We start from the raw sequence: 144,179 nt of genomic DNA on the forward strand, positions 1-144,179 counted from the left end.
AGCATTGAGCAAAAATTACCATAAAACTCAATCTGTCAGTGTGATTTTATATGAAACTTTTTTCCAACAATGTGCATTATAAAGGAGCCACTATTTTTCTATAGCTTTTTTCTAAACTCTAGTTTAAAAATCGCCCCCTTCAAATTAAATCACACTGCAAGATTATAATGAAGTTTTCGGTATGTCTTTTGCACTTTGAACAATTATTTTGGACTATGAAAATTTCCCCTGAAAGTTCTGCATTATGTTTGTGAATTTCAATAATTGTGTGACTGTGGTGACTTTATGCAGAATTTGGCACATAGATACACAAGGATAATTAATTGATTAAGAAATGACGTGCTTGTTTTAATTACTAATGATTCGCAAATTTGTAAAACAAAGATTATCCAACTATTCAATCGAAACCATCAACCAGAATACAGGGAAGTTTATTTTATAATGGCCTGTTTGTGACATGTTCATAATTGTTGGTTCCATTTGATTATCACATCATTGATATTTACTATCAATTACTATACAGGTAGTAGGAAAATAAAATGAAAAACATAACAGACCAAACAAAAGTAGTTTTGCCTTCACACGCTCTTTTTAAGATAAAAAGCATTGGTCACCAAATATCATGGTCAAACGTTATGACACCACAGCCACCGCCATGCCGGCGGCCATCTTGTTCATGTCCTTAGATGGCAACTTCCTGTAGAACCTATGTCCCCTGTCATCGCTGTCCTCAAACACGAAGCCCGGCGGGGAGTCGTAGCTAGCTGGACAAACGCTGATCCTACAACACAAAATCATACGATCATACGATAAAATACCAGAAAATGATCAATACAATACCTTTATTGTTCGCTCATGGAAAATTATCTTGCTGCAAGTTCAGCACATCGTAATCATCCACAAATTCACAACACTAGCACTTATTAAGCTTGAGGTTATAAAAGTGATTCAGTTTACATCAGTCATTCATTTCATTCAGGTAGTAAAATAGCTTCACTTTTGTTTGATGTCCCTCCTGGGATGTAATGGCTGATTCCAGGGGACTCCAGACTAAATGCTTGTGGGTTAACTTTGTGTGTGTGTCAAATCAAAATCAAATGTTATTCGTCACGTACACAGTTTACAGCAGGTATAAACAGTGCAGCGAAATGCTCAGCGTGTGTGTGCGCATCTCTGCTGGGTAACTGTGTGTGTGTGTGTGTTACCTCTTGGGGGTGAACTCTGTGCTGTACATGGTGCCGCCCTCCATTGGGGCATCAGCCCTCATGGGGGCGTGAGCTGGCTTGAAGCTCACATTGGGCTGCAGTTCGTGGGGTGTAAAATGGGCCTGTATAATAGAATACAATCAAATAGAATAGAATTTCAAATAATGGCTTATAAGAATGTGGCCTAAAGCCAGAGAGACAGGGGCTCTGCTACACTCTTAGAAAAAAAGGTGCTATTTAGAACCTAAAAGGGTTATTTGGCTACGCCCATAGGATAACCCTTTGAAGAACCCTTTTTGGTTCCAGATAGAACCCTTTCCACAGAGGATTCTAAATGGAACCCAAAAGGGTTCTACCGGGAACCAAAAAAAGGCGACTGCCGAAGAACACTCTTGAAAAAAATTCTCTAAGAGTGTATATGTGTAGATACTTGAGCAGTGTCTCAAAGAACACCCTAAACCCACCCATATCTGGCCAAAACTAGTGCACTCCATGGAGGCGGTACTGAGAACTGGCTGGTGATTTCAGATGGTAGGTACTATAGTATCTCCTATTGTTGTGTCCTTCCGCAGGGCACTTAGCCCCTAAAACAGCTCCATAGGTGCTACAATGTAGCTGATCCTGTGCTCCTCCCAAAAGTATGTTTCTATAGGCAGGGTGTGATTTGAGAATTGCCCTGGCATGCCAATGGAAACAAGAGTCTTGAATTGCCTTGAAGGTGGTGAGGTGGTCCATCCGTCCGGTGGCTCTCGGCATCTCCTCAGGCTTCTTGATCATGGCCTGTCTCTTGACCTCCCAAGGCTGGTAGTCATCCCTCATGGTGGTGCAGAACTGGAGGTAGTGGGGTGGGAACGTTCATTTTGATGCTACGATAAACGTACCCCAAAAAATCCCGACTGACCCGGTTACAGGACAAAATGAGAACCCACCGTTTTGAATGTAATAAAACATGTATATTCAATCATATTCATGTGCTGTTGAAATAATCTCCTAAGAATTTAACAGCATACACTTTAGTGAACAATATAACTAGAATATTACATCAGAACATTGACATCAGTGAGACACGATATCAGTATGGCAATACATATAAGTACAACAACATAACCGTTAAACAATATTTCAGCCCAGCAATATATTAACAGGTGCAATGCATTCAGAAAGTATTCAGACCCCGTCACTTTAAAAAAACAATATACGTTACAGCCTTATTCTAAAATGGATTAAATACATGTTTTTCCTCATCAATCTACACACAATACCCCATAATGGCAAAGGAAAAACAAGTTAAAAAAAGTATTCACACACTTTACTCAGTACTTTGTTGAATTTACAGTCTTCTTGTGTATGACGCTACAAGCTCGGCACACGTGTATTTGGGGTGGCAGGTAGTGTCGTGTCTTTGGCATCATTAAAACGGAACACTTATTTATCAAATAACTCTGTAATTATTATTACGCGATTAAACTGATTAATCATGTAATTGTAATTAACTAGGAAGTCGGGGCACCAAGGAAAATATTCAGATTACCAAGTTATAATTTTCCTAATATAACTTTCAGATATTTTAATATCTGATCAATTAGTCTTCGAATTAATGAATTATTATTTACCTCACGTTAGTCTCATTCCAAATGTCGTAAATTGTTGGTTATCTGCACGAACCCAGTCTTCACTATGAGTCATCCATACATCAATTGTCTTAAATAATTTATTTACTAACTAAGTAATCACAGAAAGGCATAAACAAACAGTAGATAGTTACAAGGAAATGATAGCGGATGTGCCCTAGTGGGCTAAACCGGCATCGCGGCTTGGTGGACAAAAGGGAAGTGGGGGTCGGCTGAGATAAGACACTACAGAGTTGATAATTATAACAATTGTATTATAACAACAAACAATCCTTTGCACATGAACGCTCACTCATTCGGGAATAATTGCAATCAATATATACATTTACACTCAGTGTGTCGTCTTGATATCTGTTGGAAAGTTTGTTTCTGTTGGAGAGTTTGTGCGCTCTCTCTCTCTCTGCCGGTGTTAGAATGGATAGTTCAGAGTAACATTCAGCCATGTTGTTATAGAACAGATGTTTCGGTGGTTGTCGGTCCTCGCATTCACGGGTACATAATTCCTAGCTGCAGACTAGTAAATGGTATCAAAGATTTGTTCTTATTCTGACGGTATCGATAGTCTAAGAGTTTAACCACGTGGTATGGTTAAGAATTAATCAAGAGAAATGCATGGTCTCTACTCAAACCTTAGCCCTCTCGTAGTTATCGAGGTAAGCTGGCCTCAAGATAAATTCCCACGGTGGAGGTTTTATTCGGAGGAGCAGAAAGGGCCGGTCCCATGACGCCAGGTCCTGTCTGTGCCCCTGGGGGCGTGCCAATGACTTAGTGAAACTTTAAACAGAAATACAATTCTCTCACATTAACATCATTACATAGCGTCACATCATTTCACAAATAGTTTCATCTTTACTCATTCATTTTGTACAACAATTAGATGTAAGCCTGATACTTGAGACTCTTGTATAAACAGGGTTATGGTAATGTGGCTGTATTGTCTCTTGAGTTTCACAGAATTGTACCAAACGGACCAGTTCGTTGCTGGATACTTCAACGACCTTTTATACATTCTCCAGAACATGAACATTGTTCCGTCCTCACGTGCTGTGGAAGAAATTCCTTTGTTTTCTCTTATGAAACTCACTCTCTATACTGTCTGGCCATGAGGCAGGATTCTCCTCCAGGAATTTACGACCTGAGGTCACAGCAGCCTAGGTGTAGGAGAGACAGAGAGATGAGGATGGTGCAGAGGGAAGGGGAATAGTGCTCGCTGTACCCAAAGGGGGCAACGTCATGACAGTAGCCTAGTGGTTAGTGTTAGGCCAGTAAGGTTGCTGGATCGAATCCCTGAGCTGACAAGGTAAAAATCTGTCGTTCTGCCCCTGAACAAGGCAGTTAACACACTGTTCCCCGGTAGGCCGTCACTGTAAATAAGAATTTGTTCTTAACTGACTTGCCTAGTTAAATAAAGGTTAAATAAATAAATAAAATAAACTGGGGAGTTTCTCCCATTCTTCTCTGCAGATCCTCTCAAGCTCTGTCAGGTTGGATGGGGAGTGTCGCTGCAAAGACATTCAGAGACTTGTCCTGAAGCCACTCCTTCATTGTCTTGGCTGTGTGCTTAGGGTCATTGTCCTGTTGGAAGGTGAACCGTCGCCCCAGTCGGAGGTCCTGAGTGCTCTGGAACAGGTTTTCATCAAGGATCTCTCTGTACTTTGCTCCGTTCATCTTTCCCTCAATCCTGTCTAGTCTCCCAGTCCCTGCCGCTGAAAAACATCCCCACAGCATGATGCTGCAACCACCATGCTTGGGATGGTGCCAGGTTTCCTCCAGACTTGATGCTTGGCATTCAGGCCAAAGAGTTAAATCTTGGTTTCATCAGCAGAGAATCTGTCCACTCTACCATAAAGGCCTGATTGGTAGAGTTCTGCAGAGATGGTTGTCCTTCTGGAAGGTTCTCCCATCTCCACAGAGGAACTCTGGAGCTCTGTCAGAATGACCATCTATACAGGTAGTAGCAAAATAAAATCAAAAACATAACACCTCCCTGACAAAGCCCCTTCTGACCCGATTGCTCAGTTTGGCTGGGCGGCCAGATCTAGGAAGAGTCTTAGTGGTTCCAAACTTCTTCCATTTAAGAATGATGGAGACCACTGTGTTCTTGGGAACCTTCAATGCTGCAGACATTTTTTGGTACCCTTCCCCAGATCTCACCCAAAACTTCCGGTGAATTTACTAAATTACTCAGCATAAACGTTGACAAAATACATAACAATTATTTTAAGAATTATAGATACAGAACTCCATTATGCAATCGCTATGTCAGATTTTAAAAGCTTTTTAAAAGCTTTTCGGCGAAAGCACATTTTGCACTATTCTGAGTACATAGCTCAGCCATCACGGCTAGCTATTTTGACCCGCCAAGTTCGGGGCTCACTAAACTCAGAATTAGTATTAGAAAAATTGTATTACCTTTGCTGATCTTCGTCAGAATGCACTCCCAGGACTGCTACTTCCACAAGAAATGTTGTTTTTGTTCCAAATAATCCATAGTTATGTCCAAATACCTCCGTTTTGTTCGTGCGTTCAGGTCACTATCCAAAGGGTAACGCGCGAGCGCATTTCGAGACAAAAAAATTCTAAATGTTCCATTACCGTACTTGGAAGCATGTCAAACGCTGTTTAAAATCAATTTTTATGGTATTTTTCTCGTAAAATAGCGATAATATTCCAACCGGACAATAGTGTATTCATTCAAAGAAGAAAAGAAAAAACAGCATGGTCGCGTGAACGCGCATATCCAATCTCTTTGTCACCTAGCAGACCACTGACAAACTGAGCTACTGTACTCTGCCCAGAGACAGAAGACGCCTCAATCCGCTTTCTGAAGGCTTTAGAGAGCCAATGGAAGCCTTAGAAAGTGCTACGTAACCCCACAGATACTGTAGTTTCGAAAGGGACTAGACAGAAGAACTACAAATTCTCAGACAGGCCACTTCCTGCTTGGAATCTTCTCTGGCTTTTGCCTGCCATATGAGTTCTGTTATACTCACAGACACCATTCAAACAGTTTTAGAAACTTTAGAGTGTTTTCTATCCAAATCTACTAATTATATGCATATTCTAGTTTCTGGGCAGGAGTAGTAACCAGATTAAATCGGTTACGTTTTTTATCTGGCCGTGAAAATACTGCCCCCTATCCCAAACAGGCTAGAAGACTTGAAATTGAGCTCAGGTGCATCCTCAGATCACTCTGACAGAATGACATTTCACCAATCAGGCCTTTATGGTAGATTTGCCAGACGGACGCCACTCCTCAGTAAAAGGCAGCCCACTTGGAGTTTGCCAAAAGGCACCTAAAGGACTCTCAGACCATGAGAAACAAGATTCTCTGGTCTGATGAAACCAAGATTGAATGCTTTGGCCTGAATGCCAAGCGTCACATCTGGTGGAAACCTGGCACCATCCCTATGGTGAAGCATGGTGGTGGCAACATCATGCTGTAGGGATGTTTTTCAGTGGCAGGCCCTGGAAGACTAGTCAGGATCAAGGGCAAGATGAACGGAGCAAAGTACAGAGATCCTTGATGAAAACCTGCTCCAGGGCGCTCAGGACCTCAGACTGGGATGAAGGTTCACCTTCCAACAGAAAAACGACCCTAAGAACATAGTCAAGACAACGCAGGAGTGGCTTCGGGACAAGTCTCTGAATGTCCTTGAGTGGCCCAGCCAGAGCCTGGATTTGAACCTGATCGAACCTATGGAGATACCTGAAAATAGCTTTGCAGCGACTTTCCCCATCAAACCTGACATTTGTCAAAATTTCTAAAAACCTGTTTTTGATTTGTTGTTATGGGGTATTGTGTGGAGATTGAGGGAAAAAAATATTTAATCCACTTTAGAATAAGGCTGTAACGTAACAAAATGTGGAAAAAGTCAAGAGGTCTGAATACTTTCCGAATGCCTGTATCTTCTCATCCCTACCTGGAAGGGAGCTGATGACTTGGTGGGCCGATTGAAGGGCTTGGCAGAGATGAAGGGCTGGATGTTGTGTTGGACGTAGTCTGCACCAGACGTGGTGCTCATATCCATGTGTTCTGTGGGGCTGACGTACTGCAGGCTCTTGTGCAGCTGAGGCAGGGACACGGGCCACTGCTGGAAACGCTCCTTAAACTCTGTGCTGCTCTGAAAGGGAACGTCAGATGTCACCTAGGAACAGAGTAGAGTGGAATAGAGGTTTATTGTTCACCCTCAGATGGACATTTGACTTTGGTTTCACCTCAGTAACATACATCAACTCACCAGATAATCACATTGAAAATAAAACATGGGACATTCAAGCAAAACTACACGTCTATCTTGAATCTGCTCTTCAATACAGAGATTTTTTTACATTTTAGTCATTTAGCAGATGCTCTTATCCAGAGCAACTTAACTCTAATTGCTCTTGTAAGTGCCTTGCTCAAGGGCACATCAACAGATTTCCCCTAGTCAGCTCAGCTACTGGCCCAACCTCTTAACCGCTAGGCTACCACCCAGAGATATTTCATTAGCCACTGTCTACTAATGATCAAATATCAGTTGATGCTGTCACTGGCCAGAAAAGATAAGTGAAGAGGAGTTAGTGAGATATTAATCTGGGTTAACCCAGAACTAAAATAATGTGTAATTTGATCAGATGCTCGATTACATAGTCTGTGACTAGTGAGATGTCATTAAACACAGCGTTACCTTTCCAGGGTTAGGCTTATAGCTCTGGGGCAGCTGTCCTGGCAGGCCCTGATAGTCTCTTCGGTTGGTGGTGAGGTCTTGAAGGGGCTGGCTACTGGGTTTATAGGGCTCTGGAACCTTCACCCAGCGTGCCTCCAGAGGGTGGGACACATAGCACTGCTGGTTACTGGTCACCCCATCGAAGGGGGTATCGGACATTTTGGGGATACTGGAGGGTTTGAAGCTCTGTCTGGGGGCAAGGCCTCGGGGGAGGAAGTCGTCCTGGAAGGTGGTGTGGCCGTCGAACTTGGCGTCTGGCGGGTGGTAGGTCAGGTCGGGTTTCTTCAGCTCCCGCTTGCACATCTCCCACTGTCGGAAATCCTCTTGAAACATTAAAAGAGTTGAAACATGAAAAGATTTGTATGTGTTAGTTTTGGTAATAACCATAGTTTCTTTATAGAGCGCATTTGTTATTGTTATGATGTAATTTTTATATATAAAATATCCCATTGAAATTGCAACGTATTAACTTTAAATGCCAATATTTCTAATATAATACTAAAATAAGGATCACTGTGTGGTACCCCTTGTAGAAATGTGTCATGTGTAATATGTCATCAAACAACGCAGAATAGCTCACCTTTGTACGTAGGCACTGTATCCATTTTGTGCCCTGTTGCGTATACCCTCTCGCTGGGTCTGGAAGGGGCGAAGGGTTGGACCTCATAAAGGCTGTAGTCCTGTTTGTAGGTGGTCCCCAGATCTATGTCTCCAGATTTGGGTTTGTACTCCGCCTGCTGTTTCCCCGGTCGTCGAGTCACCACGTAGGGAATAAAGTCAGTCCTAGGGACAGCGAGAGAGTAACCAGTCTTTTTCATTCATTTGGGATTGAGACCTCTGTGGATAACTCCCAATTCATATAGTTAGTGATATCTACATAAGAGGTTGACTGTGGAATATGGAATCGGCTCGACTTTTAGAGACCACTTAAAAAGGTACATTTTCCAAAATCCCCTCAAAACCGCATGGCTTGCATGAGGGGTGTGTGTGTGTGTGTGTCTGTGTGTGCGTCTCAAAGGGTTTTGCATTAAATGAGAGTGGTTGAATAGCAGAAGATTGACACAGTCTCAAATAGCACTCTATTCTCTTACATTTGGTTTTGCACTACTTTTGTCCCCTGCCCTATGTGGCATTCTTGGCCAAAAGTAGTGTACTTGAAAGGGATTGGTGGTTCATTAGGGTGTGATCCATGACTAAGGCGTTTACTTGAATGTAGTAGTTCCATCCATTCTCCCCCGGTCACCGTGGTTAACAGGCTTGGGTTTCAGGCTCTGGGGCGGGTTGTATCCTCCATAGGCGGGGTACTTCTCTGTGTACTCTGTCAGGACACATGTCATATTGGGTTTTCCATACAGAGCTGTGGGTCGGTGGGGGCAGCGATGGCGTCTAGACAGAGGGCAAAGTTCAAAACTTTATTTTACTGAAAGTGCTCTATCTTAAACTTGACAGCTGTGCTGACGTGCATTAACAGTGGACTAATGAACACTATACCAATAGAGTGTAGTATTAATTTACAATGCAATTATGGTGACTGGCAGTGAGTTAGGCTAGTTACGTGGCATGCCAACCTACACAGAGCATCCTCTGAATGAAATAACAGACTAGTCATCTTAATCTTTAATTAAGTGCAGAATGGAAACCAGCAGGCTGGGTGTGAGCAATTATCTACCTGGTTATCCAATGCAATGAATGTGTACTGACTGAGCTTGGTGTGAATTCTTTAAAAGAATGCCAGACTTGTATTTAATCTTAGATTAACAGACATTTAACTCAATATGATGTATCAGCCATGCATTTCTCTTGCATCTATGGTGACTTAACAGGCATAGTAGCATTATTAATTCACACTGTCAGTCTCAGAAAAAAATTATTGCATTCACTGACCTATTTGAAAGGCTTATGAAAACATTGTGCAACAATCACATGATAATAAACAAAACATGATAACACCCTACATTGGAGTATTGTGTTAACATAGTATACTTAGTTGGGGGTAAAATAAAGAGTAGAAGAAAAAAAAACTGAACTTGAATAAACTGACAACTTTAATCAATTGGATACCAATGTCAGAAATCACGGGATACATTTTCACAATGATTGCTGTGGATTTAACATAGGCTGATATCGTTTCAGGGCAATAAGAAATGCACTAGTTTCTATGTAACCAAGGGCGTTGTCTTTACTCAGGACAGGGAGTGTCTGTGCAAGTGATAATAGAGACATAGCTAGCTACACAGCATTGTGAGTTATGATAGGCCTACAGATCTAAATAAAGCCAGACAAGTTTCCTTGTATTGGTGAAATGACAAATGTAGCTAGACTATGCAAAAAAGCAAATCGTAGCTATGTTCGCACCTATCTAGGATACTTTCTATTCAGTCGGTCATTAGTGCAACAATATTTTTCTGGGCAAGAAATGTTTTTCCATGACTAGGCATTGGACAACTTGGCAAAAAATTGCAAAAGTGTCTATTTATTTTACCGCTGAGTAGTCATTTATTGTCACAGTCAATTTCTGACTATTTACAATGCCATATGGGTCGTTCTAAGAATTTCAGCATTTCTAGTTTTGTAGCTAAAGGAATGCCAAATGGATTGGATAGAGTTTTTACAACAGTGATTCATAATGAATGTCAGTCAATAATATAAATACAGCATTTGACATTTTTAATGTCAACTCCATGCACTACTTGGCATAGGCGTGTCAATTCACTGGTTAGTCAATCCTAAATTAACGCACGAAAATAATTTATTCAGACACAAACTTGTGGAAACACTGGTAATCTCATGAATGTCATCATACCGTTTTCCTAGACTAAATCAATACATCCTCCTTACCCACAGCTGCAGATCTCACATATGCACAGCCGTTTCATGTCTTTGAGGGGGGGATAGCGTTTTTCGTGGCTCTTTCCCCTGCAATCCCACAAACACCGCCCGACAGCTCCGTTCTTTTATACCTCAGTGGACAACTTGCGCTAAAGTGTGCAGTTTTGTTTCTATGGAATCAGCACGTTACCCTAGCAACCGCTGAGCTTCCTAGTAACGACGTAACGTACTGCGTCATTTAAACAGCGGCGTCAACATTTTACGTATTGTTCCGGGCAAACAACGTGAGTGAGTTGTGTCCACGTTTGTGTTTAATGTGACTTTTGTCGCATAATATTGAGATTTCTAATATGATATAATCATTTATTTTAGGTTATGAATCATATATATATAGCAATATACTACTTTGTATAGAACGCTAACATTGTTGTCCACGTCTCTTTTAGCTGACTGCAGCATATCGTAAAATACTGTAAGTTGCAGCTACATATCACGCACCTTTTGTATTGCTGTCATTCAGAATGGAGGTGTGTTGTTTTACTAACTAACTTTGTTGTGTTGAGTGCACTGGCACTGATCAGTATTGATAGCAGTAGCTAGGTAGGTAATAGTGACATTACTAGATGATATCTCCTAAAGTTTGTTTCCTCGCCTGATGTATTAGCTAGTCCAAAGCAGTCAAACATGGGACACACCAGTTTGGATAAGATCAAAGCACTACAGAAGAATCCTGCCAACGTTAGGAACCTGTGCATTCTGGCACACGTGGACCATGGTAGGTTCTATTGACTTGATTATTGAGAATGTTGCACGGGATAATACTGTACAGGGCCATGATGACAGTTGTTTGCATGCATGACCATTTGTAGTGACACTCCATTCATATCCACCACTATCTATTTTGCAGGCAAAACAACTCTGGCAGATAGCTTGGTGGCGAGCAATGGCATTATATCAAGTCGCTTAGCCGGAAAGGTTAGTATGACTTGATCTCAATCATCTGTAGTGGTATTATCCTTGTCATATTACTGTAGCCAGACTTTGTTATTTGGCCCTTTTACTAATCTAGTTGTGTGTCCCTGATCTACACATTGATCTGTGATATGGTCATGTATACGTCTGTGTTCTGATGTTGTTTATGAATTAGCTGAGGTACCTGGACAGCCGGGAGGATGAGCAGATCCGAGGGATCACGATGAAGTCCAGCGCTATCTCACTGCACTATGCTGCTGGTAAGACGCCACAGTAGGAACATGTTGACTTGGATACGTTGAGACCTGTTGTGAGGCAGACCACTTGTCTCCATCTAATTGACCCATGCGTGTGTATGTGCCTGCCTGTGTGTCTGTCTGTCTTGTGTGTGTGTGTGTGTCTGTCTCAGGGGAGAAGGACTACCTGATAAACTTGATTGACTCTCCGGGCCATGTGGACTTTTCGTCTGAGGTGTCCACCGCCGTCAGACTATGTGACGGGGCCATTGTCATCGTAGATGCTGTGGAGGGAGTTTGTCCACAGGTAAGGCAATTACAGTCAATGACTGTGTCCCGAATGGCACCCTATTTCATTTCTAGGGCCCTGGTCAAAAGTTGTGTACTATTTCGTGAATAGAGTGGGATTTTGGACACATACGTTCTTAGGTTATAGCCTTGGGGCTCCCGAGTGGCGCAGTGGTCAAAGGCACTGCATCTCAGTGCTAGAGGTGTCACTACAGACCCTGGTTCGATTCCAGGCTGTATCACAACCAGCTGTGATTAGGAGTCCCATAGGGCGGTACACAATTGACCCAGTGTCGTCCGGGGTAGGCCATCATTGTAAATAAGAATTTGTTCTTAACTGACTTGCCTAGTTAAATAAAGGTTCAATAAATAACTACCTGTTCTCCACTGGTTCTGCATTAAACAGTGTTTCATTAAATAGTTTCATGGAAGTGGGGCACCAAGCTCACCCACACTTTATCGTTCAGGGTTTTTACTTTTTGCATTTAAGCCAATTTCCTTAGATTCTACACATTTCACGATACAACTGAAATGTATTTTCTGCAGTTCAAGCTAATTTCCAGCAATTCTTCTCATTTTGCCTTAGAGCTGAGAGAAATGTGGCAGTTTTAAAGCTAATTTCCTGCAAGTCAATGCGTTTTGCTGTGTTTTTCAAGACTGCCTAATTCATTGTTTTGGGAATTTTCTCCCTTACTGTCTAGCTTTTATTTGGATGATATTTGAGAACTAACAATAATATTTAAAAAAAGATCTCTACATACTTTATATCTGGCTTTAGATGTTTAAGTTTACACAGTATTTTTTCATCCTGAAAATTAATAATAAAAAAATAAAATATCTAAAACATTTTTTTATACGCTGTTTGGTCTTGGGCGACCCGAAAAAGGCTTAGGTGGCCTGTGCAAGGATTTCAATTGCACAAAATCCCTGTCATTGTTTTGAATGTAATATGAAATATATTTGTCACTCTAATTTCTCAACTTCATGGCATTTTCGTTTTGTCTTTGTTGACGTGAGACTTGGCCATTTACTCAGAGTATCAGTTTGTGTGTGTGTCCGCCCATCCTTCCGTAGACCCAAGCAGTGCTGCGTCAGGCGTGGCTGGAGAACATCAGGCCTGTGCTGGTGATCAATAAGATTGACCGGGTCATCATGGAGCTGAAGCTCACCTCTCAGGAAGCCTACACACACCTGCAGAAGATTCTAGAGCAGGTGAGTCCCTGACCTCTAAACACAAGTGTGATTAGTCAAAAAACACAAGACAGAAACAGTATACCTGCCATATACAGTGAGGGGGAAAAAAGTATTTGATCCGCTGCTGATTTTGTACGTTTTCCCACTGACAAAGAAAAGATCAGTCCATAATTTTAATGGTAGGTTTATTTGAACAGTGAGAGACAGAATAACAACAAATAAATCCAGAAAAACGCATGTCAAAAATGTTATAAATTGATTTGCATTTTAATGAGGGAAATAAGTATTTCACCCCTCTGCAAAACATGACTTAGTACTTGGTGGCAGAACCCTTGTTGGCAATCACAGAGGTCAGACTTTTCTTGTAGTTGGCCACCAGGTTTGCACACATCTCAGGAGGGATTTTGTCCCACGCCTCTTTGCAGATCTTCTCCAAGTCATTAAGGTTTCGAGGCTGACGTTTGGCAACTCGAACCTTCAGCTCCCTCCACAGATTTTCTATGGGATTAAGGTCTGAAGACTGGCTAGGCCACTCCAGGACCTTAATGTGCTTCTTCTTGAGCCACTCCTTTGTTGCCTTGGCTGTGTGTTTTGGGTCATTGTCATGCTGGAATACCCATCCACGACCCATTTTCAATGCCCTGGCTGAGGGAAGGAGGTTCTCACCCAAGATTTGATGGTCCATCGTCCCTTTTGATGCGGTGAAGTTGTCCTGTCCCCTTAGCAGAAAAACACCCCCAAAGCATAATGTTTCCACCTCCATGTTTGACAGTGGGGATGGTGTTCTTGGGGTCATAGGTAGCATTCCTCCTCCAAACACGGTGAGTTGACTTGATGCCAAAGAGCTCCATTTTGGTCTCATCTGACCACAACACTTTCACCCAGTTGTCCTCTGAATCATTCAGATGTTCATTGGCAAACTTCAGATGGGCGTGTATATGTGCTTTCTTGAGCAGGGGGACCTTGCGGGCGCTGCAGGATTTCAGTACTTCACGGCGTAGTGTGTTACCAATTGTTTTCTTGGTGACTATGGTCCCAGCTGCCTTGAGATCATTGACAAGATCCTACCGTGTAGTTCTGGGCTGATTCCTCACCGTTCTCATGATCATTGCAACTCCACGAGGTGAGATCTTGCATGGAGCCCCAGGCCGAGGGAGATTGACAGTTCTTTTGTGTTTCTTCCATTTGCGAATAATCACACCAACTGTTGTCACCTTCTCACCAAGCTGCTTGGCGATGGTCTTGTAGCCCATTCCAGCCTTGTGTAGGTCTACAATCTTGTCCCTGGCATCCTTGGAGAGCTCTTTGGTCTTGGCCATGGTGGAGAGTTTGGAATCTGATTGATTGATTGCTTCTGTGGACAGGTGTCTTTTATACAGGTAACAAACTGAGATTAGGAGCACTCCCTTTAAGAGTGTGCTCCTAATCTCAGCTCGTTACCTATATAAAAGTATAAAAGACACCTTGGAGCCAGAAATCTTTCTGATTGAGAGGGGGCCAAATACTTATTTCCCTCATTAAAATGCAAATCAATTTATAACATTTTTGACGTGTTTTTCTGGATTTTTTTTGTTGTTATTCTGTCTCTCACTGTTCAAATAAACCTACCATTCAAATTACTGACTGATCATTTCTTTGTCAGTAGGCAAACGTACAAAATCAGCAGGGGATCAAATACTTTTTTCCCTCACTGTAAGTAGTACATAATTAATTGCCCCTGAGGGTAAGTTGAATCGAACTGAACTGAATGTACTGTTTTCGCTTAAGGAATCGGTTATAACAGAGACATGTTCTGGAACATATATGATTCTTAATACAGAAGTGGACTATATTCTAACAGTCCCTTTTCCCTCCTCACAGGTGAATGCCGTGACAGGCTCTCTGTTTACCTCCAAAGTGCTGGAGGACCGCGCGGTGAAAGAGGAGCGGGCGGAGGAAGATAAGGAGGAGGGGGACATCAAGCCTGCTGAGTGTCCCGGGTCAGAGCAGGTGTACGACTGGAGCGCCGGGCTAGAGGATTCGGATGACTCCCAGCTCTACTTCTCTCCAGACCAGGGGAATGTGGTCTTTGCCAGTGCCATAGACGGATGGGGCTTCAGGTGGGTCCTGGGTTATATGCATTAGTGCACACCGTAGCAAAACGTTTTGCAACTGAACACAAAAAACAGCGTTTCTTATTGGACATGTTCAGGAGGTAGTTGCTCCCCTTTTGGGCATGTTTGCTCCTGTTTGGTTCCTAATGAATACGACCCTGGTCCTCTTAATGTCTTAGGCGTCTGTAGCCTTGGGTCTGTTCAGAAGGGCATTTATTTAGCAAAAAATAAAAAACATAAGTGTTCAGACCCTTTACTCAGTACTTTGTTGAAGCACCTTTGGCAGCTGGGCCACTCAAGGAAATTCAGAGACTTGTCCCGAAGCCACTGCGTTGTCTTGGCTGTGTGTTTCGGGTTGTTGTCCTGTTGGAAGTTGAACCTTCGCCCCAGTCTTAGGTCCTGAGCGCTCTGGAGCAGGTTTTCATCAATGATCTCTCTGTACTTTTCTCTGTTCATCTTTACCTTAATCCTGACATCCCCACAGCATGATGCTGCCACCACCATGCTTCACCATAGGGATGGTGCCAGGTTTCCTCCAGATGTGATGCTTGGCATTCAAGCCAAAGAGTTCAATCTTGGTTACATCAGAGAATATTGTTTATGGTCTGAGAGTCATTTAGGTGCCTTTTGGCGAACTCCAAGCGGGCTGTCATGTGCCTCTTACTGTGGAGTGGCTTCCGTCTGGCCACTCCACCGTAAAGGCCTGATTGATGGAGTGCTGCAGAGATGGTTGTCCTTCTGGAAGGTTCTCCCATCTCCATGAACTCTAGCTATGTCAGAGTGACCATTGGGTTCTTGGTCACCTCCCTGACCAAGGCCCTTCTCCCCCAATTACTCAGTTTGGCCGGGCGGCCAGCTCTAGGAAGAGTCTTGGTGGTTCCAAACTTCTTCCATTTAAGAATGATGGAGACCACTGTGTTCTTGGGGACCTTCCACAGATCTGTGCCTCGACACAATCCTATCTCGGAGCTCTACGGACAATTCCTTCTACCACATGGTTTGGTTTTTGCTCTGACAAGCACTGTCAACTGTGAGACCTTTATATAGACCGGTGTATGCCGTTTCAAATCATGTCCAATCAATTGAATTTACCACAGGTGGACTCCAATCAAGTTGTAGAAACATCTCAAGGAGGATCATTGGAAACAGGATGCATCTGAGCTTAATTTTGAGTCTCATAGTAAAGTGTCTGAATACTTATATAAATAAGGTACTTCAGTTGCACTTTTTTTTTATACATTTGCACAAATTTCTAAAAACCTATTTTCACTTTGACATTATGGGGTATTGTGTGTAGATTAATGAGAATTGTAATTTTTTTAAATACATTTTAGAATAAGGCTGTAACGTGGAAAAAAACAATGTGCCTGAAACTTTCCGAATGCGCTGTATGTGGGGCCATCAATACATGTGTGGGGAGTTGGTCAGGTATTTGGTTATTGATGAAATGTCCACTAGGTGGGGCCTTAGCTTTCAGAGAAGGAACAGAGGGTAGAATTCTGCATGACTGTAATTGATGTAGAATTCTAAATAACCAGCTAAGTAGGAAGAGAACTTTAGCTCTTGTTCACATAACAGTCAAAACATCTCAAACCCAATGTAATGGTATTTCATCCTAGCCAGCCTGCACATTCTTATGTCCCTCAAATCAGGTCAGTGCTCTGCTAGCAAGGTGTTTAATGTTCTCCCCCATGCTACAGAGCAGTCACATAGTAACTACTACAGACAGACTAGACTGTGTGCATTATAGTCATTGTATGTCATTAGTGTGTCTGTTTTATACAGGTGTGTACACAAGGACACAGATACCTTGTTTTGAGGGCAGCTGTGGCTTTAGGATCGATGAAAATAACCAATGAAGTCACTGTTATTCAGTGGAAGCCAAGTGTTTTACAAGAGGTGTTGACCGACACCCATTCAAGTGACGCATTGCTCTTTTCTTGCCTAAAAAGCTCTGTTAGCAGCTTTGTGTGTTTTCTTGTAGTATCCAGCAGTTTGCCCAGGTCCACAGCCAGAGGATGGGCATCAGGGCTGAGGTGCTCCTGAAGACCTCCTGGGGAGACTTCTACCTCAACGCTAAAGCCAAGAAGATCATGAAGGGAGCTCACGTAAGACCAATGCTAACATTCTACCACAGTAATGAATGCTAAGTGTTGCATCCCGAATAGCACCCTACTCCTTTTACAGTGCACTACTTTTGACCAGGGCCCATAGGGAATAGAATGCTTGCTTTCAGTGCTATGGAGGTTTGACTCCGTATTATATATTTCAGCTGTTGTTCTACATTCGGTGACACAGGGTCATATTTGGATTGGAGCACTTTTAGAAAGCGAGTTGTTTTACAGTACTGGAGCTGAGAGACTGGACGGGTTGACCTATGCACTGGTGTGTGTGTGTGTGTGTGTGTGTGTACATGACTGTGCGCACCTATGCACTGGTGTGTGTGTGTGTGTACATGACTGTGTGCACCTATGCACTTTGGTATGTGTGTGTGCGTGCGTCCACTCAGTACGCTTGGTGAAAAACACAGCACTGTGTGTGCCTCTTCAGAGCTTTCATAATCTCACACTGCAGCCTATTTGTTGGAACAGCCAGCTATTAACGCCAGTACACCACGTCTGTAGTGCACTATATACAGGGTAGGGTGCCATTTGGGATGCATCCATAGTGAAGAAAATAGTGCATAAATCCAATCAATGATTATCCATCTAGATAAGAACTAGCAATGGTTTGACTGTTTCTGAAAGATCCATTTTCTCACTCTTTCTTCCTCTTTCTGTAATTCTCTCTTCCCTCTCTCCAGGCCAAAGGAAAGAAGCCTCTGTTTGTTCAGCTCGTCCTGGACAACATATGGAGTTTATATGATGCTGTTGTTACCAGACGGTAAGGGTTCTCTGAAGATGTGATCTCTATCTCTATGCTGTTATGGTTCCTTGCAGCACCTTTGTTAAATGTTGAAGTGTGTATGAAGATGGAGTGCTTTTGAGATGTGATTAATGACGTACGTGTGCTCTCTCCTCTCAGAGACAAGGAGAAGATAGAGAAGATGATGATGTCACTAGGTGTTAAGGTGATGACCAGAGACTTGCGTCACTCCGACCCCAAAGTCCTCCTCTCTGCCATCTGCAGCCAGTGGCTCCCCGTCTCACAGGCTGTACTGTGTATCCTACCTCTCTCTCTGTGTGTGTGTGTGTGTGTGTGTGTGTGTGTGTGTGTGTGTGTGTGTGTGTGTGTGTGCTTCCTTAACCCTGTGCCCCAGTCATGGTGTGCGATAAGCTGCCCAGTCCGTTGGACATGACCTCTGAGAGACTGATGAGTGTGGGAGCACGCAGGTTCCACTCACTACCCCTGCAGACCCAGGAGCTGAAGACCGGTGAGACACACACACTCTGCAGTTGCAGAAAAGTTGTCTTGGTCTGCTGTATGTGGGTGGTTCAGTGTGTGGGGGGAAGATGATGTCTGTGAGCTCTTCCAAAGCCCACCTGGCATGTTGTGCTTTTACGAAGGAATTCTGTATCCTGTGAATGTGTTAGTTTAGCAGACCTGCTAGTCGTTTCCTCCCTCCACCCAGCCCCAGTTCAAGGCTTGCTTCTTTCCCAGACCGCCTGGCTATGGAGAGGAGAGTTGGCAGGGCTCGTCTCTTTCCAGCTCTCACCTCATGTTAATGAGATCAGTGTTGCTTTTAATGCACGAAACAGAGGAAATGTTTTTAACAAAATATGAAAAATGGATACATTCAGGTAGTACAGATCACAGTAACTCCAGATTTGACTACCTTGTTTAATGGATAATCAATGATATTCATATATCAATAAATTGCCAGGGAAGCTGTTTGGTGTCTTCACTTGGAAACAAACAGAAGCTAAATGGGTAGGGTTCTACCTAAATTAGTCCAATAAGAAACACGTTTTTTTTGTTATGGTGTGCACTACTCAACATGTCCTAGGAGCCTTTAGAGCTTGGGCTAAAACGAGAGGCAATGTTTGAACATGTTCATGACAACCTCTATAGTATCTGGGTGGGTAAGGAGTAATACAGTATCTATGTTGAGAACAGAGACTTTCCTCCATTTAAAAGGCACATTTAAGCAAGAATGGAATGTTATTTACTTTGAGTCAAACTGTTAAATCCTATATTTTACACAGAGTATATGCTGTGGTTTCTGTATACAGTGGTACTTGGTTCTCTTATTGAATTCTAACTATATGCTCAGTAACCTTGTCCTGTGTGTCCCCAGTCTTCATGCAGTGTTCCAGTGATGACACAGCCCCTGTCATTGTGTTTGTGTCCAAGATGTTTATGGTGGACGCCAAGGCCCTGCCTCAGAACAAACAGAGGTAAGTGTGTGTTTGTTGTTTGGTCAGACCCTAGACATCATGCAGAGGTACAGAAAGTGAGTGTGACTAGGAATGACACTAGATGGCACTCTTGTCTATGGGTTTTATGTGTATGTATGTATGTATGTATGTATGTATGTATGTATGTATGTATGTATGTATGTATATATATATATATATGTGTGTGTGTGTGTGTGTGTATATATATATATATATATATATATATATATATATATATATATATATATATATATATATATATATATATATATATATATATATATATATATATATATATATATATATATATATATATATATATATATATATTTCATTCATTCATTCATTCATTCATTGAAGTGTTTTTTTCTTTATTTTTACTTTTTTCTGCATTGTAGAATAATAGCGAAGACATCAAACTATGAAATAACACACATGGAATCATGTAGTAACCAGAAAAGTGTTAAGCAAATCAAAATATTTGAGATTCTTCAAATAGCCACCCTTTGCCTTGAAAGCTTTGCACACTCTTGGCATTCTCTCAACCAGCTTCATGAGGTAGTCACCTGTAATGCATTTCAATTAACAGGTGTGCCTTCTTAAAAGTTAATTTGTGAAATGTCTTTCCTTCTTCATTCATTTGAGCCAATCAGTTGTGTTGTGCCAAGGTAGGGGGGTATATAGAAGATAGCCCTATTTGGTAAAATACCAATTCCATATTATTGGAAGAACAGCTCAAATAAGCAAAGAGAAATGACAGTCCATCATTACTTTTAAGACATGAAGGTCAGTCAATGTGGAACATTTCAAGAACTTTGAAAGTGCAGTCGGAAAAACCATCAAGCGGTATGATGAAACTGGCTCTCATGAAGACCACCACAGGAATGGAAGCCCTAGAGTTACCTCTGCTGCAGAGGATAAGTTCATTAGAGTTACCAGCCTCAGAAATTGCAGCCCAAATAAATGCTTCACAGAGTTCAAGTAACAGACACATCTCAACATCAACTGTTCAGAGGAGAGTGTGTGAATCAGGCCTTCATGGTTGAATTGCTGCAAAGAAGCCACTACTAAAGGACACAAAGAAGAGACTTGGTTGGGCCAAGAAACACGAGCAATGGACATTAGACCAGTGGAATGTGTCTTTTGGTCTGATAAGTCCAAATTGGAGATTTTTAGTTCCAACCGATGTGTCTTTGTGAGACGCGGTGTCGGTGAACGGATGATCTCCGCATGTGAAGCATGGAGGAGGGGGTATCATGGTGTGGGGGTGCTTTGCTGGCGACACTGTGATTTATTTAGAATTCAGGGAACACTTAACCTGCATGGCTTCCACAGCATTCTGCAGCGATACACCATCCCTTCTGGTTTGCGCTTATAGTGGGACTATCATTTGTTTTTCAACAGGACAATGACCCAACACACCTCCAGACTGTGTAAAGGCTATTATACCAAGGAGGAGAGTGATGACCTGCTGCATCAGATGACCTGGCCTCCACAATTCCCCGACCTCAACCAAATTGTGATTGTTTGGGATGAGTTGGACGGCAGAGTGAAGGAAAAGCGGCCAACAAGTGCTCAGCATATGTGGGATCTCCTTCAAGACTGTTGGAAAAGCATTCCAGGTGAAGCTGGTTGAGAGAATGCCAAGAGTATGCATAGCTGTCATCAAGGCAAAGAGTGGCTATTTGAAGAATCTCAAATATAAAATATATTTTTTCTATTTTTTTAACACTTTTTTTTGGTTACTACATGATTCCATATGTGTTATTTCATAGTTTTGATGTCTTCAGTATTATTCTACAATGTAGGAAATAGTAAAAAATAAACAAAATCCTTGAATGACACATACACAGAGTGCATTTGGAAAGTATTCAAATCTCCTTGACTTTTTCCACATTTTGTTATGTTACAGGTAACAAATATCATTAAAATACAACAAAGGGATGCTGCACTACAGTAGAGCCACCCCAGCACCACATTTGTTCCTCAGAAGCAGATTTTCGCAGCTCCCCAGTGTTATTTTAATGGCCATGGCCTGTGATGCACGTGTTGAGGAAAATGTATTGGCAGGATGGGTTATAAGCTTGCCTGGCTTAATAAACCAATAGTAAAGTCACAAAACTGCAAATCCATCTGGCACTCCAGGCAGACTGAAACAAACGCTCCAATTATTGGGAGAGATGATTGAAGTATTTGAACCCAGGACTGGATGTAGATATGGATATTTGTAGGAATTACATATTATGTCACATTTTGGAAACAATTGTCTGACTTGTGATAACATTGTAGTACTATGGTGCCTTCTAACACATCATTTTGAAGGTTCCACTTAAGATGATAGTGTTACGTGGTCGTTTCACCTTCCTCTGCTGAATGCACTTATTGTGTGCGTTTCCATAACAGCGTCTGCTAGGCTTAATGACCAGGATGCAAAGTGCTCCTGTGCTGTGCGGCTCCAGGAAGAGAGTGTGTCTACATCCCAAATGGCACCGTATTCCCTTCATAGTGCTCTACTTTGACCAGAGCGCTATGGGCCCTGGTTAAAAGTAGTGCGCTGAATAGGGTGCCATTTGGGATGTAGAATTGGTGTAGTCTTCTCCAGAAAGCTATTATAGTGTGTCCTCTACTGAAAGCTATTACAGCGCCCCCTTCAACAATACACTTGGATAATAGTCATGTTATAATGGGATGGTGACTGTGCAAATGGCTTTGGCGGCATACCAAATGGCACCCTATTCCCTACATAGCGCCCTACTTTTGACCAGGGCTCGCTCGCTCACATAAAAAATCCATGTGAAATGTATATATTTTTTTTTATCTGGCCTTAGTGCATAGCCTAAGTTTTAGGGCGTAACTGTACGCTGACCAAATATACGCCAGTTGCCAAATGCTTTTGGGAACTTGGGCAGAAAAAGTTAAGTCGATCCACTGAGGCAAAAAGTACCATAGAAGAACATTAGCCTAAAGTTTGGGAAAGATTTGGGGAAGTGGTAAAGGAGGATGATGGCAGTGCCGGTTGTGCTGAGCGATTAACTGACAATTCGTTTTTTTACCCTGTTATTAGGCCTAAACAACTATTTGAACGACATCGGTTCAATTACTTGAATTTCATTCAGATTAGTTTTTTTTTTAGCCCAACGCAACGTTTCTCTAGAGAGAAATCAAATAATTCAGGAGAGAAATCAAGTCAATAACTATGTGGGATGCTGGGCTGAAGGAAGTTGTAGTTTTCATTAAGCAAATATTCAACCTAGTTCAGTGCAGAAATGTTGTAATTAACTACAATGACCATAATCCGTTGTTTGTTTTTTTCTGGCTCTGACAGAGACTGATCAGAGCGGAAGAGGTGAGGCGAGAGGTTTCACTCTTGCCAAAATCTGTCCAAAATAAGCCCAATTCGTTTCTACGGGCTTATTTTGGACTGAAGCTTTTCTCCTGCCTTCCCGCCTTTGTTAGGGCGGAGACATGAACATCTCAACATTATATACAGATCTCTGGACCGATACACTTTCACGCCTGCTTCGTTAGGTTAGATACACAAAGACTGCATGATTGTAAATGTCCATTTTTCTATTGATATCTACCCAGTGGTTTCCAACCTTTTTCAGTTACTGTGCAACCAACTGAATTTTGCTCTGCCAGGAGTACCCCTGAAGTACCCCCTCATGTGCATTTTACCTGTAGACCTATGGTCTCATGAGTCTTCTCAAGTACCCCTTGTTGGTAGGCCATGTACCCCGAGGGATCCTACAGTAGTGTCCCTGGTTGTGAACAACTGGTCTACCCAATGAGGACCTGACAGAGACAATGGGATATTTTCTTTGTTTTGGCAATTGAATGGTCCCTATTTTTGGTTTTGGAATTTCTGTTACAAAGCTCTAAAATCATTGTAATGTCATCATTTCACAATGCAAAAATATCAAAACCGAAATCATGATTATTTTTTAATAATCTAACCGAAACCCAACCAATCTAAAAAAAAAGCACTACTGTAGGCTACTGTTCAGATAGATAGGTTTAATGGGATAGTAGCCTGAAATCTGGACACTGACTGTAGGTCTGTGGCCTAATTATGTACTCCTACCGAAATGAAGTATTTCTTGCAGTAAAATTATTTACCAAATGTACATTTTGACTCGGGAACAGGAGTGGAGAAATATTTATTTATTTCTTTAAGCATTCTTGAGAGAATGAATGTGCGGTTAGGGACCGTATGTAAAGGTGCTTTCTTTATCAGCATTATAAAAGCTGATAGTATTTCAACCACATAAAATATGCATCCAAGTCGAACTGAAATCCTATCATAAACATGTTGGGTAGTTTTCACAGCTTTTAATTCCCTTAAAACCGGTCAAACTGACGTCATTTGGAGATTTTGCACTGAAAATCTTTCAATTTTTTTTAATCAAAGTTTATTTGTCACGTGTGCCGAATACAACAGGTGTAGACCTTACAGTAAAAAGCTTACTTACAGGCTCTAACCAATAGTGCGAAAAAAAGGTGTGTGTGTAGGTAAGTAAAGAAATACAACAACAGTAAAAAGACATTTGAAAATAACAGTAGCAAGGCTATATACAGACACCGGTTAGTCAGGCTTATTGAGGTAGTATGTACATGTAGGTATGGTTAAAGTGACTATGCATATATGATGAACAGAGAGTAGCAGTAGCGTAAAAAGAGGGGTTGGCGGGTGGCGGGACACAATGCAGATAGCCCGGTTAGCCAATGTGCGGGAGCACTGGTTGGTCGGGCCAATTGAGGTAGTATGTACAGTGAGGGAAAAAAGTATTTGATCCCCTGCTGATTTTGTACGTTTGCCCACTGACAAAGAAATGATCAGTCTATAATTTTAATGGTAGGTTTATTTGAACAGTGAGAGACAGAATAACAACAAAAAATCCAGAAAAACACATGTCAAAAATGTTATAAATTGATTTGCATTTTAATGAGGGAAATAAGTATTTGACCCCTCTGCAAACCATGACTTAGTACTTGGTGGCAAAACCCTTGTTGGCAATCACAGAGGTCAGACGTTTCTTGTAGTTTGCCAGCAGGTTTGCACACATCTCAGGAGGGACCTTAGTCATCTCCTTAGTCTTGGTTATGTTGAGGGATAGGTTGTTATTCTGGCACCACCCAGCCAGGTCTCTGACCTCCTCCCTATAGGCTGTCTCGTCGTGGTCGGTGATCAGGCCTACCACTGTTGTCGTCTGCGAACTTAATGATGGTGTTGGAGTCGTGCCTGGCCATGCAGTCGTGGGTGAACAGGGAGTACAGGAGGGGACTGAGCACGCACCCCTGGGGAGCTCCAGTGTTGAGGATCAGCATGGCAGATGTGTTGCTACCTACCCTCACCACCTGGGGGCGGCCCGTCAGGAAGTCCAGGATCCAGTTGCAGAGGGAGGTGTTTAGTCCCAGGATCCTTAGCTTAGTGATGAGCTTTGTGGGTACTATGGTGTTGAACGCTGAGCTGTATTCAATGAATAGCATTCTCACGTAGGTGTTCCTTTTGTCCAGGTGGGAAAGGGCAGTGTGGAGTGCAATAGAAATGGCATCTGTGGATCTGTTTGGGCGGTATGCAAATTGGAGCGGGTCTAGGGTTTCTGGGATAATGGTGTTGATGCGAGCCATTACCAGCCTTTCAAAGCACTTCATGACTACGGACGTGAGTGCTACGGGTCTGTAGTCATTTAAGGCAGGTGGCCTTTGTGTTCTTGGGCACAGGGACTATGGTGGTCTGCTTGAAACATGTTGGTATTGCAGACTCAGGGACATGTTGAAAATGTCAGTGAAGCCACCTGCCAGTTGGTCAGCACATGTCCAAAGCACATGTCCTGGTAATCTGTCTGGCCCCGCAGCCTTGTGTGTGTTGACCTGTTTAAAGGTCTTACTCACGTCGGCTACGGAGAGCGTGATCACACAGTCGTCCGGAATAGCTGATGCTCTCATGCATGCCTCCAGTGTTGCTTGCCTCGAAGCGAGCATAGAAGTGATTTAGCTTGTCTGGTAGGCTCGTGTCACTGGGCAGCTCGCGGCTGTGCTTCCCTTTGTAGTCTCTAATAGTTTGCAAGCCCTGCCACATCTGACGAGCGTCGGAGCCAGTGTAGTATGATTCAATCTTAGCCCTGTATTGACACTTTGCCTGTTTGATGGTTTGTCGCAGGGCATAGTGGGATTTCTTGTAAGCTTCTGGGTTATAATCCCCCACCTTGAAAGCGGCAGCTCTACCCTTTAGGTCAGTGAGAATGTTGCCTGTAATCCATGGCTTCTGGTTGGGGTATGTACGTAGTCACTGTGGGAACGACGTCCTCGATGCACTTATTGATAAAGCCAGTGACTGATGTGGTGTATTCCTCAATGTCATCGGAAGAATCCCGGAACATGTTCCAGTCTGTGATAGCAAAACAGTCCTGTCGTTTAGCATCTGCTTCATCTGACCACCTTTTTATAGGCCGAGTCACTGGTGCTTCCTGCTTTAATTTTTGCTTGTAAGCAGGAATCAGGAGGATAGAGTTGTGGTCGGATTTACCAAGTGGAGGACGAGGGAGAGCTTTGTACACGTCTCTGTATGTGGAGTACAGGTGATCTAGAATTTGTTTCCCTCTGGTTGCACATTTAACATGTTGATAGAGATTTGGTAGAACTGATTTAAGTTTCCCTGCATAAAAGTCTCCGGCCACTAGGAATGCCGCCTCTGGGTGAGTGGTTTCCTGTTTGCTTATTTCCTTATACAGCTGACTGAGTGCGTTCTTAGTGCCAGCATCTGTCTGTGGTGGTAAATAAACAGCCACGAAAAGTATAGCTGAGAACTCTCTAGGCAAGTAGTGTGGCCTGCAATTTATCACAATATACTCTACTTCAGGCAAGCAAAATATAGAGACTTCCCTGCCGGTGCAACGTATATCCCGCTAGCTGAATATCCATGTCATCATTCAGCCACGATTTCGTGAAACATAAGATATTACAGTTGTTGATGTCCTGTTGGTAGGATATTTGTGATCGTACCTCGTCTAATTTATTGTCCAATGATTGCACGTTGGCGAGTAATATTGACGGTAACGGCAGATTTCCTACTTGCCTTCTGCGGGTCCTGACGAGGCATCCGGCTCTTCGTCCTCTGTACCTGTTTTGCTTCCTCTTGCGAATAACTGGGATGTCGGCCCTGCCGGGTGTTTGGAGAATATCATGTGAGTCTTGCTTGTTGTTGAAAAAATCTTTGTCTAATCCGAGGTGAGTGATCGCTGTCCTGATATCCAGAAGCTCTTTTCTGCCGTAAGATACGGTTGCAGAAACATTATGTACAAAATAAGTTACAAATAATGTGAAAAAAACACATAATAGCACAATTGGTTGGACGCCCGTAAAACTGCTGCCATTTCTTCCGGTGCCATTTCCTTGCCTATTGCATTTTCTTCCTGGTCCCTAAATGTCTTTGCTGCCTGAGAGAAAGAACTTTACTGACGTCAACTAGATTGAAGCATTCATTCTACTGATTCATTAGATTAGTTTGGTGAGCAAGGGTTTATTTCGACCGTATGACAAAACATGTATTTTTACTGCCCTAATTACATTGGTAACCACTTTATAATAGCAATAAGGCACCTTGGGGGTTTGTGGTATATGGCCAGTATACCACGGCTAAGGGCTGTATCCAGGCACTCCGCAATGCTTTGTGCTTAAGAACAGCCCTTAGCCGTGGTATATTGGCCATATACCACACCCACTCATGCCTTACTGCTTAATTCTAGGGCAACAAGTAATGACAGAAGAGAAGCTGCATGTATCTAATTATAAGTTGACGGACAAATACCCTACCAAAATGTTGGAAATTATAAGCAGGAACATAAGCCTATCTAAAAGGCCTGTCAAAAAAAATGCTCTGCCATCTCATACAGCGCGTTTTCTACATTTGTGGGTTAGGGTCGGTTGTGGGCCTCAGATTTTCACTTAGCCGGGCGGTTGTGGATGGGTTATTAGCAGGTGCGGGTGAAAAAACAGCTGACCCGTGCTTCACACACACACACACACACTGCATCGTTGGTATTTCACTCTAAAGTCTACAGTAGTTGTATTCGGCATGTGATAAATAACATTTGATTTGACACACACACACATGCATAAACACCCCCCCCCCTCTGTCTGTCGGTATTACTCCCTGTTCTCTATCTGACCTGGTATGATCCTGTCGGTATTACTCCCTGTTCTCTATCTGACCTGGTATGATCCTGTCGGTATTACTCCCTGTTCTCTATCTGACCTGGTATGATCCTGTCGGTATTACTCCCTGTTCTCTATCTGACCTGGTATGATCCTGTCGGTATTACTCCCTGTTCTCTATCTGACCTGGTATGATCCTGTCGGTGTTACTCCCTGTTCTCTATCTGACCTGGTATGATCCTGTCGGTGTTACTCCCTGTTCTCTATCTGACCTGGTATGATCCTGTCGGTGTTACTCCCTGTTCTCTATCTGACCTGGTATGATCCTGTCGGTGTTACTCCCTGTTCTCTATCTGACCTGGTATGATCCTGTCGGTGTTACTCCCTGTTCTCTATCTGACCTGGTATGATCCTGTCGGTGTTACTCCCTGTTCTCTATCTGACCTGGTATGATCCTGTCGGTGTTACTCCCTGTTCTCTATCTGACCTGGTATGATCCTGTCGGTGTTACTCCCTGTTCTCTATCTGACCTGGTATGATCCTGTCGGTGTTACTCCCTGTTCTCTATCTGACCTGGTATGATCCTGTCGGTGTTACTCCCTGTTCTCTATCTGACCTGGTATGATCCTGTCGGTGTTACTCCCTGTTCTCTATCTGACCTGGTATGATCCTCGGTGACTCTGTGCCTCAGGTCTGTGGAGTAGAAAGAAACCCCCTTGGCAGGCAGACCTCATTTCTCCTCTCAATTCAAGGGGCTTTATTGACATGGGAAACATGTTAACATTGCCAAAGCAAGTGAAGTAGATAATATACAAAAGTGAAATAAACAATAAAAATGAACAGTAAACATTACACTCACAGAAGTTCCATAAGTATAAAGACATTACAAATGTCATATTTTGTATATTTACAGTGTTTTAACAATGTGCAAATGGTTAATGTACAAAAGGGAAAATAAATAAACATAAATATGGGTTGTATTTACAATGGTATTTGTTCTTCACTGGTTGCCATTTTCTTGTGACTCAAAATCGGGTTTGTTTTCAAATTCTTTGTGGATCCGTGTAATCTGAGGGAAATATGTTCCTCTAATATGGTCATACATTTGGCAGGAGGTTAGGAAGTGCAGCTCAGTTTCCACCTCATTTTGTGGGCAGTGTGCACATAGCCTGTCTTCTCTTGAGAGCCAGGTCTGCCTACGACGGCCTTTCTCAATAGCAGGGCTATGCTCACTGAGTCTGTAGATAGCTTTCCTTTAGTTTGGGTCAGTCACAGTGGTCAGGTATTCTGCCACTGTTTAATCTCTATTTAGGGCCAAATAGCATTCTAGTTTGCTCAGTTTTTTGGTAATTCTTTCCAATGTGTCAAGTAATTATTTGTTTATTTCTCATGATTTGGTTGGGTCTAATTGTGTTGCTGATCTGGGGCTCTGTGGGGTCTGTTTGAACAGGGACCCAGGACGAGCTTGATTAGGGGACTCTTCTCCAGGTTCATCTCTCTGTAGGTGATGGCTTTGTTATGGAAGGTTTGGGAATTGCTTCCTTTTAGGTGGTTGTAGAATTCAACGTCTCTTTTCTAGATTTTGATAATTAGCGGGTATCGGCCTAATTCTGCTCTGCGTGCATTATTTGGTGTTTTACGTTGTACACAGAGGATCATTTTTTCTCTCTACATTCACTTAACCCCCACAGGTTGCGCTCTTTTTGTCACTCCCTCCCTCCTCTCCTCTCCTCTGTCACGGTACCAACCTGTAATGGCTGATTCTGCCATTACACTGAGAGGAGGGAGGGAGGGAGGGGGAGGGAGAAGAGGGAGGGGGGAGGGAGGGAGGGAGAAGAGAGAGGGAGAGACAGAGAGGGAGGGAGGGAGGGAGGGAGAAGAGGGAGACCTAACTAGCCTCAGCGTGAGATGAGCGAGATAGAAAGGGGGAGAGTGAAGGATGTTATGGAAGAGGAAAAATGTCATCCCACACACAGTATTCTACAGTAGAAAAGGCCTGGCCACCATCAGCCTAATGATCCAGCCAGGACCGCTTCCTTCCCCTGATGGCTGCCACCTGCTGCAGTAGCACACAAACGCTGCTGGCAGATCCCAAGCCACCCATGGACTAGTTGGGGACAATTACTGTACATACCACAGCTTTTCACTCATCAGATCCATACCTTGTCAGCCCAGACATATCATTGGCCACCCATGGACTAGCAGGACCATTGAAACTACCTACCATAGCCTCTTATGTGATTTTTTTTATTTATTTTTTTATTTTAAATCCATACTGTATCACCTCAGGCATATCTGTGGCCACCTGGGGGCTAGCATGGGTCATTGAAGCTGTGCACTTCAGGCGTATCTCTGATCCTAGTTTAGCACTCCTACTCTGAGACACTTGATAAATACAGGCCCAGAGTTGTAACCTGCTCAGGACAACTCCTGGTCCCTAATGTTAAGAACTACAGATGCTGTGGTATTTGTGTCTTGTTTCTCTTGACACACATTTGGGACAGATGTAGGATCAGCTTCCCCTCTTCCTTTCCTAACCTTAACCATTAGTGTGGGAAACTGACCATAGATCTGCATCTAGGGGAAACTTCATCCTAGACTGTTCATATTGGAACAGTTGAGTTCAGCTCCAGTGAGCCAGCCTGACCTAGATCTTTGTGTACATGCTACATAAGTAAAACTATGCATAATCATGTTCCGTTTATTTCGCCGACTGCTTGGCCATCTTAACTGCTTTCAATCTTTCTGGATGTGTTCTAAATAGCACCTTATTCCCTATATAGTGCACTGCTTTTGACCAGAGTCCTATGGGCTAAGATCTGCCTTCTCTGCAAAGGAAAACATACCTTATTCAATGGCCTTTACTATCATCTGTGTCTCAAATGGCACCTATTCCCTACGTACAGTACCAGTCAAAAGTTTGGACACACTTACTCATTCAAGGGTTTTTATTTATTTGTACTAGTTTCTACATTTCAGAATAACAGTGAAGACATCAAAACTATGAAAAAACTTAAACAAATCAAAAGATATTCTATTTTTTAGATTCTTCGAAGTAGCCCCCCTTTGCCTTGATGACAGCTTTACACACTCTTGGCATTCTCTCAACCAGCTTCAACTGGAATGCTTTTCCAACAGTCTTGCAAGAGTTCCCACATATACTGATCACTTGTTGGCTGCTTTTCCTTCACTCTGCGGTCCAACTCATCCCATCTCAATTGGGTTGAGGTCGGGTGATTGTGGAGGCCAGGACATCTGATGCAGCACTCCATCACTCTCCTTCTTGGTCAAATAGCCCTTACACAGCCTGTTTTTTTGGGATGAGTAGGTGTGTCCAAACTTTTGACTGGTACTGTATATAGTGATCTACTTTTGACTGGGGGTGTGTTGTATAGCGCCCAGTGTAAAGTACAAATATCAGGTATATGTTTATGAGTAGTCTGTTGCAGATGGTACATGTTTGTGTTTTACATGAATATCCTTCAATGCAGACACTTCAAACAGTTTCCTTTTGGCTGTTTTAGATAGACACATACTGTAGTATTTCCCTTCTCGGTTCAACTTAAGGGGCTTTATTGGCATTGGAAACATGTTAACTATGCCAAAGCATATGAAATAGATAATAAACAAAAGTGAAATAAACAATATAAAATTTACACTCCACAAAAGTTCCAAAATAATAAAGACATTTCAAATGTCATATGTCTATCTACAGTGTTGTAACAATGTGAAAATAGTACAAAAGGGAAAATGAATAAACATAAATATGGGTTGTGTTTACAATGGTGTTTGTTCTTCACTGGTTGCCTTTTTCTTGTGGCAACAGGTCACAAATCTTGCTGCTGTGTTGGCACGCTGGTATTTCACCCAATAGAAATGGGAGTTTATCAAAATTCAATTTGTTTTTTTAATTCTTTGTGGGTCTGTAATCTGAGGGAAATATGTCTCTCTAATATGGTCATACATTGGGCAGGAGGTTAGGAAGTGCAACTCAGTTTCCACCTCATTTTATGGGCAGTGTGCACATAGCATGTCTTCTTGAGAGCCAGGTCTGCCTACGGCGGCCTTTCTCAGTATCAAGGCTATGTTCACTGAGTCTGTACATAGTCAAAGCTTTCCTTTAATTTTGGGTCAGTCACAGTGGTCTCTGTCTCTCTCTGTTTCTCTTTCTGAATTAGCTTCAGGGGGTTCCTGGATGACACTCCTACATGCCTACACAGCTATGGTTATGCTTTGTTACCATGGCACCCACCATCAATTTAGGTCTCAGTAGTAGTTCTGAGACTGCTGTAGGAGTGAGAGGGCAACCTCTCTGTTTCTACCTCTCTCTACACCCCTTTCTTTCTCCCTCTCTCGCCCCTTCATTTCTGACTCTCTCTCTCTATCTGTCTGTCTCTCTTCACAAACAGTCTTGACCTGGTGTTTTAAATGTCCTCACGTCTGATTGGCTGGTGATGTCAGTGGGTTTTATTAATGGCTCTGGGCAGTTGCTCGGCAGAATACACACACTGGCATGCACACAGCCACACACTGAAACATCCCCCTCTCATTAACAGTATGAGGAACCTAGATGTTCTGTTTCTTTTTATCAAAGCAGCAGTCGTCCTGTAAACTCATTGTTCTGTATGTTTAATTATTTCTAAGAGATAGCAAAACATCTATTACAGAACTTGGAAAGAGTTTCATCATGGAACAACAAGACTGTTGAGTTAACAAATGAACCAGCGAACAAAAGAGTGAAACCAATGTGTTCTGTTTTCATGTCCTGTAGAATCTTGCAAGTCGGACGAAAGCAGAATTCTAAGTTAATCAAGTGAGAATTCTCGAACAAATGTGACCCAAACATTTTTTGATCCCAGCAACACAATAGCACGTGCAGCAAAGACTAAGAAGCAAAGTCAGACTTCAACCAACCATCCAAAGCGTTCCAGTATGGATGAAGGGCTGACGTCAAAGCAGAAAGCAAATACCCATTGTGCTCTCATGACATTTTTATGCACTCCGCCTAAAATGGGAAGACTGCAACCAAATCCTCAGCATGGTATGATGCTGATGAAGACGGTTTCACGAACAGCTTTAGTATCAATATCGTCTCGTTTTCCACATATTTAAACCAGATATATATATCACACACACACGCACACAACCAGCTTATAACACACTTAAAAGGCTTGTGGTTTTGAGAGAATCCTACTTTAACGTTGAGAAGCTTGCGAAGCCATTACTTTATAACCACTGCAACGGAGGCCAGAGACCACAACGCATGGCTTTCCCATTATTGCCCATGAGCGACTGATTTGACCTCATCAGGAAAAACACGGCAGCTCTGCTGTGGTCGCTTTGTTAAAGAATGTAGCTACGCAGTACGCTTATGAATGCAACGGCTTGGAATTGTTGAACGTCCAGGAAATAAGTGAATCTCGGGTGAAATGGAATAAAAGGGGGATGAGTGTTTGTGTTTGCATGAGCGTGTGTACAGTGCATGCAGGTATGTGTGTTGTTCGAAAGAGTGTGTGTGGTGTGACAAATTGCAGGAATCACACCTCACACTAAAAGCAGAAGTCAGTGGTTAGCAGCATTCCACAAGTAGTCCTTCAGTACAATACATTGTTCCATTTCTCCCATGTTGCGCTCTTCATGGCAAGCCTGTATTCGTTTGGGCCCGTTTCTATCTAATTTTTACTAAATGTAATCAACCTGCCCCCCCCTCCCCCCCCTATAGTCTTTGTGAATCAGCAGAGCTCGTTTTATTGTTTGTTCATGTCCAAAATGGCACCCTATTCCCTGTGGGCCCTGGTCAAAAGTAGTGCACTATATAGGGAATAGGGTGCCATTTGGGACAGAACCTAAATTATGGGATAGTTTAAGCGGTCGGTTGTCAGGGAGCTGAATTGGTGTGGATGGCCACTACTGTCAATCATGGCTTCCAGCTGTATCAACGTAGTCACTTTGAGCTCTCTCTCACTCACACACACACACACACACATACACACACACCACTCACCGCAATGACTCTGCAGTGTGCCATTTCAAACGACACACCCACGTGCCATGAGTTTGTGGTGGCCAGAGCAATTTTAGAGTAATTGTTATTCCGTTTTTCCAGCTTGGCCCGGAGACACCACCTATGTTGTCGTAATTGGTCAAATTTAACCTTTGCATATTTTCCATCGTCGGTAGGTAATTAGAACATAGTTTCTCAGTGAGGGAAGTTAGCAGCACAAATAACCATCATGCGATGACAGGACTTGGTAGGATGAGGTACAAACCTGACCTCTTGACTCCATTCTGCATACCAAATGGCACCCTATTGCCTAGTGTGCGACTTTTGACCAGAGCCCTGGTCCCATATAACTACTGCTGGACACACCGTTCACATGCTGTCTGGACACACCATGTACACACACATACAGTACCAGTCAAAAATTTGGACACCTACTCATTCAAGGGTTTTTCTTTATTTTTACTTTTTTCTACATTGTAGAATAATAGTGAAGACATCAAAACTATGAAATAACACATGGAATCATAAAGTAACTAAAGTGTTCAACAAATCTTCAAAGTAGCCACACTTTGCCTTGATGACAGCTTTGCACATTCTTGGCATTCTCTCAACCAGCTTCATGAGGAATGCTTTTCCAACATTCTTGAAGGAGTTCCCACATGCTGAGCACTTGTTGGCTGCTTTTCCTTCACTTTGGGGTCCAACTCATTCCAAACCATCTCAATTGGGTTGAGGTTGGGTGATTGTGAAGGCCAGGTCATCTGATGCAGATCTCCATCACTCTCCTTCTTGGTCAAATAGCCCTTACACAGCCTGGAAGTGTGTGTTGGGTCATTGTCCTGTTGAAAAACAAATGATGGTCCCACTAAGCGCAAACCAGATGGGATGGCGTATCACTACAGAATGCTGTGGTAGCCATGCTGGTTAAGTGTGCCTTGAATTCTAAATAAATCACAGACAGTGTCACCAGCAAAGCACCCCCACACCATGACACACCCTCCTCCATGCTTCACGGTGGGAACCACACATGCGGAGATCATCCGTTCACCTACTCTGCGTCTCACAAAGACACATCGGTTGGAATCAAAAATCTCCAATTTGGACCAAAGGACAGATTTTCACTGGTCTAATGTCCATTCTTGTGTTTCGTGGCCAAAGCAAGTCTCTTCTTCTTATTGGTGTCCTTTAGTAGTGGTTTATTTGCGGCAATTCGGCCATGAAGGCCTGATTATTTGGGCTGAAATTTCTGAGGCTGGTAACTCTAATGCACTTATCCTCTGCAGCAGAGGTAACTCTGGGTCTTCCATTCCTGTGGTGGTCTTCATGAGAGCCTGTTTCATCATACCGCTTGATGGTTTTTCCGACTGCACTTGAAGAAACTTTCGCATTGACTGACCTTCATGTCTTAAAGTAATGATGCACTGTTGTTTCTCTTTGCTTATTTGAGCTGTTCTTGACATAGTTTGGACTTGGTCTTTTACCAAATAGGATATCTTCTGTATACCACCCCTACCTTGTCACAACACAACTGATTTGTCTCAAACGCATTAAGAAGGAAATCAATTCCAATTAACTTTTAACAAGGCACACCTGTTAATTGAAATGCATTCCAGGTGACTACCTCATGAAGCTGGCTGAGAGAAAGCCAAGAGTATGCAAAGCTGTCATCAAGGCAAAGGGTGGCTACTTTGAAGAATCTCAAATATTAAATATATTTTGATTTGTGTAACACTTTTTTGGTTACTACATGATTCCATATGTTATTTCATAGTTTTGATGTCTTCACTATTATTCTACAATGTAGAAAATAGTAAAAATAAAGAAAAACCCTTGAATGAGTAGGTGTGTCCAAACTCGAGGAGACAGGTGAGATGGAGGGCCGAATGTACCCCTGTCCCAGAGATTCGTGACATATGTCTCCATAGCCACCGTCTCCTCTGTGACAAGGGGTACACGTGACTCTTGGGAAGCGCAGCGTTAACCTGGAGATCTATCGCACAATCCCCCTATCGATGAGGTGGTAATTTGGTCGCCCTCTTTTTACAGAAGGCGATCGCCAAATCGGCGTATTCAAGGGGAATGCGCAGGGTGGACACTTGGTCTGGACTCTCCACCGACGTGGCACCTATAGAAACTCCTAGACCCCTCCCTGAACACTCCTCGGACCACCCCTGGAGAACCCCCTGCTTCCACGAAATCCGGGGATTGTGATCAGCCAGCCAGGGGACCCCCAGCACCACCGGAAACGCAGGCGAATCAATAAGAAAGAAACAAATCCGTTCCTTATGATTCCCCTGCGTTACCGTGTCCAGTGGAACCGTAGACTCCCTGACTAGCCCTGACCCTAATGGCCGGCTATCTAGGGAGTGCACGGGGAAGGGGGAATCTATCGGCACTTGCGGAATGCCCAGCTTAATGGTGAGTCCGCGATCCATAAAGTTCCCAGCTGCGCCTGAATCGACTAGCGCCCTATGCTGGGAAGAGGGAGAAAAATCAGAAAACAAAATGAATAAGATCATGTGACCAACAGGGGGTTCTGGGTGAGTTTGGTGCTGACTCACCTGGGTCGACCGAGAAGTGTTCTGCCTGCCCTCTCGACTCCCGCGGGCAGCCAGCAGATTGTCCAGTTGGATAGACATGTCGATGAGCTCATCGAGAGAAAGAGCGATGTCCCGACAGGCTAGCTCCCTGCGGACATCCGCCCGGAGACTACACCGGTAATGGTCTATCAGGGCCCTGTCGTTCCACCCCGCCCCAGCAGCCAAGGTCCTGAACTCCAGCGCGAAGTCCTGCACGCTCCTCGTCTCCTGCCTGAGGTGGAACAGCCGTTCACCCGCCGCTCTTCCTTCCGGAGGGTGGTCCAACACGGCCCGAAAGCGGCGGGTGAACTCTGGATAGTGGTCCCTCGCTGAGTCCGGACCATTCCAGATTGCATTGGCCCACTCCAGAGCTCGGCCCGTCAGGCAGGAAACGAGGGCACTCACGCTCTCCTCCCCCGAGGGAGCAGGTCTGGCGCTGGCCAGGTACAACTCGAGCTGGAGCAGAAATCCCTGGCACCCAGCCGCCGCTCCATCATGCTCCCTCGGGAGCGCCAGACGAAGCGCGCCAGAGCCAGACGCAGTGGGAGGCGGAGGTGGCTGCGTCGGAGAAGCCGGAGGTGGAGAGAGGAGACCACTCCTCTCCCATCGGTCCATCCTCTCCATCATTTGATCCATCGTGGATCCGATTCGGTGGAGGACTGATGTATGATGGAGCACGCGTTCCTCCATCGAGGGAAGGGGGTTGGCAGCTGCTCCTGCTGACTCCATAGGTGGTGCGGGATTCTGTAATGCTTAGGTGTAGTGGAGGAGGAATCAGACGCAGGAAGCAGCGATACGGGTGATGGCTTTTAATGAGCCACACAGCAAAACACCTGCCACCCCAAATAGCGAACTCAGTGCACACAAAAATCAAAGTGCCCCAAACACAGGGGACAAAACACAGTGAGCGTAAACCCACGCACTAGCGCTAAATACAATACAGCGCGTAACAAAGCAACCAACAGAGAAACAATCCCGCTCAAAGAGCAGGCGGGCCAACTAGCTAATATAGCCCTGCTAATCCTCTCAACTAAGGACAGGTGCAAACAATAACAGAAAGGGGGAAAACAAAAGGAATCAATGGCAGCTAGTAGACCGGTGACAACGACCGCCGAGCGCCACCCGAGCAGGAGGGGGCGCCACCATCGGTGGGAGTCGTGACATTGTGCTGATAGGTATTCATTTCTTTCTTTTTCTATAATTTTGGTGATTGTATGTATTGCAAGATATTGCTGCACTGTTGGAGCTGGAAGCACAAGTATTTCCCTGCACCTGCGATAACATCTGCAAAATTGTGTACAAGACCAGTACATTTTGATTTTAAGTAGTGTACCAAATATGGACTAGGGTTCCGTTTGGGACAACCACAGGCTGATACTAGATCATTTTATTCCCATGAATTATTTTAAATCTCAGATTGGATAGCCGTTGACCATAGATTCCACCTTTTTATTTAAGGAGGATTTTGCTTGGAAACCTGCTCTTTTTAACTTATCTTATGCTCTTTGTGCTGTTTTAACTTCCATTCATTGTTATGTTGTGTTCTGTCTGTGTAACTACACAGTGCATTCATAAAGTATTCAGACCCCTTCACTTTTTCCACATTTTGTTATGTTACAGCCTTATTCTAAAATTGTTTTTTTCCCCCCCTCATCAGTCTACACACAATACCGCATAATGACAAAGGAAAAACAGGTTTTTAGAAACTTTTGTAAATGTATTTAATATAAAAACCGGAAATATCACATTTACATTAGTATTCAGACCCTTTACTCAGTACTCTGTTGAAGCAACTTTGGCAGCGATTACAGCCTTGAGTATTCTTGGGTATGACGCTACAAGCTTGTCACACCTGTATTTGGGGATTTTCTCACATTTCTTCTCTGCAGATCCTCTGAAGCTCAGGTTGTATGGGGAGCGTCGCTGCACAGATATTTTCAGGTCTCTCCAAAGATATTCGATAGGGTTCAAGTCCGGGCTCTGACTGGGCCACTCAAGGACATTCAGATAATTATCCTGAAGCCACTCCTGTGTTGTCCTGTTGGATGATGAACCTTCGCCCCAGTCTGAGGTCCTGAGCAATCTGGAGCATGTTAGCATCTAGGATCTCTCTGTACTTTGCTCTATTCATCTTTTCCTCGATCCCGACCAGTCTCTCAGTCCCTGCCCCTGAAAAACATCCCCACATCATGCTTCACCGTAGGGATGGTGCCATGTTTCCTCCAGACGTGACGCTTGGTATTTAGGCCAAAGAGTTCAGTCTTGGTTTCAGAGAATCTTGTTCAGTCTTGGACCAGAGAATCTTGTTTGTCATGGTCTGAGAGTCGTGCTGTTATGTGTCTTTTACTGAGAAGTGGCTTCCGTCTGGCCGCTGTACCATAAAGGTTGGTGGAGTGCTACAGAGATGGTTGTCCTTCTGGAAGGTTCTCCCATCACCACAGAGGAACTCTGGAGTGCTTTCAGGGTGACCATCGGGTTCTTGGTCACCTCCCTGACCAAGGCCCTTCTCTCCCGATTGCTCAGTTTAGCCAGGCGGACAGCTCTGGGAAGAGTCTTGGTGATTCCAAACTTCTATTTAAGAATGATTGAGGCCACTGTGTTCTTGGGGACTTTCAATGCTGTAAAAAATGTTTGGGTACCCTTCCCCAGATCTGTGCCTCGACACAATCCTGTCTCGGAGCTCTACAGACAATTCCTTCGACCTCATGGCCTGGTTTTTGCTCTGACATGCACTGTCAACTGTGGGACCTTATATAGACAGGTGTGTGCCTTTCCAAATCATGTCCAATCAATTGAATTTACCACCGGTGGACTCCAAGTTGTAGAAACATCTCTAGGATGATCAGTGGAAACAGGATGCAACTGAGCTCAAATTCAAGTCTCATAGCAAAGGGTCTGAATACTTATGTAAATAAGGTATTTCTATTTTTTTTTTAAGACATTTGCAAATATTTGTAAAAACCTTTTTTCGCTTTATTATTATGGGGTATTGTGTGAAGATTTGATGAGGGGGGGAAAAATTTATTTAATCCATTTTAGAGTAAGGCTGTAACATAACAAAATGTGTAAAAAGTCGAGGGGTCTTAATACTTTCCGAATGCACTGTATGATGGATTCTTGGCCAGGGCTCACTTGGAAAAAGAGATTTAAAAGTCTCTGTGACTTATCTGGTTAAATAAAGGATGAATCAAATAAAACAGAGCGGTGCTAGTTGCTAGGCTATGTTACCCTGCTATAAAGACTTGATTTAGTGGGTTGTTACATTTCTGTTTTGATGTGTCATGTCTAATATAATGTGTATTCATTGGCCCAAACAATGGACAGTGTTCAGTAGGGCACACAATAGCAAAACATTTTGCAATGGAATGTTTTCAAAACATTTTCTACCTACTGAACGTGTGTGTGTGTGTGTGTGTGTGTGTGTGTGTGTGTGTGTGTGTGTGTGCGCGCGCACAGGCCGTTGACCCAGGAGGAGATGGCCCAGCGCAGGGAGTTGGCCAGACAGAGACATACTGAGAGACTGGCAGCCATTCAGCAGACAGAAAGTGAGGAGGGAAATGCCCAATCAGGAAGTACAACACCGGCAACCACTCCTGGTGGAGACAACACCATAGGCAAGTGTCTCTCACACACACACCCACCCACCCACTCTTACCTTGCTAGAACACCAACCCGGGCCTCTTTTTTTCCCCCTAGTGGTTTGGAAGCTCTGGCCAGTTCCAATAACCAATATGTTCATGATGATACCACTGATACCAGTGTATGTCTCCATTGTCTTCCCTGACATGCAGGTAGTGAGGGTGTCTCAGGCCAGATGCAGGCCCTGTCTCTGAAGGCTAAACCGGAGGAGGAGGAGGGGAAGGAGACGTTCGTAGCCTTCGCCAGAGTCTACAGTGGGGTGGTCCGCAGAGGACAGAAGGTGTTTGTGATGGGGCCCAAGTACGACCCTGCACAAGGCCTGCGCATGGTAAGGATGTACACACACACACACACACACACACACACACACACACACACACACACACACACACACACACACACACACACACACACACAGGCATGTGGACACACACACACACACACACAGGCATGTGGACACACACACACGTACACACACTCTGCAGAGGCACAAAACACATTTTCTGCTCAATTTGCAATATTCACCAGACAAAACAATAACTGTTCTGAAGATGAACTCAAAGGCTGTTTGTTCAAAGAGCAACAATCATAAATGTTCTGCGTGTTTGTTTCCATCTCAAGATGTGTATTCCAAGGTTAAAGACAACATTGACTTCTATGATGAGGGCTGTGTTCCTCTGTGGCCTGGGCAACAGTAGTGCACTATATACTGTAGGGAATAGGGTGCCATTTGAGACAGACAAGTCGTTGTATTATTGTTGCCTCGTCCCTCCTGGCTTCAGTAGCAGTACTACTAACTAACAATTGCTTATAGAATCCAATATCTCACAACCAATGTACTGGATGATTGGCTCTGATGCTCTAGAGATCTAATGTTCTCTCTCTGTTTCGCTCTCTCTTTCTCTCTCTCTGTCTGTCAGCTCCCAGAGGGCAGTACTAGTGTGAGTGCCTGTCTCCCTCCCGTCCCTCACCTGGCCTGCTGCACCATGGACAGCCTCTACCTGCTGATGGGCAGAGAGCTGGAGGAACTAGAAGAGGTGCCATCAGGGAACGTACTGGGTACGTACTCAAACACCTACACCTACTTGAAGTGAATGGTCTTTTGAAAGGTTCATGCATAATAGGATATTAACTTGTTATCCAATGTTCTTTTTACTGCACGAATAAAGGTGAAAGTTACATCTTTCAGAGTTCTTTGAAAGGCCCAGTGCAGTCAGACGTGAGTTCCTGTGTTTTATATATATATATATATATATATATATATATATATATATATATATATATATATATATATATATATATATATATATATTTCCACACTGAGATTGGAATAATATTGTGAAAAAAGATGGTAATGCATTAGTGTCAACACCAGGCTACACATCCAGTTCATCATGTAGCTGTCCTGTCAACACATCCAGTTCATCATGTAGTGGTCCTGTCAACACATCCAGTTCATCATGTAGTGGTCCTGTCAACACATCCAGTTCATCATGTAGTGGTCCTGTCAACACATCCAGTTCATCATGTAGTGGTCCTGTCAACACATCCAGTTCATCATGTAGTGGTCCTGTCAACACATCCAGTTCATCATGTAGTGGTCCTGTCAACACATCCAGTTCATCATGTAGTGGTCCTGTCAACACATCCAGTTCATCATGTAGTTGTCCTGTCAACACATCCAGTTCATCATGTAGTTGTCCTGTCAGCACCAGGCTACACATCCAGTTCATCCAGGCTACACATCCCGTTCATCATGTAGTTGACCTGTCAACACCAGGCTACACATCCAGTTCATCCAGGCTACACATCCAGTTCATCATGTAGTTGTCCTGTCATCACCAGGCTACACATCCAGTTCATCCAGGCTACACATCCCGTTCATCATGTAGTTGTCCTGTCAACACCAGGCTACACATCCAGTTCATCCAGGCTACACATCCCGTTCATCATGTAGTTGTCCTGTCAACACCAGGCTACACATCCAGTTCATCCAGGCTACACATCCCATTCATCATGTAGTTGACCTGTCAACACCAGGCTACACATCCAGTTCATCCAGGCTACACATCCCATTCATCATGTAGTTGACCTGTCAACACCAGGCTACACATCCAGTTCATCCAGGCTACACATCCCGTTCATCATGTAGTTGACCTGTCAACACCAGGCTACACATCCAGTTCATCCAGGCTACACATCCCGTTCATCATGTAGTTGACCTGTCAACACCAGGCTACACATCCAGTTCATCCAGGCTACACATCCAGTTCATCATGTAGTTGTCCTGTCATCACCACTCTACATATGAACATAACTAGATTCAACAACTGAGACCTAAACTGAACAAGTTCCACAGACATTTCTGGGGAGAATGGCCCAAGCCCTCATCCTCTGATCCAATAGTTCCCAGATAGGATGGAGGTCCGGGCTCTTCGCTGGCCATGGCAGGACACTGACATTCCTGTCTTGCAGGAAGTCACGCACAGAACGAGCAGTATGGCTGGTGGCATTGTCATGCTGGAGGGTCATGTCAGGATGAGCCTGCAGGAAGGGTACCACATGAGGGAGGAGGATGTCTTCCATGTAACGCACAGCGTTGAGATTTCCTACAATGACAACAAGCTCAGCCCGATGATGCTGTGACACACCGCCCCAGACCATGACAGACCCTCCACCTCCAAATCGATCCCGCTCCAGAGTACAGGCCTCAGTGTAACGCTCATTCCTTCGACGATAAACGCGAATCCGACCATCACCCCTGGTGAGACAAAATCGCAACTCGTCAGTGAAGAGCACTTTTTGCCAGGCTGAGAGTCTTAGCACTGATGGAGGGATTGTGCGTTCCTGGTGTAATTCGGGCAGTTGTTGTTGCCATCCTGTACCTGTCCCGCAGGTGTGATGTTCGGATGTACCGATCCTGTGCAGGTGTTGTTACATGTGGTATGCCACTGCAAGGATGATCAGCTGTCCGTCCTGTCTCCCTGTAGCTCTGTCTTAGGCACGTTCACGCAGATGAGCAGGGACCCTGGGTATCTTTCTTTTGGTGTTTTTCAGAGTCAGTAGAAAGGCCTCTTTAGTGTCTTTAGTTTTCATAACTGTGACATTAATTGCCTACCGTCTGTAAGCTGTTAGTGTCTTAACGACCGTTCCACAGGTGCATGTTCATTCATTGTTTATGGTTCATTGCACAAGCATGGGAAACAGTGTTTAAACCGTTTACAATGAAGATCTGTGAAGTTATTTAGATTTTTACGAATTATCTTTGAAAGATAGGGTCCTGAAAAGGGGACGTTTCTTTTTTTTGCTGAGTTTAGTACACTACCGTTGGGCCACTATTGGTGAAGAGTAGTGCACTATGTTGGGAATAGGGTGCCTTTTCGGGACGCTACCCTAAGGCTCCACTGAATGCTGCTAGTATGAAGCTATCATCATGTTGTCTATGTGCCGGTCATTACAAGCCTATAAAGAGCAATCAGAGATTTATTTTGTCTGATGAAGAGCCACCCTGCGTCCCAAATAGTACCCGATCTCTTGTTTTCTGCACTGTTTTTGACTGGGCCCGTAGAGCTCTGGTCAAAAGCAGTGAACTATATAGGTAATAGGGATAATGGACTATGCATTATCGTCTGCTTGGATAATGGACGCTATAGGGATCTGACAATTCAATAATGCTTCTACAAATGCATTGTTTTGTTATGCATCTTAATGTCTGATCAGCTGATCAGCTTTTCCTGACCAAGATGAAGGATTTTCTGTCATATTGCTAGGATTCCAATGTCCATTCTAGTGTTTTATATGTCATTTGTAAACTGGGCGGTTCGAGCCCTGAATGCTGATTTGGCTGACTGCCGTGGTATATCAGACTGTATACCACGGGTATGACAACATTTTATTTTTACTGCTCTAATTACGTTGGTAACCAGTTTATAATAGCATTAAGGCACCTCGGGGGTTTGTGATATATGGCCAATACCCCCATGGCTAAGGGCTTTATCCAGGCACTCCGCATTGCGTCATGCTTAAGAACAGCCCTTAGCCATGGTATATTGGCCATATACCACACCCCCTCGTGCCTTATTGCTTAATTCTATGATGGACACTATTTTCTTGGACATGGTGAAAATAAATTATCCTGCATTGTAGTATTGTGAGTAATACTGTTTAGTGTATAGAAAATCTAGCCAAGTGACTGATTATAATAGGACAGTTATCCATGTGGAAAAACACACACAGGACACACACAGAGTTGGCCATGTGGGAACCATCATGTCCTCTCCTGGTAGTTGAGTGTGGGCGAGGGGAAGAAACCGTTGAAACGTCAGTGTGTAAACTCAGCCAGACTGTGGTCGCGCGCGCACACACACACACACACACACACACACACACACACACACACACACACACACACACACAGGCTGTGGTCCTGATTAGAACCTCCTTATTCTTTGACGGGTGGAAGAGTTCGCTGGAGAGGGGAAAGGACACACACCAGCTTGCCTGCGTCTGATATCGGAGACTAATAATCCCCACCTCATGACGAGACACACACAGTACGACCGCATGACAAAGCAAGCTCTGTGTGTGAGAGACCCACTCAAAGATATCTCCCCTAAACAGGAATCAGACCTATACCACCCGGGTAGAAATCACTACATCACACACACACACACACACACACACACACACACACACACACACAAAGGGAAAGTAGCGTGCTGTAGAGCCATTGTGTGGAGCTCTCTCCTCTGTTTCCTTCCAGCTGTTGGAGAAAACTGATTCAGGAAATGAAGACCTCCATCACTGTTTAATTCTGACATTACAGTCCACACACCACACCCCTTGCTGATATTATTTTACTGTAAGTGAGCTTTTATGTTCTGAGAAGTTGGAAGTTTACATATACTTAGGGTGGAGTCATTAAAACTAGTTTTTCTACCACTCCACAAATTTCTTGTTAACAAACTATAGTTTTGGCAAGTCGGTTAGGACATCTACTTTGTGCATGACACAAGTAGTTTTTCCAACAATTGTTTACAGACAGATTATTTCACATATAATTCACTGTATCACAATTCTAGTGGGTCAGAAGTTTACATGCACTAAATTGACTGTGCCTTTAAACAGCTTGGAAAATTCCAGAAAATGATGTCATGACTTTAGAAGCTTCTGATAGGCTAATTGACATAATTTAAGTCAATTGGAGGTGTACCTGTTGATGTATTTCAAGGCCTACCTTCAAACTCAGTGCCTCTTTGCTTGACATCATGGGAAAATCAAAAGAAATCAGTGAAGACCTCAGAAAAAGAAAGTGTGGACCTCCACAAGTCTGGTTCATCCTTGGGAGCAATTTCCAAATGCCTGAAGGTACCACGTTCATCTGTACAAACAATAGTACGCAAGTATGAACACCATTGGACCACGCAGCCGTCATACCGCTCAGGAAGGAGACGCGTTCTGTCTCCTAGAGATGAACGTACTTTGGTGCTTTTTAATATCGTTCACATCGCAAATGGCACCCTATTCCCTACATCAAGACTCTCCAACCCTTTTCCTGGAGAGCTACCCTGTAGGTATTTGCTCCAACCCCAGTTGTAACTAACCTGATTTAAGTTTATCAACCAGCTAGTTATTAGAATCCAGAGGGCTAGATTACAGTTGGATTAGCAGCCAGCATATTATTTCATTACAATCCTCCTCACACTCCTCGATGCAACAGTCTCCCTCCAGACCCATTCATTTAATTAGATTTCTCAGCTTCAAAGACTCAGCCACAGTGCTTTGATATCCTGCTAGTATTATAGGATTATAGAAGAATTCAATTATAAGATCTTATACCAAACATACGCATGTATTCGCTCACATCATCGATGGGATTTTTGGCTCATGAATATTGAAACACCGAGGTGATATTTGAGTGGTAGTAGTATAAATGCTGATGACCCCCCCCAGATTTGAAATGTTTTTTTACTTTTATAAATGCTTTAAGTTTATGAAGAGTGGATTGTTGTTTTATTCAGCACATTTTGGGGGGGTGACCCTGTTTTGATCAAAAAGTTTTAATTAGTAGATCAAATACTGTAAATTGTTTTATTCATAGTTTCTGAGGCAACAAGACTTATTTTGAAAAATAGATCTCTCTCACAGCTCTCAATAGCCTACATTGAGAACAGGTTGCCTTTTTTCACTTGTATTTCACCATTGAGCAGTCTTTAGGCCTTTTGATCTGTTATATTCAGATTTTTGGAATTATGCATTTATATTTGAGGAGATATTGAATTCAGTCTTAAACTTTCTTTGTTACAATAAGGTTATTACCGTCAAGCACATGAACAGTAGCTCAGCCACTGCTAGTAGTATATTTAAACAGTCGTTACCAGCTTCACTCTCCACTGCTGTCAATACAAAACACACATGCATACTTCACTACATTTGACATTTTAGTCATTTAGCAGATGCTCTTATCCAGAGCGACTTACAGGAGCAATTATGGTTAAGTGCCTTGCTCAATGGCACGTCGATAGATTTCATCTAGTCAGCTCGGGGATTCGAACCAGCAACCTTTCAGTTACTGGCCCAACGCTCTTAACCACTTGACTACGACCCAGTCTGTACATTTGTCCAAAATAAATAAATAAACCTAGTTGTGGGATAACGCCATGATTACATCGGTGCCAAGTAGAAGATGGCTTGTGTGTTTAATGTTTATCTAGTTAACGCCAATAGTTTGTCGCTCCGGTTAGAGACGTGGGCAGAATCAAACTCAGACACACACAAACTTTCATCACACCACAATGGGACCCAGCTGTATAGAAAGCTAGCAAAGAAAGAGGGTTTGAAGTCGTCGTCCAAGTAGTCGCTCCACAGGGAAAGAAAAGAGGGAGAAAGCGGCAGTAGAGTGAATAAAGCTGATTCAACGCCAGGTAGCTTTAGGAAAACATTTGTCTTGCGTTAGGCCTGAGCCACGCTGCCAGCGGTGAGGGGGGAGACGACTCAGTTCTGTTGAGCAGTAGGGAGGGAGTGCACTGATCTGATCTCAACCACACCACATCACACCACACCAGCGCTCTGACACCATTAACCAGTATAGTCCAGTACACCCAGGTGTGGGCCAGTCCACTGTATAGCCCAGTAGAGTCTAGTCCACTGTATAGCCCAGTACAGTCTAGTCCACTGTATAGCCCAGTACAGTCTAGTCCTCTGTATAGCCCAGTACAGTCTAGTCCACTGTATAGCCCAGTACAGTCTAGTCCTCTGTATAGCCCAGTACAGTCTAGTCCTCTGTATAGCCCAGTACAGTCTAGTCCTCTGTATAGCCCAGTACAGTCTAGTCCTCTGTATAGCCCAGTACAGTCTAGTCCTCTGTATAGCCCAGTACAGTCTAGTCCACTGTATAGCCCAGTACAGTCTAGTCCACTGTATAGCCCAGTACAGTCTAGTCCACTGTATAGCCCAGTACAGTCTAGTCCTCTGTATAGCCCAGTATAGTCTAGTCCACTGTATAGCCCAGTACAGTCTAGTCCTCTGTATAGCCCAGTACAGTCTAGTCCTCTGTATAGCCCAGTACAGTCTAGTCCTCTGTATAGCCCAGTACAGTCTAGTCCTCTGTATAGCCCAGTACAGTCTAGTCCTCTGTATAGCCCAGTACAGTCTAGTCCTCTGTATAGCCCAGTACAGTCTAGTTCAGTATAGTTAATTATAAACCAATAGTTTATTCTAGTTTAGTATAGTTCATTATAAATCAGTACAGTCTAGTTCAGTATAGTTCATTATAAATCAGTACAGTCTAGTTCAGTATAGTTCATTATAAACCAGTAGTTTATTCTAGTTTAGTATAGTTCATTATAAATCAGTACAGTCTAGTTCAGTATAGTTCATTATAAACCAATAGTTTATTCTAGTTTAGTATAGTTCATTATAAATCAGTACAGTCTAGTTCAGTATAGTTAATTATAAACCAATAGTTTATTCTAGTTTAGTATAGTTCATTATAAATCAGTACAGTCTAGTTCAGTATAGTTCATTATAAATCAGTACAGTCTAGTTCAGTATAGTTAATTATAAACCAGTAGTTTATTCTAGTTTAGTATAGTTCATTATAAATCAGTACAGTCTAGTTCAGTATAGTTCATTATAAATCAGTACAGTCTAGTTCAGTATAGTTAATTATAAACCAGTAGTTTATTCTAGTTTAGTATAGTTCATTATAAATCAGTACAGTCTAGTTCAGTATAGTTCATTATAAATCAGTACAGTCTAGTTCAGTATAGTTAATTATAAACCAATAGTTTATTCTAGTTTAGTATAGTTCATTATAAATCAGTACAGTCTAGTTCAGTATAGTTCATTATAAATCAGTACAGTCTAGTTCAGTATAGTTAATTATAAATCAGTACAGTCTAGTTCAGTATAGTTAATTATAAACCAATAGTTTATTCTAGTTTAGTATAGTTCATTATAAATCAGTACAGTCTAGTTCAGTATAGTTCATTATAAACCAGTAGTTTATTCTAGTTTAGTATAGCTCATTATAAATCAGTACAGTCTAGTTCAGTATAGTTCATTATAAACCAGTAGTTTATTCTAGTTTAGTATAGTTCATTATAAATCAGTACAGTCTAGTTCAGTATAGTTCATTATAAACCAGTAGTTTATTCTAGTTTAGTATAGTTCATTATAAATCAGTACAGTCTAGTTCAGTATAGTTCATTATAAATCAGTACAGTCTAGTTCAGTATAGTTAATTATAAACCAATAGTTTATTCTAGTTTAGTATAGTTCATTATAAATCAGTACAGTCTAGTTCAGTATAGTTCATTATAAACCAGTATTTTATTCTAGTTTAGTATAGCTCATTATAAATCAGTACAGTCTAGTTCAGTATAGTTCATTATAAACCAGTAGTTTATTCTAGTTTAGTATAGTTCATTATAAATCAGTACAGTCTAGTTCAGTATAGTTCATTATAAACCAATAGTTTATTCTAGTTTAGTATAGTTCATTATAAATCAGTACAGTCTAGTTCAGTATAGTTAATTATAAACCAATAGTTTATTCTAGTATAGTTCATTATAAATCAGTACAGTCTAGTTCAGTATAGTTCATTATAAACCAGTAGTTTATTCTAGTTTAGTATAGTTCATTATAAATCAGTACAGTCTAGTTCAGTATAGTTCATTATAAACCAGTAGTTTATTCTAGTTTAGTATAGTTCATTATAAATCAGTACAGTCTAGTTCAGTATAGTTAATTATAAACCAATAGTTTATTCTAGTTGAGTATAGTTCATTATAAATCAGTACAGTCTAGTTCAGTATAGTTCATTATAAATCAGTACAGTCTAGTTCAGTATAGTTAATTATAAACCAATAGTTTATTCTAGTTTAGTATAGTTCATTATAAATCAGTACAGTCTAGTTCAGTATAGTTCATTATAAACCAGTAGTTTATTCTAGTTTAGTATAGCTCATTATAGGTCAGTACAGTCTTTCAGTATAGTTAATTATAAACCAATAGTTTATTCTAGTTTATTATAGCTCATTATAGGTAGGTACAGTCTTTCAGTATAGTTAATTATAAACCAATAGTTTATTCTAGTTTAGTATAGCTCATTATAGGTCAGTACAGTCTTTCAGTATAGTTCATTATAAACCAATAGTTTATTCTAGTTTAGTATAGCTCAGTTTAGTATAGCCCCATATACTACCCACCACTGGGACCTGTATGCTCTCGTTGGCTGATCCTCGCTTCATATTCGTTGCCAAACCCACTGGCTCCAGGTCATCTATAAGTCTTTGCTAGGTAAAGCCCCACCTTATCTCAGCTCACTAGTCACGATAGCAGCACCCACCTGTAGCACGCGCTCCAGCAGGTATATTTCACTGGTCACCCCGAAAGCCAATTCCTCCTTTGGCGCTCTGCTGCCAATGACTGGAACGAATTGCAAAAATCACTGAAGCTGGAGACTCATATCTCCCTCACTAACTTTAAGCACCAGCTGTCAGAGCAGCTCACAGATCACTGCACCTGTACATAGCCCATCTGTAAATAGACAATCCAACTACCCCATCCCCATACTGTTTATTCTAGTTTAGTATAATTCATTATAAATCAGTACAGTCTAGTTCACTTTAGCTCATTATAGTTTCAGTCCTGGATGCTGAATGTTTATATCAGACAAATCACAGGTATGAAGCAAAAATACTTTACTATTGTATTTATGTTGGTTGCCAGTTTATAATAGCAATAAGGCACCTCAGGGGTTTGTGGTTTATGACGGATATACCACACCTTCTCGGGCCTTATTGCTTAGTTATAGTTCAGTCTAGTCCAGTATAGCTCAGTACAGTACCGTTTTTACCTATGAATGTGATTATACAGAGAGAGTCAGCAGTTTTAAGTTCCTTGGTGTCCACCTCACCGAGGACTTGACATGGACCAACAACACCACCACTCTTGCTAAGAAGGCACAACAGCATCTCTACTTCATAAGGCTTAAGAAATTTGGCATGCCACGCCGGGTCCTCTCCAAATACTACCGCTGCACCATCGAGAGCATCCTGACCGGTTGCATCACGGCCTGGTATGTAAATTGCTCTGTCCATGACTGCAAGCCCTCCAGCGGGTAGTGATGATGGCCTAGTACGTCCCAACCCATCCTGGACATCGACTCAAAATGGTGCCTGAGGAAGTCCCGCAGCATCTTCAAGGGCCCCACACAGCCCAGCCATGAGCTGTTCACTCCCATACCGTTGGGCAGACGGTATCGAAGCATCAATCAATCAATCAATCAAATGTATTTATAAACCCCACTTACATCAGGTGATGTCACAAAGTGCTGAACAGAAACCCAGCCTAAAACCCCAAACAGCAAGCAATGCAGGTGTAGAAGCACGATGGCTATGATAAACTCCCTAGAAAGGCCAGAACCTAGGAAGAAACCTAGAGAGGAACCAGGCTATGAGGGGTGGCCAGTCCTCTTCTGGCTGTGCCGGGTGGATATTATAACAGAACATGGCCAAGATGTTCAAATGTTCATAGATGAGCAGCAGGGTCAAATAATAATAATCAGTGGTTGTTGAGGGTGCAACAGGTCAGCACCTCAGGAGTAAATGTCAGTTGGCTTTTCATAGCCGACCATTCAGAGTATCTCTACCGCTCCTGCTGTCTCTAGATAGTTGAAAACAGCAGGTCTGGGACAGGTAGCACGTCCGGTGAACAGGTCAGGGTTCCATAGCCGCAGGCAGAACAGTTGAAACTGGAGCAACAGCACGGCCAGGTGGACTGGGGACAGTAAGGAGTCATCAGGCCAGGTTGTCCTGAGGCATGGTCCTAGGGCTCAGGTCCTCAGAAAGAAAGAAAGAAAGAAAGAAAGAAAGAAAGAATGAAAGAAAGAGCATACTTACATTCACACAGGACACCGGATAAGACAGGAGAAATACTCCAGATATAACAGACTGACCCTAGCCCCCCCGACACAAACTACTGCAGCATAAATACTGGAGGCTGAGACAGGAGGGGTCGGGAGACACTGTGGCCCCGTCCGACTATACACCCGGACAGGGCCAAACAGGCAGGATATAACCCCACCCACTTTGCCAAAGCACAGCCCCCACACCACTAGAGGGATATCTTCAACCGCCAATTTACCATCTTGAGACAAGGCTCAGTATAGCCCACAAAGATCTCCGCCACGGCACAACCCAAGGGGGGGCGCCAACCCGGACAGGAAGATCACGTCAGTGACTCGACCCACTCAAGTGACGCACCCCTCCTAGGGACGGCATTGAAGACCACCAGTAAGCCAGTGAATCAGCCCCCGTAATAGGGTTAGAGGCAGAGAATCCCAGTGGAGAGAGGGAAACCGGCCAGGCAGAGACAGCAAGGGCGGTTCGTTGCTCCAGTGCCTTTCTGTTCACCTTCACACTCCTGGGCCAGACTATACTTAATCATAGGACCTACTGAAGAGATGAGTCTTCAGTAAAGACTTAAAGGTTGAGACAGAGTCTGCGTGTCTCACATGGATAGGCAGACCATTCCATAAAATAGAGCTCTATAGGAGAAAGCCCTTCCTCCAGCTGTTTGCTTAGAAATTTTAGGGACAGTAAGGAGGCCTGCGTCTTGTAACCGTAGAGTACGGGTAGGTATGTACGGCAGGACCAAATCGGAAAGATGGGTAGGAGCAAGCCCATGTAATGCTTTGTAGGTTAGCAGTAAAACCTTGAAATCAGCCCTTGCCTTAACAGGAAGCCAGTGTAGAGAGGCTAGCACTGGAGTAATATGATACATTTTTGGGGTTCTAGTCAAGAATCTAGCAGCCGTGTTTAGCACTAACTGAAATGTATTTAGTGCTTTATCCGGGTAGCTGGAAAGTAGAGCATTGCAGTAGTCTAACCTAGACGTGACACAAGCATGGATCATTTTTTCTAAATCATTTTTGGACAAAGTTTCTGATTTTTGCAATATTACGTAGATGGAAAAAAGCTGCCCTTGAAACAGTCTTGATATGAGTAATGCCGAGGTCCTTCAGTTTTATTTGAGACGACGGTACAACCATCAAGATTAATTGTCAGATCCAACAGAAGATCTCTTTGTTTCTTGGGACCTAGAACTAGCATCTCTGTTTTGTCCGAGTTTAAAAGTAGAACATTTGCCGCCATCCACTTCCTTATGTCTGAACCACAGGCTTCCAGGGAAGGCAATTTTGGGGCATCACCATGTTTCATCGAAATGTACAGGACAAGTCTCTGAATATCCTTAAGTGGCATGAGGTCTGATACGAACAGGCTCAGACAGCAATCAGACTGCTGAACATTTAAACTGGACTGAACATCTGCACTGACTCTTTGCACACATGCACTCACTCACGCACACAGTTATGCATTCATCTCCACACACACACACAGTATCGTTGCCTTCGGAAAGTATTCAGACCCCTTGATTTTTTTTCCAGATTTTGTTAGGTTACAGCCTTACTCTAAAATTTATAAAATCGTTTTTTTCCCCCTCATCAATCTAAACACAATACCCGACAATGACAAAGCAAAAACAGTTTTTTAGAAAATGAAAAAAACTGAAATCACATTTACATAAGTATTTTACTTAAGACACTTTACTCACTTTGTTGAAGCACCTTTGTGAGCGATTACAGTCTCGAGCCTGTAATGACATTACAAGCTAGGCACACCCTGATTTTGGGGAGTTTCTCCCATTCTTTGCAGATCCTCTCAAGCTCTGTCTGGTTGGATTGGGTGCATTGCTGCACAGCTATTTTCAGGTTTCTCCAGAGATGTTCGATCGAGTTCAAGTTTGGGCTCTGGTTGGGCCACTTAAGGATATTCAAAGACTTGTCCTGGAGCCACTCCTGTGTTGTCTTGGCTGTGTGCTTAGGGTCGTTGTCCTGGTTGTTGTCCTGGTTGTTGTCCTGCCAACACATTGTCAGGTCACTGACATTCTCCCTAAAGGCTGTCTCTGATTGGGTGGTATGCGAATTGGAGTGGGTCCAGTGTGTCTAGGATGATGGTGTTGATAAGAGCCATGAATAGCTTTTCAAAGCATTTCATGGCTACCGATGTGAGTGCTACAGGGCGATAGTCAATTAGGCAGGTTACCTTGGCGTTTTTGGGCACAGGGACTATGGTGATCTGCTTGAAACGTAGGTATTACAGACTGGGTCAGGGAGAGGTTAAAAATGTCAGTGAAGACACTTTGAGTACATGTCCTGGTAATCCATCTTGGCCCGCAGCCTTGTGAATGTTAACCTGTTAAAAGGTCTTACTCACATCGACTATGGAGAGCGAGATCATACAGTCGTCTGCAACAGCTGGTGCTCTCATGCATGGTACAGTGTTGCTTGCCTCAAAGCGAGCATAGAAGCCATTCAGCTCATCTGGTAGGCTTGCGTCACTGGGCAGCACACGGCTGGGTTTCCCTTTGTAATCCATGATAGTTTGCAAGCCCTGACACATTTGACGAGTGTCATTAAAATAAGTCAAATTCTATCTTAATCCTATATTGACGCTTTGCCTGTTTGATGGTTCGTCGGAGGTCGTAGCAGGATTTCTAATGCTTCGATCACACCGACAGCTCCATTGCGTTTCAGTACACCAGAATTACATTAATTTCCAATGAAACCCTGCGTTTGCCTTGCAGCATTGCGTTGCAGAGGCAGTTGCACTGAGTTCGGTGTGTTGCATATGTTGGATTTATCAAACGTATGCGTAAAACGGTATGCGTAGAAGGCTTGACAGAAATGGTAGCAGAAGGTGAATGTTGAACTTTTGTTGCATACGTATCCAGATCATGCTGCGTATTATTTTGCCCAGTGACGCTGTCGGTGTGTTCGAAGCGTTATAAGCCACCGGATTAGTGTTCTCCTTGAAAGCGGCAGCTTTAGCTCAGTGCAGATGTTGCCTGTAATCCGTGGATTCTATTTGGAATATGTATGTACAGTCACTGTGCGGACGACATCGTCGATGCCCTTATTAATAAAGTCAGTGACTGATGTGGTAAACTCCTCAATGTTATCGGATGAGTCCTGGAACATATTCCAGTCTGTGCTAGCGAAACAGTCATGTAGCTTAGCATCCGCTTCAACGGACCACTTCCACATTGAGCGCATCACTGGTACTTCCTGTTTGAGTTTTTGCTTGTAAGCGGGATTCAGGAGGATAGAGTTGTAGTCAGCTTTGCCAAGGGGAGGGCGAGGAAGAGCCTTGTGTGTGGAGTAAAGGTGATTTTGTTGCCTCTAGTTGCACAGGTGACATGCTGGTCAAACAGATTTCAGTTTCCCTGCATTAAAATTACCAGCCACGGAAACGCTGACTCTTGGTGTGCATTTTCTTGTTTGATTATGGCCTTATACAGCTCGTTGAGTGCGGTCTTAGTGCCAGCATCGGTTTATGCTGTTAAATAGACAGCTGTGAAAATATAGATAAACTCTCTTGGTAAATAGTGTGGTCTGTAGCTTATCATGAGGTAGTCTAACTCAGGCGAGCAAAAACTTGAGACTTCCTTAACACTTAGATATCTTGCACCAGCTGCTCTTAACAAAGAGACACACCCCTCCGTCTTAATCTTACCCGAGGCTGCCGTCCTGTCTAGACGATGCATGAAGAAACCCGCGAGATATACTATATTGTCCTTGTCACATGGAGTTCATCCAATTTTTTCTCCAGTGTCTGCACATTCGCCAGCAGAACAGAGGGCAATGGCAATCTATTTGTTCGCCAACGTAACCTTGTTAGGATGCCATCTCGCACACAAAATAGCAGAATTGGTCAGGAGCCTGTAAAATGTCCGCTATCCACTTCAGCGCCATCTTCAGTGCGGGCCACCCTGGTGATCTATCCCTGGAGAGGATGTCCCAGTGTGGACCACGTCACCCTGGTGATCTATCCCTGGAGAGGATGTCCCAGTGTGGACCACGTCACCCTGGTGATCTATCCCTGGAGAGGATGTCCCAGTGTGGACCACGTCACCCTGGTGATCTATCCCTGGAGAGGATGTCCCAGTGTGGACCACGTCACCCTGGTGATCTATCCCTGGAGAGGATGTCCCAGTGTGGACCACGTCACCCTGGTGATCTATCCCTGGAGAGGATGTCCCAGTGTGGACCACGTCACCCTGGTGATCTATCCCTGGAGAGGATGTCCCAGTGTGGACCACGTCACCCTGGTGATCTATCCCTGGAGAGGATGTCCCAGTGTGGACCACGTCACCCTGGTGATCTATCCCTGGAGAGGATGTCCCAGTGTGGACCACGTCACCCTGGTGATCTATCCCTGAAAAGGATGTGACTCTAGGGGGCACAGATGTCTGTTAGACCTTCGCAGGGGTTGAGTCAGGGGTGTGTGTGTGTGTGTGTGTGTGTGTGTCTGCAGCTGTCATAGAGGCATTGAGTCAGGGTGAGATTAAGTTGTTTTGGCGTGTGAGATGGGCTTGGGGGGGGGCTGTGGGGGGGTGTATATTTCCGCCAGAGCCAATCAATCATCTCTTATTCAACCGTCCTTGATACACTTTCACGACCCAGTAGAAACCCTGCTGCTGCATTCAGACAGTCATCTAACACTTCTCTACTCCCCCCAGAGTTTATTGACCAGCTCTCTTCTCTTTCTTTCCTCTTCTTATCCTCCCATGCACCTTCTCTCTTTATATCTTGCTCTCTTTCTTTCTAGCTCACTCGCTCTCTCTCGGTTCCTTCCCCTCTTATTTTCCTCTCTCTCACCTTCTCCCTCCTCTCTTCTCACTAACTCCATCTCCATCTCGCTCTCTCCCTCCACTCTCTCTCTCTCCATCTCTCCTGTATAACCTAGATTTGAAACTTTCCTGAAAATGCAGCCTTTGAGGGAGTGTTGTTAAGGATTCTCTTTTTAGGAGAGAGAAAGCAAGTGAGGGAGTCAGAGAGAGAGCAAGAAAAAGAGAGGAGAGAGAGACCGCAGGGTAGATCCCCCGTTGGCTTGCCTTCTCCGTTTCATTAAGTCTGTCTTTGAGTCAATGCTGTTGAGGGTTGCAAACTTCCAGTAACTTTCCCAGGTATTCCGGAAATCCTGGCTGGAGGACATCGGATTTCCTGCTTATTCCCCCCTAATTTCAGGAATCTTCCAACCGTGATTTCTGGAAAACCTGGGAATTTTGGAAAAGTTACTGACATTTTTCAACCCTAGAGCTGTTAGTGTTTTTCTCTGCTCCTGGCGTCTTGACCATAGTTTATACGCTTTATTGTTTTAATCAGTACACCTCTGCTTTGAATACATCATCCTGAAGAAGGCACAGAGATGCCGAAACATTGCTGTTTTACCCAATAAATTACTGTGAGTTTATATATAGAGTGTGCAACTCTTGATTTTTATAGCTTACAGTTTATTTGCTGTTAGTCAGCACCTCTACACTAAATAATTTTCTCTGGGTGTGTGCCAGGTCATGCTTTTTATTGGAATACATTAAACCAACATATTTTGGGGGGTTTTGGGCAGCAGGTAGCCTAGTGGTTAGAGGGGCAAGCCAGCAGCAGGATGGTTGCCAGTTGGAATCCCGGGTCTAACCGGAAAAATAGTCCGGGAAGTGATCTGGCAGCTGGAGGGTTGCTGGTACCAAATTCTAGATGCCATCGCCTGTCGTTGTGCCTTTGAGCAAGGCACTTAAACCCAAAACAGCTGCTCAACAGGTTCCGTAGTTTGGCAGCCCCCCTCTCCAACCTGTGTGTGAGTCTTTTAGAGAGGTTGGGGTAAAGTGGAAGTCAAATTTCCGTTGGACCTCTACAAATGGACAAATAAAGTGATCTTAGTCTTGGTGCCTAGGACAGGGTCTTACTATCTAACATGACATCTCTACATCTTAACCAGTACATCTCTGGTTGTGTCTTTCCAAATGCTGTGTTAAGACCCACTGATGGGTCATGGGTAATACGATTTGGATCTGGATCCTAGTATCTAACATCTGTCTTGTGTACTTAGTCGGGTCACATGGACAACTAGCAGCTCTAGTGGGTCAGTTAAATGGGAGGGAACCACTGGCCTAGATAGCTGCTAGATACCTGCAGGACGAGTTGTTGTCATCTTAGCTAATAAGGCAGATCAGTGGTATGTGTGTGTGTGTGTGCGTGCGTGCGTGCGTGCTCAAGCGTCCTTGTGATCTATTGTCTTTTGTGTCAAGTGCTCAAGCTAGAACTTGCCCTTAGCCACAGATCTAGGCTCTGCTTACCATCCCTCACAGCCTACCTTAACCATTAGGTGGTGGAGTACATACTGACTTTAGATCAGTGTGCAAGGCAAGGGTCATTGTACTCTGTATCCCTTCAGCTGTCTCTGCATGTTGCGTCAGCAGGCCAGTAGATAGTGTTGGAGCTGGGCTGGATCAAAGCCTGTACGTTATCGTATCCCCTATTGTGAGCTACAAGGTGTGCTAGGCTGCTCCCTCTGCCAATGTCTTTAACTGCATCCCAAATTGCACCCTGTTCCCTATATAGTGCATTAGTTTTGACCAGAGCCCTGTGGACCCTTAGTTAAAAGTAGTCTACTAAAGATGGAAGGGTGCCATTTCAGACGAAGCCAGTGTCTTGGTCTCAGATGGCCTTTTACCGTAAGTGGCGTTTGCTGGCCAGTAGATGGAACCAGAGAGGTGAGTAAAGCCATGCCTCACCAGGTGGTTGTCTGGCTCTCCCTTCTACATGTTCTGTCAGACAGAGAGAGGACAAAGCACTGAGAAAGACAGACTGTTAGCAGTTGCAGACATAGATACAGTATCGGTTTCAAAGGTTTCCGTAGGCCCAGGTAGATAAAGATGGATATATACAGTACCAGTCAAAGGTTTGGACACACCTAACTATTTTCTACATTGTAGAATAATAGTGAAGACATCAAAACTATGAATTAACACATATGGAATCATGTAGTAACCAGAAAAGTGTTTAACAAATCAAAATATATTTTATATTGGAGTTTCTTCAAAGTAGCAACCCTTTGCCTTGATGACAGCTTCAAATCAAAGTGTATTTGTCATGTGCGCCGAATACGACAGGTGTAGACCTTAGAGTGAAATGCTTACTTACAGACCCTAACCAACAGTGCAATTTTTAAGTAAAAAAAATAGGTATTAGGTGATCAATAGATAAGTAAAGAAATAAAAAAAACAACAGTAAAAATACAGTGAAAGATAACAGTAGCGAGGCTATATACAGGCACCGGTTAGTCGGACTAATTGAGGTAATATGTACATGAATGTATAGTTAAAGTGACTGTTTAGGAGTGTTATGGCTTTGCACACTCTTGGCATTCTCTCAACCAGCTTCATGAGGTAATCACCTGGAATGCATTTCAATTAACAGGTGTGCCTTGTTAAAAGTTAATTTGTGGAATTTCTTTCCTTCTTAATGCGTTTGAGCCAATCAGTTGTGTTGTGACAAGGTAGGGGTGGTATACAGAAGATAGCCCTATTTGGTAAGAGACCAAGTCCATATTATGGGAAGAACAGCTCAAATAAGCAAAGAGAAATGTAAGTCCATCATTACTTTAAGACATGAAGGTCAGGCAATCCTAAAAATGTCAAGACCTTTGAAAGTTTCTTCAAGTGCAGTTGCAAAACCATCAAGCGCTATGATGAAACTGACTCTCATGAGGACCGCCACAGGAAAGGAAGACCCAGAGTTCATTAGAAATACCAGCCTCAGAAATTGCAGCCCAAATAAATGCTTCACAGAGTTCAAGTAACAGACACATCTCAACATCAACTGTTCAGAGGAGACTGCGTGAATCAGGCCTTCGTGCTCGAATTGCCGCAAAGAAACCATTACTAAAGGACACCAATAAGAAAGAGAGGATTGCTTGGGCCAAGAAACACGAGCAATGGACATTAGACCGGTGGAAATCTGTCCTTTGTTCTGATGAGTCCAAATTTTAGATTTTTGGTTCCAATCGCTGTGTCTTTGTGAGACGCAGAGTAGGTGAACGGATGATCTCCGCATGTGTGGTTCCCACCGTGAAGCATGGAGGAGGAGGTATGATGGTGTGGGGGTGCTTTGCTGGTGGCACTGTCAGTAATTTATTTAGAATTCAAGGCACACTTAACCAGCATGGCTACCACAGCATTCTGCAGTGATATCCCATCTGGTTTGCGTGGGACTATAAGTTTTTTTTCAATAGGGCAGTGGCCCAACACACCTCCAGGCTGTGTAAGGGCTATTTGACCAAGGAGAGTGATGGAGTGCTGCATCAGATGACCTGGCCTCCATAATCACCCGACCTCAACCCAATTGAGATGGTTTGGGATGAGTTGGACGGCAGAGTGAAGGCAAAGCAGCCAAAATGTGCTCAACATATGTGGGAACTCCTTCATGACTGTTGGAAAAGCATTCCAGGTGATACTGGTTGAGAGAATGCCAAGAGTGTGCAAAGCTGTCATCAAGGCAAAAGGTGTCAACTTTGAAGAATATAAAATATATTTTGGTTACTACATGATTCCATATGCATTATTTCATAGTTTTGATGTCTTCACTATTATTCTACAATGTAGAAAATAGTAAAAATAAAGAAAGACTCTTGAATGAGTAGGTGTCCAAACTTTTGACTGGTACTATACATACATGCATGCATACATACATACATACATACATACAAACATACATACATACATACATACATACATACATACATACATACATACAGTTGAAGTCGGAAATGTACATACACCTTAGCCAAATACATTTAAACTTAGTTTTTCACAATTCCTGACATTTAATCCTAGTAAAAATTCCCTGTCTTAGGTCAGTTAGGATCACCACTTTATTTTAAGAATGCGTAATGTCAGAATAATAGTAGAGAAAATGATTTATTTCAGCTTTTATTTCTTTCATCACATTCAGAAGTTTACATGCACTCAGTTAGTATTTGGTAGCATTGCCTTTAAATTGTTTAACTTGAGTCAAACATTTCGGGTAGCCTTCCACAAGCTTTCCAAAATAAGTTGGGTGAATTTTGGTCCATTTCTCCTGACAGAGCTGGTGTAACTGAGTCAGGTTTGTAGGCCTCCTTGCTCTCACACGTTTTTTCAGTTCTGCCCACAAATTTTCTATAGGATTGAGGTCAGGGCTTTGTGATGGCCACTCCAATACCTTGACTTTGTTGTCCTTAAGCCATTTTGCCACAACTTTGGAAGTATGCTTGGGGTCATTGTCCATCTGGAATACCCATTTGCGACCAAGCTTTAACTTCCTGACTGATGTCTTGAGATGTTGCTTCAATATATCCACATAATTTTCCCCCATCATGATGCCATCTATTTTGTGAAGTGCACCAGTCTCTTCTGCAGCAAAGCACCCCCACAACATGATGCTGCCACCCCCATGCTTCACGGTTGGGATGGTGTTCTTCAGCTTGCAAGCATCCCCCTTTTTCCTCCAAACATAACAATGGTCATTATGGCCAAACAGTTATATTTTTGTTTCATCAGACCAGAGGACATTGCTCCAAATAGTACCATCTTTGCAGCTGCAAACCGTAGTCTGGCTTTTTTATGCTGGTTTTGGAGCAGTGGCTTCTTCCTTGCTGAGCAGCCTTTCAGGTTATGTTGATATAGGACTCGTTTTACTGTTGCAATAGATTCTTTTGTACCTGTTTCCTTCAGTATCTTCACAAGGTCCTTTGATGTTGTTCTGGGATTGATTTGCACTTTTCGCACCAAAGTATGTTCATCTCAAGGAGACAGAACGCATCTCTTTCCTGAGCAGTATGACGGCTGCGTTCCCATGGTGTTCATACTTGCATACTATTGTTTGTACAGATGAACGTGATACATTCAGGCGTTTGAAAATTGCTCCCAAGGATGAACCAGACTTGTGGAGGTCTACAATTTTTTTTTCTGATGTTTTGACTGATTTCTTTTGATTTTTCCCATGATGTCAAGCAAAGAGGCACAGAGTTTGAAAGTAGGCCTTGAAATACATCCACAGGTACACCTCCAATTGACTCAAATGATGTCAATTAGCCTATCAGAAGCTTCTAAAGTCATGACATCATTTTCTGGAATTTTCCAAGCTGTTTAAAGGCACAGTCAATTTAGTGCATGTAAACTTCTGACCCACTAGAATTGTGATACAGTAAATTATATGTGAAATAATCTGTCTGTAAATAATTGTTGGAAAAATTACTTGTCTCATGCACAAAGTAGAGGTCCTAACCGACTTGCCAAAACTATAGTTTGTTAACAAGACATGTGTGCAGTGGTTGAAAAACTAGTTTTAATGACTCCAACCTAAGTGTATGTAAACTTCCCACTTCAACTGTACATACATTTGGGTATTATTATTTGTAGGTATTTTCTGACTTTGTTGAACCCATAGATAGGGAGAGAGAGGGTGACAGTGGGGAAAGATATAGGTTGTGTCAAAGGTCAGTATGTCACATTGGAACCTATGTTGACACTGTAGACACATGTTCTGGAGGCTGTGGCATTACCGCTAACCCAGCCAGGCCACCCAGGGTAATGTCCTTGTTCCATACTGTACTGTATGTGCAGTAGCCAACTCTTCTGTCATTCATTGTCATGATACATGACATGTTGGCTTCAGCCCAGTGAGGGATGAGGCTACCTGACTACTATTTACCAGGGAAAAGGGTCCCAGACCTTCAACGAGGAGTCGCACTCCAAACACAGACATTTAGATTTTGTATGAAAGATGTTCTATTCATTGCTGATGGACCTCATCTAGGAGAATTCAATGCCTGGTTATTCTTGAGCAGGGTGAGAACTTCAGTGAGTCATGGTTTGCTATTTTGAGAACATCGGGGACCTGCGTTGACTCCCACACAACATGTTGCCTTGCTTCTGAGTCTGCTCGTTCTGTTCTGTTCCTCAGTATGTGATAAAGGTCTTTAAGATTTGAACATCATGATGCAGAGACCTGATGGCCTGTCTCCGCACCGTAATCTCTTCTCTCTGAGGAGGGAGGGGGAGAAACAAACAGACAGAGAGAGGAGGAGAAGGAGGGAGAGACGGAAAGAGGAGAACCCAGAATGAGGGAGGGAGAGCGAAACGGACAAAGAGAAAAACCAAGAAAGAGAGGGTTAAACCGAGAGAGCAAAGGAGAGAGAGAGTGAGAGAGGGGGAATGTGATCTGATGATGTGGTGGCAGGAGGGAGCAGTGTGAGAATGGTTGGCTGGGGAGCACATGCTGGACAGATGCTGATGCCATTAGGGCAACATCCCAAATGGAACCCTATTCTACATATATAGTGCACTACTTTTTACCAGGACCCATACGACTCTGGTCAAAAGTAGTGCACTATGTAGGGAATAGGGTGCCATTTGGGACAAAGCCAACAAGTAGCGAAGTGCTGAGCACAGCGGTTCATCTCTCTCTCTCCACACTACTTCTCCACATGGCTGTTCTGTTCACCAACCCTGTTCTTCCTTTAACTCAAAACAAACCTGCTACTCCAGGGCTCCGTACACACACATGTACACAGAGACACACTCATACAAAAGCATGCAAACACACACACAGGCATGAACACACACACACGTGCATGAATTTATACACACACACTCTGCCTCCTGTCTAGGAACATCTTTTCTAAATCATGTGTCCTGGTTTCCAAGGCTCAAGACATATATGCTGGAGCTGTTATAGAAACCAGAGGAAAAAACATCCAGACGTCTTAACTTATACAAGGTGTGTGTTCGTGCCTGTGTGTGTATGCGCGCTTGCTTGCTTTTGTGTGCTTTTGTGTGTGTGTGTGCTGGTTTTCGGGTCTTAGTAGTCCTAAAATAACCCTGGCTGAGGGAGTGCTCCAGTATTCCCTAGGTGGAGAAATAAATGTGGCTCTGATGTTTCTGCCTGAGTGGAAAATACAGCAGGGCACTTAATGTCTGGAGACTTGACTCCAACCCACCGACCGACCTGTCTGTCAATCTATCTACAGTGCTACGTAACAGCCTTATTCTAAAATTGATGAGAAAAAAAAACATTTTAAAATCCCTCATCAATCTACACACAATACCTGATAATGACAAAGCAAAAAGAAGTCTGTAGAAATGTTTGCAAATGTATAAAAAAAAAAAAAAAGTTGTTCTGATTAAAGATGCAATAAAACTGGCCTTCTTTAGACTAGTTGAGCATCAGCATTTGTTAAGGCCAGCATCCCGGAGTTGCCTCCTAACTGTTGATGTTGAGACTAGAGGTCAACCGATTTAATCAGAATGGCCGATTTTAATTAGGGCCGATTTCAAGTTTTCATAACAATCGGACGTCGGTATTTTTGGACACCGATTTAAAAAAATATATATATATATATATACACTGCTCAAAAAAATAAAGGGAACACTTAAACAACACAATGTAACTCCAAGTCAATCACACTTCTGTGAAATCAAACTGTCCACTTAGGAAGCAACACTGATTGACAATACATTTCACATGCTGTTGTGCAAATGGAATAGACAACAGGTGGAAATTATAGGCAATTAGCAAGACACCCCCAATAAAGGAGTGGTTCTGCAGGTGGGGACCACAGACCACTTCTCAGTTCCTATGCTTCCTGGCTTATGTTTTGGTCACTTTTGAATGCTGCCGGTGCTTTCACTCTAGTGGTAGCATGAGATGGAGTCTACAACCCACACAAGTGGCTCAGGTAGTGCAGCTCATCCAGGATGGCACATCAATGCGAGCTGTGGCAAGAAGGTTTGCTGTGTCTGTCAGCGTAGTGTCCAGAGCATGGAGGCGCTACCAGGAGACAGGCCAGTACATCAGGAGACGTGGAGGAGGCCGTAGGAGGGCAACAACCCAGCAGCAGGACCGCTACCTCCGCCTTTGTGCAAGGAGGAGCAGGAGAAGCACTGCCAGAGCCCTGCAAAATGACCTCCAGCAGGCCACAAATGTGCATGTGTCTGCTCAAACGGTCAGAAACAGACTCCATGTGGGTGGTATGAGGGCCCGACGTCCACAGGTGGGGGTTGTGCTTACAGCCCAACACCGTGCAGGACGTTTGGCATTTGCCAGAGAACACCAAGATTGGCAAATTCGCCACTGGTGCCCTGTGCTCTTCACAGATGAAAGCAGGTTCACACTGAGCACATGACAGACGTGACAGAGTCTGGAGACGCCGTGGAGAACGTTCTGCTGCCTGCAACATCCTCCAGCATGACCGGTTTGGCGGTGGGTCAGTCATGGTGTGGGGTGGCATTTCTTTGGGGGGCCGCACAGCCCTCCATGTGCTTGCCAGAAGTAGCCTGACTGCCATTAGGTACCGAGATGAGATCCTCAGACCCCTTGTGAGACCATATGCTGGTGCGGTTGGCCCTGGGTTCCTCCTATTGCAAGACAATGCTAGATCTCATGTGGCTGGAGTGTGTCAGCAGTTCCTGCAAGAGGAAGGCATTGATGCTATGGACTGGCCCGCCCGTTCCCCAGACCTGAATCCAATTGAGCACATCTGGGACATCATGTCTCGCTCCATCCACCAACGCCACGTTGCACCACAGACTGTCCAGGAGTTGGCGGATGCTTTAGTCCAGGTCTGGGAGGAGATCCCTCAGGAGACCATCTGCCACCTCATCAGGAGCATGCCCAGGCGTTGTAGGGAGGTCATACAGGCACGTGGAGGCCACACACACTACTGAGCCTCATTTTGACTTGTTTTAAGGACATTACATCAAAGTTGGATCAGCCTGTAGTGTGGTTTTCCACTTTCATTTTGAGTGTGACTCCAAATCCAGACCTCCATGGGTTGATAAATTGGATTTCCATTGATTATTTTTGTGTGATTTTGTTGTCAGCACATTCAACTATGTAAAGAAAAAAGTATTTAATAAGATTATTTCTTTCATTCAGATCTAGGATGTGTTGTTTAAGTGTTCCCTTTATTTTTTTGAGCAGTATATATATATATATATATTTTTTTAAATTTACATTTTAAATATATATATATTTTTTACACCTTTATTTAACTAGGCAAGTCAGTTAAGAACACATTCTTATTTTCAATGACAGCCTAGGAACGGTGAGTTAACTGCCTTGTTCAGGGGCAGAACGACAGATTTTTACCTTGTCAGCTCGGGGATTCAATCTTGCAACCTTATGGTTAATTAGTCCAATGCTCTAACCACCGGCTTTACATTGCACTCCACGAGGAGCCTGCCTGTTACGCGAATGCAGTAAGAAGCCAAGGTAAGTTGCTAGCTAGCATTAAACTTATCTTATAAAAAGGAATCAATCAATCATAATCACTAGTTAACTACACATGGTTGATGATATTACTAGTTTATCTAGCCTGTCCTGCGTTGCATATAATCGCTTACGTGTACCTAACCATTAAAAATCAATGCCTTTCTTAAAATCAATACACAAGTATATATTTTTAAACCTGCATATTTAGTTAATATTGCCTGCTAACATGAATTTCTTTTAACTAGGGAAAATGTGTCACTTCTCTTGCAACAGAGTCAGGGTATATGCAGCAGTTTGGGCCGCCTGGCTCGTTGCGAACTGTGTGAAGACTTTTTCTTCCTAACAAAGACAGCCGACTTCGCCAAATGGGGGATGATTTAACAAAAGCGCATTTGCGAAAAAAGCACAATCGTTACACCAATGTACCTAACCATAAACATCAATGCCTTTCTTTAAAATCAAGTCACAGAAGTATATATTTTTAAACCTGCATATTTAGCTAAAAGAAATCCAGGTTAGCAGGCAATATTAACCAGGTGAAATTGTGTCACTTTTCTTGCGTTCATTGCACGCAGAGTCAGGGTATATGCAACAGTTTGGGCCGCCTGGCTCGTTGCGAACTAATTTGCCAGAATTGTACGTAATTAGAAGGTTGTGCAATGTAACAGGAATATTTAGACTTATGGATGCCACCCGTTAGATAAAATACGTAACGGTTCTGTATTTCACTGAAAGAATAAACGTGACAGTTTCCGGATTCGACCATATTAATGACCTAAGGCTCGTTTTTCTGTGTGTTATGTTATAATTAAGTCTATGATTTGATAGAGCAGTCTGACTTAGTGGTGGTAGGCACCAGCATGCTCGTAAGCATTCATTCAAACAGCACTTTCATGCGTTTTGCCAGCAGCTCTTTGCTATGCTTCAAGCATTGCACTGTTTATGACTTCAAGCATGTCAACTCCCGAGATTAGGCTGGTGTAACCCATGTGAAATGGCTAGCTAGTTAGCGGGGCGTGCGCTAATAGCGTTTCAAACGTCACTTGCTCTGCATGGGTAACGCTGCTTCGAGGGTGGCTGTTGTCGATTTGTTCCTGGTTCGAGCCCAGGTAGGAGCGAGGAGAGGGACGGAAGCTATACTGTTACACTGGCAATACTAAAGTGCCTATAAGAACAACCAATAGTCAAAGAAAGATATATGAAATACAAATCGTATAGAGAGAAATAGTCCTATAATTCCTATAATAACTACAACCTAAAACAGCTTACCTGGGAATATTAAAGACTCATGTTAAAAGGAACCACCAGCTTTCATATGTTCTCATGTTCTGAGCAAGGAACTTAACCTTAGCTTTCTTACATGGCACATATTGCACTTTTACTTTCTTCTCCAACACTTTGTTTTTGCATTATTTAAACCAAATTGAACATGTTTCATTATTTATTTGAGGCTAAATTGATTTTATTGATGTATTATATTAAGTTAAAATAAGTGTTCATTCAGTATTGTTGTAATTGTCGTTTACAAATAAATAAATACAAAAATCGGCAAATTAATCGGCATCGGCTTTTTTGGTCCTCCAATAATCGGTATCGCTGTTGAAAAATCATAATCGGTCGACCTCTAGTTGAGACTGGTGTTTTGCGGGTACTATTTAATGAAGCTACCAGTTGAGGACTTGTGAGGCATCTGTTTCTCGAACTACGCACTCTAATGTAACCTTTGCCCCAGTCTGAGAACCTGCTCCAGAGATCTCAGGACTTCATCAAGGATATCTCTGTACTTTGCTCCGTTCATCTTTCCCTCGATCCTGACTAGTCTCCCAGTCCCTGCCGCTGAAAAACATCCCACCACCATGCTTCACTGTAGAGATGGTGCCATGTTTCCTCCAGACGTGACACTTGGCATTCAGGACAAAGAGTTCAATCTTGGTTTCATCAGACCAGGGAATCTTGTTTCTCATGGTCTGTGTCCTTTTATGTGCCTTTTGGTAAACTCCAAGCAGGCTGTCATGTGCCTTTTACTGAGGAGTGGCTTCCGTCTGGCCACTCTACCATATAGGCCTGATTTGATGGAGTGCTGCAGAGATGGTTGTCCTTCTGGAACGTCCTCCCATCTCCACAGAGGAACTCTGGAGCTCTGTCAGAGTGACCATCGTGTTCTTGCTCACCTCCCTGACCGAGGCCCTTTCCCCCAATTGCTCAGTTTTGCCGTGCGGCCAGCTCTAGGAAGAGTCTTAGTGCTTCCAAACTTCCATTTAAGAATGATGGAGGCCACTGTCATGACTGTCCTGATCAGGTCAGGATACAGGAGACCACCACCCTACAGATTATCTCCCAAACCCCCAACAGAGGAGGAGAGATCTAGGGGTCTGAAGATGTGGGGGTTTTATGACACCTCATGCACATAATACAGAGAAATTCCTTTGTCCTAACAATGGAGAACTGGCCTCAGAACCTTAAACATGCAATAAAGGAACTTTGGAACAATGGTTTCCGTCAGCCACAATGGTGGTTATGACGAAAAGTGGAATATTAAAATGTATGTAACTTTTGTATTTGTTTTTAAAGGTTAAGAGATGACGTTATTATGAAAACATTGTACCTTTAAGAGTTTTCCCAGTATATGCCTGATGTTTATACATTGTACGCTGTTTGGAAAATATCCAAATCAAACAGAATGTTTTGGCAAAGATGAAATGTGAAGTTAGTGTCTAAAATCGGATTTTTAGCCAAATCTAAGCCTTGCCCCTGTACTTGGTCCGCCCAGAGAATCGCCCTAAAGGCTGTCACACCCACCTCTGACCCGAGGGTATAAGACAGGAGATTGGAGAATTAACATAGGAGACTATTGACCCCAAGCTGCAGCGAAGGTCTAACAAAGTCGACGAACCCCAAAACGAAACACAAGGTTGAAAACAAAGAAATATTTTTCTACACGAGCTACGGACGAGTAGCTGTGTCTAAGCGGGTGAATTCAAGCCGAACCACCCAGCCTCCACTCTCGATTGAATCGTGGTATCGACACCATTCGAGCCGAAGCTGTGAGCTCTGAGCTACAGAGCTGTCTGTCCTCAGAAGACCCCTTTCAGATCAAGGGTGAGGATCAGACCACTTAGCCAAGAAGGACACTGACATCGTGAGGACAACCAGAGAGTTGCGCCGGAGAACTTCGTCATTTAAAAGCCTAAACGACCCACGCGGAGCTTCCCACCTGAGAACTACAACACGTATTTACATCATTATATTCTGACCCATAAGAGCGGCAGTTCGGGGCAAGGCTAATTTTAAATAAGCATGGCTGACAAATGAACCCAAATGTATATTTCTCTCGTGTACTTCCTTTCTCTCTCTTTAAAATCCCCATGTTGGGTAACCAGCGCCATAGTGTGTTGGCCGTTATACTAAGTCCTAATCAATAGCTAGACTGTGTTTTGTGTATGTGCATTTTTATCATCATTTTAGCTTGCTAGTAAATAAATAATCAACTAAGATTGGTGTGGTAAATTCAGTGGTAAAGCCCGGGTCCGTGCAGATTCCCGGATTATACGACTTTCAGATAATGAGACTGTAGAGGAAACTGATTAATTTAGCGACTGTTGTAATCGATATTCTGATATCCTTTGAGTTAATTTGGGAAATAGAAACTCAATCAAAACAATGTTCCCATGGTGCCCCAGGTTAATGAGTTAATAATTGCTTGATTCATTGCTTAATTCATTTAATCACGTAATTATAAACCGTTAATCATTCGATGAGCAACAGTCGTCACATTAACTAATACAACGTCACGACATATGGCGCCCCCTGTGAGGAATCTAAGATAGGACTAGGCCGCACTGTTGTGTTATTCCATATCAATTGTGTAGCAATATATATACATTCCATTAATAGCTATAGGCAGGACTAGTGCGGGAGAGAAGTGTGTGTGTGTCGTTCCATTTGACCCAGATACTGGTCGGGAGAGAACGACCCCTGTTGTATATCTGACCAAAGCCAGTGTGAAGGGGGTCTACTGAATGCTACGAGCTAGGGCATATGTACCAGCCGATGCAGGCATTCTGAGGAATAATACTAGTTGGGCCTAACGTAGTGTTATTTCTGTCGATCGCTTTCAGGAGTGATCTGACTCGGTCATAAGTAATTCCTAGAGCAGAGGACATATGAGCCAGCCATTACGGAAATTAGAGTAGATATATTCGTTTGACCGAAGCGAAGTTATTATCTCTCTACCTCTCGCGTTGGGTAACGGGGAGAGGTTAAGGGTTGAACGTGAGACGTCACCAAGTAAACCCGTTCCCTTGTTGGAGGGAACATCCCTTGTGCGGCGAGGGGGAAACCCCGCGCAAGGAAAGCTGAGCCTTGCACCAGATGCTAAACTAACAAAGGGGAGCCGCCATTTTTGTTTTCCTCTTTGTTCATAGTGAATTCCCGCGTTAGACGGGAATCCTGTGTGACCTCAGCTTGGGCTATCCGTAACCTCTGGCGAAGAAACGCCAGTAATTTTTCGTGAAATAAGTCAGGTTACGCTGTACGATATCTAACCAGTCTCAACGGATTGGATATCACTGTCTCATTCAATTTAATATACATTAAATTGCTACACTACCTGTGCAGGTTGGTTAGGGGAATAATACACACACGAATGTGCCATAACCAATGAGACATTGTTAAACTGTTCCACGTTAACCTGTCTGGGCTAGGGGGCAGTATTGAGAATTTTGGAAAAATATGTTCCCATTTTTAACTGCCTCCTACACCAACTCAGAAGCTAGAATATGCATATTATTGTTCAGGTTTGGATAGAAAACACTCTGAATTTTCTAAAACTGTTTGAATGGTGTCTGTGAGTATAACAGAACTCCTATGGCAGGCAAAAACCTGACAAGGTTTCAAGCAGGAAGTACCCTGTCTGACAAGGAGTCGTGCGTCTTGCATCTTTTTATTGAAAAGTAAGGATCTTAGCTGTAACGTGACAATTCCCAGGGCTCCAATAGGCTCTCAGAGCCCGCGAAATAACTGAAGGTTTACGAGGGAGCCTCAGGTTGAAACATATTATCGCCTTTTGTAAGTGGATGCTCCGAGGACCTTTGAATGATGCGCGTGCATGAGTCGCTTCTGAGGAGAAATTTTATTCGGCTGTTTAGGCTCAATGCATACTCCCGGTCGGAATATTATCACTTCTCTACGACATAAATGGCATAAAAATTGGTTTTAAACAGCGGTTGACATGCTTCGAAGTACGGTAATGGAATATTTAGACATTTTTGACACGCCAATGCGCCATGCGCGAAACCGGGAAGAAGCATTCTAGAACTCACGAACAAAACGTCGCTGTTTGGATATAACGATGGATTATTTGGGACCAAACCAACATTTGTTATTGAAGTAGAAGTCCTGGCAGTGTATTCTGATGAAGAACAAGCAAGGTAAGAACATTTTTCTTATAGGAAATGTGATTTTGGTGGATGCTGACCTGGGTGGGTATCTAAATAGCTAGCCCTGTAATGCCGGGCTATGTACTTAGATTATTGCAAAATGTGCTTCATCCGAAAAGCTATTTTAAAATCGGACATATCGAGTGCATAGAGGAGTAATGTATCTATAATTCTTAAAATAATTGTTATGCTTTTTGTGAACGTTTATCGTGAGTAATTTAGCAAACTGTTAGTAAATTCAACGGAAGTTTGCCGGGGGTTATGCGTTTTCTGAACGTCACATGCTAATGCAAAAAGCTGTTTTTTGATATAAATATGAACTTGATTGAACAGACATGCATGTATTGTATAACACAATGTCCTAGGTGTGTCATCTGATGAAGATCATCAAAGGTTAGTGCTGCATTTAGCTGTGGTTTGGGTTTATGTGACATGATATGCTAGCTTGAAAAATGGCTGTCTGATTTTTTCTGGCTGGGCACTCTGCTGACATAATCTAATGTTTTGCTTTCGTTGTAAAGCCTTTTTGAAATCGGACAGTGGGGTTAGATTAACGAGATTCTTGTCTTTAAATAGCTGTAAAATAGTCATATGTTTGAGAAATTGAAGTAATAGTATTTCTAACGATTCAAAAATCGCGCCACTGAAATATCAGTACCTGTTACGTAGGTGGGACGAAATCGTCCCACATACCCCAGACAGGTTAACTTAGATATAGCAACTATTTCAGGTTAATTAAAGCTAATTCCTTTAGCCTATACAGGGTTGACTAATCATTCAAATTGATTAATAGATTAAAGCTGTTTTACCAGCTTAATGGTGTTTAGGTAGATTTTTTTACAGTTTTGTAAAATTCTATTTTCACTGGTACCCTGTCGATTTAGCTTGTGTTAACAGTGACCTCCGGTGGTGAAGAATCACCAGTAATTATTTTTAAATAATTCAGGGTATGCTGTACGATATGTAACCAGTCTCAACTGATTGGATATCATTGTCTCGTTCAATTTAATATACATTAAATTGCTACACTACCGTTCAGGTTGGTTATTGGTATAATACGCAAACTAATGTGTTCTAACCAATGAGACATAGTTAAACTTTTCAATGTTAACTTAGATATAGCAATTACTTCAGGTTAATTAAAGCTAATTCCTTTAGCTATACGGGGTTGACTAATCATTCAAATTGATTAATAGATTAAAGCTGTTTTACCAGCTTAATGGTGTTTAGGTAGACTTTTTAACAGTATTGTAAAATTCTATTTTCACTGGTACCCTGTCGATTTTAGCTTGTGTTAACAGTGACCTCCGGTGGTGAAGAATCACCAATAATTATTTTTAAATAATTCAGGTTATGCTGTACGATATCTAACCAGTCTCAACTGATTGGATATCATTGTCTCGTTCAATTTAATACACATTAAATTGCTACACTACCGTCCAGGTTGGTTATTGGAATAATACGCAAACTAATGTGTACTAACCAATGAGACATAGTTAAACTTTTCAACGTTAACTTAGAGATAGCAACTCTTTCAGGTGAATTAAAATTAAAATTCCCAAATAGCCGATACAGGTTAGATTTATCATTAAAATCGATTTAATCAATTAAACCTGTTTTGGCAAGTTCAGTAATAACCAACTCACATTACTGACCCAGTCTTGATGATTCATTGACGTTTACAAACTGAGTTAAATCGTGTTTGCAGCCTCCAACTAAAAACCCCAAACATTACGTAAATTGAAATAACTGACAATCATAATAATGAGCAATCCATCAGATGGGTTTCCACCCATTTCCCCTCTAATCAGTGGACCTTCACCCACGGAAAGATTGATCGCGGACCTCAGCAACGATGCAAATCCTAACTATGCCGAGGGGCTGAAAATGTTAGATTTCAATGCCATAAGCGAGAAAAATGCAGACATTGCGACAGACGCTCTTCAAAATAGACCATCAGGCGGAGGCCTTGTGAAGGTTCTCTCCAGTTTAGCCCTCAACTATGCCCACCAGCAGAGATGGACAGTGCACCAGTACCTCAGTGCCCAGCAGAGGCACGAGCAGGAAGCTGGGGAGTTCAAGGTACAGGTGGAGAGAACCAGGGAGCTGGCATCGAAAGCCGAAAAAGATAAGCTACTGCTAGCTGAGGAACTGTGTGTGAGAACAGATAAATGGGAAGATCTGTCTAACACTTATAACAAAGAACGCGAACAATCTCTTGACCAAGTCCGTATTCTAAAAGAACAACTCGGTTTAGCCAAAACTAAATACGATGAAGTCCACGCGAAACTAGATGAATCGGAAGAGCTAGTTAGAAAACGGGGCGAGCAAATTGATGCCCTACAAACGGTTGTGAATGAAACCACTCAAAGCAATAATGCTCTATTCCAAAAGCTGCAGACCAAGGACGATCAGTTAATGAACACAATGACCAAGTTGGAGGACAAAACAGCAGAACTCATTGAAGTCGCTGATTTAATGAAGGATGAGAAAGACCAGGTGAGAAAGTTGGAAAATGTGACCTCTAAACAAAAGGAGGACATCGCATCACTGGATCTCTCACTCCACACTCGCGACCTCTCCCTGCAAACCATGACAGATAAGTATGAGGCCGAGCGAAGCAAGGGCGACACCTACGTGTCGAAAATAAACACCCTCAACTCCCAGGTGGACTCTGCGATGCAGCATAACACCACCCTTAGGTATCATCTGGAGGAACTCCAGAACAGTCACGCGCTATCGCGGGACAACCAATCCAAGCAACCTAGCTCACATCCGGAGCTAAGAGAACGAGGGAATGTAGATGACAGGAGATTTCAGCCTCTTTCTCGTGGCCATTCGGCCCACAGTGAATTGGGGCCTCCTCGCCAACACAACCACAGCTTGACTTTTCCTCTTGGCCTCTCGGCCGACAATTCTCCACGGGAGAGTGCAGATGCTCCCCGCGCACTTGGCGGGGATCGCCTTGACAAAATCGTCAAAAACTTCCGCCTCTTCGACCCCGTTCCGGGAAAGCCAAACGACACTGAGACATTCTTAGCCGACATAGAGGACACCTTGGATGGCTACCCAAACGCTACGAATGCAGACAGGCTCTATCTTTTGAAGCGAACGTCCAACAGACACGTGACAAGGTTCATCCGTCTACAAGAGCAACACGTGCAAAACGACTATGCTAAACTTGCCACGGTTTTGAAAATAGAATTCAGTGGTTCTGCGACTCGCAAACACGATAGTTCGTTGGCTAACAATATCAGACAAGCTCGAAATGAACACCCACAAGCCTACTATCACCGGCTTCGTTCAGCTTACTTTGGCATGCTCACTGAAACAGGAATGGAAGACCTATTGCCGTTCAAACAACTTTTTCTGTCAAACATGTCTCCCAACTTCATTAACTACTTGGGCCCTACTGCCCACGTCGGGTTGCCAATCTCGACACTCCGAGAGCTGGCAAGCACCGCTTTTGAAGCATCAAAAGCAAGCCGGGCTAAGAGCCCGGACACCTCGACTTTCGAGCTTAGGCGGGAACCACCACTCGAATTAGAAGGGGCTGCATCAGGGACATATGCTGTAAAAGAGGACGATCAAAGGGGGTGGCTACCAAGTAACCACCACCCCGACAACCACCGCCGTAACAATAGCTACGATGAACGTCCCCAATCTAACAGGTCCCGTAGAGATCAACCTAACCGACATGCCCCTCCGCCTAACTCTCACAAAGGGTCAGGACACAAGGGTAATAAGCGTAACAAGGGCAACAAAGTGTTCAACAATGATTTAAACGCTAACCGAAATGATATAGAAGCTCTGATAAAAGATGTACTGCATCGTAAGAATTTTGAGAAAGAGGACAAGGATAAATCCTCATGACTAGGCGTAAAATCGTTGGAAACCGAGTCCCCCGAAATTCATGCAATTCAAGAGGACGCAAACATTTCCATTACCCCCGCCCCCACTCGAATCCCTGTCCAGGTACCGCCCGTTCTAGACACAAGCCCGCAGGTTTTGTCTACAGACTTGGACACGGAGGTTGAGATGCACGAGATAAGCAGCTTTGTAACAGATGATTCCTCTACCATTCCGATAGAGGACCCACTGGGTCACGTAGGTAACTTATCTGTCTTGGAAATCGACGCAGATTACAAACCGCTCCGTTCTCCCAACCCACTCCATTTTGTTGGGGATATGACGAGAAAAACCAACTCGAACAGGCCATACCTTAGAACAGTCCTGGAGGACTGTGTGACCTGTCACGCTCTGATAGATTCGGGTTCAACAATTTCCCTCATATCCGAAACCTTGCTGGATGAACTAAAAAGGGCAGTGGACCCAACAAAACGTTGGTTGAAAACGGAACATTGCGATACGAATCTTCGAGGTTTCACTCAAGCTACCTCGCCCCTAACCAAACGTCTCCTACTTAAACTCAACTTCGAAAGCGTGTCACTGATACACCCCGTGTATGTGACTAGCATCGAAATCGAACGAATGCTGATTGGGAGTGATTTAATTGACCGTTTGGTACCACTAATGGATTGGAAAACCAATCAAATCTGGTCACAAATACCTATGCCTACTCCGTTGACTTCGCCGCATTCTTCCAAGGCTACCTGCCTTACATTGTGCAACGACGAGGGTCCGATGTCAGCATCTGACGCAAACCCTGTGAACTTGGCCATGAGCCCGCCATTTGTGGCAAAGGACAATGTGAGTTCGACTCGGAACTTAACCGAACATGTGGTTTTCTTGTGCGGCTTGGGTGATTCACCAGCCGACACTTACCGCCCTCCTCTGATAGGGGGCGTGTGCCTAAACGGCACTATGGCTGAGGATACCAGGCTGGCCACCTGGTCAGAAAAATCAGCAATCAGTTTGGAAATGTTCAACGAAATTTCGAAAACGGCTAACTGCCATCCCCTTGTGCAGAAAACGTTTAGATTTCCACTGGGAACGACTCCCCAGACAACACTCACCGCAATAGGGGTGTGTGCGCTATCGATCCGCATTGGAACCAAGGAATTATCCCACTACCTACTGGTTGTCGTGGACCTCCCACATACAGTCTATGTGGGAGCGGACATTTTGGTAAGATTGGGTGTTAAACTTGATACCATACACCAAGTTCTTTGGTCTTTGGCGCAGCCAAACCAACATGCCTTGTCTTTCGACCCGGTGCGAATGGCTTCCGGGCAGACTATTCCTGAAGCTTGCAAGACGATAACTGAGTCCGCCATGTTGATACCGGCAAGAACCACAGAGGTTTCTGTAAGACTGAACCTGGCGCCCGGATACCGGATGGAAGGCACCACTGCGTTCTTCCAACCCTCTCCAAAACTATTCGACTTGGGGCTAACTATCAATGGCAACCCACTGTTGGAACTAACCGCTAGATCCACTTACCTCCTGGTACAAAATCTGACTCAAGCGGATATTTCCATTCCTCGGCACACTCAGCTAGGAACATTGATCGATTACGCCTTCCATGATTTTGAACTAGTTGTTCCTGTGATTGGGCCTCTTCCGTCCTCCCTAGACCTAGATGGCGAGGGAGGTACGCTGTTTACTTGTCAGTCAAAAGCAATAGCACTAACTCCTGTATTGCCACTGGACGACACATCGGCATTCCGGCTGGATGTCGACCCTGACAGCAACCAGTTAATATACTCCATCGTCACGGAGGATGATATTGCGTCTCCTCCTGCATGCGAAGTACACTCTTGTGAGGTAACAACCGATGACTCTTCCAAAAGTGACATGCCGTCACCACCCGATGAAGACCTGTACAATTTCGCCGAACCATATCCTGGTTTCCATGCACAGGTAATACAACTACTGTCGGAGGCTGATGCACTTGTCAATGACACTGAACGCCATCAGTTGAGAGAATTGTTTAACAAACACAGTGAGATCTGGTCGACAGACTCGCTGGATTGCGGGGTTACGAGTATCCATGTGGTGCGTATTCCTACGCCACCCGGAGCAACTCCTACGTTCGTTAGACAATACAAAATCCCGCTCGCAGCATACGCAGCAGTACAAGAGATTATAGATTCCTTATTAGCTAAACGGATAATCAGGGAATGTAACAGTACGTACAGCGCTCCCGTGTGGCCCGTTCTGAAACCAACGGGTAAATGGCGTCTTACCATTGACTATAGACAACTCAACAAACTGGTTCCGTTGTCTCGTTGGCCAATGACACAGCTCGACCAAGAGTTGCCAAAGGTGGCAAACGCCAAGTACTTCTCCACCGTCGACGTGGCAAATGGTTTCTGGACCATGACAGTCGACCCGCGTGACCAACACAAGTTGGCTTTCTCTTTCTCGAACAAGCTCTTCACGTTCAATCGTTGCCCATTCGGGTATGCGAACTCCCCCTCAGAGTTCAACATCTTCCTGCACAAGGCGATGCCAGACGCAGCCTCTAGGGGGACGATAATTTACGTGGACGACGTTCTCATGAGAAGTGAGACTTGGTCACATCACCTCAATGAAATGGACCACGTTCTCACCCAACTCGGGACTGCAGGGGCTAAGTTGGCCATCATGAAAGGGCAATGGTGCAGGACCAAGGTAAACTACGTTGGGCTTCTGGTGGGTGCCGAGGGCATCCTGCCACAGTCTAACCGAATCCAAGCAGTCCGCAACATCAAAACACCTACAAACCTTCACGAGGTGCGCAGCTTCTTGGGAGTATGTAATTACTCCCGTCAATTCATCGAAAACTACGCCGACTTGTCAAAACCGTTGACTCACCTTCTTCAGAAAGACACCCCATTTGTTTGGGATGTCACTCACAACGAAGCGGTGGCTTCCTTGAAAAACATGCTTTGCGAGGCACCCTGCCTGGTATACCCCAACAAAGACAAGACATTCTTTTTGGAAGTCGGTTTCTCAGAGCACTGCCTTAGCGCTGGGTTGTACCAAAAATACGACCAAGACAAACGTGTGGTTGCTTACGCGAGCAAAACACTCAACCCCGCCGAACACAAATACTCAGACTGCGAAAAAGCGCTGCTGTCGACAGTCTGGGCGATCAAACACTTCACCAGTTATGTCGGCGGACAAAAGGTGATCATAGAAACATGTCACCAGCCTGTGACTTTTCTGAAAAGCCAATGAATCCGTGAGGGTGCTGTACACAACAGCAGGATAGCGGCTTGGCTCATGACGCTGCAGAGCCATGATGTAGTAATCAACTACGCAAAAGCAAAGAACCTGCCTTTGGGCAGTGCTTTGGCGGTGTGTCAACACTGTGGTGACGATGAAACCGACTCCGGACCACCCCCGCGTGACATCGCTCCGCCATTGCCTTCGAACCATCACTATTTTGAAGAGAACGTGTGTCTCGACATGCCGATGGCATTTGTAGATGGCTGTTCTTACCGCCATCTAGACCACTTGCAAGCTGGGGTGGGATTGGTATGGCACAACGACATTCCGTGCAAACCACTTCAATTTCAGCTTGGCAACAAGACCAGCCAGTTTGCAGAAGTGGCTGGCGTGCTGATCACCCTGCAAACAGCGGTGAAACACGAATTGGCAGAACTGGCGATCTGCACCGACTCAAACTACGCGAGACTCACCTTCTTATGCCACTTGCCGTTTTGGAAACAAAAGCACATGACTACTTCAAGTGGTAAAGAGGTGAAAAACAAAGAGCTCATTCTAGCTTGTGATGATCTCATCACCAAACACGACATACAGGTGTATTGGAAGAAAGTCAAGGGACACTCCAAATCACCTGGTCGTGACAAACTTGGCAACGACCATGCTGACAGCATGGCGAAATCTGGTGCAATTCACGGCACCCCTTGGGTGTTTGCTGCTCGAGACGAAAAACCCACTGAGGAAGCTATGGTGTCTGCGGTAACGCGTAGCCATGTAGCACCACGGAAAACGTCGTCGCACAAACATAATGTGTTGCTTACGCATTCATTCATGAATGGCGATCTGGTAGCAATGCAACACCAAGATGAGTCCCTCGCCACTTTGATGGCATTCCTGTCGGATCCTGTCAACCACCCAGTGTCCGAACTGGCTTTGGCAGGTTCACACGACTTGCGTTCGCTGTACGCAACTAAACAGCACCTCACACTTGTAGATGGCCTATTGGTGTATGTTTCAGAAACCGACACCGCTCGAAGGTGGGTGGTTCCTAAAACACAGAGGGGGATAATGATAGCTCATGCCCACGACGAGCCATGTGGAGGCCATAGGGGGGTCAAGGCTACATGTGAAACATTGCGACAGGTGGCCCACTGGCCTCACATGGAACAAGACGTGGCACGATACGTGAGGGGGTGTCTAGTTTGCTGCCAGTTTCAACCCACCAAGCCACTTCACAGAGCACCCCTGCAACGCAAGGGTGTGTCTTACCCCTGGAGCTCGATCCAGATCGACTGGGTCGGCCCAGTTGCCAGGTCTGCCAGAGGCAACAAGTACCTCCTCACAGTGACTTGCGCATTCACAAAGTGGGTGGAGTGCCTGCCGGCGACCAATGACACAGCGGAAACCACTGCCGTTCTTTTGCTAAACCACGTTTTCAGTCGTTTCGGCCTGCCAGGAGAAACCGTGGACAGCGACAGAGGAACCCACTTTTCGGCAGCTGTAATGACCGAACTGTGGAAGCTCCTGGGAGTCAAAGCTAAACTCCACATCGCGTACCACCCTAGGAGCTCGGGGGGGGGTAGAAAGGAGCAACCAATCAATTGTCAGAATCTTGAGGAAATATGTGGCAGCCAACCACAAAGATTGGGACCTCAAACTCCCATTGGTACTGATGGCAATCAGAGCCACACGCAACAGGTCTACGGGAATGACACCCTTTGAGATGATGACGGGCCGGCAAATGACCCTTCCACTGCATCTCCTGTACCAACCGGGAGATGTCGCCGCAGCCACCGCCTACACGGCTCATCAATACGTGACCGACTTGCGGAACCATCTCCAGACTACCTTTGCGTACGCTCAAGGACAATTGGAAAGAAGTGCAGAAGGTGACAAGACCTATTACGACAAAAAAGCCTCACACCAGGTGTTCGAGGTCGGAGATAAGGTGTGGTACTACATATACACTAAACCCGCGGGCGTCGCAACAAAGTTCCTGCCCCACTGGACGGGGCCACACGAGATTGTGGTGAAGCTATCACCTGTAGCTTACCAGATCAAAATCAGCAAAGGTCAACAAAACGCCACATTAAAGTGGGTCCACCGGAACCAAATCAAGTTGTACACTCCCCCCATGGGAATAGAAGGGGTGCTAGCCAGCACCGAATAGATAAAAACCCTAGCAAAAACCCAGAGGTACTAAGAAAATTCTTAAGTATCCTCAGCTGATCCCTTCCAGGAGACCAGTACGTTGCACCTAATATCTTTTATTCTCTTCCCAGCTACCAGATATACATCTGTTGTCACTAGTGATATCGTCCTGCGCTGTACTGATTAAAAAAATAAGAAAAACAGAAAAATAGTTGTCAAAACAATTTTTGTTTACGAATACAAATAACTGAAATAATCCAACAATCTCTGATTATGCGTTTCTGTAGGATGGAGTTCCTTTGGATGATCCTGACACTCTGCGCCCTGGTCAAAACCAACCCAGCAGACGTAATCACGAACGGACCCCCTACGGGAATCGTTCTCCGCGACGATCCAGGACTCCTCATAACTAACTGCAGAGTACACACGCAGAGGGTATATGTCCGCCTAGATGCAGAGAATGTGTACCGCCAACACATTCCACCTGCGGCGCATTTGAGTTGGGCCGGGGCTGACTGGACCAGCCAGGCAATTAAGCACGCCCAGCTAGACACTGCCCATATGTTGGCCCAACTCCAAAAGTTCACAGTAACCCAGTCAGAACTAGCTGAGCCCAGGCGAGAAAAACGATTCGTCGGGGCGCTACTATCGATAGGGGCAGCCGTAGGGTCACTATTTGCCCTAGGTACCACTGCCGTCAACGCAGTCAGTCTAGCCACAGTCAAGAGGAATGTTAGGGAGATTACTGAAGAGATGCCACTTATCCAGCAGCAGATGAAGGCACAGGCCCTTAGGTTGCAACATGTGGGAAAGTCTCTCCAGGACACTATTCTGGTGGTCAACACACACGCTACTCTCCTGAACAAAACTATCCTGTCTGTAGGAAAGCTAGCAGAGGTCATGAACCATGACTATGCCCATGTCCAATTGGTTCGATTGTTACTGGAGGATTTTCTCCGTGAAGTTAGCTCTTCTATGGACCACTTGGCCATGAATAGAATCCCCTCATATCTAGTGCCCCTCTCAATGGTGCACGACATATTGACCTCAGCTACTTCAACCACACTAAGGCCGTTACAATCACATTTGGCCTATAGTCTGGGGTCGGCCATCCCAATACACGTTGATGTTGACCGTAATGAAGTGGGTTTTCTACTGACGCTGCCGGTTGTTGAACTGGAGAATATCTATAGATTGAAAACGGTTCTCAATGTAGGATTTTGGCGCGACAGTACCCACGTAAAGATTGCCACGCCCCCAGTTGTAGCTTACCAGGAAAACAACCCAGATTTCTATCTCACCCCTAACCTGCTAATGTGTACTCTAACCAAAGATGTCCACTACCTTTGTCCTAGCAAACCATTTGTCAGGGATAACACTGAGCGTCTTTGTGGTATTAAAGCTATCACCAGCGAAGAACGCTGTAGAGCCAAACTAACAGCCAGGGATGGGGCCACCACCACACAAGTGGAGGTGGTAGGGAACCGATGGTTGGTCAACACACCGTTTGCGTCCGCCACTATGACTTACGAACGCCATGACTCCATCACCCAATTGAACCTCCCCAACCAGACTGTTTTTGTTACGGTACCAGAGGGGGCGATTATTCACGTAGACGACCTCGCTCTATACCACCTTCCCGACGACCGGATAGACACAGAGATTGAAATGCCGGACGCTTTTGCTAAACGTTCCCTTGAGTTACCACAAGCCATTCAATACCAAATCCAGTACGAGGGACCCATGACTGTCGATCTTAGCGTACTGGATGAGGCACTGTTAGTCGACCCGACTGACTACAGACCAAAAGATTGGTCTGTCGCCCGCTCTTGGACGGTGCCGGACAGTATCCTGACTGTTACCATGATCCTTGGTCTCATTTCCCTTGGCGTGTGCACCTACTACGTACACAGGCGCACACGTGCAATGGAAGACCTAATGAGGTCTTATACTAGGATCACCCGTGGGACGGAAGCGATCCCGATTTTTGGAAAGGTGGCAATGGATCCGGAAACCCTCTTACAGGGCCCAGTCCCAGCCTCCTCTCCCGAACTCGCTAGGTCAGCCCAGTAATGTCCCTAATGTAAGCTTGGCCTTCAGGGGCCAAGTTTTTCCAAGTGCCTTAACTACCCACCTGCAAGTAGGATCAACCTAGACATGACATTAGAGACAATGCCATGATAAAGCTATTTAGCCAAGGCCTTGGACATATATAGAACATAGTCCATATTAGATGATTAAGGTGTGGTAGACATATTTTGTATACTTTTATGTTTTTATTCCAATTTTTCGTTTCATTACCTTTGACACTTAGGAAGCCTTAGAGCCAAGACACCGCTCCTTTGGGGAGGAAATGTAATGATGTATTGCCTGAGTGTTGTGCGTTATTAACGTCTGCCAAGTTACTGCCTAGGTCCACTAACCGGGATAACCGGACGACGGGCCGGAACACAGAGCCACTGCCAGACCTCCTTGATCCATTCTGGTGGTGATCCACAGCTTGCGGAAAGCCTACCAGGGGGGGAACCACTAAAGGGGGGGGGGGCTGCTCTGATGATCCACAGACCAGGACATCCGATGGTCATTCTTATGGTGGGTTGCAACATGCAGAATCATTCCAAGTTGAACCTACCAGAGGGGGACTGTCATGACTGTCCTGATCAGGTCAGGATACAGGAGACCACCACCCTACAGATTATCTCCCAAACCCCCAACAGAGGAGGAGAGATCTAGGGGTCTGAAGATGTGGGGGTTTTATGACACCTCATGCCCATAATACAGAGAAATTCCTTTGTCCTAACAATGGAGAACTGGCCTCAGAACCTTAAACATGCAATAAAGGAACTTTGGAACAATGGTTTCCGTCAGCCACAATGGTGGTTATGACAAAAAGTGGAATATTAAAATGTATGTAACTTTTGTATTTGTTTTTAAAGGTTAAGAGATGACGTTATTATGAAAACATTGTACCTTTAAGAGTTTTCCCAGTATATGCCTGATGTTTATACATTGTACGCTGTTTGGAAAATATCCAAATCAAACAGAATGTTTTGGCAAAGATGAAATGTGAAGTTAGTGTCTAAAATCGGATTTTTAGCCAAATCTAAGCCTTGCCCCTGTACTTGGTCCGCCCAGAGAATCGCCCTAAAGGCTGTCACACCCACCTCTGACCCGAGGGTATAAGACAGGAGATTGGAGAATTAACATAGGAGACTATTGACCCCAAGCTGCAGCGAAGGTCTAACAAAGTCGACGAACCCCAAAACGAAACACAAGGTTGAAGACAAAGAAATATTTTTCTACACGAGCTACGGACGAGTAGCTGTGTCTAAGCGGGTGAATTCAAGCCGAACCACCCAGCCTCCACTCTCGATTGAATCGTGGTATCGACACCATTCGAGCCGAAGCTGTGAGCTCTGAGCTACAGAGCTGTCTGTCCTCAGAAGACCCCTTTCAGATCAAGGGTGAGGATCAGACCACTTAGCCAAGAAGGACACTGACATCGTGAGGACAACCAGAGAGTTGCGCCGGAGAACTTCGTCATTTAAAAGCCTAAACGACCCACGCGGAGCTTCCCACCTGAGAACTACAACACGTAATTACATCATTATATTCTGACCCATAAGAGCGGCAGTTCGGGGCAAGGCTAATTTTAAATAAGCATGGCTGACAAATGAACCCAAATGTATATTTCTCTCGTGTACTTCCTTTCTCTCTCTTTAAAATCCCCATGTTGGGTAACCAGCGCCATAGTGTGTTGGCCGTTATACTAAGTCCTAATCAATAGCTAGACTGTGTTTTGTGTATGTGCATTTTTATCATCATTTTAGCTTGCTAGTAAATAAATAATCAACTAAGATTGGTGTGGTAAATTCAGTGGTAAAGCCCGGGTCCGTGCAGATTCCCGGATTATACGACTTTCAGATAATGAGACTGTAGAGGAAACTGATTAATTTAGCGACTGTTGTAATCGATATTCTGATATCCTTTGAGTTAATTTGGGAAATAGAAACTCAATCAAAACAATGTTCCCATGGTGCCCCAGGTTAATGAGTTAATAATTGCTTGATTCATTGCTTAATTCATTTAATCACGTAATTATAAACCGTTAATCATTCGATGAGCAACAGTCGTCACATTAACTAATACAACGTCACGACACCACTGTGTTCTTCGAGACCTACAATGCTGCAGACATTTTTTGTACCCTTCCCCAGATCTGTGCCTCGACACTATCCTGTCTCGTAGCTCTCTCACATTTTCTTCGACCTCATGGCTTGGTTTTTGCTCTGACATGCACTGTCAACTGTGGGACCTTGTATAGAGAGTGTGTGCCTTTCCAAATCATGTCCAATCAATTTGGATTTACAACAGGTGGACTCCAAGTTGAAGAAACATCTCTAGGATGATCAATGGAAACAGGATGCACCTGAGCTCAATTTTTCTCTTAGCAAAGGGTCTGAATACTTATAAGGTATTTCTGAAAAAAATTCTAAACCTGTTTTCACTTTGTCATTATGCGGTATTCTGTGTAGATTGAGGTAAAAAAAAATAATGAATCAATTTTTAGAATAAGTCTGTAACGTAACAAAATAGTCTGAATACATGGTTCGAATGCACTGTATCGATCGATCTGTCTGTCTGTCTCTGATCTATCGCTCACGCATAAAAACAGGAAATGGAGCCGCTAGGTCTCAGATATTCTAGGGTCAAGAATGTATTTATTAAAGGAAAACCAAAAGAAAGAAGATAAACAACAGATTGTTGTCGTGGCTGTTGCCTCACTGGTGCTGTGGTGGAGCCCAGCTAATAGATGATAACCATGGTGCATGTGTTTTCACACAGTTAAGAATGGACTGTTGTCTGTGTACTGGAACTCTACAAAAGATGAAGAGCCATGAGCGCACACACACACATAAACCTTGCCTGTCACTACTCTGCTGTACGAGGGATCAAACTTCCTCCTGCACTCATTGCACTGGGGATGATTTGTGAACAATCTACTAGTGTTATTTCAGACCTAAGACCCCGCTGTGCGCACACACACAACCGATGATCCAGCCCCCAACCCTTCCCATAGCTCATATGTCCCCAGCCAGCCCTCTCACACAGTGTTGTATGTAAAAGGATCCAGGGTAGGATTAATATATGAAGTGATTTTATGGTGGTGTTTGATTTAATGGTTAAAACCTCCTGCTTGTTATATCCTGTTTCCCCCTGATCTGATCATGTCCTATACACACACAGAGATCCTGTAAGGACTTGACATTGTGTGCAGCCAGGGTTGTGTGCATGGGGTCTTGTAGTCGGTGTGTGTAGGCTTTTGCTCCAGCCCAACACACTAGGTTCAACAGTTCCTATAGTACATTTCCGTTTTGGTTCTGTTTCGTGCCTAATGAACACAGCCCAGGTGTTAGTGCTGTGTTAGTTCTGGGCTGAAATGAAGGCCAGTACTGCATACCTTCAGGACTGGAGTTGCCCAGTGCTCTCCTGTTGTAAGCCGTTGTTCGTTAAGAGATAAGGTTGTCTCATGCCCCTCTCATTCCCCCTTTATGCCAGGAAGATGATGTTTGCATCCCAAATTGTACACTAGTGCTTAGAGCGTTGGACCAGGAACTGAAAGGTTGCTGGTTCAAATCTCCAAGCTGACAAGGCTCTGTCAATGTGCCCTTGAGCAAGGCACTTAACACTAATAGCTCTGTAAGTCACTCTGGATAAGAGCGTCTGCTAAATGACTGAAATGGAAATGAAAATAGTGCACTGCTTTTGACCAGTGCCCACAAAATTGGTAGGTCCCAAATGGTACCCTGAATCCTCATTGTGAACTACTTTGGATCGGAACACAGACACACACACAGACAGAGACACTGCATTTGAGATATGCCCATTGACCCTAAACAAACTTTTCTCTCTTTTTAGATGGTGCTTCAGTATCTGCTAGCTGACTGCCTCCTCTCTGAGCTAGAGCAAAGCCCAGACTCTCTTCCTTATAGACTTAGTGTATTTAATAACCCCCCCCCCCCCCCCCCCCCCCCCAAAAAAAAGCTGCCAGTCAGTGTGTGGACAAGTCCTGGATTGGAGCTATGCTAGTCAGTGTCTTTGTTTCTGAATTAGTCTTTGTAGGGCTCTGGTCAGAAGTCATATGCTCTGTAGGGAAAAGGGAGCCATTTGGGACGCAGACATTGTCTACTTAAACTGAGTGATGTTCCCTGCATGTCTCATTCAGATGTATGAAGAAAATGTGCCTGGAGTTTCTGCTGAAAGTGAGGGAGTTTTCCTGAACTTATGTACTGCGTCCCAAATGGCACCCTATACAGTGCCACTGACATGGCCCGCTACCAAAGCCTGTGGGCTCTCCTTCTCCGTGGCTAACATGAGTAAGACATTTAAACGTGTTAACCCTCACAAACCTGCCGGCCCAGAAGGCATCCCTAGCCGTGTCCTCAGAGCATGCTCAGACCAGCTGGCTGGTGTGTTTACGGGCATATTCAATCAATCCCTATCCCAGTCTGTTGTCCCCACATGCTTCAAGATGGCTGACATTGTTCCTGTTCCCAGGAATGCTAAGGTAACTGAACTAAATGACTATTGCACTGTTGCACTCACTTCTGTCATCATGAAGTGCTTTGAGAGACTAGTCAAGGATCATATCACCTCCACCCTACCTGACACCCTAGACCCACTCCAATTTGCTTACCGCCCCAATAGGTCCACTGACGATGCAATCGCCATCACACTGCACACTGCCCTATCCCATCTGGACAAGAGGAATATCTATGTGAGAATGTTGTTCATTGACTACAACTCAGTATTTTACATCATAGTACCCTCCAAACTCGTCATTAAGCGACCCCGCCCTGTGCAACTGGGTCCTGGACTTTCTGACGGGCCGCCCACCCAGGTAGGAAATGGGTAGGAAGGTAGGAAACATGTCCACCCCGCTGATCCTCAATACTGGGGCCCCACAAGGGTACATTCTCAGCCCTCCTGTACTCCCTGTTCACCCATGACTCCGTGGCCATGCACGCTTCCAACTCTATCATCAAGTTTGCAGACAACACTGCAGTGGTAGGCTTGATTACTAACAACGACCTGACGGCCTACAGGGAGGAGGTGAGGGCCCTCGGAGTGTGGTGTCAGGGAAAATAACCTCACACTCAATGTCACCAAATCAAAGGAGATGATTTTGGACTGCAGGAAACAGCAGAGGGAGCACCCCCCCATCCACATCGACCTGACAGTAGTGGAGAAGATGGAAAGTTTTAAGTTCCTCGGCGTACACATCACGGACAAACTGAAATGGTCCACCCACACAGACAGCGTGGTGAAGAAGGCGCAACAGCGCCTCTTCAACCTCAGGAGACTGAAGAAATTTGGTTTGTCATCTAAAACACTCAAACTTTTACAGATGCACAATCGAGAGCATCCTGTCGGGCTGTATCACCTCCTAGTACGGCGGTGATACATGTCCTACATTACTCATCTCATATGTATATACTGTATTTTATACCATCTACTGCATCTTGCCTATGCCGCACGGCCATCGCTCATCCATATATTTTTATGTACATATTCTTATTCATTCCTTTGCATTTGTGTGTATAAGGCAGTCATTGTGAATTTGTTAGATTACTTGTTAGATATTACTGCATTGTCAGAACTAGAAGCACAAGAATTTCGCTACACTCGCATTAACATCTGCTAACCATGTGTATGTGACCAATAAAATTAGATTTGATTTGATAGTGTGTAATGTAATGGCACCCTATTCAGTGTTTAGTGTGGAATGCAGTGGCACCCTGTTCAGTGTTTAGTGTGGAATGTAATGGCACCCTGTTCAGTGTTTAGTGTGGAATGTAATGGCACCCTATTCAGTGTTTAGTGTGGAATGTAATGGCACCCTGTTTAGTGTGGAATGCAATGGCACCCTGTTCAGTGTTTAGTGTGGAATGTAATGGCACCCTGTTCAGTGTTTAGTGTGGAATGAAATGCACCCTGTTCAGTGTTTGATGTGGAATGTAATGGCACCCTGTTCAGTGTTTAGTGTGGAATGTAATGGCACCCTGTTCAGTGTTTAGTGTGGAATGTAATGGCACCCTGTTCAGTGTTTAGTGTGGAATGTAATGGCACCCTGTTCAGTGTTTAGTGTGGAATGTAATGGCACCCTGTTCAGTGTTTAGTGTGGAATGCAATGGGAGGCGTTTTCTAAAGTGCACATTAAATGAGTCATAAGGATTGGAGTGGGCTGGTCCCCTCTATTAGTTAGAGCCAACACCTGGAGATGTTCACTGTGTGTGTGTGTGTGTGTGTACGATTGCAGTGCACAACGGAGCGTGTGTGTGTGCCACCACAATGAAGAAAGTGGGGGGATGACTCAAGTGAGCAGAAAGGTGTCCCGGCAGCCCTTGCCTCATAGGATGCCTGTTGGAGCAGTGATATCATAATGGTTAGAGGGAGGGAGATGTGGGCAGTGACACGGCTTTAGGATCCAAAAGGATCCCGTTCTTCTTGTCTCTTAATACATTTTCACCTAAACTCAACCAGCTATTGTCACGAAGACCATAGTTGTCACGAAGACCATAGTTGTCACGAAGACCATAGTTGTCACGAAGACCATAGTTGTCACGAAGACCATAGTTGTCACGAAGACCATAGTTGGTTGAGTACTAACATTAACCCTCTGACCTTTAACCCTCGTGGCCTACAGACAAAGAACAGTGATGGTTCATTTTTGGGTAATTTCCCCCACTCCATTTTATTTTGCTTTGTTCTTGTAGATTTTTTGCAAAGATAATTCCTATTTGATTGAGAATGGAATGTTGTCCCTGTCTCATAGCGTCCAGAAATCTGTCTGTCCATTTGAATGTATATATTAAAGAGGTCTTTGTCAGTTCGCCCCCAACTACTCTCTCTAGCCGGAGGACAGAAGCTTTAATGTAATAATCAGTGTATTAGTTGGCTAGAGGTACATCCCCTCCTCTCCTGCCAATACACACACACACACACACACACACACACACACACACACACACACACACACACACTACAGTGTCAAATAGGGACTTTCCAGTGAAGGGAGATTCCATAGGATGTAAGAAGGAGCAGATTTCCAAGGCTCTGGCCTTGTACTTAATAAAACCGAGTATACACACACACACATTTTAACTATCTCCAGCCGCACATCTAGTACAATACTCAGTGTTTTCCAGTCTGGCTTCTCTCTCCTCTTCAAATAAGACCCATTTCCTTCGTAAGGTGACTGGTACATTCTGCCCTATTGTTGGCTTTGAAGTTCCATTTTAGCTTGGTAAAGAAATCAAATTTAGTCCAAAAGTACATTTGACTACTACTTTTATCTTTTTTAAATTGAGCCTCAGTGGCGCCTGGTAGAGTTCAGACAGGACTGTTCTACTCATGGGTTCACTAGAGCCTGGTAGAGTTCAGACTGGACTGTTCTACTCATGGGTTCACTAGAGCCTGGTAGAGTTCAGACAGGACTGTTCTACTCATGGGTTCACTAGAGCCTGGTAGAGTTCAGACTGGACTGTTCTACTCATGGGTTCACTAGAGCCTGGTAGAGTTCAGACTGGACTGTTCTACTCATGGGTTCACTAGAGCCTGGTAGAGTTCAGACTGGACTGTTCTACTCATGGGTTCACTAGAGCCTGGTAGAGTTCAGACTGGACTGTTCTACTCATGGGTTCACTAGAGCCTGGTAGAGTTCAGACAGGACTGTTCTACTCATGGGTTCACTAGAGCCTGGTAGAGTTCAGACTGGACTGTTCTACTCATGGGTTCACTAGAGCCTGGTAGAGTTCAGACTGGACTGTTCTACTCATGGGTTCACTAGAGCCTGGTAGAGTTCAGACTGGACTGTTCTACTCATGGGTTCACTAGAGCCTGGTAGAGTTCAGACTGGACTGTTCTACTCATGGGTTCACTAGAGCCTGGTAGAGTTCAGACTGGACTGTTCTACTCATGGGTTCACTAGAGCCTGGTAGAGTTCAGACTGGACTGTTCTACTCATGGGTTCACTAGAGCCTGGTAGAGTTCAGACTGGACTGTTCTACTCATGGGTTCACTAGAGCCTGGTAGAGTTCAGACAGGACTGTTCTACTCATGGGTTCACTAGAGCCTGGTAGAGTTCAGACTGGACTGTTCTACTCATGGGTTCACTAGAGCCTGGTAGAGTTCAGACTGGACTGTTCTACTCATGGGTTCACTAGAGCCTGGTAGAGTTCAGACTGGACTGTTCTACTCATGGGTTCACTAGAGCCTGGTAGAGTTCAGACTGGACTGTTCTACTCATGGGTTCACTAGAGCCTGGTAGAGTTCAGACTGGACTGTTCTACTCATGGGTTCACTAGAGCCTGGTAGAGTTCAGACTGGACTGTTCTACTCATGGGTTCACTAGAGCCTGGTAGAGTTCAGACAGGACTGTTCTACTCATGGGTTCACTAGAGCCTGGTAGAGTTCAGACAGGACTGTTCTACTCATGGGTTCACTAGAGCCTGGTAGAGTTCAGACTGGACTGTTCTACTCATGGGTTCAGTTCAGTAAATCTGCATTGTCCCAGGAGGGCAATTTGTGTGCAGCTTTTAAAAGGAAAGTAGTAAAAAACCTACTTAATATAGAACAGTGTGTTGAACCACTTACAAAACATACACAATCACAGTTCAATGGAGTGTATTTGTCTTGCTATGAATCCCAGTTTGTCTTGTAATAATCAATAAGTGTCTGAATAAAACTACAGCCAACCAACTATCAATGTTTTTTGGGGGAAGGTTTTCCCGTACTGTCCATGGAAGATTGTACATGTTGAAACGGGACCAACTACAAGCAACTAGGTCCAGCAAATAGCAACTGAAGCTAGGTCCAGCAACGACCAACTGAAACTAGGTCCAGCAACGACCAACTGAAACTTGGTCCTGCAACAACCAACTGAAACTAGGTCCAGCAACGACCAACTGAAACTAGGTCCAGCAACGACCAACTGAAACTAGGTCCAGCAACGACCAACTGAAACTAGGTCCAGCAAAGACCAACTGAAACTAGGTCCAGCAACGACCAACTGAAACTAGGTCCAGCAACGACCAACTGAAACTAGGTCCAGCAACGACCAACTGAAACTAGGTCCAGCAACGACCAACTGAAACTAACTTACACACCTGGCCAATTAGTTCAACAACTGTCCATAGACGGTGGGATTGGCTGTAGTTGGATAGATTTCTCTCTCTCTCTCTCTCTCTCTCTCTCTCTCTCTCTCTCTCTCTCTCACAGCATCTCACAGCATCTCACAGCATCTCAAAGCATTTAGGCTAGATCAGGTTCCTGTGCCCTCCACATGTCAGTCAGTTAAGGTCCTTTCTTTAGCCAAGGAAAGCTTTTGTTCCTTAGTTGTATTGTTCTTTGTGTGACTGAGTGGGCTGTGGGTTGGATCACAGGGAGTCAGCTCAACTTCTGAGTCATCAGCTTCTCTGGCTACGTACACACATCACACACCAGACCCCCAGTTATATGTCCAGCATCTGTTCCGCTTGAACAAGACTGTGTGTGTGCGTGTGCGTGTGCGCGTGTGTGTGTGTGTGCTCGATCAACTTCTTATAATGCTGTGCACATATCCAGCTGTAAATCAGTTTCTAGGTAGAAATAAGACAAAGTTAATGCAGACAGTATTCCATTTTTTGGTTCAATGTATTGTTTTTAACTAATGTTTTTTACCTCTTATTTTTATATATATTTTTATTATTATTATAGTTTTTTATCCCCCAATTTGTAGTTAGTCTTGTGTCATCGTTGCAACTCCCGTACGGACACGGGAGAGGCGAAGGTCGAAATCCATGTGTCCTCTGAAACATGACCCTGCTTCGAGAGAGAATTTTAGTTAATGCCACTCTGATCATTTCAAAGATTTTACTGAGTTACAGTTCATATAAGGAAATCTGTTGGTCACAGATACCTTTAAAACAAATGGGCCTCACAATTCGCCTCAGGATCTCATCTCGGTATTTCTGTGCATTGAAATTGACATCGTTAAAGTGCAATTGTGTTCATTGTCCGTAGCAAATGCCTGCCCACACCATAACCCCACCACCATCATGGGGCACTCTGTTCACAACGTTGACATCAGCAAACTGCTCGCCCACACTAGGCCGGTTTAGAGGCCCGGTTGGACGTAATGCCAAATTCTCTAAAATGACATTGGAGGTGGCTTATGGTAGAGAAATGAACATTCAACTCTCTGGCAACAGCTCTGGTGGACATTCCTGCAGTCAGCATGCCAATTGCAGGTGGATGGATTATCTTGGTAAAGAAGAAATGCTCACTAACAGGGATGTAAACTAATGTGTGCACAACATTTTAGACATTTCTGGGTTATTTTATTGATGCTCATGAAACATGTGACCAACACTTTACATGTTGCGTTTTATATTTTTGTTCAGTGTAGAAGGCATGTGTGACTGAGGTGAAAAGTTGAAGAGTGGCAGGATTTATGTAGTACTCGTTCAAATACTATCTGAAGCTGTGGCTCACTGTTCAGCCTGCTGTTTTAAAGAGCCACGCTTACATTTGCCAGAGTCTCCTGCCCTGCCCCCGCTGCGTGTGTGTGTGTGATCACAGGAAGTCATCAGCGGTAGGATAAACATGGCGGTGTATTTGAGGCCGGCTGAGCCCCTTAAAATGGACACACAAAGAAGGCCTGTGTCCAGCCTCCGTTCTCCGTTACAGTCCTGGATTGTGTTCATTGGGGCATTCGACCGAAAATGTTTTGCAACAGAAAAAGGAAAAACAATATTTCTCATTGGACGAAGTATCTTCCTGTTTCAGTCCGTTTTCTTCCGTTTGCTTCCTAATGAACATGACCCTGGCCTAGCCTGCTCATCCATTACTGCACTAAAGCTAGCTAATCCTAGCCTGGTCACAGAGCTGTTGGTGCTGTCTTGCCAACTCCTATGGTCAATGTCATGCCAAACAACAATAAGCATTAGCCATACGGCACAAACAGATCTGGGACCAGGCTCATCTTACCTCCAGTTTAATTCATCCTAAACACTATTCAACATCAGACAGTTCAGTTGAACAAAACATCATCAGAGAATTGAAAATAAAGAACAACTAACTCTTTGGATACAGTCTGGTCTCTCAGCTCTGACAGAATGGACTCTAGAGAGAGAGAGATAAACAGAAAGGGAAGAAGGAGAGAGTGATAACAGAAAGGGAAGAAGGAGAGAGAGAGAACAGAAAGGGAAGAAGGAGAGAGAGGAAGGGATATGTTCTCCCCTTTGTCAGGAGCCACCAGGCAACCTTCCCTACTCAGCTCTGGTACAGTACTAAACCATCTCCTCTTTCCTCCCCTCTATCTTCCCTTACCTCTTTCTTCCCCCCAGGCTACATTAGCCTCAGTGTTCCTCAGAGCCCTGAACCTTCTGACAGCAGGGAAATTATTTTCTCTCCCTGCCTCTCTTTCTTCATCCCTCTCTCTCTTTTCCTATCTGTCTCTCTCTCTCTAGTTCTCTCTGTGTCTTCATTTCTCTTTCTCTCTTGCACATATCTTGTCCTTTTGTCTCCCCTTTCCTCTCACACATTTTCTCTCTGTGATTCTCTCACTCACTTGTCTGAAACAGAGACAAAGCTAGTCACGTTATTCTCTCCCCCTGGAGTTACTCTGCTCTCTTCCACAGAGAGACATTGCAGGGCTGCGTCCTATATGGCACCCTATTCCCTACATACTCCACTACTTTTGACCAGACCACTATAGGGCTCTGGTCTAAAGTAGTGCACTGTAAAGGGAATAGGGTGCCATTTGGACAGCCTATGAAAGTACATTTTTAATGAACTGTTCACCATTGAAGTGGTAGCTGCCCTAATAATGACGTTATCTTATCTCCAGAGCCACACTCTGTTCATGTCTCTCCAGGTGTCTGAATTCTCGGAGCAGGAGTTCTGATCTAGGATCAGGTCCTCTGCTGTTCATATTGTCTTGTTCATTTCTCCTCTCCTCTAATCTCCTCGTCCCAGCCAGAGCAGGTTCAACTCCCTCTCATGACTCTGGTTCCTCTCATGGTTTCTTCCTACCTAGGGACTGTTTCGTTGTCACTACTGTCTATCTGGTCACTCTTTGGGGGGTTTAGGCTCCAGCTGTTGTCAATCACTGTGACATGTGTTTGTAGAAAGTGCTGGATTGATTAATTGATTGATTCCCTAGGTATTGGCGGACTCGAGGAGTGTGTGTTGAAGTCTGCGACCCTCTCCACCTCCCCTGCCCTCCCCCCTTTCATCCCCCTCAACTTCGAAGCTACGCCCATTGTACGAGTGGCCATCGAACCCAAACACCCAAGTAAGTGTCAAACACACACGGTTACACACAAACACACTTACACCACATTGTGAATTTGTTGAGGTTGTTGCCTGTCAATGATGTTTTGTTTTTGTCGTCTGTCATCTGAGGTAATATGCTAATGTTGAGAAGCTAACGTTCCTCCAGCACCCCAGTCAGACAGCCATTCGGTCAACCAACCAGCTAGTCAAAGTCAGCCACTCAGCCACCTAGCTACCCAGCCACCTAGCCACCCAACCAGTCAGCTGGTCCACAGATAGTCAGACATTCTGTCAACCAACCAGCTAGTCGAACAGTCAGCCACCCAGCCACCCAACCAGTCAGCTGGTCCACAGATAGTCAGACATTCTGTCAACCAACCAGCTAGTCGAACAGTCAGCCACCTAGCCACCCAGCTAGTCAGCCACCCAGCTAGTCAGCCACCCAGCTAGTCAGCCACCCAGCTAGTCAGCCACCCAGCTACCCAGCTAGTCAGCCACCCAGCTAGTCAGCCACCCAGCTAGTCAGCCACCCAGCCACCCAGCTAGTCAGCCACCCAGCTAGTCAGCCAGTCAGCCACCCACCCAGCCAGTCAGCCACCCAACCAGTCAGCCACCCAACCAGTCAGCCACCTAGCCAGTCAGCCACCCAGCCAGTCAGCCAGTCCACAGATAGGCAGACATTCCTGCAGCTCTTCTGTGGTGTTCGTTAGTATTATAGCTGAGGGCAACATTTTCCCCATATGGAGGGAGTTAGTCAGTTAACAGTCAGTCAGTTAGTTAGCTAGTCTTAGAAAGATGGCTGCTATTTTAGTTTCTCAACGGTTTTGAGAAGCTTCAATTAGTGTTTGTTTTCTTTTAAATAGTTGCACTTAGTAGTTGAGCTGACCTCTAACCCTGAAAATTCAAACCCGTCCTGGGTTTTGTTCATCAGGGCACTCATCAGAAAGTGTTTGAAAATGTTTTGCGACAGAAAATGAAAAATAGCATTAAATTCTGGATAAATCCAAGTAGTCCCTCCCTATTTCGTGATTTCTTCAGTTTGATGCCTAATGAACATGACCCAGGTAACGTCAGTCTAAGTTTTCTCAACGAAAGACAAATCTAGGTTGAATCCAGGGTGTATTATGTGCAGTAGGGCCCATACATGGAAATGATTCCTACTTAGTCTACTAAGAAGTACTTTTCTACAATCTGGTGTGTGTGTGTGTCAAGGTGAGATGCCTAAGCTGGTACAGGGTATGAGGCTGTTGAACCAGGCTGACCCGTGTGCTGAGGTTCTGATCCAGGAGACAGGAGAACACGTACTGGTCACGGCCGGAGAGGTCCACCTGCAACGCTGTCTGGACGACCTCCGAGAGAGGTGAGCCTCTTGTTTTCCTCTTGATTGATGAGTTCGACGGTTTATTTAGACAGTTGGAAACAGAGGGGGAGAAACCGTAGGAAGGTTGGATGCAGGGATTGAACCCCGGTCTCCATTGGAGAGAAGTATATTATGAGACTGAAGCCGGGAGCGTCATCTCTAAAACATGAGCTCTGCACAGAGAGGTCTGTCAGTCAGTCTTTTTGGCTGTATCTATCTTTTTTGGTCTGTCTTTGTCTGTGATTTGAAATCAAGTCAATAGTAGTGACATTTTGACCAGACGCCCTGTAACAGAGTGTAGATGAGCAGCAGACGGCTCAGTTTGAGATGACTCAGTTTTTACATTGTCTGGCCCAGTCTCACACACTGATGATTGACATGATGATTCTGTGTGTGTGTGTGTGTGTGTGTGTGATGTTTCTGACTGAGAGTGGGTGTCTCTCTCTCTAAAAAGTAATGTGTGATTATTGACTGGAGATGCTGTCTTTAGATGTCTCTTCTCCACTCTGATCATGTCATATTAGAAGAGATGGTGTGAGAGGAGGGGTTTAAGTTCCATACAGAGATGTTAAATACAGCTAATTTCATTTGCATCCTAAGACCAGTTGCCCTCCACCCCGCCATAAAGTAAACTCTCACCAGCCTCCCTCTGATGTTGAGCGATCAGGTCCCATGTATAGCTATTCATAATCAATACCTAAAGCTGTTCTTAGACCACCCACACATGTGAATGTAGCATTTATCAATCCAGTCCTGCTAAGATCCTGTATTATCTATGTTTATAGTACATATAGAAATCAGCATGTGTGTCATTGGAGCTGTGAGGTGGGGAGATTTCTGAACACATCAAAATAGATATTTCACAGCTTTATTTCAAATGGAGTTTTCATAACCCCATAAATCAAATATTTCCATATGCTTTGATACTTTGAAAGTGATACAAAGTACAGTGGAGTCTAGGCCTGTGTCCCAAATGACATGCAGTGTGTTGCAGTGGGACAAATGTGCAGGCCTCAATCGTAAATATAGATGTATATAGATTTTCAGGTGCGTTATCTCTTTAACATACATGAGTATGTTCAGATACATTTTTGGGAGATTATTGAAATCATGAGGGAATAAGCAGGAAATCCAGGAATCCTCTAACTGGGATTTCTGGAAAACTTGGGAATTTAATAACTGGAATTTTGCAACGCTAATGGTGAATATCCATAGTCCTAAAGCGTTAATTCCCCACAAGAATGAATGGGAATTAGAGATGACCTGTCCTTCAGTGTAACCTTGGTACTAACTAAATCTATCTTCATACGTTGTCCTTGTCACTAAGTTCATCTGTATAACTTATCAATGTAGAAGACAGAGTATTGGTGAGAGGACCTTTCATTCAACCAATCAGTCAAACTGGTAATCCTCCCACAACAGAATGATCGATGGCTACATTGGTTAACACGTTATGGATTGGGCCAAGGACACAGAAAGTTAGGGAAACGATCAACATGTACTTTATCAACATTGGACTACACTAAAACATATTTTTCATGTTTCAATGAAACTTACTCTCTGTACAACCTTTGGAGGGATCGAAGTAATCAATTATATTACAGCATTACACGTGCAGGCACACACACACACACACACACACACACATTCATTTCCTGACTAACTTTCTTATAAGGTCAACATTGTTGTTGCTAACTCAAACACACTGACCAGATTTATAAAGAGTCTCGGGGATCTTTACAGCTTTCCACCTGGAAGATAACACAGGGTGATTTAGAAACAGTCCTAAACCAGCCAGTATGACAGGGCATCCAGGGACTGAATCCTGTCTAGTAAATGTAATTCTATGTTTACCAATAGCCCAGGTCAGCCTGATTAGGTCACCCAGGCAGGTGAAACACTTGAGTTACCTTGGATAAGAGCATGCTGCTGTTTTGTGAATGACAGTCCCAGCCGTAGAGAGAGAACCATTTTATTCTGTCTCTGTGTTCTATCTCTGTGGTCCCCACTGCATTTAATCAGGGGAAGACTGCAATTCTTATTCTATGTTTGAAAATATGCCAGTTAGCCAGCCAGTCAGTCAGCTAGTCGGGCAAAGAGCAGGGCAGGACAGAGGAAGGGGAACCGTGTTGGCTGTGAAAGCCGACTGACCCCGTTGTGACATCACAACAACACACACAAGCAGACTGGCCCGTGGCCATTCACTCTCTAGCTCGGAAAGAGGTCAAGCCCGTTTTAGCCACTCATGTGGCACGTGGGACTGTGACATCATAGCGCCAGGGTTCTGAAGCTAAAACAGCGCCAGGGTCAACTGATCCTGACCAAGTTAAGCTGGGGTGAACTAGGCAAACTTTTTTATTTCTGCTCACTAATGCACACACACACAAAAAACACAGCTTTTTTTACGGGAATTTTCTAGACTTTTTGGGTGTAAAAATGTATTCCCATTCAAAAATCCAATTTTCCCTAACCCCTAAACCTAACCCTTAAGCCTAAAAAGTCCTGGAGAAAAAATAATATCTTATCTTGTCAGGACATTCTGGTCCTGATAATGTAGGCAACATGTACACACAAAAACACACATTCAGACACACAAAACCACACACTACACACACACGCAGCCATAGTTACAGTGGCTCCAAATCACCTCTAGACTATAATGCTGCAGCAATAAAACAATTTCCTGTATGCACAGTTGTGGTTTTCCAACGATGCATTGGAGAAATGTCCAAATGATTAGAAGGAGAGGGTTCCTAAACGAGGCTGTAAAGCAACAGTGTTCAGGATGGAGTCTCATACATAGGCTGCGTCTCAACTGACACCATGTTCCCCAATTGCACTACTTTTGAACAGGAGCAGCTATGGGCCATTCTGGCTCAGACGAGGCAGACTTATCCAAGGCTTGCTTGATTACTTACTTTTGACCAGGACCCATAGGTTGCCATTTGGGGGACACCAAAATCTTCCTCCGTTTCAGCGCGGTGTGAGTTAGTGATGAAGATAACTCATGTCCTCAACTCTTTGATTTATTCAAGACACACAAACAGACAACGGGTACCTCCCAAATGTGACTCCATTCCCCATGTAGTACACTACTTTTGCCCAGGGACAAATTAGTAATCCACTACACATGGAATAGGGTGGTCTTCATCAGGTCAAGTTGGTCTGGTTATTTATTAGTTTTGTTTCTGTCTAGCACCAGATTACTGGATGTGTGTATTTCTCCTCTCCCACTGAATAAGTCATATCTCCCTGCTTGATTACTGGATGTGTATTTCTCCTCTCCCACTGAATAAGTCATATCTCCCTGCTTGATTACTGGATGTGTGTGTTTCTCCTCTCCCACTGAATAAGTCATATCTCCCTGCTTGATTACTGGATGTGTATTTCTCCTCTCCCACTGAATAAGTCATATCTCCCTGCTTGATTACTGGATGTGTGTGTTTCTCCTCTCCCACTGAATAAGTCATATCTCCCTGCTTGATTACTGGATGTGTGTGTTTCTCCTCTCCTACTGAATAAGTCATATCTCCCTGCTTGATTACTGGATGTGTATTTCTCCTCTCCCACTGAATAAGTCATATCTCCCTGCTTGATTACTGGATGTGTGTATTTCTCCTCTCCCACTGAATAAGTCATATCTCCCTGCTTGAGGAGTTAACCATGTTTAGCTAAATTAGTGATAATTCTGGAAGCATCGTTCAGAGTGCGTCTGCTCTGTTGGAAGAACACATTCTAATCCAAATGGCATCCTGTTCCCTTCATAGTGCACTACTTTTGACCAGGACCCATTTGGTATTTTAAAAGCAGCAGCTACTCTTCCTGGGGTCCACACAAAACATGATACAGAACTACATACATTTAGAGCTCTGGTCTAAAGGAGTGCACTATATAGGTAGTGGGGTGCCATTTGGGATGCATTCCAAGTTTTAGTGAGATTTAAAGAAGCAACGAACACCCACAGCACCCAGAATAACCCCCATCTTCAAACAACCACACAGTCTGCTGTCTACATTGGATTCAGGGAACGCTCCAGCGCTTCTGAGATGCTTCTAGTAAACATCAGTGAGAGAGGAAGGAGAGAGAGGGAGAGAAAGAGGGAGGAATGGAGAGAGCGGAAGGGGGAGAGGATTACTTGTTTTTTGCCCTGTTTTTGTATGGACTGACTCTAACTGGATTATATGTGCCCGTTCAGTGTGTGTGTGAGAAAGAGAGAGTGCGCGTGTGTGTGTGTGTGTGTTTATAACGTCACACGCTGGGTAATGAGATGAGCTGGTTCTGGTTGTGTGGACGGAACGCTGGGTAATGAGATGAGCTGGTTCTGGTTGTGTGGACGGAACGCTGGGTAATGAGATGAGCTGGTTCTGGTTGTGTGGACGGAACGCTGGGCAATGAGATGAGCTGGTTCTGGTTGTGTGGACGGAACGCTGGGTAATGAGATGAGCTGGTTCTGGTTGTGTGGACGGAACGCTGGGCAATGAGATGAGCTGGTTCTGGTTGTGTGGACGGAACGCTGGGTAATGAGATGAGCTGGTTCTGGTTGTGTGGACGGAACGCTGGGCAATGAGATGAGCTGGTTCTGGTTGTGTGGACGGAACGCTGGGTAATGAGATGAGCTGGTTCTGGTTGTGTGGACGGAACGCTGGGTAATGAGATGAGCTGGTTCTGGTTGTGTGGACGGAACGCTGGGTAATGAGATGAGCTGGTTCTGGTTGTGTGGACGGACGTCGTGACGTCTCTCAGCCCAAACACTGACACACACACAGTTTAGGATGGACCCAGTGGCCCAGGATCAGACAAGGGATTGCCTGTTTGTGTCAATAAACTTTGACACTACTTGGCTGTTGGTCTTGGCTGTCGGAGAGATACATCAACTCTTCTTTCTCCACAGGTAGTGACAGACAGTGTACCTGTCCCAAATGGAACCATTTCCCCGATGTAATGCACTTCTTTTGACCAGAGCTTTATGGGCCCTGGTCTAAAGTAGTGCACTACAGGAATAGGGTGCCATTTGGGAAGCACACTTGTTTTCTTTTCCTAAAGTGACCGTCTCTGTATCCCTCTGAGTGTTTCAGCAGTGATAACCTAATGATGTCATTTTATGGGAGAACCAGACCTGAAGCTTGGCCTCACCAGCGCAGGGTTGTGTTCATTAGGCAGAAAATGGAAGAAGTGAAGTTTCCCCAGGTACAGATCTAGGATCAGCTTCCCCTCCCCTCCCCCAATCCTAACCTTAACCATTAGTGGTGAAAATGACCAAAGATCAGCGTTTAGGCGCAAGTTCACCCTCCACGTAATGTAACATTCTTGGTCGTTTTTTTTAATCTAGATTTTTTTAAATCATTTAGCAGACGTTATCTAGAGCGAGTTACAGGAGAAATTAGGGTTAAGTACCTTGCTCAAGGGCACATCAACAGATTATTTTCACCTTGTCGGCTTGGGGATTCGAACCAGCAACCTTTCTGTTACTGGCCCAATGCTCTAACAGCTGACAAGATGTATCACAGTCATTTGTATCTGAGTAGAAGCTGCTATATTTCCCTCATTCTCCTCCTGTGTGGTTTAGAAAGATTGAAGAAGCAGACTTGTGTGTGTGCGCACAAGGTGAGCTATGACAGATGATTTGAATATGCTGTGCTTGGCTCAGCATGGACGGGAGAGCCTAATAATATCTGACAGGTGTTATTGTTTTGGAAAATAAAACCGCAGACGTGAAAGTTTTCAGCACTCTCTTAAGATACCAATGTGCCTTTATGTATAGTATTCTGTTTAGTTTGTTCTGGCTCTCGTACCCAGTAATACAGCACATTTACAATGCATGGGTTGTCCTACTTGCTCTTACTCAGGGACGCCAACTTCATTTGTGTTGCTGCATGTGAGTATTTCCATCTCCTCGCTACACATCTTTCCAGCTTTTCCAGAAATCCTGCATGGAGGATTCCAGAATTTCTGCTTATTTCCCCCTGATTCCAGGAATCTTCCTAGTGGGATTTCTGGAAAACCCGGGAATTTGTGGAAATTTACTAGAGTTTTGGGAACCCTACATCTGAGTCTCTGTGTTCTTCTCATCGTCCAGGTTTGCCAAGATTGAGATCAGTGCCTCCAAGCCTATCATCCCATTCAGAGAGACCGTGATCAGACCACCCAAAGTGGACATGGTCAATGAAGACCTGGGGAAACAACAGAAGGTGTGTGTGTACGTTGAGGGTGTGTGTGTGTCTATCTTATAACTGATCTGTTGACATCTCAAACGACACCCCATATATTAGTAGTGTGCTACAATTGAAGATGCAGCAGCAATCTATGTGCAGTAGCTAACCCTACTCTCCTGTGTGTGTGTGTGTGTGTGTGTGTGTGTGTGTGTGTGTGTGTGTGTGTGTGTGTGTGTGTGTGTGTGTGTGTGTGTGTGTGTGTGTGTGTGTGTGTGTGTGTGTAGGTGGCTGTGCTCCACCAGGTGAAAGAGTCAGACACCCTGCACCTGGACCCCAGCGGCCTGGTGACCCTCACCACCCCCAACAGACAGGCCACCGTGGGGGTACGGGCCATACCACTACCCGAAGGTGAGAGAGAGTTGAGTTGGTGAGGGTGTGTGTGGATGTTTTTTGTTGTCAGACTATAGGAAGCCCTTAACCTTAAGGAGAAACATAAGAAACAGAGCAAGAACATTTCCAATAGCCTTTTTTGAGGAATAGCAACTTTGCTTAACTTTCTTCTTATGTTTATAGTTAAGGGAAAAAATGGCAGTTAAGAAAAAAATTCTTCTTAAGAAAGTTTTATAAATCTGGGCTCTGATCCTGATCAAAAAGTGTCCTGTGTTGTGTAGAGGTGACTCTTCTACTGGAGGGTAGTGCTGACTTGATCCGGACCCTGGAGCAGGCAGGTCAGGCCCAGAGGGAGGGGAGGACCCTGGACATGAGTACCTGGACCCTGGATACCCTGATGAGGCTGAAGAGCAGGCTGGAGGTCCTGCTGCAGGGGAGGAAGTGGAGGAACGCTGTGGACCGGATATGGGCCTTTGGACCACGCAGGTATTTCAGGGTGTTTCATATGGGTTGTGATGAGAGGGTATGCAGGTATGTCAGGGTGTTTCATATAGGTTGGGATGAGAGGGTATGCAGGTATTTCAGGGTGTTTCATATAGGTTGGGATGAGAGGGTATGCAGGTATTTCAGGGTGTTTCATATAGGTTGGGATGAGAGGGTATGCAGGTATTTCAGGGTGTTTCATATGGGTTGGGATGAGAGGGTATGCAGGTATTTCAGGGTGTTTCATATGGGTTGGGATGAGAGGGTATGCAGGTATTTCAGGGTGTTTCATATGGGTTGGGATGAGAGGGTATGCAGGTATTTCAGGGTGTTTCATATGGGTTGGGATGATATTTCATATGAGATGAAATTGTGTGCTATGCAGGTATTTCATGGTATTTTATATGCTATGCAGGTATTTCATGGTAATTAATATGGCCATGTTGTTATTATTAGGTATGGACCAAACTTCCTCCTTAACAGCGTTGAGGGGTACCAGAGACCATCCGTGTGGCACTGCCTTGAGCGAGAGAAAGGAGAGAAAGAGGGAGGGGAGAAAGCTGAGGCCAGCGCCATCCGAGACTTTGACAACAGCGTTGTCAGCGGTTTCCAGCTCGCCACCCTCTCTGGTCCCATGTGCGAGGAGCCCCTCATGGGCGTCTGCTTCTCTGTGGAGAGATGGGACATGAACTTCCCCACCCAGCGCACCCACCTGGACTCTGTGACTGAAGAAGACTCCAACTCCCTTGATGCATCTGTTTCCAAAAGCCCCGGTGAGGCTGCAGGTCAGCAAGAGGCCTCAGGCAAGGCAGGGGGAGCGGGTGAGACACCTTCCCAGGCAGAGGGTGCCGTGGCTGGGGCGAGCCAGGGGAGACGCAGGGCGGATGTTGGGGCCGGGCTAGTGGACTGCTACGGGCCATTCTCTGGCCAGCTCATAGCTGCTGTGAAGGAGGCTTGTCGGCACGCGTTCCAGGCCAAACCTCAGAGACTCATGGCTGCTATGTACACCTGTGAAATCATGGCTACAGCAGAGGTGTTAGGTAAGAGGCTTAGCAGTACACACAGGCACACGGCAGAACACACAGGCACACGGCAGAACACACAGGCGCACGGCAGAACACACAGGCACACGGCAGAACACACAGGCACACGGCAGAACACACAGGCACACGGCAGAACACACAGGCACACGGCAGAACACACAGGCACACGGCAGAACACACAGGCACACGGCAGAACACACAGGCACACGGCAGAACACACAGGCACACGGCAGAACACACAGGCACACGGCAGAACACACAGGCACACGGCAGAACACACGGACACACACACACAATATAACACATGGACACACACACACACGATAGAACACACGCTGGGCAAAACACAAACTAACCACTGAGGTCTTAGTTAAATAGCTGAAACACAACACACACACCTTCAAGTCTGCTTCAATCTTTCCTGGAGGCATTACTGCATTCTAAACCACACAGGAGGAGGATGAGGGAAATATAACAGCTTCTATTCAGATACAAATGACTGTGATACATCTTGTCAGGACATTCAAGCCACAACATGACAACTAAACTACCAAGAATGTTACACCAGGTGGAGGGTGAAGTTGCTGCACAAAACTCACATTCTAGTGTGATAGGAGTCATTGGACTGGTATATTATCCCATCCCCGGTGTAGGGAACACATTCTAGTGAGATAGGAGCCATTGGACTGGTATATTATCCCATCCCCGGTGTAGGGAACACATTCTAGTGTGATAGGAGCCATTGGACTGGTATATTATCCCATCCCCGGTGTAGGGAACACATTCTAGTGAGATAGGAGCCATTGGACTGGTATATTATCCCATCCCCGGTGTAGGGAACACATTCTAGTGAGATAGGAGCCATTGGACTGGTATATTATCCCATCCCCGGTGTAGGGAACACATTCTAGTGTGATAGGAGTCATTGGACTGGTATATTATCCCATCCCCGGTGTAGGGAACACATTCTAGTGTGATAGGAGCCATTGGACTGGTATATTATCCCATCCCCGGTGTAGGGAACACATTCTAGTGTGATAGGAGCCATTGGACTGGTATATTATCCCATCCCCGGTGTAGGGAACACATTCTAGTGTGATAGGAGCCATTGGACTGGTATATTATCCCATCCCCGGTGTAGGGAACACATTCTAGTGTGATAGGAGCCATTGGACTGGTATATTATCCCATCCCCGGTGTAGGGAACACATTCTAGTGTGATAGGAGCCATTGGACTGGTATATTATCCCATCCCCGGTGTAGGGAACACATTCTAGTGTGATAGGAGCCATTGGACTGGTATATTATCCCATCCCCGGTGTAGGGAACACATTCTAGTGTGATAGGAGCCATTGGACTGGTATATTATCCCATCCCCGGGGTGTAGGGAACACATTCTAGTGTGATAGGAGCCATTGGACTGGTATATTATCCCATCCCCGGTGTAGGGAACACATTGTAGTGTGATAGGAGTCATTGGACTGGTATATTATCCCATCCCCGGTGTAGGGAACACATTCTAGTGTGATAGGAGTCATTGGACTGGTATATTATCCCATCCCCGGTGTAGGGAACACATTCTAGTGTGATAGGAGCCATTGGACTGGTATATTATCCCATCCCCGGTGTAGGGAACACATTCTAGTGTGATAGGAGCCATTGGACTGGTATATTATCCCATCCCCGGTGTAGGGAACACATTCTAGTGTGATAGGAGCCATTGGACTGGTATATTATCCCATCCCCGGTGTAGGGAACACATTCTAGTGTGATAGGAGCCATTGGACTGGTATATTATCCCATCCCCGGTGTAGGGAACACATTCTAGTGTGATAGGAGCCATTGGACTGGTATATTATCCCATCCCCGGTGTAGGGAACACATTCTAGTGTGATAGGAGCCATTGGACTGGTATATTATCCCATCCCCGGTGTAGGGAACACATTCTAGTGTGATAGGAGCCATTGGACTGGTATATTATCCCATCCCCGGGGTGTAGGGAACACATTCTAGTGTGATAGGAGCCATTGGACTGGTATATTATCCCATCCCCGGTGTAGGGAACACATTGTAGTGTGATAGGAGTCATTGGACTGGTATATTATCCCATCCCCGGTGTAGGGAACACATTCTAGTGTGATAGGAGTCATTGGACTGGTATATTATCCCATCCCCGGTGTAGGGAACACATTCTAGTGTGATAGGAGCCATTGGACTGGTATATTATCCCATCCCCGGTGTAGGGAACACATTGTAGTGTGATAGGAGTCATTGGACTGGTATATTATCCCATCCCCGGTGTAGGGAACACATTCCTTAACTCGTCCACTGAAACACAGAGAAAAGATTTATGATGGTACAGTATTGGTTGATATTTAAATAGCCATCACTAGCCGGCTACCACCCGGTTACTCAACCCTGCACCTTAGAGGCTGCTGCCCTATATACACTGGCCACTTTAGTAATGGAACACTAGTCACTTTAATCATGTTTACTTACTGCTTTACTCATCTCACATGTATTCTATTCTTCTGTATTTAGTCAATGCCACTCTGACATTGCTCGTCCTAATATTTATATATTTCTTAACTCCATTATTTTACTTTAGGTTGTGTGTATTGTAGGGGTTGTTGTGAATTGTTAGATATTAGTGCACTGTTGGAGCTAGAAACACAAGCATTTCGCTACACCCGCAATAACATCTGCATGTGTGTGACCAATAAAATGTGATTTGACAACCCTCATTATTACTATCTATGCTCTAGAACTATTCTAATATTTGTCTTTGTAGTGTAAGTGATCACCAACTCTTGTTTTCCAAGGTTGGTCCAAAATGGCACCCTATTCCCTGTATAGTGTACTACTTTTGGTCATCATTACGATTCAAATTAGCCTTGGCCAACTTCTGTTACGGATAATCAATAAATAGATAATAAACCATATCGAAACAGCACGTTTAGCAGTCACATCCATTTACAGCCAGCCAAATCAACACCAGAATTAAGTGTGTTATTATGAGCCCATTTCAGAAACAATATGACTTTTTACTCACTTCTGCAACGCTAGCATCCCTTTAAATGGGGCGTTTGTCAAGCTCTTCTAATAACCTGTTGTGAATACCAATGCTATCCGCTCTATATACCCCCACTTATTTTCATTAGTATCGATGAATGTGATCCATATTTTCATTCCATGATGTATATTATAGAAGATGTTGGTTGCGTAACATTTAGTGTAGAAATAGACTTCATCAATACTTTCATTACATCATGTCCATTATTTAGATCTAATCAATAGTTGGATTAGACCATGCATATAAATACATTGTATACATAGTTGGATTAGATTGTGTGTGTGAATCGATGTGGTCAATCATTTGATTAGATTGTATATAGCTGGCCACACTGTATACGTGGCCAGAGTACACGTTAAGCCACTTCTACTAATTATCGTGTGTGTGTCCAGGTCGTGTGTACGGGGTCCTGGGGAAGAGGGAGGGCCGAGTGTTACAGGAGGAGATGAAGGAGGGGACGGAGATGTTCATCATCAAGGCCGTCCTTCCTGTGGCCGAGAGCTTCGGATTCGCTGACGAGATACGCAAGAGAACCAGTGGATTGGCTAGTCCACAACTGGTCTTCAGCCACTGGGAGGTGAGGCGCGCACACACATACACCCTGTCGTGTGCAGACACACACACAGCAGGCATACAACTCTCTCTCTCACACACACACACACACACATACACACACACACACACACACACAGACATGCCAGGCTCACTCCATGGGGGGCTGTGAGCTGCAACTCATCAGTCTGAAAACAGGTGCTTGTATTTTTAGCTCTTAATAATTTAATGGTTTTTCATAAATTAAGGAATAAAGGAAATCACAATGCTGAACTAGGATCAGTGTTTATTTCACCCTTGTCTCTAGAACTCATAGCCCTGTTCCCTATTAGTTCCAGTATGAGGTGAATCCTAACTAGTCTCCCATTGACATCAATACATGACTTCTCTGACAATCTCTGGCTCATCCTTATTATACCCCTTTTATATACAGACAAAAACCCCACTTCTTTACCATACCACCTTCTGTATACCTTCTTGTTTTGGGGCGGCAGGTAACGTAGTGGTTAGAGCGTTGGGCCAGTAACCGAAAGGTTGCTAGATCAAATCCCCGAGCTGACAAGGTTAAATATAAAATTAATTGTTTATATCTGAAAGGGGTAAGTGGTCAAAAACACCTCAAAACCAAGTAAAGTTTTTTTCACAGACCCTGTAACCAAAAAACAGGTATCGGGTCTGAAAATGTGTCTCTGTTTGTAGGCAGGTCAGTTCATTAGACCTTTTCTGAACTTGTGGACTGTAGACACTGAAACCTCAAACTGTCTTTTCAATGTCTACATCCAAATTGGCACCCTATTCCCTATATAGAGCACTAGTTTTGACCTGGGAACCCTATTCCCTATATAGAGCACTAGTTTTGACCTGGGGACCCTATTCCCTATATAGAGCACTACTTTCGACCAGCCTTGCTAAAAGTAGTTTTGGGAGGCCTGAATCTGAGGTGCCCTTTCAATAAGCAACTGAACTGGCCTGGATGTTTTTAGCACCCATATTTACATTTGTATTCAAATATCTGTGTCTGTCTTCAGTTATATGTGAGCTCTTTGGCCACGCACACCAGTGTTTGGTGTTGAAATGAGAACGAATAAGCAGAACCCCATACCTACTGTAAAATATTGTGGTGGATCTTTGATGTTATGGGGATATTCTTCTTGCACTGGTCCTGGGGCCCTTGTTAAGGTCAACTGCATCATGAACTTTACCCAGTACCAGGACATTTTAGCCCAAAATCTGGTTGCCTCTGCCAGGAGGCTGAAACTTGGCCGCAAGTGGATCTTTCAGCAAGACAATAACCCCAAGAAGAAAATCAAAGTCCATGAACAAATGGTTCATTGGCCCCAAAATCAAAGTTTTGCAATGGCCATCAGTCTCCGGACTCTAACCCCATTAAAAACCTGTGGTTTGAATTGAAGAGGACAGTACATAAGCGCAGATGAAGGATATCAATGATCTGGAAGGATTCTGTATGGAGGAATGGTCTAAGATCCCTCCCAATGTGTTCTCCAACTCAAACATGTTAGAAATAGACTCAGTGCCGTAGTACTCGCAAGGTGAGGTTTTGAAAACAGGGTCTCTTTCTTTGACCTTTGGTATTAGTATAAAATAATATCATTTCACAATAATTGTTTTGCAAAAACAAGCCAGAGGATGCTTTCTCAATACCTTCAAAAATAGTTATTTTGAGTTCTTCAATAAATGTGAATATTTGTAGCTACTTTTAAGTCAATACCTGCAGTCAACTTGTGCAATACGTTAGGAGATAAAGCAGATTGCGTTCTTCATTTCACCTGTTACATTATTTTACAGTTCCTAGAACAGTTGAGCCAGTCATGTGTTCGTTGTAAAGAGCGAAACAAGAGAAAGCGGAGCTGCTGAGTCCATAGCCTTCTATATCTATCAGAGTCTCTGTTGTGTGGCAGACATGAGGTGATGAAGTTACACTTGTATTCATTCACTACTAAATGTTTGCCATCAGATATATTATAACTGCTTTCTACTGGGTTTTAGAAGTCTGAGAGCTCTGTTATCGGAGTTCTGTACGGCTGCCATTTTTCCCCCTGTGCTTCCTACTAGCGTTTTTTCCATCCTCCATTCTTCTCCACTCTGCTCCGTGTACTCATTATGCTTTTCCTTCAGAAAAACATGCATCATAACATTTGGTTCATTTGCACAATTTATCTCGTTCACATACGCTTGTAAATGTCCACATTCACAGAAAATGACAATCGGTAACTACTAGCTATACTTGTGTAAATTTATGAGCTGGATTTGCTTGTCTTTGCAATTAGTTTGTTCATTTTTGCTTGTTAGCATTTACCTAACAAGGTATATGTGATTTCGCTATTACATGTGCTAATTTTGTTAGCATTCCAATGGGCTTTTTGTTTTTAGCGCCCCTTTGTGTGCTATGCCGGTAATTACGTAAATCCCAGGATGGCAGAAGAACAGTATGACATTTTGAAAATCTGGGTACCTCTCAAACCTAATACAGTCATTATTATTAATACAGTCATTTTTGCTCATCTTTATCAAGGGGGTCAATAATTTCAGACCCCACTGTATCTATGTGATGGGTGTGTGTATTACGTGTTTCTTATTTGGTGTGTGTGTGTGTGTGTGTGTGTGTGTGTGTGTGTGTGTGTGTGTGTGCGCTCCAGTCTGTCTGGGGGTTTAAGTGGTTATTGTTCAAAGTCAGCTAATCTAATTGGCCGAGAGCGCCGGCCGTTGTTAATGAGCGTGTGCAGCCCGGTGTGTCTCTCTCTCTCTCTCTCACACACACACACACACACACACACACACACACACACACACACACACACACACACATAAGCCTAGTGAACAGCTTTACGGTCTGACCTGATGTCACACTGCCAAGCAGAAGAGACACCACACACACACACAGTGCTTTTATTTGTTATTATTATCTATATTATTATCATTATTATCTATATTATTATTTTTATTATAAATGCTGTTGGGAAAGAGCTCTCAAGGTAAGAATGTTACTGTATTGTTTTACACCTGTTGTATTCTCGGCACATGGTGAATAAACATTGAAACTAGATGCGACACACACGCTATGCAAATTCATTACAACACACAGCATGTCACTCAGTATTAGATTCCCCAGTTGCTCCACACACCCACCCCTTACCAGCACATTGTTGTCAGTCTTTGTGTGTGAGCTTCATTAAAACAGGTCTGTCCAGTTTAATTTACGTTACTCTGTCATTATCTGCAGCAGTTAGATAGATTGTTACTCCATAGACAGTCATGACAACATAGATAGTTACTCCATAGATAGTCATGACAACATAGATAGTTACTCCATAGACAGTCATGACAACATAGATAGTTACTCCATAGACAGTCATGACAACATAGATAGTTACTCTATAGACAGTCATGACAACATGGATGGTTACTCCATAGATAGTCATGACAACATAGATAGTTACTCCATAGACAGTCATGACAACATAGATAGTTACTCCATAGACAGTCATGACAACATAGATAGTTACTCCATAGACAGTCATGACAACATAGATAGTTTCTCCATAGACAGTCATGACAACATAGATACTCCATAGACAATCATGACAACATGGATGGTTACTGCATAGATAGTCATGACAACATAGATAGTTACTCCATAGACAGTCATGACAACATAGATAGTTACTCCATAGACAGTCATGACCACATAGTTACTCCATAGACAGTCATGACCACATAGTTACTCCATAGACAATCATGACCACATAGTTACTCCATAGACAATCATGACCACATAGTTACTCCATAGACAATCATGACCACATAGTTACTCCATAGACAATCATGATCACATAGTTACTCCATAGACAATCATGACAACATGGATGGTTACTCCATAGATAGTCATGACAACATGGATGGTTACTCCATAGATAGTCATGACAACATAGATAGTTAGTCCATAGACAGTCATGACAACATGGATGGTTACTCCATAGACAATCATGACAACATGGATGGTTACTCCATAGACAGTCATGACCACATGGTTACTCCATAGACAGTCATGACAACATGGATGGTTACTCCATAGATAGTCATGACAACATAGATAGTTTGTCCATAGACAGTCATGACAACATGGATGGTTACTCCATAGACAGTCATGACAACATAGTTACTCCATAGACAATCATGACCACATAGTTACTCCGTAGACAATCATGACCACATAGTTATTCCGTAGACAGTCATGACAACATAGTTACTACATAGACAGTCATGACAACATAGTTACTACATAGACAGTCATGACAACATAGTTACTCCATAGACAATCATGACAACATAGTTACTCCATAGACAATCATGACCACATAGTTATTCCATAGACAGTCATCACCACATTGATGGTTACTCCATAGACAATCATGACCACATAGTTACTCCATAGACAGTCATGACAACATGGATGGTTACTCCATAGACAATCATGACCACATAGTTACTCCATAGACAGTCATGACAACATGGATGGTTACTACATAGACAATCATGACCACATAGTTACTCCATAGACAATCATGACCACATAGTTACTCCATAGACAATCATGACCACATAGTTACTCCAAAGACAATCATGACCACATAGTTACTCCATAGACAATCATGACCACATAGTTACTCCATAGACAATCATGGCAACATTGATGGTTACTCCATAGACAATCATGACAACATGGATGGTTACTCCATAGACAATCATGACAACATAGTTACTCCATAGACAGTCATGACAACATGGATGGTTACTACATAGACAATCATGACCACATAGTTACTCCATAGACAATCATGACCACATAGTTACTCCATAGACAATCATGACAACATGGATGGTTACTCCATAGAGAGTCATGACAACATAGATAGTTACTCCATAGAGAGTCATGACAACATGGTTACTCCATAGACAATCATGACATGGATAGTTACTCCATAGACAGTCATGACAACATAGATAGTTACTCCATAGACAGTCATGACAACATAGATAGTTACTCCATAGACAATGACAATGGGGTTTTAGTAGACTCCACCTTGCTTCTATCTGAATCTATTCTATACATCTAGTCTATTTAAATTAGATGCAAGCTACTGTTAGCATTTAGTTTATCATTGATTTGCTATGGACTTCATATTTATTTAACATATGAATAGTGTTTAGTGACAGAGAGAGAGCTATTCTGTGAGTGTTGTATTGTTGTGTTAGCTATGTGTGTAAAGTTATGGACTTACATTAGATTAGCATGAGAAAGAGGTTGTGACAATAACATTTTTACTTCCATTGTGTTGTTGTTCAGGGACTAGCATCTGCTGTAAGGGTGTATGTGTGTTCATTCAGGCTAATGTAGGTGAGGCCCACTGACACGCTTCATGGAGAGCAGAGACAAAAGCTCTCTCTCTCTCTCTCTCTTTCACTCACTCACTCACAAACACACACACAGCAGTGAGACAAAGGCCCCTGTAAAGATAAGTAACCGAAGGGATGCACACAGCAGGGGCCGCAGAGAGCAGATTAAATCAAAGACCTGTGTGTGTCTTTGCTTGTGTGCGCTCGTGCGTACTAGTGCGTTTATGTGTTTCAGCCCCCCTGTTGGTACAGTCCCCCTGTTACAGTTAGAGCTGAGAACCCGCCACTCTAACCCTGCACACGTACACACACAATGAAACACACACCCATTCGCCCTACTGGACCCAATTGTGCTGAAATATATGTTACTCACGTGGTTCCCCTGTGTGCGTGTGTGTGTGCGTGTGTGTGTGTGTGCAACCTCGTAATCTGTCTGGTGTTGTTCCTCCTCTACCATCTGTTGCCTGCAACCAGAGTCTGTCACTCGGGGCCCCTAACGGCCAGGTGCAGGGGCCCACGTACACACTGGTACAGTAATTGTGGCATGGTGTGTGTGTGTGTGTGTGTGTGTGTGTGTGTGTGTGTGTGTGTGTGTGTGTGTGTGTGTGTGTGTGTGTGTGTGTGTGTGTGAAGCAGCAGAAGGCATTGCCTCATCTCCTCAGCAGGTTGCACATAGCCAGGCCCTCCTCAACAAACACACACAGTCTCTCCTCTAGAACACAGTGACACAGTGTTGATCTGGATGTCTGTGTGACTGACTGCTTTGGAAGAACACATGTATCTCTATAACCTCCCCTACTGTCAGAGCCTGATAGAGGGGGAGGGGGGTGGAGAGAGCCAGGTAGGGAGCTAGAGGGGAAGGTAGAGAGAGCGACAGGGAGCAGCTGAGTTGGATAACAGTAGTCATGTTCCCTTCCTTGTCTGCCACCACTGCTGAGCAAAGCTTAGCCAAGACCGGGTTCTTTGTCATGTGGGGTAGATTCCAGTGTCCGCTCCATGCTTTACATCTGTTAATGTTTATGGGTCAGGGCCCGTATCCACAAAGTGTCTCAGCGTAGGAGTGCTGATCTAGGATCTGTTTAGCCTTTTCAGTCATAAAGAATAAGATAATATGGACAGGGTTGACCTGACTCTGAGATGTTTTGGGGATACAGGTCCTGATCTTTGTATCTATAGTCCATTTAATGAAGCATTATCCTGCTCAGTGGTGGACTTCAAACTAAATCTGTCTGTATGTACTTCAAACTAAATCTGTCTGTATGTACTTCAAACTAAATCTGTCTGTATGTACTTCAAACTAAATCTGTCTGTATGTACTTCAAACTAAATCTGTCTTTATGTACTTCAAACTAAATCTGTCTTTATGTATAAACTAAATCGCTCTCTCTCTGTGTCTCTGTCTGTCTCTGTGTGTGTCTGTCTCAAGGTGATCTCCAGTGATCCGTCCTGGGTTCCTACCACAGAAGAGGAGTACCTCCACTTTGGAGAGAAGGCTGATTCCGCCAATCAGGCTCTGAAATACATGAACGCTGTTCGCCGGCGTAAAGGACTGTACGTGGAGGAGAAGATAGTGGAGCACGGCGAGAAACAGAGAACACTGAGCAAGAACAAATAGGCCTGTGTGTGTGTTTCCTGATTGACTCCTACCAACACACACCCGAGACAGACATAAAGAGCATCCAGTGTATACTGTCCCCCATCGCTCCACCATCATCACCCCCTCTGTCACTGTCCCCACCATCATCACCCCCTCTAACTGTCACTGTCCCCACCATCATCACCCCCTCTAACTGTCACTGTCCCCACCATCATCACCCCCTCTGTCACTGTCCCCACCATCATCACCCCCTCTAACTGTCACTGTCCCCCACCATCATCGCCCCCTCTAACTGTCACTGTCCCCCACCATCATCACCCCCTCTAACTGTCACTCAAAATGAGCTACTGATGCTTTTATATTATGGAGCAGTTTTGCTGAAATCCTCCTTAGAAAATGTTTTTTAGTCCAGAACTAGACTTAATCTGTGTCTAGGAAACCGGCCCAATGGGTTTTAATAGCTGGACATGCAGTTGTGTCTTTACCCAGGAGAATCCCTTTCAGCTATGCATAATTGACGAGTGTTCCCGTTCAGATCCAGTTTTGCTGTTAAGTGAAGTGGCTTGAATTAATTTCTGCTCTCAACCTAATTGAATTGCAGTACCCAGCCCCCTGTAGAGCGGCATTTCATTTGGAAAAACAGAAATATGATGCAAAGTGGGATTGTACGGTTTTTAATTATTTGGGGACAGCGCTAGCGAGCTATAGCCTTGTTGATATGTTGAGAGCTCTGGGTAAGGTATGTGTGCACAAGACATAAAGCAAAATGTACAGTATTTACCAGAAAGCAATAAAGAAAGAAAATGGTGTGTTTTTTTGTTTCATTAATCAGGAGTGATATGTGTGTGGGTCATTCTTCAGATGTGATGACATTTGGACATGGCATTTTGGAAAATAATTACTTAATGTTTCTAGATTTAATTTAAATGTATTTGGGTACATCTTCCCATTCTAAATCAAATAATATGGCAGCTTAATGACGTTAAATATTTGTTACCATTATGATAACATGCCAGCAGTAGGAGTAGCAACACAAAGGATGGTAACATCAATGACACATTTTAGGTAATTGAGGATTTTACAAGATGGGGCCACAGATGTTCATTAACCCTTTTTAAAATAATTTTCTAAAGTGATATAATTAATCATTTTGCTCACAATTTCCCTTAATTTACATTGAGTAATACCAATAACACTTTTTATTCAGACATACCAAATTAATAATGGAATCCTCAAATGTATCATTTTTGCAGATTAGAGGGTGTGTGTGTTCCCCTAAGACAATTATGAGACAGTTTTCCATCACTGGGAAACTCCTTGCACTTCAATCAATGTACTAGAACAACTGTCTAGAATTGCTCTACAAGTTCTCCCTCTTCATTCCCCTATTTCTACACTCCTCTCACAGACTTGTTCACATTGTGTTGTCTGACCCCTCTCCTTCCCTCGCACACATCTCCCCTTTTTCCTCCCCTCCCCCACTCCTTCCCCTCTCCTTCCCTCGCACACATCTCCCCTTTTTCCTCCCCTCCCCCACTCCTTCCCCTCTCCTTCCCTCGCACACATCTCCCCTTTTTCCTCCCCCACTCCTTCCCCTCACCTTCCCGTGCACACATCTCCCCTTTTTCCTCCCCTCCCCCACTCCTTCCCCTCTCCTTCCCGCGCACACATCTCCCCTTTTTCCTCCCCTCCCCCACTCCTTCCCCTCTCCTTCCCGCGCACACATCTCCCCCTTTTCCTCCCCCACTCCTTCCCCTCTCCTTCCCGCGCACACATCTCCCCCTTTTCCTCCCCCACTCCTTCCCCTCTCCTTCCCGCGCACACATCTCCCGTTTTTCCTCCCCTCCCCCACTCCTTCCCCTCTCCTTCCCGCGCACACATCTCCCCTTTTTCCTCCCCTCCCCCACTTCTTCCCCTTTCCCCGGGGTTGAGGAAGATCTCTTTCTCTACCAAGAAAACAAAGGAGATCAATGGTTGAGGTGTGTGCGCTCACACGTGTAAAGTAACATGAGACAGCACAAAATAGTTAAAACACACTGTCCCATGGCTGAGCTTGATTGTAATGGGTTGAATGATTGTGAGCTAGTATGTCCATCTATTGGTCGTTACACCAGGAAAGGGCTTCCTGGGGTCTAAAAACCGTTTTAAGATTCAAGTTGGCACGGGGTGCATCTCGATAGTCTAAAGTAGCCTCCTGCTTGTTCCCTCCATCTGCACTGTTCAGCAAATTGACCAAAGCAATATGGAAGCTGCCTTCCAGGACTTTGCTTTCACCTGACAAGTACTTTCACATCAGTTCACATAACGGGAAGAAAATTGTGGCCATTCAATCTATTTTGCCATGCGTATAACATGTATTTTTGTGATGGTGTAGCTATGATGTCCATATACAAATTTGTCCTTGTGGACCGTAACATCTATCTTATCTTCCCTTATCATTTAAATAGGTAGTTTACCCAGAAACCATTACTTCCTGAAGACCACGTTTACTCTTCAAAAAACGTCATCATTGGTCAGGATAGTTAAGCTTGGCTTCTCTTCCAGGCCTTCAATTCTCACAACTGTTATTCTTTCTTCAAACACGCCTCTCTTGGAAGCTAGGGAAAGACGTTGCCAGTGCCACAGCATCTTCCCGGTGAGCACAGGATGTTAAAAAGAGTGGGCCGAGAGGACGGGGAGAGTAGAGAGAGTGAGCGGGAGGGAAAGACGGTAGACATGCATGCTGCTTGCCAGAGCTGTCACAACACAGTGAATGTATCCCTCGCCTTCTAGGAAGTTCCAACCACTGTAGACAGCGGTGAAAATTGTAATCCACAGACATATGTTTAAATAACATGAATCACAAACCGAGCGGTTATGAACAAGAAAATCAAATGGTCCAACCTTTGAACAAATTGTAGAAGCTTAGTGTAGATGTTTTTCTATGTGACCATGAGCCATTTTCTCAGGTGATGTGTTTGTTTAAAAGTTAGTGATCTGTTTTAGAATCCTGCTGTGAAGCAGCATTCGGGAAAGTATTCAGACCCCTTGACGTTTTCCACATTTCTGTTACGTTACAGCCTGATTCTAAAATGGATTAAATTGTTTAAAGGCACACACCTGTCTATATAAGGTCCCACATTTGGCAGTGCATGTCAGAGCAAAAACCAAGCCATGAGGTCGAAGGAATTGTCTGCAGAGCTCCGAGTCAGGATTGTGTCGAGGCACAGGTCTGGGGAAGGGTACCAAAACATTTCTGCAGCATTGAAGGTCCCCAAGAACACATCATGCTTCAATGGAAGAAGTTTGGAACCACCCAGACTCTTCCTAGAACTGGCCACCCGGCCAAACTGAGCAATCCGGGGAGAAGGGCCTTGGTCAGGGAGGTGACAAAGAACCCGATGGTCACTCTGACAGAGAATGACAACCATCTCTGCAGCACTCCACAAATCAGGCCTTTATGGTAGAGTGGCCAGACGGAAGCCACTCCTCAGTAAAACGCCCATGACAACCCGCTTGGAGTTTGCCAAAAGGGATCAAAAGACTCTCAGACCACGAGAAACAAGAATCTCTGGTCTGATGAAACCAAGATTGAACTATTTGGCCCGTATACAAAGCGTCACGTCTGGAGGAACCCTGGCACCATCCCTACGGTGAAGCATGGTGGTGGCAGCATCATGCTGTGGGGATGTTTTTCAGCGACAGGGACTGGGAGACTAGTCAGGATCGAGGCAAAGCTGTACGGAGCAAAGTACAGAGAGATCCTTGATGAAAACCTGCTCCAGAGCGCTCAGGACCTCAGACTGGGGTGAAGGTTCACCTTCCAACAGGACAACAACCCTAAGCACACAGCCAAGAGAATGCAGGAGTGGCTTCAGGACAAGTCTCTGTCCTTGAGTGGCCCAGCCAGAGCCCAAACTTGAACCCGATCAAACATCTCTGGAGAGACCTGAAAATGGCGTGCAGCAACGCTCCCCATCCAAACTGACAGAGCTTGAGAGGATCTACAGAGAGGAATGGGAGAAACTCCACAAATACAGGTGTGTCAAGCTTGTAGCATCATACTCAAGAAGACTCAAATCTGTAATCGCTGCCAAAGTTGCTTTAACAAAGTACTGAGTAAAGGTTCTGAATACTAATGTAAATGTGATATTTCTGTTTTTTTATATAAATTTGCACAAATTTCTACAAACCTGTTTTTGGTTTGTCATTATGGGGTATTGTGTGTAGATTGATGAGGGGAGAAAAAAAACGATTCAATAAATTTTAGAATGGGGATGTAACAACAAAATATGGAAAAAACCTACTCATTCAAGGGTTTTTCTTTATTTTTACTATTTTCTACATTGTAGAATAATAGTGAAGATATCAAAACTATTAAATAACACATATGGAATCATGTAGTAACCAAAAAATTGTTTAACAAATCAAAATATATTCTATATTTGAGATTCTTCAAAGTAGCCACCCTTTGCCTTGATGACAGCTTTGCACACGCTTGGCATTCTCTCAACCAGCTTCATGAGGTAGTCACCTGGAATGCATTTCAATTAACAGGTGTGCCTTGTTAAAAGTTAATTTGTGGAATTTCTTTCCTTCTTAATGTGTTTGAGCCAATCAATTGTGTTGTGACAAGGTAGGGGTGGTATACAGAAGATACCCTTTATTTGGTAAGAGACCAAGTCCATGTTATTGGAAGAACAGCTCAAATAAGCAAAGAGAAATGACAGTCCATCATTACTTTAAGACATGAAGGTCAGTCAATCCAGAAAAGGTCAAGAACTTTGAAAGTGCAGTCGCAAAAACCATCAAGCAGTATGATGAAACTGGCTCTCATGAGGACCGCCACAAGAAAGGAAGACACAGAATTACCTCTGCTGCAGAGGATAAGTTCATTAGAGTTACCAGCCTCAGAAATTGCAGCCCAAATAAATGCTTCGCAGAGTTCAAGTTACAGACACATCTTAATAACATCAACTGTTCAGAGGAGACTGCGTGAATCAGGCCTTCATGGTCGAATTGCTGCAATGAAACCATTACTTAAGGACACCAATAATAAGAAGAGACTTGCTTGGGCCAAGAAACAGGAGCAATAAATCAAATCAAATCAAAGTGTATTTGTCACGTGCGCCAAATACAACAGGTGTAGACCTTACAGTGAAATGCTTACTTACATGCTCTAATCAATAGTGCAAAAAAGGTATTAGGTAAACAATAGGTAAGTAAAGAAATAAAACAACAGTAAAAAGACAGGCTATATACAGTAGCGAGGCTATAAAAAGTAGCGAGGCTATATACAGACACTGGTTAGTCAGGCTGATTGAGGTAGTATGTACATGTCGATATGGTTAACGTGACAATGGATATATGATGAACAGAGAGTAGCAGTAGCGTAAAAGAGGGGGTGGTGGGTGGACAATACAGATAGTCTGGTTAGCCAATGTGCGGGAGCGCTGGTTGGTCGGCCCAATTGAGGTAGTATGTACATGAATGTATAGTTAAAGTGACTATCCGTCTTGAACCTCGGCAAGACGGAGCTGCTCTTCCTCACTGGGAAGGACTGCCCTTTCCATGATCTCGCCATCACGGTGGACAACTCCATTGTGTCCTCCTCCCAGAGTGCTAAGAGCCTCGGCGTAATCCTGGACAACACCCTGTCATTCTCCGCTAACATCAAGGCGGTGACCCGATCCTGTAGGTTCATGCTCTACAACATTCGCAGAGTACGACCCTGCCTTACACAGGAAGCGGCGCAGGTCCTAATCCAGGAACTTGTCATCTCCCGTCTGGATTACTGCAACTCCCTGTTGGCTGGGCTCCCTGCCTGTGCCATTAAACCCCTACAACTCATCCAGAACGCCGCAGCCCGTCTGGTGTTCAACCTTCCCAAGTTCTCTCATGTCACCCCGCTCCTCCGCACGCTCCACTGGCTTCCAGTTGAAGCTCGCATCTGCTACAAGACCATGGTGCTTGCCTACAGAGCTGTGAGGGGAACGGCACCTCTGTACCTTCAGGCTCTGATCAGGCCCTACACCCAAACAAGGGCACTGCGTTCATCCACCTCTGGCCTGCTGGCCCCCCTACCTCTGCGGAAGCACAGTTCCCGCTCAGCCCAGTCAAAACTGTTCACTGCTCTGGCACCCCAATGGTGGAACAAGCTCCCTCACGACGCCAGGACAGCGGAGTCAATCACCACCTTCCGTAGACACCTGAAACCCCACCTCTTTAAGGAATACCTGGGATAGGATAAAGTAATCCTTCTAACAATTTCTAGGGCCTTTCTCTGACACCGCCTGGTGTAGAGGTCTTGGATGGCTGGCAGCTTAGCCCCAGTGATGTACTGGGGCTAGACATTAGACATTAGACCGATGGAAATCTGTCCTTTGGTCTGATGAGTCCAAATTTGAGATCTTTGGTTCCAACCGCCGTGTCTTTGTGAGACGCAGAGGAGGTGAACGGATGATCTCCACATGTGTGGTTCCCACCGTGAAGCATGGAGGAGGTGGTGTGGGGGTGCTTTGCTGATGACACTGTTTGTGATTTATTTAGAATTAAAGGCACACTTAATCAGCATGGCTACCACAGCATTCTGCAGCGATCGCCATCCCATCTGGTTTGCGCTTAGTGGGACTATCATTTGTTTTTCAACAGGACAATGACCCAACACACCTCCAGACTGTGTAAGGGCTATTTGATCAAGAAGGAGAGTGATGGAGTGCTGCATCCGATGACCTGGCCTCCACAATCACCCGACCTCAACCCAATTGAGATGGTTTGGGATGAGTTAGACCGCAGAGTGAAGGAAAAGCAGCACTCCATCACTTTCTACATTGTAGAAAATAGTAAAAAATAAAGCAAACCCCTTGAATGAGTAAGTGTATCCAAACTTTTGACTGGTACTGTATATATTTATTGGCTTGGGACTAACACAACTTTAGAAAGTGTGTGTGTGTGTGTGTATCATTGCCTCCAGGGGAGTGTGTGTGTGTGTGTATCTGTGAGACAGACTCATGGGCGGGGGTCCATCCATATATTATTTATCAAGTTGCTGCGTGCTGCCTGTAGCAAAGGCTCATGGGTAATGGTTGAAATGCACACTTTTTGAAACATTAGTCAGGTGAGGTTTAGTCAGGTGTGTGTGTGTGTGTCCGTCCGTCCGTCCATGTCCTCGTGCATGCGTTTGACTGGTGCCCGAATCTACTGTATAAAAATCCCCTTCTGTTAAACTAATAACGTTACATAAAGTTGGAGGAGATTGGAAACAGATTTCAAGGAGCTGCAGTTGGCCAGCAGTGTAATCGGTGGGGATGTATTTTTAATGAGTCCACTGACACAGAGAGAGAGAGAGAGAGAGAGAGAGAGAGAGAGAGAGAGAGAGAGAGAGAGAGAGAGAGAGAGAGAGAGAGAGAGAGAGAGAGAGAGAGAGAGAGAGAGAGAGAGAGAGAGAGAGAGAGAGAGAGAGAGAGAGAGAGAGAGAGAGAGAGAGAGAGAGAGAGAGAGAGAGAGAGAGAGAGAGAGAGAGAGAGAGAGAGAGAGAGAGAGAGAGAGAGAGAGAGAGAGAGAGAGAGAGAGAGAGAGAGAGAGAGAGAGAGAGAGAGAGAGAGAGAGAGAGAGAGAGAGAGAGAGAGAGAGAGAGTCCCAGACTTAAAGGGGACCTGTCTAGGCAAGCTAGCCCAGAAACACAGCCTGAACTAGGGCAGCAGCCAGACCAACCCCCCTCCTTACATGGATCTGTCTGGATCTCCTGCCTCTGCTGTCTTACTGTACCTTCCGCTGTTTGGCCTTACTAGTAAAGGAACTAGCCTAACAATAGCCAGGACACAGGAGTTAGCTAAAGAAGTAGAAAGAGACTGGCAACCAGGCTACAGAGAAAGCAGTGATTGTTTGTTGTGTACTTTACATTGGCAGTGAAATGTATCCCAGTGTTGTGCTAGTCTTGTATCAGGTTGTTTATCTACTATTGTTTGTATATGAGTATGGGGGACTATCTAGCTTTGTGTGTGTGTTTGTGTGTGTGTGAGTGAGAGAGAGAACATACATTGTTTTGTTTTGTTTAGTCTGTGTGCGTGCATGCATGTGTGTACTGTATATGTGTGTGTGTCTGGGTGCTGTCTCTCTCTCTACGTTTATCTCTGGGGTGATGCACCATTGTGAGTCATGTCAGGTCACTGGTTGTCTATGAGCTTCTGTCAGCTCACAGGTTCTCAGGAGCATCTTGACGACCCGCGGAGCCTGTCCTGTGCTACACTCTGCTAGCTACAGTATATGTGAGTTTACTACCATTTCTTTAGAATAACTGCTAACTCCCTTCAGGTATACATTAGGCTTAAAACAGAGAGAGACAGGCTGACAGTCAGACAGACAGACAGGCACAGCTACACAAGGACAATCCCCCTAAAACAGAGAGAAAGCAACTCAGCAGCGGAAAAGGTCAGTTGAAACGTACAGCTACATATAATAACTAATACACACACACACACAACTGTTTTTACAGTTTCCCCAGCATCAAGAACTGACAAAGAGATACTCATTTTGATAATTGTGAGGTAGACAGAATAATGGACGTTGTACACACTTTGTCTCACACTGTAATAATCTGCTCCTTCAAGAGAAGCTAATCTGCAAACTGGAGCTCGGAAATTCATTGCCTTTGTTTCCTCCAAGCTGAGCTGGGCCACATCTAACATTACCTCATCCAACTACCCCCCCCTTCCTCACCCACCGCCTCGTTTACTGAAGTCACACACTCCATGAGGGTGGGAGGGAGGGAGGGAGGACAGGGGAGGCCTGAACGAGGGAGGGAGCAAGATGGAGGCAGGGGGAGATGGATGGAGAGGAGGGAGAGACGAGGGGTGACAGCCCCCGAAACGGCTGACTTGGAAGGACTATCAGTTGAGCAGCAGATGCTGCTTGTACACACATACACACACATACACCCACATACACACATATAAACGCACACACACATACATACACACATACACATACATACAAACACACACACACACACACACACACACACACACACACATATACACATACAAACACACACACACACACACATACACATATACACACACACACACACACATACATACACACACACACACATACACATACACAAACACACACACACACACTAACACATGCACACACATACACACATGCACAAACACACACACACACATACACACATACACATACACACACACACACACACATACACACATACAGTGAGGGAAAAAAGTATTTGATCCCCTGCTGATTTTGTACTTTTGCCCACTGACAAAGAAAGGATCAGTGTATAATTTTAATAGTAGGTTTATTTGAACAGTGAGAGACAGAATAACAACAAAAACATCCAGAAAAATGCATGTCAAAAATGTTATATATTGATTTGCATTTTAACGAGGGAAATAAGTATTTCACCCCCTCTCAATCAGAAAGAGTTCTGGCTCCCAGGTGTCTTTTATACAGGTAACGAGCTGAGATTAGGAGCACACTCTTAAAAGGTGCTCGTAATCTCAGTTTGTTACCTGTATAAAAGACACCTGTCCACAGAAGCAATCAATCAATCAGATTCCAAACTCTCCACCATGGCCAAGACCAAAGAGCTCTCCAAGGATGTCAGGGACAAGATTGTAGACCTACACAAGGCTGGAATGGGCTATAAAACCATCGCCAAGCAGCTTGGTGAGAAGGTGACAACAGTTGGTGCGATTATTCGCAAATGGAAGAAACATAAAGTACTGTCAATCTCCCTCGGCCTGGGGCTCCATGCAAGATCTCACCTCGAGGAGTTGCAATGATCATGAGAACGGTGAGGAATCAGCCCAGAACTACACGGGAGGATCTCGTCAATGATCTCAAGGCAGCTGGGACCATAGTCACCAAGAAAACAATTGGTAACACACTACGCCGTGAAGGACTGAAATCCTGCAGCGCCCGCAAGATCCCCCTGCTCAAGAAAGCACATATACATGCCCGTCTGAAGTTTGCCAATGAACATCTGAATGATTCAGAGGACAACTGGGTGAAAGTGTTGTGGTCAGATGAGACCAAAATGGAGCTCTTTGGCATCAACTCAACTCGCTGTGTTTGGAGGAGGAGGAATGCTGCCTATGACCACAAGAACACCATCCCCACCGTCAAACATGGAGGTGGAAACATATGCTTTGGGGGTGTTTTTCTGCTAAGGGGACAGGACAACTTCACCGCATCAATGGGACGATGGACGGGCCATGTACCGTCAAATCTTGGGTGAGAACCTCCTTCTCTCAGCCAGGGCATTGAAAATGGGTCGTGGATGGGTATTCCATCATGACAATGACCCAAAACACATGGCCAAGGCAACAAAGGAGTGGCTCAAGAAGAAGCACATTAAGGTCCTGGAGTGGCCTAGCCAGTCTCCAGACCTTAATCCCATAGAAAATCTGTGGAGGGAGCTGAGGGTTCGAGTTGCCAAACGTCAGCCTCGAAACCTTAATGACTTGGAGAAGATCTGCAAAGAAGAGTGGGACAAAATCCCTCCTGAGATGTGTGCAAACCTGCTGGCAAACTACAAGAAATGTCTGACCTCTGTGATTGCCAACAAGGGTTTTGCCACCAAGTGCTAAGTCATGTTTTGCTGAGGGGTCAAATACTTATTTCCCTCATTAAAATGCAAATCATTTTATAAAATTTTTGACATGCGTTTTTCTGGATTTTTTGGTTGTTATTCTGTCTCTCACTGTTGAAATAAACCTACCATTAAAATTATAGACTGACCATTTCTTTGTCAGTGGGCAAACATACACACATACACATACACTTACACACACATACACAGAAACACATATACACATACACACATACACATATATACACACACACACACACACATATACACACACACACATATACACACTTACACATACACACATACACATACATACACACACACACACACACACTTACATACACACATATACACACATACACACATACATACACACACACATAGACACGTAAAGAAACACCTAGACAGACAGACACACACACACACACACACGTGAAGACACACCTAGACACACACACAGACACGTACACACACATACACACATAGACATACACAGACACGTAAAGACACACCTAGACACACACACAGTCACAAAAAAGACACACCTAGACACACACACAGACATGTACACACACACAGACATGTACACACATACGACACGTACACACAAGCTCTTTTTGTCTGTTACTGTTCCAGCCCTGAGGGAGCTGAACCCTGACTTTTACCTCAGCTCAACAGGCTGGGGTTTCTGTTATTCTGCATATGGCTCAGTCTGGGGCTGCCTGTCTGCCGCGTCTCTCACTCTCTCTGCTCCACTCTCTCTGCGCCTCTCTCTGTATCTCTTTCTCTGTCCCGCTCTCTCTATCTAGCTCTCTCTCTTGCCTGTCTCCGGTCCTCTCTGTCTGCCTTCGCCCTCCCTCCTACTCTCCATCTTCCTCTCTCCCTGTCTGTCCATCTTTTTCCTCTCTCCTTTGCTCCTTCCATCTCTCCCTTTGTCTCTCCCAGTTTCCTTTCTTCCTGTGTTAATGCATTACAGACGTCAGTGGCAGTGTGCTGAGACAATGGCAGGCTAATGGGTTTCACAGAGCTGTTGTGCTTTACTTTTGTGTTCACTTCAGGTTTTCCAGATAAAGGCTAGTTTGCAAAGGGTGAAGACTCCCTGTAGACTCACATACACAGAGACCGAGACACACACATCTCAGCTCGCTTACACACACTGTCCGTCAGCCAGGATTACACATTCATCACAGTCTTACACACACACACACACACACACACACACACACACACACACACACACACACACACACACACACACACACACACAGTCATGTGTAGAGGACAGGATGCATTATGTCATGGCTTGGGGTGCTTTGTCAATGTACTTCATATTGTCTGTTACATGGACCTAGCTCTGTTCCCTCACTGGCCAGTCAGAGGAGCGTGCTGTGAGTGTTTCTCTCTCTGTTTCTCTCTGTTCCCTCACTGGCCAGTCAGAGGAGCGTGCTGTGAGTGTTTCTCTCTCTGTTTCTCTCTGTTCCCTCACTGGCCAGTCAGAGGAGCGTGCTGTGAGTGTCTCTCTCTCTGTTTCTCTCTGTTCCCTCACTGGCCAGTCAGAGGATCGTGCTGTGAGTGTTTCTCTCTCTGTTTCTCTCTGTTCCCTCACTGGCCAGTCAGAGGAGCGTGCTGTGAGTGTCTCTCTCTCTGTTTCTCTCTGTTCCCTCACTGGCCAGTCAGAGGAGCGTGCTGTGAGTGTTTCTCTCTCTGTTTCTCTCTGTTCCCTCACTGGCCAGTCAGAGGAGCGTGCTGTGAGTGTTTCTCTCTCTGCTTCTCTCTGTTCCCTCACTGGCCAGTCAGAGGAGCGTGCTGTGAGTGTCTCTCTCTCTGTTTCTCTCTGTTCCCTCACTGGCCAGTCAGAGGAGCTTGCTGTGAGTGTTTCTCTCTCTGTTTCTCTCTGTTCCCTCACTGGCCAGTCAGAGGAGCGTGCTGTGAGTGTCTCTCTCTCTGTTTCTCTCTGTTCCCTCACTGGCCAGTCAGAGGAGCGTGCTGTGAGTGTCTCTCTCTCTGTTCCCTCACTGGCCAGTCAGAGGAGCGTGCTGTGAGTGTTTCTCTCTCTGTTTCTCTCTGTTCCCTCACTGGCCAGTCAGAGGAGCGTGCTGTGAGTGTCTCTCTCTCTGTTTCTCTCTGTTCCCTCACTGGCCAGTCAGGGGAGCGTGCTGTGAGTGTCTCTCTCTCTGTTTCTCTCTGTTCCCTCACTGGCCAGTCAGAGGAGCGTGCTGTGAGTGTCTCTCTCTCTGTTTCTCTCTGTTCCCTCACTGGCCAGTCAGAGGAGCGTGCTGTGAGTGTCTCTCTCTCTGTTTCTCTCTGTTCCCTCACTGGCCAGTCAGAGGATCGTGCTGTGATTGTCTCTCTCTCTGTTTCTCTCTGTTCCCTCACTGGCCAGTCAGAGGAGCGTGCTGTGAGTGTTTCTCTCTCTGTTTCTCTCTGTTCCCTCACTGGCCAGTCAGAGGAGCGTGCTGTGAGTGTTTCTCTCTCTGTTTCTCTCTGTTCCCTCACTGGCCAGTCAGAGGAGCGTGCTGTGAGTGTCTCTCTCTCTCTGTTTCTCTCTGTTCCCTCACTGGCCAGTCAGAGGAGCGTGCTGTGAGTGTCTCTCTCTCTGTTTCTCTCTGTTCCCTCACTGGCCAGTCAGAGGAGCGTGCTGTGAGTGTCTCTCTCTCTGTTCCCTCACTGGCCAGTCAGAGGAGCGTGCTGTGAGTGTTTCTCTCTCTGTTTCTCTCTGTTCCCTCACTGGCCAGTCAGAGGAGCGTGCTGTGAGTGTCTCTCTCTCTGTTTCTCTCTGTTCCCTCACTGGCCAGTCAGGGGAGCGTGCTGTGAGTGTCTCTCTCTCTGTTTCTCTCTGTTCCCTCACTGGCCAGTCAGAGGAGCGTGCTGTGAGTGTCTCTCTCTCTGTTTCTCTCTGTTCCCTCACTGGCCAGTCAGAGGATCGTGCTGTGATTGTCTCTCTCTCTGTTTCTCTCTGTTCCCTCACTGGCCAGTCAGAAGAGCGTGCTGTGGGTGTTGTGAGTCAGAGGCTAATTGCCAGGTCGGTGTGCCAGCGAGTGCCAGCAGCCGTCTGTGTGCCCACTAGAATACGTCTCTCACGCCTCCCCTCTAATACCATTCTCTCTCTTTCTCTTCACCCACCACTCCCTGTGTCTGCTCGCTCTAGGGGTGACTTCCCTGGCGGCTCTAACACAGCCGTTAGACACAGAAACACCTGGCCTCGGAACAAGGAACAGGCAGACACACTGGCTGCTTCACCTTAACAAGCTCTTGAATTTCACTTATGTTGTATAGACTGTCTGTATGTGATATGGGACAATGGGCACGGTTCCATTGGCGCCACAAATGATCTGAACAAGGAGGCTGAGCAGACCCGTCTCAAAATGACATAGCCGACATAGAACTAAGTCACAACTAATAGGCATGATGAGAAAAACATACTACATAGCACTTGCAAACTCATGTCAAAACATAGACTTTAATGCATCCATCATTCTGTGTAGAATCTCTGTGTAGAATCTGTATGATACTGCTATCTTTCCAGGTGATTTCTAATGATAAAGAATGAGTCCCATTGTAATAATCATTCTATAGGCTTCTCTCTCTGGGGTTATGTTGTAGCTGGTGCCAGAGAACTGAGTGTGGGTCCACTGCCCTGCATGTTAGTGTGGTTCCACTGCCCTACATGTTAGTGTGGGTCCACTGCCCTGCATGTTAGTGTGGTTGCACTGCCCTACATGTTAGTGTGGGTGTGGGTCCACTGCCCTGCATGTTAGTGTGGGTGTGGGTCCACTGCTATGGATGCGGGTGTGGGTCCACTGCCCTACATGTTAGTGTGGGTCCACTGCCCTGCATGTTAGTGTGGGTATGGGTCCACTGCCCTGCATGTTAGTGTGGGTCCACTGCCCTGCATGTTAGTGTGGGTGTGGGTCCACTGCTATGGATCCGGGTGTGGGTCCACTGCCCTGCATGTTAGTGTGGGTGTGGGTCCACTGCTATGCATGCGGGTGTGGGTTCACTGCCCTGCATGTTAGTGTGGGTGTGGGTCCACTGCCCTGCATGTTAGTGTGGGTGTGGGTCCACTGCCATGCATGTTAGTGTGGGTCCACTGCCCTGCATGTTAGTGTGGGTGTGGGTCCACTGTCTTGCATGTTAGTGTTGGTCCACTGCCCTGCATGTTAGTGTGGGTGTGGGTCCACTGCCCTGCATGTTACTGTGGGTCCACTGCCCTGCATGTTAGTGTGGGTGTGGGTCCACTGCCCTGCATGTTACTGTGGTTCCACTGCCCTGCATGTTACTGTGGGTCCACTGCCCTGCATGTTAGTGTGGGTGTGGGTCCACTGCCCTGCATCTTAGTGTGGGCCCACTGCCCTGCATGTTAGTCTGGGTCCATTGCCCTGCATGTTAGTGTGGGTGTGGGTCCACTGCCATGCATGTTAGTGTGGGTCCACTGCCCTGCATGTTAGTGTGGGTGTGGGTCCACTGTCTTGCATGTTAGTGTTGGTCCACTGCCCTGCATGTTAGTATGGGTGTGGGTTCACTGCCTTGCATGTTAGTGTGGGTGTGGGTCCACTAACCTGCATGTTACTGTGGTTCCACTGCCCTGCATGTTACTGTGGGTCCACTGCCCTGCATGTTAGTGTGGGTGTGGGTCCACTGCCCTGCATCTTAGTGTTGGCCCACTGCCCTGCATGTTAGCCTGGGTCCATTGCCCTGCATGTTAGTGTGGGTCCTGTCGTGTCTTTGGCTATGCCGAATTAAGTGATATTTCATGCTATTCTATAAAATCCTTTCTCTGTAATTAATATTACCTGATTAAGCTAATCATGTAAATGTAATTAACTAGAAAGTCGGGGCACCACGGAAGAACGTTTATAGAGCCGTTATCTTCCGAATAAACTCTTAAAATACTTAGTAATCTTTTACATCGATAGCCGTCATTTTAATCATTTTATTTTCAGTCTCATAATGAAAGTTGTAAATTCTTGGTTATCTTCACGAACCCTGGCTAACAAGTTGAATCAGCAATACAAAATTGGGTTTAATTATTTATTTACTAAATACCTAAACTAATCACACAGAATTACAAATACATCGAATACAAATGATGTCATACATGATGGCTGGTTACACAAAGGAAAGGGGGTTGGGCTTGAATGAAAGAGCGGGAAGATTTAGGAACAAAGAAACAGCAGCTATGCTATCGTAAATACATTATCTTATGCATTCTAAATTACCGCCCACTTGGAAAAGGAAAATGCAATAAATATTTACTCTGAGCTGCGCTTCGGTAGATTGGTCGTAGATGCTGGCCGGGTTGGCCAACAGATCTTCCTGTCCTCGGAAGAATGTCTCTGGTGGTAAATTGGATACGTGGTGGTATCTTCATCCGTCTGTTAGACTGGATCCGTCGTCCGTCCTTTCCTAGCCCACGTCTACAGCGGCCGCTGCTAACTCAACGGCTAGGAAGTATCACTTCTGTAGTGAATAAGCTCAAAGTTCATACCATTCGCCACCAAAGCTCCCGCCGAGGTTGGCTTAGTTCTGTACTTGACATGTGTGTCCTTCTAACGTAGAGGCTGCAGACCTCACGTACTGGAACAACGTGGTTATCTTTTCGTCAAAGGCTTATATAGTGGAGAGGGGGAAGGATGTGTTTCATCGTTTATAACCCCTGTCTTTTCACAGGGGTGGGCCACTGATCAAGCAGGGCACTTTCCTTATGAAAACCAAATTCTCTCATTTGGAAGCTAAAATTACATTTAATCTCCTAACAAACAATTTCAATATCAAACATTTCAATTGCATAACAATTCCATGTGACTCTGATAACTAGAGGGTGTATACTTTCCCAGGTACAGTTTATGTCGTCCTGTCATCAGTCATAATGTCTCAAATGACAACCGAACTGACATCCATACTCATTACGTTCCCAAGCATATTTCCAACTGGTTTTATTACCAAAATATGGTTCATTTTCCCCATTTGTTTGATGTTCCCAGACTATCTATATTTAACACAGGCTATTCAAGTCCTTCAGTAGGGTCAGAGAGGGGAAGGGAGAAAGGTATTTATGGGGGGGGGTCATAAACCTTACCCACAGGCCAACGTCATGACAGTCCCCCCATGTTGGGTTCAATCTTGCGATTAAACTGCATGTTGTAAACCAACATAAAAATGAACGTGGGTTGTCCTGGTTGTGGATCATCGTTGTGGTCCCCATCTGGCGGTCGACCCGGGTAGGGTGTCTGCAAATGAAGAAGTCCGCTCCAAGGCTGGGCAGCAGATGTCCAGTTGGTGGTTGCTATTGCAGTCCCCCCTCTGGTGGTCGACCCGGGTAGGGTCTCTGCAAATGAAGATGTCCGTTCCATGGCTCGGCAGCGGATGTCCGGATTGGGATCGCCGTTCCGGACCCGTCGTCTGGTCGTCCAGACTGGAATATCTGGGCAGTAACTTAGGCAGATGTTAACAACGCACACACACTCATGAAATATATCATTACATTTCCTCCCAAATGAGCGGCGTTGTGGCACTAACTGATGGTTGTATGGGGGAGTTGTTTATGGCTTTATCACTTTCTATGTGCCGAAGAAAATGAAACAAAATGAATGAAAGCATAAACAAACTAAATATAGTTATGCCACCTTAATCATCTAATTGGACTGTATTCTATCTACGTCCATGGTCTTGGCAAAATGACCCTATCATGGCATTGTCTAATGTCATATCTAGGGCTTTCATAATTTGCGGGGTGGCGCTTAGGGTACTATCCTAAGTTGACAACTATATGATAAGTCTACAGCTGTAAGGCACTAGTTTTGGGCAGTCTACAGGGATGACCTATGGACTTCTGGTTAGAAAACTGGTGAGTGCTGTAGAGTCAAAGGCCTAGAAGTAAATGTTCAACTTTACTAAGGCTGGTATTTTGCTTGGACCCTTAAGTAATCCTAGCATAAATCCTAATTGGATGTTCCGTTGTGCATGTGCGTTTATGCTTACACAATCGCGCATGTCAAGGGAAGAAAACCAAGTATCCTGGCAGATTACAACTTGTTCAGAATGAGTCTGACGTAGTCAGGTAATTTTCAGGTCAATGCCTGGAGGTCAGTCAGAATTGGTGTCAAGGGAGTGTCGTGTCTTTGGGTACCATTAAACTGAAGACAGGTTTATCAATTAACTCCCTGTAATTATTATCACGCGATTAAACTGATTAATCGTTTAATTGTAATTAACTAGGAGATCGGGGCACCAAGAAAAATATTCAGATTACAAAGTTATAATTTTCCTAATATAACTTAACCTATATTATAATATAGGCCGATTATCTTCTGGTTTAAATGGTGTATTTTACCTTGCGTTTAGTCTCATTCCAAACGTCGTAAATTGTTGTATCTGCACGAACCCAGTCTTTACTAAAATCATCCATACATCAATTGTCTTAAAATCATTTATTTACTACACTAAGTAATTAACAGAAAACATACAAACAGTAATTATCGTCACAAAGGATTGGTAGCGTAATGTGCCCTAATGGGCTAACAGGCAGGTCGGCCTGTTGAACAATGGATCATAAAAGTCAGCTGAGGATGCACACCTACAGAGTTCATTAATATTACAATTGACAATTGAACGCTCACTCATTCGGGAACAATTGCAATCAATATATATTTACGCTCAGTGTCGTCGGGATCCTTGTTCGAGCGTCGTTCTGATGGAGAGTTCTCTCTCTCTCTCGGTTAGAATGGATCTTTCAAAGCGACATTTATTAATGTCGTCATAGAATGGGTGTTTCGTTGGTCTTCGCGTTCGATGATATAATTTACTTAGCTGCAGACTAATAATTGATATCAAAGACTTGTTCTTATTCTGTCGGTCTCGATAGTAAAAGTTAACCACGTGGTATAGTTCACTTTCAGTAGAGGAATTGGATGGTAAAACCTACTGGCCATGGAGTGCAGGCCTGGTCTTGAGAAAGTAAATCAGGGTGGGGGTTTTTATAGGTGACCCTGGAACAGGCTTGTCAAATGACGCCTGGTCCTGTCTGTGTCCCTTGGGGGGCGTGCCGATGGCTGAGTGAAGCTTGGTACAGAAATCCAATTCTATCACATTAACATCAGTACATAGCATCTCAATGTATTACAAATAGCTTTATCCTTATTAATACATTTTATACAACCATTATGATGCAAGTCTCATCGCTGAGGCTATTATATAAACAGTTTTATGGTAATATGGCTATATTGTCTCTTCTGAGTATCACAAAATTGTACCAAGCGGACCAGTTCGTAGCTGGACTCTTCACCAATCTTCCATACCTTCTCCAGAACATAAAATGTCATTCGGTTCTCCAATTCTATGAGTTGGAAGAATTTCCTTTGTCTCTCTATGAAACATGTGGTAGGAGATTCTCCTCTTAGAATTTTTACAACCCTTTCACACAGGGCCTGGGTGGGGGTGCAAGGTTGGGGGATGGTACAAAGGGGAGGGGGTCAACTGTCCTCCCTGTACTCAGAGGCCAACGTCATGACAGGAGTCTGTAGTAGTTTTTCTACAAGTCACTGTGTCTTCCACTATTGTAGTGGCGGTAGGTATGAAGTCTATTTCATAGCTATGTTATCCACGGAGGAGCTAACCTCACGACGGAAGTACTCTTTAAGTATTGGACCAGTCATACGTGGTGTGATCATGGTTCATGACTTCCAATAACTTTTCTCCTGAACGGAGGGTTCTATTTATTAGTGGCATGTGTTAACCATTGGAAGAGTGCAATGGAGATTCCCTTCCCCGTGTTGCACTCTGAGTGACTCCTATGACTTTATTATCAATAGCAATTTAACTTGTGAGGTTACTAATCCTCTTACTGAGTGTTGCTGGACTGACTGTGGTATTGGTACTGGTATTCAAGGTTGTCCTACCGATTTATTCTGAAATATTATCTACACATGATTGGAGCATATTACTAGTTGTATTGTAGTTGAACCTACACATGGCAAGGAATGATTATTGTTGCCATTTGTTTTGGAGGTGGACAAGTCCACTGGACTTCCTTTACGACCAGTGTGGTACACCTCAGTACTATCTTAGACGTGTTCTAAGATAATCCCCATCTAGGGGCCTGTCTGCTCCTCACTGTTCTCATAGGGGAGTTTACAACTAGATTTGATTTATGCTCTGGCGGCCTCGTACGGTGTTGTCCGTAGCCTCGACCCCCCCACCGGCCTCGATGAGGCTCATCATGGGTCTGGGCTACTATTCCCCCCCTTTGTGTCTCGGGACCCCCCCACCAGCGGGTGGTGTTGGTGTCCGAGGCGCAAACGAAAAGGTCGGACCCTATGTACGAGTTGTCAGTGGCCACGTTATTATGAGAATGGCTGTAACCTTTCAACCAAATCTCCTGGTGTTTGTGCTTCAACACCCTCAGTGGCTGTCGAGGTCTGTCAGTCACCACCGTGTCCGCGTGTGGCAACCTCTTCAGTACCTGCAAACTGAGACGAGGATATCGGTCTGTGATATCGCAAAGTGTTTCACCAGTGGGAGTCATCGGGTCAGTTGCTGGACTGACGCCATTAGTGTCATTGTAAGGGGTGACAGTCCCCAACAAAGCAGAAGGTGTATCATCGGAAGCAGAGTGTACTCTGCGCATCAATGTTTTTCTTGCTGAGACGGCCGCAGTGCTTGCGGAAGTGTCCGAAGGGCAAGAGAAGTTCATCTCAACTACCGTATTGCATGACTGCAAGGAGGAGGGAAGTTGCTCATTCACAGAGACAGCTGGCTCGAAATCATGAAAATAATGGTCAATCAGATTGGCTGATGGAATGTGTCGAGATATCGTAATATCTCCTTGGATCGGATTCTGCACCAAGAGGTTTTTACTAAACGTCTTTTTCCCAAGGGGTGCTTTCGACAGATACCCCTCGTGAATGACTGCGTTGCAGCTAGCGTTAGGGGAAGACAGTTTGGTCAGTGGAGAAGGCACTGTGGCCTGTGACCATACCTGGTTGGTTTTCCAATCCATCAATGGGAGTAATCGATCCATCAAGTCTGCTCCAAGTAGCAGGGGTACAGTTACGAGGCTGGTAACATACACAGGGTGAACGAGCGATACGTCCTTGAACTGTAGTTTCAGCATGACTCTCAATGTGAGAGGCGAGGTAGTCTGAGTGACCCCTCGAAGTGTAGTGTCGCATCGTTCCACTTTTAACCAACGTTTAGTTGGCTTCAAAGCCCTTTTGAGATCATCAACCAATGTTTGAGAGATGAGTGATATTGTCGCACCCGAATCAATTAGCGCATGACAAGTTAAGCAGTCCTCCAGGACTGTTTCCAGGTATGGCCGTTTAGATTCGTGGTTAGTGGACATATTCCCCACAAAGTGGAGTGGTCGTTCGCAACGACGTGATGTGCCCTTTCTGTTCAAGGTGGAAGCAGATTGACTTTTCCGATTTTGAGTGGGCTTGGCTTTAACGAAGCGTTTGACCTTTTTCTTCGCAACTTTTGTATCAGAGTCTACAGACAAAGCCCGGGGGCTTGTTTCTTGATCAAGCGGGCCCTGGATAGGGTCTTGAATGAGAGCGGGAGAAATTTGAACTTTAACGTCCTTGCTATGGGTGTTAATTTCTGCGGACCTGGTGTCCGGTAATTCCCTGTCTAGTCCTTGTGACTTATCTTTTACCCTTTTCTCAAATTGTTCTCGCTTTAGTTCTTCACGTAGTGGAACTTCTGGAGAACATTGGTCTACGTTTTGATCGTCCTTCAACCCTTTTGTTACCCTTGTGCTCTGACACTTTGTGTGGGTTAGGTGCAGGAACGTAGCGAACAGGTCGATTGTAGCGGTAGTCGTTTTGAAGGCGACGTACTTTACAGTTATTTCGACCGCGGCGGTTATTAGAATCATGGTTTTGTGGTAGAAACTGTTATTGTGCGTCATCTCTCGACGCTCCAATACCTGATAATGCACCCTCTAACTGGAGTGAGTGCTCCTGGTCAAACTTCAAAACCGAGTGGTCAGGGCTCTTAGTGTTGCGAGCTTTCGATGCCTCAAAAGCTGTGCTTGCAAGCTCTCTGAGTTGTAAGATAGGCAAGCCAACGTGGGCTACAGGGCCCAAGTAGGTAATGAAGGTGGGATACATGTTCGACAGAAACATTTGTTTGAATGGTAACAGCTCTTCCATTCCTGTTTCCGTGAGTAGGCCAAAGTAAGCTGAACGAAGCCTATGGTAGAAAGCTTGTGGGTGTTCGTTCTGAGCTTGTTTTACGGTGTTAACCAGTGAGCTATCGTGTTTGCGAGTCGCAGAACCACTGAATTCTAATTTCAAAGCTGTGGCAAGTTTAGTGTAGTCATTTAGCACGTGTTGCTGTTGTAGGCGAATGAACCTCGTCACGTGTCTATTCGACGTTCGCTTCAACAGGTAAACCCTGTCAGAACCCGTAGCGTTCGGGTAGCCACCCAACGCGTCCTCTATGTCAGCTAGGAACGTCTCAGTATCGTTTGGCTGACCTGGAACGGGGTCAAAGGTGGGGAAATTCTTGACGAGTTTGTCAAGGTATTCCGCGCCAAGCGGGCGGAGAGGATTGGCTTCATCCTGTGGAGAAATTGGGGCCGACAGGCCAAGAGGAGAAGCCAAGCTTTGGCTTTGTTGGCCAAGAGGCTCCATATTACTCAGTGCCGAATGGCCAAGAGGAGAAGACTGAGGGACACATGATGGAGGCAATGTCTGAAACCTAACGTCTTCACTCCTTTGAGTGCCGGACTCCAGTTGCTTGGATGGGTAGTCATGCTGTAGAGCGTGACCATTCTGGACTTCCTCCAGATGGTCCCTAAGGGTGATCTTCTGCTGCATTGAAGAGTCCACTTGAGCGCTTAGAGTACCGATTTTGGACACGTGAGTGTCACCTCTGCTCCTTTCGGTCTCAAACTTATCTGTCATGGTTTGCAGATAGAGGTCTCGAGTACGGAGCGATAGATTCAGTGATGAGATTTCCTCTGCTTGCTTAGAAATCAATATTTCCATCCTCATCACCTGAGTTCTCTCATCATTCATTTGGTCAGCGACTTCAATAAGTTCTGCTGATTTGTCATCCAACTTTGTCATTGTGTTCATCAACTGATCGTCTTTGGTCTGCAGAATTTGTAGTAGAACATTGTTACCTTGAGTAACGCTCAACAAAACTGCCTGCATGTTATCAAATTGCGCGCTCCTGTTTGTAGATAACTCGACAGATTTATCTAGTTTGGCGTGGACTACATCGCATTTAGTTTTGGCTAAATCGAGTTGTTCCTGCAGACAATGATTTTGTTGGAGAGTTTGTGCTCGTTCATCGTCATAAGTATTTGCAATTACTTTTAATTGTTCCGATTTCAAACGCAGTTCCTCGACTAGCAGAATGTTTTCATTTCCTGCTTTTGTCAATAGTTGCTCAGTTCTCTCCACTTGTGCCCTCATGTTAGCCATGTCTTGCACGTGCTTCAGCTGTGCACTGTGGTATTGGACCGATGCCAACCTTTGATTGCAATACATAAGTGCTAAAGTGGAGAGAACCGTCACAAAGCCTGTGTTTGATGGTTGATTTTGGAGAGCGTTTACAATTTCGGCTGTGTTTTCGCTAATGTCATAATTAGGGTTGGTATCCCTGCTGAGGTCAGAGATTGATCCTTTTATGGGTTGAGGTTCACTAATTAGCGGAGGAGTGGTGACCACCTCCTTTGGTAGCTTGCACATTATTAGAAAAATTTAGAGTAAAAATGTTCCTATTTTTTTTTTAATGTTTGGGTTTGGAATTCATTGGAAGCTGCAAAGACAAGTTTAATCTATTCATAGATGTTGACGAACCATCAGTACTGTACCAGTAATGTGGAAGTTGGACGTGAATGAATTTGCAAAAGCAAATTGAATTAATTAATCAATGCCAATGATTAATCCTACCTGGGCAGGCTATCTGGGTATTAAACTTGACTTAACCTGAGAGGTTGCTTCATCCAGGTTAATATGGGAAGTTTAAAAGTGTCTCATTTGATTGCAAGAACATTAAGGTATGTTCAACAATTTAACTTATTAAATTGAATGAGATGATAATCCATACAATCTCCATTGATTGGATATCATAAGTGTAAACAGTAGATCAAATGTTGGGAACACTCCCCACTATGGTACACTTCTTCCTTGGGCCGAAGCCACATGGGATTCCCGCTGGGGCGGGGCTTCTGTCAGTACTGGATTACTGAATGGGTTTTGCAAAAAAACAAATTTTACTAATTGATCAATTTTAATGATAAATCAAACCTGTATAGGCTATTTGGGATTTAAACTTTAATTAACCTGAGAGGTTTATTCATCTAGGTTAATGTGGAAAAAAGATTACAATGTCTCATTTAGAAAACTCATCAATTTGGATATTATTTAAAAGATCCACTTGAGAATGTAAATCTGGCAATTTCACTTATTAGTTCAATTGAATAAGACATCGATATCTGTCTGGATATCACGAGTAACGACTTGAGTGTCACCTGACTAATTCTTCTTGAAGGAAAGTACTGGTGACTCTTCAGAGGTCCCTGCTGGCACACGCTGAAATCAAGCGGAAGTACCCAGGGCGGGACTTCCGTTCAGCAAGGCGGAGGATTTACAATGTGGCACATAACAAAACGGCTGTTTTCCCTTTTGTTAGCTTAGCATCTCGAGCAAGCTAATGCTACTTTATGCCTGAAAAATGCACAACATAGGATTCCCTTGGCAAGGGAAAGGTTTTACTTATAACGTATTATGTTCACGACGATGTTTTAACCGGAACTCGCGGCAAACAACGAAATGCACCGTGGTCTACTCGCATCAAAACGCGAGAGAGACAGAGAGATACTTATCGCTGGTCAAGCTAATCTCTCCTAAATTTCAATCGGCTGGCTCTTTGTCCTCGCTCGAGAAATTAATAATGACCTAGCCAACACGCGTCTGAAACGCGCGAGGCAGAAATAGCCCAGCGTTTGGCCAAACGCGCTATTTCTCAGATAGCTTTATCAGCCCTCATACAGAACTGTATAGTTTATGCTACCCACTGACTACGTCAGAGCACAACATGGAGGCGATTCTCCAGAGCACACACGCACCAATAATTCCGGTCTACAATTCCCATAATGTATATGATAAACTTGGTATATTATGTAATCTGCTTTTCAATTGTATATATGCTGAATCAAAATGAAAGCGTCATCCTATTTTAGATTCCTCACAGGGGCACCAAATGCCGTGTCTTTGGCTATGCCGGATTAAGTGATATTTCATGCTATTCTATAAAATCCTTTCTCTGTAATTAATATTACCTGATTAAGCTAATCATGTAAATGTAATTAACTAGAAAGTCGGGGCACCACGGAAGAACGTTTATAGAGCCGTTATCTTCCGAATAAACTCTTAAAATACTTAGTAATCTTTTACATCGATAGCCGTCATCTTAATCATTTTATTTTCAGTCTCATAATGAAAGTTGTAAATTCTTGGTTATCTTCACGAACCCTGGCTAACAAGTTGAATCAGCAATACAAAATTGGGTTTAATTATTTATTTACTAAATACCTAAACTAATCACACAGAATTACAAATACACCGAATACAAATGATGTCATACATGATGGCTGGTTACACAAAGGAAAGGGGGTTGGGCTTGAATGAAAGAGCGGGAAGATTTAGGAACAAAGAAACAGCAGCTATGCTATCGTAAATACATTATCTTATGCATTCTAAATTACCGCCCATTTGGAAAAGGAAAATGCAATAAATATTTACTCTGAGCTGCGCTTCGGTAGATTGGTCGTAGATGCTGGCCGGGTTGGCCAACAGATTTTCCTGTTCTCGGAAGAATGTCTCTGGTGGTAAATTGGATACGTGGTGGTATCTTCGTCCGTCTGTTAGACTGGATCCGTCGTCCGTCCTTTCCTAGCCAACGTCTACAGCGGCCGCTGCTAACTCAACGGCTAGAAAGTATCACTTCTGTAGTGAATAAGCTCAAAGTTCATACCATTCGCCACCAAAGCTCCCGCCGGGGTTGGCTTAGTTCTGTACTTGACATGTGTGTCCTAACGTAGAGGCTGCAGACCTCACGTACTGGAACAACGTGGTTATCTTTTCGTCAAAGGCTTATATAGTGGAGAGGGGGAAGGATGTGTTTCATCGTTTATAACCCCTGTCTCTTCACAGGGGTGGGCCACTGATCAAGCAGGGCACTTTCCTTATGAAAACCCAATTCTCTCATTTGGAAGCTAAAATTACATGTAATCTCCTAACAAACAATTTCAATATCAAACATTTCAATTGCATAACAATTCCATGTTACTCTGATAAGTAGAGGGTGTATACTTTCCCAGGTACAGTTTATGTCGTCCTGTCATCAGTCATAATGTATCAGATGAAACCGAACTGACATCTATACTCATTACGTTCCCAAGCATATTTCCAACTGGTTTTATTACCAAAATATCGTTCCTTTTCCCCATTTGTTTGATGTTCCCAGACTCTCTATATTTAACACAGGCTATTCAAGTCCTTCAGTAGGGTCAGAGAGGGGAAGGGAGAAAGGTATTTATGGGGGGGGGGTCATAAACCTTACCCACAGGCCAACGTCATGACAGTCCACCGCCCTGTTTGTTAGTGTTGGTCCACTGTCCTGCATGTTAGTGTGGGTGTGGGTCCACTGCCCTGCATGTTAGTGTGGGTGTGGGTCCACTGCCTTGCATGTTAGTGTGGGTGTTGGTCTACTGCCCTGCATGTTAGTGTGGGTCCTCTGCCCTGCATGTTAGCGTGGGTGTGGGTCCACTGCCATGCATCTTTGTGTGGGTCCACTGCCCTGCATCCTAGGGTGGGTGTGGGTCCACTGCCCTGCATGTTAGTGTGGGTGTGGGTCCACTGCCTTGCATGTTAGTGTGGGTGTGGGTCCACTGCCCTGCATGTTAGTGTGGGTCCACTGCTCTGCATGTTAGAGTGGGTGTGGGTCCACTGCCCTGCATGTTAGTGTGGGTCCACTGCCCTGCATGTTAGTGTGGGTCCACTGCCCTGCATGTTAGCGTGGGTGTGGGTCCACTGCCCTGCATGTTAGTGTGGGTCCACTGCTCTGCATTTTAGAGTGGGTGTGGGTCCACTGCCCTGCATGTTAGTGTGGGTGTGGGTCAACTGCCCTGCATGTTAGTGTGGGTCCACTGCCCTGCATGTTAGCGTGGGTGTGGGTCCACTGCCATGCATGATAGTGTGTGTCCACTGCCCTGCATCCTAGTGTGGGTGTGGGTCCACTGCCCTGCATGTTTGTTTGGGTGTGGGTCCACTGCCCTACATGTTAGTGTGGGTCCACTGCCCTGCATGTTAGTGTGGGTGTGGGTCCACTGCCCTGCATGTTAGTGTGGGTGTGGGTCCACTGCCCTGCATGTTAGTGTGGGTGTGGGTCCACTGCTATGGATGCGGGTGTGGGTCCACTGCCCTACATGTTAGTGTGGGTCCACTGCCCTGCATGTTAGTGTGGGTATGGGTCCACTGCCCTGCATGTTAGTGTGGGTTTGGGTCCACTGCCCTGCATGTTAGTGTGGGTGTGGGTCCACTGGTATGGATGCGGGTGTGGGTCCACTGCCCTGCATGTTAGTGTGGGTGTGGGTCCACTGCCCTGCATGTTAGTGTGGGTGTGGGTCCACTGCCATGCATGTTAGTTTGGGTCCACTGCCCTGCATGTTAGTGTGGGTGTGGGTCCACTGTCTTGCATGTTAGTGTTGGTCCACTGCCCTGCATGTTAGTGTGGGTGTGGGTCCACTGCCCTGCATGTTAGTGTGGGTGTGGGTCCACTGCCTTGCATGTTAGTGTGGGTGTGGGTCCACTGCCCTGCATGTTACTGTGGTTCCACTGCCCTGCATGTTACTGTGGGTCCACTGCCCTGCATTTTAGTGTGGGTGTGGGTCCACTGCCCTGCATCTTAGTGTGGGCCCACTGCCCTGCATGTTAGTCTGGGTCCACCGCCCTGTTTGTTAGTGTTGGTCCACTGTCCTGCATGTTAGTGTGGGTGTGGGTCCACTGCCCTGCATGTTAGTGTGGGCCCACAGCCCTGCATGTTAGTGTGAGTGTGGGTCCACTGCCCTGCATGTTTGTGTGCGTCCACTGCCCTGCATGTTAGTGTGGGTGTGGGTCCACTGCCCTGCATGTTAGTGTGGGTGTGGGTCAACTGCCCTGCATGTTAGTGTGGGTCCACTGCCCTGCATGTTAGTGTGGGTGTGGGTCCACTGCCCTGCATGTTAGTGTGGGTCCACTGCCCTGCATGTTAGAGTGGGTGTGGGTCCACTGCCCTGCATATTAGTGTGGGTGTGGGTCCACTGCCCTGCATGTTAGTGTGGGTCCACTGCCCTGCATGTTAGCGTGGGTGTGGGTCCACTGCCCTGCATGTTAGTGTGGGTCCACTGCCCTGCATCCTAGTGTGGGTGTGGGTCAACTGCCCTGCATGTTAGTGTGGGTGTGGGTCCACTGCCCTGCATGTTTGTTTGGGTGTGGGTCCACTGCCCTGCATCCTAGTGTGGGTGTGGGTCCACTGCCCTGCATGTTAGTGTGGGTGTGGGTCCACTGCCCTGCATGTTTGTTTGGGTGTGGGTCCACTGCCCTGCATGTTAGTGTGGGTGTGGGTCCACTGCCTTGCATGCGGGTGTGGGTCCACTGCCCTGCATGTTAGTGTGGGTGTGGATCCACTGCTATGCATGCGGGTGTGGGTCCACTGCCCTGCATGTTTGTGTGGGTGTGGGTCCACTGCCCTGCATGTTAGTGTGGGTGTGGGTCCACTGCCATGCATGTTAGTGTGGGTCCACTGCCCTACATGCTAGTGTGGGTGTGGGTCCACTGCCCTGCATGTTAGTGTGGGTGTGGGTCGACTGCTATGGATGCGGGTGTGGGTCCACTGCCCTGCATGTTAGTGTAGGTGTGGGTCCACTGCTATGCATGCGGGTGTGGTTCCACTGCCCTGCATGTTAGTGTGGGTGTGGGTCCACTGCCCTGCATGTTAGTGTGGGTGTGGGTCCACTGCCATGCATGTTAGTGTGGGTCCACTGCCCTGCATGTTAGTGTGGGTGTGGGTCCACTGTCTTGCATGTTAGTGTTGGTCCACTGCCCTGCATGTTAGTGTGGGTGTGGGTCCACTGCCCTGCATGTTACTGTGGGTCCACTGCCCTGCATGTTAGTGTGGGTGTGGGTCCACTGCCTTGCATGCTAGTGTGGGTGTGGGTCCACTGTCTTGCATGTTAGTGTTGGTCCACTGCCCTGCATGTTAGTGTGGGTGTGGGTCCACTGCCCTGCATGTTACTGTGGGTCCACTGCCCTGCATGTTAGTGTGGGTGTGGGTCCACTGCCTTGCATGCTAGTGTGGGGGTGGGTCCACTGCTATGGATGCGGGTGTGGGTCCACTGCCCTGCATGTTAGTGTGGGTGTGGGTCCACTGCTACTGATGCGGGTGTGGGTCCACTGCCCTGCATGTTATTGTGGGTGTGGGTCCACTGCCCTGCATTTTAGTGTGGGTCCACTGCCCTGCATGTTAGTGTGGGTGTGGGTCCACTGTCTTGCATGTTAGTGTTTGTCCACTGCCCTGAATGTTAGTGTGGGTGTGGGTCCACTGCCTTGCATGCTTCTGTGGGTGTGGGTCCACTGCCCTGCATGTTAGTGTGGGTGTGGGTCCACTGCCCTGCATGTTAGTGTGGGTGTGGGTCCACTGCCCTTCATGCTTCTGTGGGTGTGGGTCCATTGCCCTGCATGTTAGTGTGGGTGTGGGTCCACTGCCCTGCATGTTAGCGTGGGTGTGGGTCCACTGCCCTGAATGTTAGTGTGGGTGTGAGTCCACTGCCCTGGATGTTAGTGTGGGTGTGAGTCCACTGCCCTGGATGTTAGTGTGGGTCCACTGCCATGCATGTTAGTGTGGGTGTGGGTCCACTGCCCTGGATGTTAGTGTGCGTCCACTGCCCTGGATGTTAGTGTGGGTGTGAGT

The 144,179-nt window shown here is 44.6% G+C and overlaps 2 protein-coding genes across 7 annotated transcripts; one reads left to right on the forward strand and one right to left on the reverse strand.

Annotated features, from left to right (window-relative positions):
* Positions 1-404: 404 nt before the first annotated feature.
* LOC115203421 (stabilizer of axonemal microtubules 2) lies at positions 405-10,515 on the reverse strand. Of its 2 annotated transcripts, XM_029768110.1 has the most exons (8): positions 10,384-10,515; positions 8,752-8,931; positions 8,126-8,328; positions 7,507-7,868; positions 6,760-6,984; positions 1,917-2,036; positions 1,206-1,327; positions 405-781 (listed from the first exon to the last, which is right to left on the reverse strand). In XM_029768110.1, the coding sequence occupies exons 1-8, from the start codon at positions 10,419-10,421 to the stop codon at positions 634-636; spliced, it is 1,398 nt and encodes a 465-aa protein (XP_029623970.1). In that variant the 5' UTR covers positions 10,422-10,515; the 3' UTR covers positions 405-633. The 2 variants fall into 2 exon arrangements, with proteins under 2 accessions (XP_029623970.1, XP_029623971.1); XM_029768111.1 differs by lacking the exon at positions 1,917-2,036.
* A 105-nt stretch (positions 10,516-10,620) lies between these two features.
* LOC115203420 (elongation factor-like GTPase 1) lies at positions 10,621-115,425 on the forward strand. Of its 5 annotated transcripts, none has more exons than XM_029768105.1 (24): positions 10,621-10,658; positions 10,821-10,846; positions 11,039-11,149; positions 11,282-11,349; positions 11,522-11,606; positions 11,756-11,889; positions 12,945-13,082; positions 14,925-15,163; positions 17,142-17,265; positions 17,961-18,040; positions 18,182-18,318; positions 18,417-18,530; positions 19,395-19,494; positions 39,691-39,848; positions 40,026-40,201; positions 40,794-40,932; positions 94,439-94,570; positions 95,764-95,911; positions 101,988-102,099; positions 102,348-102,471; positions 102,735-102,939; positions 103,393-103,976; positions 107,445-107,629; positions 114,446-115,425. In XM_029768105.1, exons 3-24 carry the CDS (start codon positions 11,059-11,061, stop codon positions 114,632-114,634), a joined length of 3,462 nt encoding a protein of 1,153 aa, XP_029623965.1. In that variant the 5' UTR covers positions 10,621-10,658; positions 10,821-10,846; positions 11,039-11,058; the 3' UTR covers positions 114,635-115,425. The 5 variants fall into 5 exon arrangements, with proteins under 5 accessions (XP_029623965.1, XP_029623966.1, XP_029623968.1 ...); XM_029768106.1 differs by having other exon boundaries at positions 11,043-11,149; XM_029768108.1 differs by lacking the exon at positions 10,821-10,846 and having other exon boundaries at positions 10,633-10,658.
* Positions 115,426-144,179: the final 28,754 nt, after the last annotated feature.

The sequence above is a fragment of the Salmo trutta genome, chromosome 12 (assembly GCF_901001165.1).
Source record: "Salmo trutta chromosome 12, fSalTru1.1, whole genome shotgun sequence".
Lineage (NCBI taxonomy): Eukaryota > Metazoa > Chordata > Actinopteri > Salmoniformes > Salmonidae > Salmo > Salmo trutta.

Bases quoted from the DNA above. Each gene is read 5' to 3' on its own strand.
- LOC115203421 (XM_029768110.1), bottom strand. From the start codon at position 10,421: ATGAAACGGCTGTGCATATGTGAGATCTGCAGCTGTGG. The intron at 8,329-8,751 runs GTAAACGCCTTA...CGCTGTCCCTAG, and splicing joins GATGGAACTACTACATTCAA to GACTGACTTTATTCCCTACG. The intron at 782-1,205 runs GTAACACACACA...TTTGTGTTGTAG, and splicing joins ACAGAGTTCACCCCCAAGAG to GATCAGCGTTTGTCCAGCTA.
- LOC115203420 (XM_029768105.1), top strand. From the start codon at position 11,059: ATGGGACACACCAGTTTGGATAAGATCAAAGCACTACAGAAGAATCCT. The intron at 17,266-17,960 runs GTAAGACCAATG...CCCTCTCTCCAG, and splicing joins AGATCATGAAGGGAGCTCAC to GCCAAAGGAAAGAAGCCTCT. The intron at 107,630-114,445 runs GTGAGGCGCGCA...GTCTGTCTCAAG, and splicing joins TGGTCTTCAGCCACTGGGAG to GTGATCTCCAGTGATCCGTC.